This window comes from Gouania willdenowi, chromosome 13 (genome assembly GCF_900634775.1).
Source record: "Gouania willdenowi chromosome 13, fGouWil2.1, whole genome shotgun sequence".
In the NCBI taxonomy this organism is placed as follows: Eukaryota; Metazoa; Chordata; class Actinopteri; order Blenniiformes; family Gobiesocidae; genus Gouania; species Gouania willdenowi.
The window spans coordinates 15,576,826-15,698,721 of NC_041056.1; the positions used below are offsets into that span (position 1 = coordinate 15,576,826).

Genomic DNA, 121,896 nt, shown 5'->3' on the forward strand with positions numbered 1-121,896 from the left:
GCACAATTATTTATTTATTTTTTGGGTAAGGGGGGATAGGTAGGGGGCTGCAACACATGAGGTATCTTGGACATATTTATACAGCTTTCTAGCACAGGCCCTGTGTAATAAATATGCAGACAAAAAAAGAGGCAGAACTTTTTTTTAATATATAGTAACCTTAAATGTTATACACATTTTTAATTAAACCATTCGTATTATTAAGTGTTGAGGTTTCATTTTACTTTAATCTCTTGACATGTTTCGACTGCCAACTGTCAGTCTTCCTCAGAGGCATCTACTGATTGCTTTGATGTTTCCTTACGAGTTATTTTCAAAGGAAAGCATCGACACATCTACTGATGAGGACATCAAAGCAACCAGTAGATGTCTCTGAAGAAGACTGACAGTTGGCAGTCGAAACATGTCAGGAGATTAAAGTAAACTTCAAAGAACATTTCCTGAATAAGTTGTGTGAATAAATGAAACCTCAAGCTATTATTTTGTTAAAAAAAAGAAGACAAAATGAACTTGCTGGGATAAGTGCGTATTATTTTTAGGGAATCACATTTTCTGCAAGTAAGTACGTAAGAAAGTAATTTAAGCAAGGTTGTTAAACAGAAGTATTTTTACACACGAGTGTAAAAGTATTAGAAAGAAAGGTTGTATTATATCAGCTCATGTCAGTATTTCAACAAAGGCGATGATAACAAAGTTTTGAAGGGGAGTAAAGAAGTCGTCAAGGCAACAAAACAAAAAACAAAATTTACAAGCACAGAGAGCATCAATTATATATGAGCAGAAAACCTCCTGCTGACCTCTCCTCTGGAAACTCCCCGTTTGAACTCCAATGGCAGGCCTCATACATCCTGTACTGTCAGCTGGGTTCACCTTTAGTCACCACTGAGCTTGTTTTCCTTTTGTTGTTTGTGCTGCCACCTCATGGCCTGGAGGGGAAAAACTATCAGAGGCACAAAATTATGAAATACACTGGCAGAAAATATCAGAAATTGCCCAACCTTCAAAGCAAATCTCAAAAAATAATATTGTACTGTATTTGTTGGGCTTTTTTTTTTTTTTTTTAACTCTTGACTATTGTTTAAAAAAAATTAAAAAATATGTAAATAGTATATCCCTGCGACCCTGAATAACAGGAACAAGTGGGTCTGAAAATGGATGGATGGATAAATCGTACATGTGGTATGATGTTTTCTGTCGTCAGTCAGGTTTAATGTTTGTCATGTTGCTTCACTGTGTGTTAAATGTTATTGTTCAACTGTACATCACATTTACCTGCCTTAGAACAATGCTATTGTGCTAACTCTGGCATATTTATGTTGATGCTGTTTTACTGACACATTGATTAATATGTAATGTCCTGATGCAATTAAATAAACAAATGAAATTAAATGAAACATGTGTTGCTTGTGGAGTAGTATTTGAAGCAGGCAAGAGAGTTTCCATTGCACACACAAATTGGGGGAAAAAGACAAGTGTGTTGAGACATTTTAATATTTCTCTATTGGGCCAAAAGAAGGAAAATTACAACAACAAAACATCAACACAGTATCTTAAAGCAGCTTAGGATGCTACATTAAAAAAACAAATTCCATTAAAGGCATAGCATAGGCCTCTTAGATCAATAAATAGGAGATAATTTGCTTGAAAAAAGATGCAAATGGTTGAAATATTTCGGAAGTTTGTTTTTATCTCCACTGCAAATGCCCTCTTAATAAATAAGTGTTTTTATTTTATTCTTATGGTGATTTATCGTGTTTCTTCGCCAGACAAGGTTGTCAGTGATTTGATTGACTCCATTTTTATTCTAGTTTGTTCCAGATATTCCACGTGACATCAACTCATTTTGCTAAGCATTCAATTTCAGTCAAATTTGGATATTTCCATGTAAGCCCCAAAATAAACCTCCACCAATGTTTTGCCGCAACATTCATTTGATGAAAACAATAGAAAATATGTTGGGAATGTAACTTTGGCAGAGTTTTTTTGGAAAACAAAACAAATGATGGTAAGAATTAAATAAAAACACGTCCCACAATACAATGCAGGAAATTTTTCCAACATGACAGTAAACTGAGTGTTTACAGTGAAGATCAAAACAAACTTTCTCGCAGCAATTTCAACCATTTACATCTTATTTGATCTTCAATAAATTTTGATTTATTGATCTATGAGGGCTACACTATGTGTTCATCTGATTATATAATTATCTTCCCAAGAAGCTTTCATTTTTGACAATGAAAATCAACCATTTTCCATGTAAATGCCACTGAGATCTGTCAATATTTAATAAAAAAAACTTCACTCTGACACAGGCTGTGTTTTTGTGGATGTTACAATTGAAATATTTGCAATGAAAATGGGATGTAGGTGCTTCAACAAATTCTTAATCCCACCTCAGTTATAATCCAGGGAGGGAAAGGTTTGGATAATTAATTGGCACAATTCAAAGGACAAGGTATATTTGAGTTACACACCTCCTTTTAGAGCTTTACGTTTTTAAGTATTTATATCATCTTGTGATGTGATCAGTCATCTTGTCAGGTGATGATATTTCTAGTGAAGTTGCATGTTTAACGTGCAACGTAAGATATAGCGTGGAGTAACGTCCCCCTGTGGATTGTAAGGCAAAATCCCAGACAGACAATCACATATCCTGTTAAATTTTACATAATAATATAGATTTATATATTTTTATTCTTTGATGTCAAATATTGTCACTGAATTCACAGAGTAAAAACATTATTACATGATATTTCCCATAGCTACGTGCCCTGAGTTGTCCGTCCTCTCCTCGGTTCCATTAAAATAATCAATCACACTCGACGTTGCCTGTCTGCTGGATGCAACTTGTTGAGGAATCTCTGCATGATGTCATTCCCAACGCGTGGAATTCATATGGATCTGCTGTGAAGATCGTCTTGCAGGTCCTTGAGGGGGGAAAAAAACATCCAAAGCTAGCCAGAGGTGGCACATTTCCTCGCTGTCAGAGCTTGTTCACCTTTTCACTCCACAAATGCAAATAAGATGAACTCATATTTCTTTATTTCGAGCTGTTTTCCTGATGTGACTGTCAGCTCATCTCTCATCACACACTTAACTGAAAAGCTCCGTTCCACAAAACCCAAGCATGCCAGACTGCCCCTTCACAAAGGCTGACGTTTACCCCTGAGAATAGTCTCCTTTACATTGTGTCTTTGTGTGTAGAGAGGGGGGAGGAAATCCCCGCTGTCCCACTAAGTCTCGTTGCTATTGATCTCTCAATTTAAAATACATTTTCCTTTTTTTCTTTGGAACCAAAGTTCTACAGACCCAGTCGTTGGCTTTGAAGCTATCATTTCCTTCCTTGATTTGCTTTCTTAGTTCAACTCTTAGAGATCAGCCCAACCACTCTCACGCATATTAAACTGCCAGGGACAATTGCCTTTGAGGTTTTATTCACTCCTTCTAATGTTAAAGCTTCATAGGTGAATTGTGAGATAACTACGGGCCTAAAGAATTGCAAAGAACATTCAGTCGGACTTTTGTGGGTTTGGACCAGGCTTCAAAGTCTTTCCAAACATTGGTTTGGTTGCATTGGTCTCCCTGTGTGTGGATTATTCTCCTGTTTCATCATATTATCAAAAAACATTGTGAACTAAGTTTTTGTGTGTGTGTGTGTGTGTGTGTGTGTGTGTGTCTATAATCTGTGAAGGACAGACAATCTGTCCTGAGTGTAGATCACTTAGTGCAGGGATGGGCAACTCTATCACAGCGGGATTGTATCTGATCCAAGGGGCACATTATCAATACTAGAGTAACGACTGATCGGAGCATTAATACAGGGGAAAAAAGGGTTTCGTCTTTTGACTGTTGTTTTGTTGTTTTGTCAGATTTGAATCATTTTGTGTGTTTTTGGAGTCAAGTGTTTTTGTTATTTTTGTCTGTCATTTTCTGTATTTTTGCTGTTGATTTGTGCATTTTTGGGGTCACTTTCTGTATTTCTGTTGTAGTTTTCTATAATTTCCTGTCATTTTGTGTAATTATGTTGACAGTTTGTGCTTCTTGGGAGCTATTCTGTAATATGTTGTTTGCTGTGTTTTTGAGGTCATTTAGTTTGTTTCAGTGGTTGTTGTGTTGTCATTTTGTGTATTTTGGGAATTTTTTGTGTGTTTTTGTGTACTTTGTGCATTTTGCTGTCAAGTTGTGTGTTTGGGGATTAATTTTGTGTATTATGTCAGGCTTTATGTTCCCTCCAACTTCTCAAAATACAATATTTAATACTAACGACAACATCCACCCAGAAACATACGCAAACACATGCAAAAAAAAAAAAAAAAAAAATACATTATATAAAAAACATCTTAAAGACAAAACATTGAAAACAGAACTACATCCTATGGAAATTACAACAAATACTACATATCAAAACACTGAAGATAATCTATTCTTCCCTTATTGGGTCACATTTAAATTACTGCTTATAAACTAAGACATAGTAATGTGAAAGGGTCAAATCTAACATTGGAAAACACAGCACTGTCAATAGCTATTAACAGCTAGAATAACCTTGATGCAGAGACAAAACAAGGTACTTCGAAAGACGATTAAGTTTTCTTTTGAACTGGAGGAACGTAAACAAAGTCGGGGAATGAAATATACAGGGAACAAGGACGACACGAACAACGATGGAGAGGAGGAATGAAAAAAGACAACACTGACTACAGATGAGAATAAATGCTACACAAAAACAGACAAAAAAAGGACAAAAAAAAAAATGAAATTGTGTTCAGAACAACCTAAGACTGTTTGACCAGAGAGACAAGCTTTGATGTAAATTTTCTGTGTACAAAACAGGGAACGGGACTTAGATAAGCAAACTGCTTCTCTCGTCTCCTTTTTCGGCATGTACAAAAAAAAAAGAAAAAGAAAAGAATAACAAAACTTCTGTGAATGCAACCATGTCGGAAATAAACTGAATCCATAAATAAAAATAAAAAAATAATAAAATTTTTTGGGGATTTGTTTTTGGGGGCTACACAAAATTAGACTGATGCCCAGGCCGTCAGTTTCCCCTGTCTGACTTACTGTAGTGCAATGCAAAAACTGTTAGGATAAAAACAAAAAGATGGTTAATTATGGTGCTTTGTAAAAGCAACAGAAAACATGCCACTGTGTATTTGTTACTGGCTGCTAATAACATCCTGAAGTAGGAGTTCCTTCCTATATCCCAGTGTTAATTTGTGGGTACCTGCGAGTTAGTACATGCCTTCTGCCTGCACTGCAGCCATGTGTCAATGAGAAAAAGCAGTTCCACCAAAAGCATGATGTCAGCAACTATGATAGATGTCATCAATGACCACTGAAAACTAAAGTCCATCAATCAAACGCATGTCTACACATCTGCTTCTTATTTATCCAGCTACGTTAGTATCAGTAGTAACTCACCACAGAGCTTTACAGAAGTCCGTGTCACTTCCTACCCACATTGATCTCATGTTGGGTCAGACTAGCAAGACCCAAGGCTACCTTTAAAAATATCAGCACCTTAAAATCATCAGAATCAGAATCAGAAATTTTTTAATGGCCATGGAGATATAAAACTGTATAGCTCCAGTTCACATTCTTAAACCAGTGCACATACAGAATGGGGACAAAAACAAAACACAATATACATTAATGGGTTGGACTTATTTTTGTTTTTTCATCTTTAAGGTGTTTGAGGCTTAAATAACATAATTATCTAAAAAGCTGTTGAGCAAAAATGTGAAAAAAATGTAAACCCAGTATTTTATCATAACATAAGCCAGTGGGGGAGTCGCTTGAAATTTCTACTGCCTAGAACTAGATTGTATTTTATTTTTAAATTACTGTTCTTTTTCAAATTCATACACAACACACAATCTGAAACAACTGCATTCTATACTTTCCTTTTCTAAAAAATGAATGTATTTCAAATAAAAATGCAGTATAAAAAAGAACGCGAAAAACTAAAAAAAAAAAAAAAAAAAAAAAAAAAAAACAACGAAAGAAATATATATATATATTTTGGAAACTAATCCTAGCTACTCTGTTATTGTTACACAGTATAAAAACATGACCAAAACATTATTCTAGAAAAAAAAAAAAAGTCTTTGTAATTGCCAGAAATGTGTGATATTGAAATTTCTGCAATAGTCATGACATTTTTGTTGATAAATATAAAAGTTTGATTCATTTACTGTAGAGTAATGTATCAAAATACCTCTTAGTTGTTAAAAATGCAATCAATACATAAAACAAAACAATATGTGATGATTGTATGTGACAAGCATCACGTATCCATAAACTTTAAAGGCTTATCAAAGGCATGAACTTGCTAATGTGGCCTAATTCCTCCTCACAAAATCCCCTCCCTATTTGTAACAGGAGAGAGGGTCATTGACCTCAGGATCTTAGTAATCTGTTATGGCTACTGAAGCCCCCCCCCCCCTCAGCCCAGGTGTGCAACACCTGCGCTTTAGTTTGGGTGGCTCCTGCAGGTGAGTGTAGGGCTCACCCTCAGCCTCTCTCTGCCCTCCTCCTCCTCCTCCTCCTCCTGTTCCTTCTTTAAGCTCCTCTAATTGTTCTCTTATCCTACATCCCCTAGTGTCAGCTCTGCCTCCAGCTGCTGCTCCATGTATTGCACATATGCAGAGGAATTCAAACATACACATACATCTGTATTACAAACTAACGTGAGGTAAAGCATCACATTTATTACTGTTATAAAGACTAAAACACCCTAATATAAGTACTGGGTTTTGTTCAGAACTACAAATATCCCTGATCCCTGATCGGAAGTGAATCTATTTAAAATACTGTTAAAGAAAAGTCTGGGGTGGGGAAACAACAAATGAATATGTTTATTATATCAAAATGTTCACAAACTTGTATTAGTTATTAATATTTTTGTAGTTTATAGTTATACTCCTCCCCTTTGGCAATGACAGGAATGAGGAAAAAGTGACACTTTTATTTAATCATCTATCATTTGTCTTATCCATCTCTATACGGAGACTGTTCACATGCTGATAGTTAGCATTGCTATCTCAGTGCAAAGATCAGGACACATTAGCTCACCTTGTTGTAGAGTTTGCATGTTCTCTGGCTTCCTCCCACGGTCCAGAAACACAAACTTTAACTAACCAGCATTTTTAACCAGGGGTTTACATTGGATGAGTGGTTGTGTCTATGAGGTAGCCCCCAGGTCTAAAGCATAAATATAAATATATATAAGAAAATTGTGTAAATAACAATGACTTGTACAGCTGATTTCTCAGTTAAATACGACACAAACTGTGATTGTTATCCATTAGGCAGGATAAATATATAAGTGCACTTGGAGCATTTTTAGCCTATTGTAAATTATATCTATTTTAGACATAAAGCTGCAATATTTAACATTTTTTGGCATAATTTGGTCAAAAATTCATAATCATCTTTGATCATATTGTAATCAAAGTGTTCTGAGTGGACAGTGAATCTATTCTCCTTCTCATGGCCATGTAAAATGACATTCATAAATCCAGGAACGTGATGCTCCTAGAATCTGGATGTCAGCCAATCCGAGATCCTTCTACAAACATATGTCCTCCACGAGCTGTTTTTGGCGTTACTATTGGGTGCTCGACTGAAGTCAGGTGCATTCAGGTGCCCTCAGTAGTAAAAGTGTAATGACGGACGTCCCAGCAAAAGTCTCCATAACAGCGTTAGACACAACAGTTACACAGCAAATCAAGAGGAAAAAGGCAGACAGAGGTGGAGAAGCAACAGTTTAAAGCCACAAACACACTGAGGATCCCCGTGACTGTGCAGGTGTCATTTGGTGTCAGAGAGAGAGTGATAACAGACGGGATAAATCAAGTGTAAACCAAGAGAAGCTTATTCAAGGTGAATTATTTTACAGTCTGGATGCGGAGTGATGGTTATCAGTCCGCTCAGAGAGACAGGCAGCCTAGATCACAGCCCTATCTGTGAACTCTCTCACAGGGATGAACCGACGGATGAACCGCTGCTCAGGACAGTAACTACAGTGATATGTGCATTCATGTTCGAGTCTCTAAAACACCAGAAAAATCTCCAATAACACTGTCACTATGTCTCTGTTGAGAAAAAAGTTGCTAAGAGCGATCACCCATTTTTACTGGTAAGGGAGGTTGAGTTTCGGTTTTAGGTTTCAAAACGGAGCGGGATTCTGCAAACTGCAGCTTTAAATTGAGAAAATGTAAGTCAATCAATCAATCAATCAATCTTTATTTGTATAGCGCCAAATCATAACCAATGGCATCTCAAGGCACTTTACAGTAGAGCAGTCTTAAGGACGGACTCTTCATTTTATGGATACACACATATGCATATATACGTATATACACATACATATGTATCCCATGTCTAAACATAATTACTCTTAGCAAAGAAAAAACAATCAATTTTCCAAGGACGACCGAGGAAACAAATAGTGGTGAGAAGGTGATGTCATTATTACAATTAATAACTACAATTTAATTTAGCAGGCACTTTTATCCAAAGCGACTTACAGTATAACACAAGCAATTAGGGTTGAGGGATTTGCTGACCATCCCACAGTGATGATCCAGTTTGGATTCGAACCGGTGACCCTCCGACAACAAGCCCACCTTAAATGGGGCTACAGTATGTGCAAACACAACTGTCTATATCTCCCAGTAGGAGTTTTCCTCTGTATGTTTGCTTTACCTTCTATTTAATCATCTCCTCTCAGCCTCACATCCCTATAACAAACATGAGCAGCAGACTCTTATCCTTACTTTAATGAAAAGGGTAAACTTGGCTAAACTGATCTAATCCCACACCCCCCCCCCTCAGTCTTTGCCCTCTCTGTCACCATTGTGCAGAATGATTTCTTGAATACTTGTTTCCTTGATTGGTTAGAGCTGAAAGGACTCTCAATTCATGAAGGTTCCAGAGTAGACCTTTCAAAGCCTGGAGTTAGATTAGGGTGCCAGGCCTCCAGGGGCCTGAATGAACTGTGCACAGGTCACAAAGAAGAAGAGGGATTATTTTTTGTACGAGTGACACGTTTTGAAGGGGGTCAGTGTAAACATGTATTACTTATAATCTATTCAAAGCTGAATCCATTCATCTCTGAACCTTCAGGAGTTTCACATGATTAGCTGCTGGTTAACCTGCTCATCTCCTGTGTCAAAAGCAGACCTTTAGGCTATGACAGCTTCTCAGCAGGGTATTTGCTTTCTCCAGAGCACCTACCACCTAGCCCCCTTTCCACAGTTACCCCTCAGGGAACAAACAAATAACTTATCTTGGGATTTCTCCACAGGAGGCTCCTGCAGAGAAGAACTGACAGTCTTGTTCCCGTGTCCAACAGCTGAAGGGATGAGAAGCTTTTGGTGTCTCCTTCTAAGGTGTGACTTTGCAGTACCGTAAACAATCGTAAACAACACGAGAGCATATGGGCTGCATGTGGCGTGCACCTCACAGATGTTTGCATTGACACCTCTTGTACAAAAGCGTACTCTAAAAATATATATGTTTTTATGTAACCTATAGGGCCTATCCTAGCTTACATTAGGCACAAGGTCTATCACATGGCCAACACCTGGAGACAATTTCAAACACTCATTCATTCCAATTAAAACATTTGGTAACACTTGACTTGAAGTTTTATAGATAAGGCTGACATTACGCTGTCATTATTATCACATGACACTCGTTATTTGCATGAATAAGGTGTTATAAAGGCTGTCATTAAAAAAGTCATTCAATACCCTAACCCTTTGTTACCCTAACTATAACTATAACCATAACCTTAACCCTAACCCTACGTAACCCCGCTAGATCCATCCACCTAACCCCAAAAATGCCAACATAGCTCCAAAGGTGTCATAATTTAGCACAAAATGACAGCCTTCATGACACCTGATTCATGCTAATGATAGATAATGACAGTGTAATGTATAAAACTTCAAGTGTTACCAAAAATTCCCCATACATGTTTTAACTGTGGTTGGTGGAGCCTTACAATCAGTATAGTATTCTCAGGTTAGACAGAATGGACACTTTCAGGTAAAGTTGAGTTGCGGTGGAAATAATGAGAGAGAATCTTGTTTGCGGCTGGTTTTCCTGTAGACATGCTGAATCAGGTGTTGATTCATAGAGAGTGACTGCAAACCAGGAGTGATGATGACCTATTATAATGCTATAGTGGTGATCTAACTTCCTTACTTCCTTCATCTTTTAGACACACACACTGACTCACGCACTCATTCAAGACAACACAGTAGTGTGTGTGTGTGTGTGAGAGAGTTTGAAGTCTCCAGTTTAATCATAGCACCCACCTGGGGGGCACGGGCTCTTTTTGCAATCTCTTTCCATGATGTAATCACACACGCGCACACACAGTTTATTCTATTCTTTTCTTAGTTGCTATGATTTCTCTAATGATGCATAGGGTTCTTCTAGATAGCCATTTCTTCTTGCATGGGATGGGTGAGCTCCAGTTTTGATACTGAACAGGCTAAGTTGGTATTAAAATCTATATAGATCAAAATCTATGTACATATAGGGATCATAAAGAAAGGGTAGATTACCTCTTTCCAAAAGACTTATTTTTAGTTTTGCAGTCTTTAAATCAATAGTTCTTAAACTGGGGTTAGTTGAATCAGTCTTAGGGGTTCGCAGGGGTCAAGACACAAACAGTAAAAATGTGTTACACAAAACAAACTTCCATGATAATCTAGTTTATTGATAGATAAAATATGATAACAAAACTAACTAGAATTGTTTTTAACAAAGAAAAAACTTATTGCTGTCAAGAACTTTTTTTTTTTTTTTTTTTTTAGAGAGAACATCACATCACCACAAAGCACTGCAAGTAAAAGAGACCTATTATCAGATCTCTTAACACATTGCAATCCCTGCTGCCACACACAATGCAAACTAAAAATGAGCGGAGTCTGTCAGGATAAATAAAGCTACAGTACAGACATGGAAACTTGCCACCACATATTCTACCTTTGTATGCACAGGCGTGAAAAGAGACATTAATCCATCAGCACATATACACGTGAATAAATACGTACTCATCTTTATGTTTAGATATATGTGCAGCCTAGACAAACAGCTGGTGGCTTAAGATTAGGGTCATAAATACAACATGCTTTTATGAGTGAAATGATGTCAAATGCATAACCAGCGTTGGGTTTTTCCTCGAATCAATTCTAAAACATGCATTTAGTCTCATTGTTCCAGATTCCTGTCATTGGTAGAACCATTATTAGTGTTGCTAAGATCTTCTAGTCCCCAAATCAATGGTTTTCATCCTGATTAAGGTGGGATAGGCTTTAACCCACATAACTACATGAGGGATAAGGTGGCCTGGATGAAAAGACAAGATGAGATTCCATTTGTTTCAATGCCTCCCACAGGCCTTCTCTTTCTGTGGTTTGCATGTTCTCCCTGTGTATGCACAAGTCCAAAAACAGGTTGTTACGCTCGTTTGAATTTAAAAAATGACAGTGACTGCATGTGATTGCCTCTGTTTGATGGTGAGTAGCAGTGGAAGACTTTTATTTGGCTCATACTGAAGCCTGACGAGTGTCAACTATGAAAATGGTGAGCTGTATTATGTGTAATATATGTAATCTATGCAATTCATGGACTATTACATCTCTGAATAATATCTAGAAAACACTAGGGCTGTGATTGTAATCGCATACTAACGTACTACATACTGCACACTCAATGAGTGCATAATATCTACTATATACTAGTATGATTAGGATGGACCCTTCCCACTGAAGTATACTTCCAATTTTCCCAAGATGCATTTCGAACCTACAACATCAAAAACCTGAAGCACATTGAGGCTAAATATCTTCATTAATTCCCCACCTTTGAAATTTCTGAAAACATTTTAGGCGAGAAAGTGACCAAGTAGAATATCAACATGTGGTCATTTGATCCATAAAACTCACGGAAACACATTTCATGTCAACATTTCGGAGATTTTCAGAGACCGGCCATTGTGCTACTGACTGAACTTCTGGTTAACTTCAAAGCAAGAGCCCTATTTACATAAGTGTTAAAAACTAATGGAATACAAGAAGAGATACTTTTGTTTTGAAATGGGGATGTTTACCTTTTAGCTTGAAGCTGATCCCAGAATGATTTCATTATCCACTCGCAATGCATCATGGGGCGGTTGAGGATGACTAGTGTGCTCACTGTGCATACTTCCAAAAATGTTCCGATGTAGTATACATCCAGGTATTTCTCGCGTACACCGTCTTTTCATACTACGTATCTAATTGGAACGCACTACATACTAATTTTGACGTCAGAATTAGTATGAGTAGTAAACGTTAGCATGCAATTTCGAACACAGCCTCGGCTTCCGTATTCAGGTTGACTAATTATTTTGCACACAGTCCAGCTATCTCGTCAACCTCTGCTGGACATGATGAAGACAATAATTTGAAATATTTGTGGTGATTTGACAGTTAGGTACGAAGCCTGTACAAGCCCTTCAACTAAATCACTTAGGCTACATTGACATACACCAATAAAAGCTTCAAGTCAACATGCCTTCACTAAAAGATCTGGGTTACTACTCACATACTGTATATACACGCCACAGACACATTAATACACATAAGCACATGAACATATAGACAAGTGCACACATGGCTCTTCTCCGTCGTCCTATATGCAGACTCTTCCTTCCCATCAGCCTATATAGACTCGTCTGCTGGTCCTCCCTCTCAACCCAAACAAGCTATGGTTTGTAGAAACAGTAGGTGTAATAAATCAAAATGTGTAACTGCCACAAGCACTGCGCCTGTGTTTCTCTGTCCCACTGACCCCGGAGCCCCATTAAGCAGCTCTGAGGGTCCAGGAGAGGAAACAGGACAGCCTCGGCTCTTTCCTCTCATCATTCTTGTGAAGCACACGGCAGAGCACGTTTCCCACACACTGTTGAGGTTCACCTCTGACTTCTGACCCTGAGGAGGGGGCTCGAATAAGGTGAGGGGAGGGGACCACCCACTCAGGCTCTTAGGGGATTCCCTGGGGATGGGAGAGCTGAGGGGTGTGGGGCTGAGAGAGAAGGGGAGCGCATTACAGAGGCTGGAGGCACGGGAAGAAGATCAGAGGGTTTGAATTGAGCTGAGATGGAAAAAAACTGGGAAAGAAAGGAGAAAGGGGCGGAAAACTTTTTGGAGGAGGAGGTGGGCACAAAATACTTCACTCAACGAGCAGAAGAGAAAACACTAACAGCTGATATGTGGGAATATGGTCGTCCTTAAGATCACAAATGTCTTTCTGAGTTAACTTGATGTTTTTGCGTCTGTCTTTAAGGGTTAAAGAATCAAGTTGATTAAAATTGATTGTAGTTGACCATTCAATAAAGTCATTAGTACGAAGCTGCTCGTTCTGTTGGAGTGAGAATAGACTGTCTCTGTAAGTATCCGTTCATTTCCAATCAAATACTTGATCCTGAAATGTTCAGTAGACACGAAGGAGACAAACAGGTCTGTCATCACATAGTGAAATTAACAAACTGTAACACATATTTGAGTGTAGCTCCAACACAAATAAACATACAAATTGAGAAGGTACATCATTCATCCTTGTTTAATTAACTTATTATAAAAAAAGGATTTTGCTTAAACATCTCAAAGGATCAAAAACAGTTTTTTATTGTTTACCCTTGGTTAGAAAACACAGAACAATTAAAAGAAAAGCAAGCAATAAGCCAAATCAGCATTATCAGTACGCATGCGCGATTCCCAGGTCAATATATCCGGGTCAGAGTTCACGACTGCCCAGCGTGTCAACAAAGCCCCTGTCTAGCGGAACAACCGGCTACTTATACGGACTTTTAGGCATTTACTTTGCTTAAGGTCGTTTTAAGGCAATATGCCAGGGTCCCATTGTTCAGTGCGTGGCTGTTCCAACGGTACACGTGGGCTTAATACGTGGATGAAAGAGTTTTGCCCCGTTCACGAGTGCAATAAAGGAACCTCACGATGTATATGCGACCCGCCATATGTACTCATCCCATTTCCTACTGAAAGAAAAGATCCAGAACGTCGTGCTGAATGGATTAAATCAGTAAGTTTGACATATACTGTACTACATTAAAGCTAACTAGTAAACTAGTAAATAAATATTATATTGTGGTGTACATGTTAGAGAGGTGTCTCTCACCCAGCAGGTTTCGGGGGTTTGTTGGCGTCCTTTTCTTTCTCGCCACAATATGCCCGATCCCCCCAGGATCAACTGTCAACATCGATCTCAAGCAGAGATTTATAATCAAGGTTGACAGCCTCTCGTTCCTGCTGTTTTGTCAAAACTATAGGCGCTTTTTGAAATGACAATGCCCAAGCGAGGGCCACCAGTTCTTTCTTCCTCTTCCCAGTAACAACGTGTCCACATCTCTTACAATATTCTTTTAAAACATCCACTTTACGACGCTCAAAATATTCAATATCTTTGTCAGACTTGGCCATGTTTACGTTTTATGATACGAGCTAGGCGGGAGCTGGGTAGTCCTGACCTTTGACCCGGACCAGCATGCTTTGCGCGCAGCGAGATGCCGAATCCGCTTATTATAAAAAAAGATTTGCTCCAAGGCTAAAAGTCACACTATTACTGTTATAATAATAATTTAATGCGCTTGATATTGCAGAAAATAAGGCCATGGTGAGTTGACGTGTTTAAATCATTATCTTCTTCTGTACTTCAAAATGTACAGTATGTAGCAGATCTAATTATTTTTTTAAGACAAAGTAATTATTTTTCAACCCATTTCAGTATGTGTACCTGTGGTTGCAATAATGACCAGCGAGAGCAAACATGTTGGATAAAAGTACAGTTTGTACAGAGTAAAGACAGATCCCTCAAATTATGGAACGTGATGATCATTTCATTCTTAATGCTGGATTCTCATCAAGATCAACAGAAAACCACAAAGACCGAAAGAGAATGACGTTGTATATTATTGTAACTCATTATTACCCTAAATATTAATCTAGTTCAAATAAAACGCAGTATAAAAATTTCCGAGCTGGCACATCTTTGTGCCTAACACTGGCTTTTGTGTATTTGTAACAAAGTATAACAAACATGATAAAAAACAAATTCTATAGAAGAAAAAAACATTTCCGGGGTCACCAGAAATTTGTGATATAAAATGTGGTCACGACCCGAAAACATTTTGGGAACCACTTCCATGGTGTACATGGAAGATTTAAATACATTTTGGAGGGGATCCATATCAATACACTGATTCTGGATCAGTTTAAAAAAATTCTCATCATATGATGAAGTTCATATGATCTTTATGAAATTTGACTCAGTTATGTTGGTTTGGTTTCTCAATTACTGTAGTTTCATCCAGATTGCATTTCATTGTGATCTTTAAAAAAAAAAAAAGGGTTCCCATTTGGCCTTATAAGCCTTTAAAGCAGGGGTCGGCAACCTTTGTCACTGATCGTAGTGACATGATCAGGATCATTGATCCAGATAACTACCAATATCTGGCAAAGAGGATATATGGCGCTTGGTGGAGGTTTGCTCTTGTTTATTGGTTTCATATTTCTGTCAGATGTATAATGTGTTTCTGAAGTTTTTATTATCTGATAGCTTCAAAGACACATGATTACACTAGGCGTTACCTTTTTTACTGTGAAAGGCAGGGTAGGTCATTTTCGAAAGCTAGCATGATTTTGAATATGGCGTCCCCCGAGGGCTCCGCCTTTACCCCCCCCCCCTCTGTCCTCCCTCTGAAGCACTGGTGCTCCAATAGCGGACCTAAGCCCATCGCTTGTATTGTGTAGAAACTTCATCATCTCATGTCACATTCAGCGGTAAGTAAACACTTAACATTGTCATTATATATGTTAAAAAACATGACCAAATACTCAGTTTTAACTCAGTCACCGGTGATGCGCTTTGAGTGTGGGCTCGTGCACGCGAGGGGACGAGAACGAGCAGGAAGAAAGGGAGACATGATTGGTTTCAAAAAAAAAAACAAAAAACTTTTTTTTCATTGATCAAAGTTTTTACAGGTTTACAGCTGCTTCAGATTTTCTTCATTCCTTTTTCAGAGCACATGAAATCTTAAATTCTGTCAGGACATCAAGGAAATTTCAACCAAAAACTTAAAGTGTATCTAGAGAAAATGACCTACCCTACCTCTAACAGATTAGTACGTTAAACAGTTAATGGAAGGTTGCTTCCACAATTTGGGCAAAGGATCATGGGAGCATGGAAAGTGTTTGATAAAGTTTGAAACAGCCAAAAAGTGTACCCTGAGTAGAAGTAGTAATACAGACGTTAGTACGTTTATTACCAGTGGTTTTTTTTTTTGACAGCACAAGCTGCTGCTGCCTTGTCTTGACATGGTGCCACATTGTGTTTGGTGGAGTGTGGCAGGTCAGCCGTGGAGAGGCCACTACAGATAACACATGCACAGGGAGCACGGCATAAAAGGTAACATGCAAACAAGGTAATAAAGGAAGAGTGACAGTGGGAGCAGAGCAACAAAGAGTGCAAACACAAAAAGGGTCTGACATGGGGCTGGGGCAGGAATGTGCCGCCAGGTAGCACTGGGGCCCAGGAAGCAGGGAGACATGGGAAAACAACACAAGCCGGTGAACAATAGCTGTGATGTGTGTGCGTGTGTGTGTGTGAGTGTCTCTGTGTGTGTGTGTCGAAGGTTAGGTTAGGAGGGGAGGTGCAGCACAGCCCTTGGGGATCGGTTTACGCACCACCACTTACCTGCTCAGCGCAGCACTCATGTTGGAAACAGGCCTCAAAGGAAAAGCACATCAATGGCTGCCATTCATATCAACGCAGGAATGTGCGTATGTGTGTGCAAGCATGTCTGCAACAGACACAAGCTGTTGATTAATTGATGTGAAGCTCCAGGGATGAGGAAATCTTTCAGACAATCATTAGTTGGACTCAAAGATAAATACATAAGTTCAGGGTGACCATACGTACAAATTTACCTGGACTTGTCCTCTTTTCAAGTCTTGTCCGAACTGTCCGGTAGGATTTTACAAACTTACCAGAATATCCGGGTTTCCCAGGGACCCGGACTGTGGGGGTAAAGGCAGGCATACACTGTGCAATTTTTGGCCCATTTGTAATCGATTTTTCACTTGTGCGTCTATTTTGTCGTGCATCGTGTAGTTTACATAAGGTGACGAGAAGCGATTAACACCTCACGACCACCTACCGATCAGCAATCGTATGGTTGTAAGGAAATCATACATGTTTGAAATCCAGCCGCTACTCGTGAGGGTATCTCACAGTTGAAGCAGTGCTACAGACCGGCTTACCGTAAACTCTCACACTGCGCATGCGAGAACACCGTAGGACTGCTGTAAAATTGACGGACTGTACTGCCCACTTCTGTCCAGCCAGTTCCTGGTCCATCACGTCGCCGTCTTTACTTTTTTAAAGCTCTTTTTGATGAGATTTGCGAGTGTCTCTCCACTTCTGGGTTTTTCTTCTTTGTCTGTTTTAATGACGACGCTTCAGTGTTGTTGTTCTTCTTCTTCTAATTTGTACGTTGCATTTCTGGAAACAACAACGTGTCGTGTATGAACGTACAGTGTGAGCAGTCAGATCGTGTCAGAGTGTCGGTTCGTATAGTGTGAGAACATGAATTGTGAGCTGCGCACATTCGGGCTCTGCACAAGAGTCGCACAGTTTGAGCTGGAGCTGAGTACATTGATTGAAAAAATTGCACAGTGTATCCCAGTCTTATAGGTTACTGAGTACCCTTTAAGGAGAAGGTCCTCAGAAGTTTGTTTTATATACATGTGCGACAATGCATTTCAAACATTTTTAGATGATTTATATTGGAATGAAGTGGGGCCCTGGGTGAAAATAGGCTGGCTGTTCCAGTTTGTCATTAAAAACAATTGTTCATGCTGCCTCAGGGCCCTAACTACCACCCCTTTAAAACAGTGCAAATGGTACGACCCCCGTGTGCACGCTGTGGATGTGACATGAAGAAAAAAATGTCTCTGGAGTCACAAGACATTTGTGATATCAAAATGGGGTCACGACCCAAAATAGGTTGGGAACCACTGGGGGAAACTTAAATGTAGTAAATGAAGGTAAAGTTTCCATCATCTGGTCGACACCTCATCACATCCTGTCACCACAGACAACAGACAGAATAAAGCTCAGAGTCAGCATGGGTCGAGGTGATGCAAACTTTCACAGTTATTTATTGAAGTGTATATTTAATAATTGTTGACTTTTCTGTAAGCCTTAAGGTCATTTTTTTTATTATTATTATTTCTAGGAGGAGATGTTTAAAATTGTTTCAATGATTGAGAGAATTTAAGATGATAGATTGTAATAATGCATAATAAAGCTGACTGAGTCAAACAAAATCAAGAGAGAAATAGATTTTTAAACCTTATGGACAATAACAACTTATTTATCTACTATACTGTGTTTGACCGTTACAGGGCAGATTCAAGAAAACGTTGTGTACTTTGAATATGCCAAGGTCAGCCCAAGCATCCACTTCTTTTATAGTCAAAATACTGTCATCCTACACAACTTTGAATTGTCCTGTGTAGTTACAAACCTTGAAAGATGAATAATTCTGTAGATAAATTACTGAAAACATGCAAGTAACATGTAGTTACACACTGCACAATCGTTAGCCAAACTGTCACAACTATGATGATATTCTTGCATACCACTAATCACATCATATCACACATGCCTGTGGGTAAAACATTGAGTTTGTGAAGTCTGCGGGGGATTTCCTCCAAAAGAAGAAGGGAATTTTGGTGCACTATTCCGAGTGTGGTTTCCAACCGTCCTGACAGCCAACACTGCAAACATCTTAATCCTCTAAATACTTTGTCTCAAAAACACCGTATCACAATAAAAGCACACATATTCCAGCTGCAATAATAAGTAAGCACCTCAGGCAACATCTGAAGGATATTTCTATGAAAGATATTTCAAGATAGCATCAGGATAAATGGTGACTAGAAGAGAAAACAAAGACTTTGATCATAGCATGACTTGTAATGTGGAGGACAGTGTTTTTGTACTTCACATGCTTTGGCTCTAATAACAAAAAAATACACATTTCCCCGTTTCAAGGAAAATGTGATCTTGTAATCGCTACCCAGTAAATATGCTTACCATGCATGCAGTGATGTACTGTATAGAGCTCTTTTGAAACTCAACATTTACTAGTACCTTCTTTGCGTTGTTATGGCATGTTGAACAAACTGTGACTTAATGATTATTCAAGGAAGTGCTCCATTTACGATCCATTTGATCATTCCCATCATAGTGTACGTCCGATTAAAGTCTGATTTCTTGTTTTCTGTTAAATGCAACGTCAGGAAACAGGATGACATGTAACTAAGTGTTAAAACTTTGTTAACCTGACGTTACATTATCAGTATGACAAACAAAACTCTCCAAAATGACGATTCCCATAAAGAGATATTATGTGTGTTTCAAGGCTAACTGTGGATATAAATGACTCCAAAGATTTTTTTTTTCCTTGTCTGCACATGCTGTCAAAGGTCAACACGACATTTAGTGGAATCTTTTCATGACAGCTATGCATCTTTTATTATTGCAATTAAATAAATACATTTATTATATTGCATTATTGTGTCCATCACCAGCCCTCCCTAAGGAAGGGTAAAAACACTTTATTAAATGGAGAATATGAAAAGAGAGGGCAGTGTTACACCTTGGTGAGGGGGGGAAAGGAACAGGGAAAAGGGAGTTAGGGTAGGATAATGGAAGGGGTGGGGAATAGTCCATTATTTTTACTGAGTGCAATGTGATGTTACAGTTGTGCATGTTGTGTTGTCCGAAACACAAAATATGTCCAAAGACATTTCTGACAAGTTTTATTACTGTACTGTATTACTGTACTACTAAACACATAGTACTGGTATTGAATACAAAGTCCATAACCCTATTAGAAAGCACCCACAAGCACTATGTTTGTAATATCTTGGTTTTCTGATTTTTTTTTTTTTTTGCACTCAATGTTTTTTCAATTCACGTATTTTTTGTCTTCTGCCAACCTGGTCACCAAAAATCAGTTTTCGAAGCGGTTTACTTAAGTCACAAAATATTCCTTACCTACAGGGTGTGTTTGAAGGATTCAAGGGACACTTCCCACCAGTTCAGACACTGATGAGGATAAATTAGGTGTGTGTACCAAGCAAAGAACAGGCAACTAGGTGCAAAAAAAATGTAGCAGATGTTTGCAGGAAACATGAGAGCAGCCTGAGTTTGAGGTGGCAGAAGACACGATTTCCACCGATAACAACAAGTGACCCACAGCAGCTGTGGGAGACTGGGTGTGTGTGTGTGTGTGTTTTCACATGTGTGTGTATAGGCTATACATGTGGCATACATGCGACACATGATCGTGTAAAGGGCAGATTCCTCACACAGATAAGCAGTTGTCAGCGGCTTCCCACGGTCAATCTGAGCAGTGCGATGGATCGATCGTGGCTCCGCCTTCGCTCGTCTCTGACACAAGAAGAGCAAATGTGGACGTCAAGGTCATGATCGCACCTGTGTCCACACGCATGTGTGAAATGTTTTTAGATTTGAACTATAAATCATTACAGTAAACAGCCACGATGTGACAAGAAACAAGAAATATTTGAAGCATCTTTCTTTGCTCCTCTGGGATTATTTTCTGGGAAAAACTTGCAAGTATCAACCGCAGGCATTAAATTATGGAATAGTTTAAAAGATTAAATAAAAGACAGTAAAAACATTTAAAAATACAAAGCTGAGGAGCAGCATGTTGACCCAGGATGGTAATGTCAATATAGGTGAGATCTCCACCTTTATTAACATAATTAATATTGTGTTCATATGTATATAGGTAACTTATATTTCAATTATAACTTGTATATGGGTAGTATATAATATTACTGTATGTACATTGTTTATGTATATAGATGTATCTATCAGTGGCGTGCCGTGACCACTAGGGTTGGGTAGGCACGTTGCAAATCGAGACCATCAATGACAATTTCATACGTTTCTGCTGACAAGTGTTCATTCAATTCAAATCAATTTTATTTGTATAAAGCAATTTACAACAAAGTCGTCTCAATGTGCTTATCAAAATATAAAATTCACAATAAGAAAGAAAAAAACCCCAAAATAATCCACATGAACAAGCATTTAGCCATCTAACAAAATCAACATCATAAAACATAAAAGAAACAATTATTTAATATAGCCTCCATACTCTCCCAACAAGATATATCTCATGACACAGCAGTGCATCCGTTGTTTGTGTTGGAAACACACAAACAGAGAAAATGACAACAACAACCACTCGGGACAGCCTCAGTGAGGAGCATCCACAAAGCTAATCCTTCCTTTTGTATCATTCACTGTGAAAAGTATGAAACATTTTCTGACCTTATCTTTGCTGAAGCTCTGGTAACTCAGGTGTTGGTCTCCCATCTTTTAAAAGCTGTTGTTTTTCCTCAAAAAAAAGTTTCTCTATCATCTCTGGCGCTGTCATCCCGCCTGTTTTGTTATCCCGCCCACTAGCTAGAGAACGTAGCAGCAAGGGTCACATGGGATCAATTCACTAATGCACTGTGAACTTACGATTTTGTTAGATGGCTAAATGCTTGTTCATGTGGATCTCGTTGGGTTTTTTCTTTCTTATTATGAATTTTATATTTTGATAAGCGCATTGAGATGACTTTGTTGTAAATTGCTTTATACAAATAAAATTGATTTGAATTGAATTAACACTTGCCAGCAGAAACATATGAAATTGTCATTGGTGGTCTCGATTTGCATTGTGCCTACCCAACCCTAGTGGTCACGGCACATCAATGAGCATAGCGCGGTTACGTCCATAGGCAGCTCTCGACACTGCCTTTGGATGTAAATGGTTGTCATCTTGGGGACCTGACTGCGCGTGCTCAAACACATAAAAACATGCTTAACTTTGTGTTTTTGACTTGTTTTGGGAAATTAACTTGTTTTGTACTATTCCTTTTATTTTATATGTATTGTTTTTGTTTTTGCATGTTCAACAAATCAAGTGAAATGAATCACTACTACAGAAATGTTCTTCACTATATATCCTGAACATGTCGCTTCACTACAGATTACAAACCCCAAACCAATGTCCTGCCATTTCAGTCTCCCTGTTTGTGCGTGCAGCCTTCAGCACGTGCCTGTGTTTTGAAGTAAGTGTGTGTGTGTGTGTGTGTGTGTGTCACGTAATGGAAGGTCACGTTTCAAACAGGAAGGCACTGATAAAATCTTTATTTATTAAACATTGACTGAGCTAATAATGTGCATCCTGATACTGTGTGCATTGTGGTGATAACAGTCAGTGGGACTGACTCAGTGAGAAGATTTAAAGTTCAAATTCAACATAAAAGCTGTTCAGAGTGTTTTTTGTTTTGCCATGCTTGATATCCCTTTTTTTTTTGAGTCGTGTGGGAAGTTTTTTGGAAGTATGTGTGGGGATTCATTTGTTTCTTTGCTTGTTGTTTAAACGTTTTTTGATGTCCCATATATGGAGAATGTTCTATCCAGGTGACTTCATTCAGCTGCCAGTGTGATCTGCCAATCAATCTTCAGGAAAGATGAACGCACGCAGCCAAAAAGCACTTTATGTGCCCTTTATAGCCTTAAATCTGATGTTTGGCGTGTTGAGTTGCATGGGAATCAAAGCCCCGTGCTGAGGGATAAACCCTTGTGATTGGGTTCAGCAGAGCTCTGCTTCTCTGCAGTGTAACATGGCTCTTATTTGGCTCTCTGGCCTGGCAGGGGGGAGTAATCTCTTTGCTCTTCTTAGCCACCCTCGTCTCTGTTGGTTTAACATGCATTAAATATTCAAAACATAAATTATAATCAGCTTAAACAGAAAACCCTTGTCAAAGCTATTTTTGTATTCATCTATAAATGACACGACTGTACTGGTTTGAAAGCACTTGTTTCAGATGTCATTTTACTACATGTTCTTTTGGTCTTTGAAGTTTCCTGTATGTTGTTAGAATTATCTGTGATTAACTAAGCAAACATTGAACAAACAGGTTTTATAACCTAAGGCGACTGTGGCTCAGGTGGTAGAGGGGTCGTATTCTCATCGAGAGGTTGGGGGTTCAATTCCAATCTATACTTGTCAAAGTGTCCTTGGGTAAGCTACTGAACCCTAAGATGCTCCCAGTGGTTGACCAGCGTCTTGCATGGCAGTTCATTCCCAGTTGTGTGAATGAGTTGATATTGTAAAGTGCTCTGGGACGACTTCAGTATAGGCATAAAAGTGCTTTATAAATCATTTACCATTTTAATGATAACTTAACAAGGCTTTCACTGCTTCTGTTCTCTGATCGAACCCTAACTGGGCAAAGTTGATGCACCCTGACCGCTTTAAATTGAAAACATTTTCAGGCTTAAACAAGGTTTTCACTGCATTCCCAACAGTTTGATCATTTAAAATTTCTTGGGCCAACATTGTGGTATAACATTCTCATGTATACACTTAAAATGGAAGGAACTTCATTTATTTTCCACAAAAGCATCTGTATAAAACAAAATGTATACTTGTTTTTTTAATGAAATCTGATAGGTTGGCTATGATGAGATGCAATTGGTTGTTGTCTGGTCATCTATTTTGTGTAGTTTTATGATGTCCGTTGATCATTTCAACACAGAAAATTATTTACTGTAATTGATTACTTAACTTCTTTTAAAACGTACTTAAAGAGTAACTAAACCCCTGCTTTCTGCTGACCAGCCACTAGGAGGGAAATTCCAAAAAAAATCCTTGATTATGGGCGTTACTGCTGTAGCAGAGACAGACGGCACTACACACAATGATGTGTCTGTACACACACACACACATAGCAAGTTCATAAGCTGAGATTTGTCACTACAACCACAGGCACACACAATCACGACATAAAGCTCACACAGCCTTACAGACACCACTCAGGGGCAAACAGCCTTGCTCTCCCACACACACATCCGCGCACACGCAGAGACAGACAGGAATACACACATTGCATAGATTCAGATTTAAATTCAGAAAACTTTATTCATCCTCAAGGGGAAATTCAGTTTCAGATACAGATGTGTCTGTAAATACACACATAGCTTGATGAGCCCTCTGATTAGAGCAGAATCTGCTCTTTATAGACGCATGGAGTCAAAAACATCACAGCTACAATGGCTGTTTCACAAGGAACACAGTGGACTTCCTCATTAAAACTGTCAATCAATGCTCACTGAGAGCTGTGATTGGAGGAAATCCTCCTCCCACCTCTCAGCTTTCATCGGAGGGGCGGGGCCAACAGTGAAAGTTGATGATGCGGGGGAATCTAAAAAATCTGTTTCAGCCAGTAATCGTCGGCGTTCAACCCTTAGAGGGCAGTAACTGACATTTTACATGTAAATATGCAAAATTAAAATACTTTAACTAAAATATGAAGAGTAAGACTAGGATTGATAAACAGCACTACTTAATACCCAAATACATATGTACTCAGCAGAAAAAAAGTGGGTTTGGGCTTTAGTTACTCTTTAAGTACAAGTAAAATGACTGATTTAGAAGCAACTCAATTACAGTTATTTGATCATTTATAATTAGCTTGTCCCCATGGCCAAGGGCTTTTTGATGGGATTCATCCTTTTCTGACAAATACAGAGGTTGACCACTAGACGGAAGTATTTTAACAACTGCACTGACATAAATGTGTGGACAATACTGTGGTATCATCACAACGGCACATGTTTAAATGCATCATATTACATTAAGAAGTGAGTGTGCTGTGTACAAAAGACTTTCTCTTGAGTTGTGTTGATTTGGACAGAAAAAAAGACTTTCTCCAACAATCAAAGGATGATGTTAACACTATCAGGTAAAGCTGAAACTTTGGATTTCTAAAGGGTAAGTTGTGTGTTTGATGAAATATCAAAGATCTAAGATCTATAGTCATTGATGGCAGAGTCGTTTTTATCATAAAGCAGGCCTTTAGGCTTATCTATACTGTTGGAAGTGTCTGCCTCTGTTTGACTGGAGAACAAAGTCCAACCATAATAACCCTTTAAAGAGAAAGAGAAGTAGAAGGTGAATGTGTTTTACTTCCAGTAAATCGCCTTTTTTCTTGCAGCAGCAGCACTTTTAAGCAGGTGTCCTTTGTAAGACCTAATCTTCACAAACCTTTTCAGAGCCAGCCTGTAATTTACTTTCCTCTCTGAGACTCTGACGTCAAAGCTGTTTGGATTCTGACGGCCTGTAGTGTACGTTTCACAGTCGCTATCCCAGAGGATCATTTTTATGGCTTATATCTGTATCTCTGAACATGATTTACGATCACGTCCCCTCACCACGCTTTTTCCTCCTTAGCACTCTCCAACCCTAAAGCCTTCACTGCTTTTTTTAACTCCATCTCAACTCCGACCTCCTTATCTTTTCCTTTTGTCCCTTCTTGTCCTTCCCCCATCCCCCTGTAAACTATTTCTCCTCCATCTCTTCTTCTTAAACAACCCCCTTTTTTCCTTTGCCTCGAGCATTGGAGATTTGCCTGGAGTTGCACTGTTGTGCCAATCATTAACTTTTGCTACTTCCCCTCGGTTATGTCATCCTCCCAGTCTGCAGCTTCAGGGTTGTTTCAATCAACAGGCCATAAAAGAGAACTCCTCATGCCCTGCCTACTTTCCACCAACTTATGCACACACACACACACACACACACACACACACCACTACAGGACTGATATGACCTCTTTTCTCCCACCTTTTGGTCATAAGATTTAAGTTGCTGTGCAAGCAAGTCTAATTTCATATGAACCAATGAACGTGTGCAGTTTGAAATGAGCCAGCAGCTTATTTTAAGACAGGCAGCGTCATCCTGCAGCTTACTGTCTGTTTATCTTGCTATATATATTTTGGCGGGTGTTTCTAGGGTGTGATTTATTTCACAGCTGCAAATGGCGTTGCAGGATTGATTAAACTAGTGGTTCTCAACCTTTTCAGCCCGCGACCCCCGAAATAAAGGTTCTAGAGACTGGGGACCCACCACTATACCTGAAGGTGGTTGAACACAGACATGAACATTCAATAACAGAGAATAGATGGCCCTGGAGACAGGGCCATCTATGAGGGGGAATAAAGGGGAGTGCTTTTCGGGGGCCATCCATAAAGTTAGCAAATTGATGAATATGAATCTGCGATAACCACATTTATTTATTTATCTGAATAACATCCACTGTTATCCAGGAGGTTTATTATTATTTGCGCCATATTATATAGTCATCTCAAAGGTGTAAATTCTTGTTTTAATCAATTTAAATAGAGTAAAAGGTGGTGAAATGGGATTTTAAAAATCAGAGAAATCGGTTAAAAGTTGCAAATTAGAGTGGCCAGAAAAAAAAGGGTTCAAAGTGTCAATATTGGAATAATAATAAGTAGGAACAATTAGTTTAAACTGGCAAATGATGGGCATGGGAAATTGTGAATGTGGTTAATTGGCAAATATTTGTATGAAATATGGTGAAAAATAGGTTAAAAGTGACAATAATGAGGTGGCAAAAGTGGTGGAAAGGGATTATAAATGCTGAAAATGTCTTGAAAGTGGAAAAAGTCAGCAGAAAAGGCAGTAAAAAATATCTGGAGACATGGCAGAAATGGGAGTAATGTAGCAAAAAAATGAATTAAAAATGAAGAAAAAGTGTTGAAAATGACTTGGCAGGTTTGGTTTAGTTGAATACAAAGGGTAAAAATAAGCAACAATGGGCTTAAATTGTTTAAAATGGGGTCCTGAGCCCAAGGTTGAGAACACTTTGGTTGTTGTTTCCAAACATCAGTGTGTGTTGTTGTGACTCTGTTCTTCGTTTACTGGAGCATGTGTGTGTGTGTGTGTGTGTGTGTGTTTTGGGGTGGGTTATGTAACGAGCAGGGTGATGGAAGGACAGAGTCATGTATAAAAGCTCTAGATACAATGCACCGTCTCTCCGTGCTCGGACATGTTTGAGGAGGAGAATACTGCCGGTTGTTTATCTGTGACTACGCTCCACAAGCATGCATCAATAAGACACTGTGACAGAGACACAGATACACTGTGTGCCTTTAGCTGACCTGCCGCCCACTCCTACGAGCTGACCCTCAATCCACCCATGGGTGCTCCACCTCCATTAAACAAAAGAAAACCCTCATTCAAAAAACTCCTACATTGTTAGTGCATTGAAGATTACACTCGCATTTGTCCACTATTGGAGATAGAAAGCTTGTCTTTTTTTGCTTTATTCTAGATTTAATAGATATTTAATAATTAAAGAAGAAGGGCTGCTCGCCTTGCTTTGAGGTGTCCCTGCATATTATCATTGCCCCACATTGAAACTAAAATGCAATATAATTTACTGATATTCATAAAAAAACAATATTTTAACTGGCAAACCGAGATTATTTCAAGAAAAGATCAAATACTCCCATCACATTCACTTGTACAATACTTGATTTGGTTCAAACTCCAACTTAGTCACCAATCGTCCTAATAACTATTTACAAATGTCTGTCTTTTTTTTTTTTGAGCTCTTGACATATGGAGCAAATTGCCTTTGGACCTATAAAAGATGCAAATTTAAAATAATATTTTTACCAACGTTAATGTATATATAATGTATTTTTTTAATTATTTGTTGGTGTAATGAAAATGTATCTCGATGTACCTTTTTATGGAATGTTTCTGTATATTTTAAACTATTTTTATTTTTTTTCTGTTCTTAAATGTTCTAGAATCTTTTTTATGAACCCCAGGAAGATCAGCAACCATTGGCTAATGAGGATCCAATGATTAAAAAAAACAAATGTAGCTCCAGACATTAAAGGTCCCCATGTCATGCTATTTTTCACCATTTGTTCTAAGAACCCCTAAAACATAGGATTTGAGGTTGATTTTCCCAAACCCGCCTGTTTTCCAGAGTTTTAGCCTCTGGAAAGTCACTTCCTGAGCAACTCTACACAAACAGGCTGATGCGGCCTACTTGCGCATATTCACTGACTTCCTCATTCCCACGGCTTCTCCAGCTCAGTGCCGTGTCAAAGTCGTCATCAAAGTGGGAACGCGTCATAAAATTGGAGCGAGGTGTTTGGGCTCACCCTGCAGTAAGAAAGGAGCAAATCACCCTCTAACTAACGATTGAGGGAATCAATAAAAAAAACACGTTGGGCATGTGTATGAAGCCCAAATAGCACTTTTTATGATGTTTAAAGCACAGAAAAGTTGTTTTAGCTTAACATGGGCCCTTTAAAGCGGACGCTTCATGAATAGATCTCTCTTTAACTCCAGTTACTTGTGCACAGCAATGTCATCCCACATGGCCTTGGACACATTGGAGCATTAAACTACATTTGACCACTTTTTTTATCAGCACAACCTTTAGAACAAGCAGTTCTTCACTTGCAATCTTTTCAGTAACAAAGGGTTCAGATCTAGCAGCTTGTTTTCTAACGCTGACGTACAATACTGATCTTGACCTATAGTAGCATCAATAGTTTCCAGGTTCCAACTGTCTGGCTCAGAACTTGACAGACAGGAACACCTTAAGGCTAGAGTGTCAAACTCATTTTAGTTCAGGGGCCAAATACGGAGCAGTTTAACCTTAAGTGGGCTGCAGATTTTAGGCGGGAAAACGACTGATTTCAACATTATTGTGCCTTCGTTGGCACTTCTACGTATAAATGATATCTAAAGTATTTAAGGCACTGATAATATTCAACCAATAAGTGACAGATATCAGTCCCTGCAGAATCTTTACATAAAATTTTCCTCATTTTGTGACCAATTTTTATTTAATTTGGGGACATTTTGTGCAATGATTTGAGGAAATTTGGAAAAATTTGGAGTTCCTTCAAAACAATGTATTTGAAAAATGATTATTACGTGACATACACATAGGAAAACAGAGCGCCCTGCAAACATCTTGGAGTTTAAATGCTTTTTGTCTATTTGTAGAGGCTGAGATGTCTACAACTAAATTAGTTGGTAATTTATACAATGATTCACATTGCCTGCATGGCGTCTCTTTTTTACTTTCTCCTGTGGCCTTGAGTTTGACACGTGTGCCTTTGGGCTTTGCATGTAGGCCTTCTCTGTATGTTAGTAGCTCTGTGATAGACTGACAACTTATAGCGTACCTCTATAATGAACATAGAGAGCATTGATGTAAGTGTTTCCCACTCTGACTTCTGCTTTATTCCTGACGCTTTTTTTAAATCTCTAACAAAAATGAATTTGCCATTAATCTGGCTTTTATTTGCTGTTAAAATGAAGAAGTGTGCATTACGGGATAGTTCAAAAATGAAGGTTTCTTGATGCACGTTAGCAATCTGTAAGTTATTGTAAGTCATTGAGAAAGAAACCATGGCCGTACAAGACCATCTTGAAGAGCTTAAAATAAAGAAGCAAACATTACATTCACAAGGCAAAAGCTAAAATGATCATTTAGTATTATTTCACTCATACCTGGTATTATTATTACACTAGATCCAACATAACTTTTCTGGAAGAGTCAGGAGACTATTTGTATATGAGAAACGCAGACATTACAAACGTGTCTATATTCTGCTGTCTGACTATGTGACAGTTCCAAAATGAGAGCTCGTAGTCAGACCACAGTCAAACACACCTTTTCTGCTCTTGATTGATTCACAGTCAACAGGATATTACAGTGAAAGGGAAGATGTAATTTCATTCATCTCTGTAAATAACAGATAACAGGCAATGTTTAAGGACTTTACTGTTAAGGAGTTGGTGTAGAGGAGCTTACATAAGGGACAATGTAACAGAACAACGTGCACTGTGTGATGTCAGAATACCTCAGCAACATTTTTAAAGTACTTTTTATTAGTTATTTATCTAAAATACAGTTCATATATCCAATTATTCCATAGGCTACTACCTCCTGTTTATAGGTGCAACATCCTGTGAGAAATAAAGATAAAAACATGTATAATAAAAATTTGTTTTAAGTTCAACACGTGTTTAAAACCTTTAAAAAAAAAAAAAAAAAAAAAAAAAGGTTGACCAAAAATGTAATAGTTATAAACAACCAACAACTAAGTGCTATCATTGCTTTGGCACAGGAAGTTTTACACCATTGCACATTATACAATGGTTTCCCCAGAATAACTCACTTTACAATTTAAACCATCTTAAGCTTTAAAAGGCGTCAGATAAAGCCTTGCCTAAAATAAGTATTTTACATTAGTGTAATTTTGCCATAACTGCATTCATTGTGAAATGAATCACAGGAAATTGTGACGGAACCACAAGTTGCGTATTTTATTTGAAGCAAATTAGAATATATATTTATCATATGTTTTTTCGAAGGGTTTTTTCCCTTCAAATGAGTAAATGCTTCTAGTAAAGCACAAATGTACAGTATGCTTTATTGATGTGTAAGTTGAATCACTTCTTTGAGGTAAATAATAGTGTATCAGAACCTGATTGTTGTGAATGGGTTTATTAGTTAAATAGGTAATAATGTCTGCATATTTTACCTTAGGAAGTTTGACTAAAAGTTTTTTTTAAAGTAAAGCAGATTTGGGGAAACAAATGGAGACAAAAAGAAAAGATGCCGCTCTCAGCAAAGACCAGGAAAGATGGACGAGTTTAAGATCCAGAGGAATGTTGTGAACAATGAATGCTCATCGGTCACAGAGCTGCTTCACGCTGGGTTCAAAGAAAGAGGAAAATGGTGTGTACGCCTGGAGGTCGACTGAGCTCTGGGTGTTTTCCACTCTTTTCACTAAAGCAAGTGACGAGTATCCCTCATGTGTGGCAGCAGGGGAAAACACTGTTCACGTGCACATACTGGTGCTGTCAAGACGTTGCATTTGTAGGTTTTCATGCCAACTGGTCTAGTTCAGAGTCTGGGGACCACAATGCACACACACACCATTGCTGCGTGCAGTCTAATCCATGGCTAAGACCTATTGATCTCCACAAATATTCAGCAAAGGACTGGACAAAGAAATACATTTTGCCTGAGAGACTGACTTCATTCTGAAACACTAGTACTCGTTTATTTCTTCAGATTTTCATGCACACTAAACACACACTAAACACACAGTGGCACATATTGGACGACACAGAGGGTGGTTGTTGCTCCAAGTCCTCCCTCAGCCCAGAGCCGAGAGTCTATATTTCAAAGGCCAAGGTCAGAACGGTCTGCATTCACCAGGAAGTTACGGCGTAATGAGGCCAATTAGGACGCTGCTGCAAGGAGGTATTCAATCTCTCTCTTTCTCCCTCCTCCATCTCCTCCCTGTCTCTAATCCCACCAAGAATAAAAGCTCACTTTGTCCCTTATGATCCACTTTTTTCTTTTTTTTTTTTTTTGCAAAACCATTTAAAATTAATAAACACAGCTTCTGCCTCCAATCATCAAAGTCATGTGACTCTTTTCCCACAACCAACCAGACATAAAGGCAACACTTTCTGTTTTTTTTTTGCTCTCAAACTGCTTTAAAGGACAGAGCGCAAAGTCAGAATCTACCCCCCCCCCCTCCTCCCACCTCTACCAGCGAGTGTAACACATTCAACCCTTTCCTTCCACTGTGTCAATATCTGTGCGGTTCATTCCCAGCCCCCAGCCCCCATTCCCCCCCACCCCGAAGCCATGTACCCCCCTTACTCCTGCACACTTAAAAACATGATATAATGCATTGTTTTTCAACTTTGGGGCTACCAGGAATTCAAATGGGGTCCCTTGTCTAATAATTTATCATAGTAAAAATACAAAAAAAAAATACAGTATTAATTTTTTAAAATATTTTAATTATTATTCTTTTTCAAATTATAACACCACACACACAACAAATTTAAAGAAATGTATTCTGTACTTTCACGTTCTCAAATATAAGGCTCGTTCAGGAGTCTGCAACCTGCGGCTCTGGGGCCTCATGTGGCTCTTTGACTCATTTTCAATGGCTCCCTATAGCTTTTGATGACTAATGACATTAACTTCAAATAGAATTTTGATAAAACAATTTTTTAAATCAAAAAATAAATCACATACGTCACCTCCTGAAACTTCTACAAACCATCAACTTACCAGGTTTTAAATCCCTGGTAAAGATAACTCAGAAAAAGAAAATTCTAGAAGAAAATAGGTATTTTATATTGTGTGGGGACAGATTTTTTTTAATTTAGTTTAATATGCATGTGTTGACTGACATGATCATGTGTTGTAGCCCTTTAAATACATTAAGTCAAAAAAAGTTTTTTACATGAAATGATTTGATATAATTTGACCTGTATAGAATTTTTTACACTATGTTGTCTTTGATGAGAAAGTATTTTTTTGGCTCCAGGTGAGATTAGGCAAAATGGCTCCTTTGAGAGTAAAGGTTGCAGATCTGAATTTGACCTATCCTGTTGAGGAATAATGTATAATAAAAAAAAAAAGAACAATTATCTGTAACCATGTGGCAATGCATGGAGGCTTTATATTCAATTTATATTCTCGTTTCCAATTTTTATTTTTTATTCATGTATCCCCATGACAATTTGCGTACCACTGGGGGTACTCGTACCCCACTTTGGGAACCGAGGGTCTATGGTGTATTTATCATCATCATTCCTCTTAGCCTGCAATGTTTTACTTCAGGCAGTCTCATCCAGGGTTGGGGTCAATTATAATTGTAATTGCGTCGTTGGTAATTCATTCCAATTACAAAGTTATTATAATTGTTAAACTACGTTGCTGTTGTAATCTTAATTGAATTGTAATTTAGTGCAGATATTTGATTTTGTAATTGTGTTTGGCATGGAAATTTTATAAAAACTGTCATTTACAATGTAATAAAACACAAACCTGTGGAACCCTGTTACAGCTCTATGGCTTACACATAGGTGTAAGTAGTTAACAATTATTAAAATATGTTTCTTATCAAGTTTACCTGTTAATTATTGAACTATTTGTTGAACTATTAAATCTAGGGCTATACTGACAGAAAAAAATACATTAATACCAATATTTTCATTGATTAGGAAGGCTAACAAGGTAACCAAGAGATGAGGAATAAATTAGATGATAGATGATATTTATTAGTGTATTTTTCAGCTGGGTGAAACTGATCTGTTAGTGTTAGAGATGCTAACAGAAAGCTAACACAAGAGGAACATCACATTTAAAGGCTCAATAATTGAGATTAATTGTTATTATTTTTTGTAATTGAGAACATAATTGTAATTGACTTCCAGGGGGAAAATAATAATTGTAATTTTAATAGTATTTGGAAAACATGCTGATAATTGTAATCGTAATTGAGTTGTAATTAAACATGGACAATTGACGATGTAATTGTTTTTAAAAAATGTAACCCCAACCCTGGTCAGGTCTTCCTTCCACTATTCGAAAAATTATCATTATTATTATTAAAAAAAGAAACCCAGTTGTATTTGATGAATATAAACATTTAAATAACTGCTGACTGTGTTTCCATCTCATATTGACCATATTATGTATTTACTTTTAGATAGAAAAAATCTCTAATCTGAAAGTGTGCTACAATGGAACAGTGTGTTTCTTAAAAAGCTTATCTAAACTTGTAATTCTTCATGTCCCATAACAACACACATAACAAATGTAGCATCTTCAGCTCAGTGAGATCTTGTGACACGTTTCATTCTCGTTCTTCATGTGGTGAAAGCTGCTTTCCCGCTCACACACACACCAGACGTCATGACCGTGTTCTCAACGTGTCTAAACGCTCTCCCTCTATTAACAAATCAGCCCGTCCTGATGCTTTGTGGTTGAAGCTTTGCAGGCAAACAAAAAGGATAGAATCAACAGTCCGACGTGAAAACACACACACACAAAAAAAAAACCACAATCAAAAACATCAAAGACTGTGTAGAGAAGCTCGGATGGTGGTTTGACCACCTTTCAGTGCTGCCCTGAGAGGAAATCCTTGGATAAATAGTCAGATAAGAGCTGACAGCTGATGTGGATCGTCATCACAAAGGAAGTTTGATCTTAAAGAACATGACGAACAAAGTCCATCAGAGAATGGGAAAGGGGAATATAGATATATACAAATACAACATTGTTTATATACTGTATAAACAATGGAAACCCTAAACTACCTGTGTCAAAGTTTTCATGCTTTTTTTTTTTTTTTTTTAATCATACACCAGCTGTCACAAGAAAGAAAAACAGCAAATAAAAAGTTCAATCATTGGTTTGACATTAACACCGTGCAAATAACAAAGGTGGAAACATGAGGTGTATGGATCAAAACTGGGACAGAGAATGAACTCTAAGCACAACTTAAGCACAAAGCCAATCAAATAATGGAATAATTCAAACTTTTGTTCATGAACATTTTCCCATGAACTGCCACACACGCACGCACGCACACACACACGGTACAAAAATAGTGGAGCACGCAAAAAAAAAAAAAAAAAAATCAACAAAAAAAATATTTTTTTGCGCTTTAGTATTTTATTATTGTTACTTTAATATTGCTGTTCTAAGATACGTAATTGCGCATCTTGTGCTTTTGATGAGTTTGAAAGAAGAATAATCACAAGTTTAACCTTTTTCATTAAAGGTTACATTTTTTTACCCATTTTTTTTTTTTTTTTGGTCTGGCTGGGTGAGAGGCCTGAAAATGTTTCACTCTAAAAAAGTGAAAACATTTTAAAACCACTCGGGAGCATACTTTGGTTGAAGGCCTTGCTCATGGGCCCAGGAATCAGTGCTGCGTTCCAGGCAACTCAGAACTCAGGATTTTGTGACTGAGCTCCTACTTGGAAAAAGTGCATTGAAATTGCATAAATAACACAAACATTATCATGTTATTGTAAATACTATCTAGGTCAGTCGTGTTTTGGAGATATTGTGACGTAACTTGGAAGAGATTTGAAGGCGCAGGTTGGATTGTTTAACTTGGAAATACACATTTCCAAGTTGTGCCAAACGAAGCTTCAGCAGAGACAAAATTGCACCTCTGTGTGGCATAAATCTGGAAAAAATTCTATATAATCTGCTCTTTAAAGCTGATATCTGGAGTTTCTGAGAAATCTATGTTTGTGTATGATTCTTTTGGTCTACTGCCGGTGGTCATTCATATACAGTAATGTATACAGGTCCTATAGACCCCTATACAAATGGAAACAATCAATGACTGTGCCCAGCCAATAGGCTTCAACTTCCTGTTCTTGAGACTGTCAATCAAAGTGAATGTGGAACTGTGCCCGGAAACAAGGCCGTGCATCATAACAGCAAACAGGTAAATATGATTTTGGCTCTTATATGACCCATAGACCTATATCAATGTGACCCGATGCGACCTTGTTATGTTTCCTGATGCGCATGCAGAAAAATAGAGGCGTGGCTTCTGGTTAGGGTTAGATTGCAGAGGCAGGGGGAGGAACTGGAGCTGTTGAGGGCGGGACGTCCTCTCAGAAACTCCGGTTATCAGCTTTAAGGAAGAGATTATTATTATTATTTGTTTGGATTTCATTTACTATTGATGTCAAAATTAAACTGAGAAACGTAACTCAATACTTTGTGAGTAAGAGCGGGAGAGGCCATACTGTAGGTGTGTCCTAGTCAATGGTCATAACATAACATAGTCCAGGAATTGAACTTCTTACCTTTCACACCGTAGCGAGAACCATACCCCATCTGCACCATACCAGTATGATGTATCACCTGTGTTGTACCTTTACTGATAATGAACTCTCATCGATTTCAGGTGTGATGAAGCAAGACGGCATCTTAGAATAAGTAGAACAAGCCCCCGGACTTAGTGGATATAAAATGTAATGTATCCTCTCTATTCCAGAATCAGTAGATCAGTAAAATGGTGAGGCTTGAAAAGATAGTTTATAAAGTGCAAATATGGTATAGGAATACCCTCCAGATTAGAAATGCAGGGACTTTTATTTTGACGGACACACATTATGTCCCCGAATAGGACCCTAACCTGATTATTTTCCCATGAGACACCAGGAGCCTTCTGCTGGTGTCAGAGGGCTAATTGTTACAAGCTTTGGCCCCTAAAGCTCTCATTTGAATACATTTCAAATGCCACAAAGCTTTAAAGTCACCATTTAGAAATGACATTAATAAAGGAAAAAATGTGGATAAACTGTGGTAAGAAGTAAAATGTTATGGCTTTAAACAATGAGCGTCCTGAGTTAACCTGTGACCCCTGGGTGGTGACCTGTAGAACAAAGTATAGCTGGATAAGCAAAATATTTAGGATTTAGTCATGACATGATGATTCAAGGACAATTGAAATTGCAAATAACATTTATTGTATTTAGACATTGAATTTATAAATGCAATCAAATCCCTGTTTCTTTCTTAACAACAAATATAAAGAATTGTCTTACAGCTGGTTATCAGGTCTTTCTTTAGCTTCAGATCCGTTGTGTCCAGACACTTAGTCTGGACAGTGTCTGGGGTCAATAAGGCCCTCCTACTGAGCTCTTCTTTTAGGTCACATCCTGTCCAGAGGCAGAGAAAGACTGAGCTCTTCTTCCCAGAGAGGTGGGGGGCTAAAGGTCAGAGATCAACACTGCTTTCTCAAGTTTCAAAGCCTGCTGGGGGCCGAGGTCTCCAGGTCACAGTGGGTAGTTAGCTCTAGTTAGGGCTGCTGTGTCTTTGTAAATGGTGCAGTAATGGCTTCCGCAATTCAACTCTAAAAATGGAAGCATTTATGCACCTCTGTTGAAAGAGAGGTGAGCGTCAGAGCTGCTGCTGCTGTGTCAGCCAATCGCGTCATCTTTCTCTGGGGGCTCCTCACCTGCAGTGCAGGGCGGCGCACGCGCTGTGACTGTGGGTCGTGTTGTTACTGTGAGATTACTAAGCAATCAATCATCGAGGGGGGGCTGCTCTGGTTTTGACTAAGGTGGACAAACAGAGCCTCAGTGTGAGCTCGCTGCTGGGAATTAAAAAAACCAGCATGTGTGGAACTGGTGCACTCAGCTGTCTGTGTGGACAGAGGGGATTGTTGGGGACATAAAATGGGTAAAAAGCTGTGGCTGAGGTCAACGTTACTCCAGGAATTTAGGGAAAAAATCATTTTCTTTAATAACATGAAACACAAACTAAGCTAACATCTCATAGACATGAATTTAGCCAGGGCTGGCTTTAGGTCATTAAGTCCCCAAGGCAAGAATGGACTTTGCCGCAAATAAATAAATAAAAATAAGTAAAGTTAAAAAAATTAATAAATTTGTTTTAAATATCAAGACAAAACAATGCAATTCTGCAACACAACAAACCATTGAAAAAAATACAACCTTTTTTTAAAATGACAAAAATACTCATTATACATTATAACAGCTACAGGTATAGTGCAAACGTCCTGAGGGAACAACAACAACAACAACAACAACGGTGCAAAATCCAAAAAGCAATGCAAAACATAAAAGTTTCAGTGCAAGGAAATTTCTACTTTCCTGTTTGGTTTTACTAGTCATTAACACAAATCTTAATACCAAAGAACACAATGTGTAAACAACACATGAGAACTACATAGAATAGAACAACATTTACTATGTAATGCAGTGCAAATACCTTCTCATTGCATCTGGATAATTGTATATGACATACATTCATTTATTTAGATAATAGTTTAAACTGCAGGCAACAGCCTTGCCAATATTAAACTTATATTTTAAGTTATGAGTCAGAGTTTCTAACTTTTTCACCTCCCATGCATTGTTGGTGTTTCTGTTTTATATTTTCTCTTGTTTCTATGCTGTTCCCATCCTCTCTCCCTCTCTCTCTCTCTCTCTCGCAACAGAAAGATCCAAGAAATACTAAACAACAAATTTATGTCATGCATAGAAAGAGAAAAGGAGCTGCTGCAGGTGTTATCTCAGTTACTGATTTAAAAAAAAAGAAAACCTTCAGGCGCAGCATGGCGTGAGGCGAAGATCCTGGCCACAGGCTTACATAACAGATCCCATACTTGCCAACAGCTGGATTGGTCTGGACTTGCAGTGCTAAATCTGCCATGGGTCTACATCCAGTTTTTATGTGTTGATCACCAAGTACATTTCAAGGCAGAACAGAGAGTCCCTGGACATTCAGAGGCTCTGTTTTCTGTAAAGACCAATCTCATCAACATGAAAAGACCAGCATGTGTGTTGGAAGAAAGACAGAGAAAGGCCACAGCTAATATATTAGGCAATCTGCATGCTCCTTTGAGGAGTTTTCAATAAAAATCATTATACAGTGTAAAAATACCTTGACAGGTAGTCAAATATAAAGGTTTGACCAAGATAGAAGAGAACTGCATTCTGGGACTTGTGTAGGAATTTAAACGTCAAACATATGCATCTACTTCAGTATAAAAAAGAGAGACGTGGCATTTATTGTTGTTTAAATTTTGTCAAGAGAGAAAAGTACAAAGATGGAGTTAGCATATGCACCAATGAGAGTGAAAACTATTTAAATTCACCAACGTCTAATAAGACCAAGGGGGGACCCAAAGAAGTAATATTTTCACCATCGTTTGTGTGTTTATTAGTTTGTCTGTTAGCAGGATTACGTCAAAAGTATTTCAAGGATTTTGAGAAAAATTTAGATCAACTTTATGCCATGGAAGATTCCATCGGGATCTGGATCAACATTCTGATTCTGGATCCATTTAAAAAAATAAAAAAAATGAAAAATCATCTGAATCTCTCATCACAAAAATTTCAAAAAATCATATCTCGGTTCATAATTGAACAATCTTGATGAGTTTTGACTCTGTTATGTTGGGTTGGTTCCTCAATTTACCCCGGTGAGTTTCATCTGGATTAGATCCGGAATGCGCATTTTATCACGATTTTTCAAAATAATCAGGGTGCCCATACATTTGGACCTACTGTCTTGTTATTAATGGGGATATACATTTGTTACAAGCCTTTAAAGTGTGAATGATCACAGTAACAACTGGCAATGAGGATATTTGCCATTTTTGCTCTCTATGTTCTTGAATTAGTTTATGTTCTTCTGTATGACATTTGTATCACTGTCTTATGAATACGGTGATGCCTCTGACGTTTGCTAATGCTGTATTTTTATTTTTATTTTATTTTTGTTTTCGTTTGTGGAGGAAAAACAAAATTCTTTGTTTGCTCAACAACAAGGTTGGTCCAATGGTCTACTATAGTCAAGCTGGTCAAAGCACTAATGAGTCACAGAGGTGGGTAAATAATCAGCTTCCCCCTCCAACATTATCAGTGTTTACTAAACCTGACTTCTACGGTATTTCCTACCTCAACGAATAAAAACACACTTTAGTGGATACATTGCAATTTTGCTCTGACGTTTGGAAACGCGCCAACAGCTGGTGTGATCAGTATAAATCACTGGTGTTATCAGAGGTGTGTTTGTGCTGTGTAACTGGTGTAATCAGTCAACCAGAAGGCTATTGAACCTGCAGTCCAAACAGCAGTAAATCCAACCACAACAGGGAAAAAAAAAAAAAAAATGTGTGTGCGTGCTCAAACTCACACACCCACTCTGTTTATCTGTCCCATATGAGAGATCAAAGCACTACGGGCTGCTCACAATCAAAGAGAATGGGGGAATGGTACCAAAATAAAAGAACAAAACAGTGATAGAGGCAGAAAATACGTGATTAAGTGCTACAAATACAGCAATAGGAACAAATAAGGAAGAATGGAGTTGTTTTTCTTAAATTGAATGTCCAGGACCAGATTACGGGTATGTCCCATTGTTGAGTACACAGCACAATACACGTCTCTGGAGAACAATCTGATAACACTGGCTAGGAGGGCTGCAGATATTAGCCAATCATAATCTCTGCTTGTGACATCAGCTATTGAGTTTAGTTCCAAAGCCAGAAATATGATCATCTGCTACGAGAAATAGACAATTGAAGGGATATTCCTCCAGGATATAATACAACTTCATTAAATCACACCTCAAAGTCTTTGCCCCGGCGCTTCGGTTTCACACGTCAGTATCAGTTAATATGTTTAGAAGGAATTACTTTACATGACCCAGATACAAAGTGGCATCAGTAACCAGAGCCAAGTGCAGATGGAGACACACAAGACACTGGAGTTGATGAAGTAGCATCTGGTCACAGTCTGAACTCTGAATAATATGAAATCTAAAATGTATACCTTTCTACTTAATACTGCAAAACTTGTTCTGACAAACAAAAGCAAAAGTCAATTATTAACTGTAGCCCTGGGCCAAGAGAAGTTTCGATTGTATTGCTGAGTTGGAGATAAGCCACAGGCATGTGACACTTCTGTCATCTCATTTTATCTGAGACCGGCAAATTATCTTTTCAGCTGTGTGTTCAGACATAAACAAGCTCCACCCCCACCCCCCATGTTTACCACTGAACAATCAATACGTTGTCAACAACCTATCGGAGGTTTCAGGAACGTTACGGCACAGATTCTGCACACCGCTGTCATGTTGTGTATTATCACTGAGACTCTTCACACACAAACACTAACACTGATGATCCTGTATTTATGTAAGAACAACACACTTGTGTACTTTGATTTTTGACATTCAGCAAAAATGATTGTCTCCTTTTGTAGTGATGAGATTTCCCACTAAATATTTATAATTTATGTTGATTAACATCAAATGAGACTGATGACATACTATGCAGGGTACTTGATGGTCACGAGGACAGTGACAGATCTAAAATAATGAAGGTAATTATTACTGTGCTCCTTACTGCCCCCTATGGATAGGATGGGTATTTAAATTAAGAAATTATAACAAGGCGAGAATAAGAAAAGATTCATACATGATTGAAAAGTAAAATACCGGTAAAATCAATAAATGAAAGTTATAAAAAAAAAAAGATGATAATTATTAACACAAGAATGACATGGAAACAACAAATTTCACCCAAGATAAATCTTTGGTTGAGAACGTTAGAGCACACTTTAGATGATAAAAAAAATAACAATAATTAGAGATAACTTAAAAAAAATTAATACAACTTACTCTGAGAATAGACTAAGTAGACTACACAATTACATAATTACATCTAAAGTATGTGATAAAAAGGCATTTACCCTTTTTATTTGTCCACAATTTACTTTTATGTGTCATTTAAACGTTCCCCCTTTTTTTGTTCATTGTTTTCTTTGTTTGTTCTGTTCTGTTTTTTTTGTTGTTGTTTCTTGACTCATTTAATTAATATACATATATTGAAAAAAATACAGTGTATTTTTCATGACAGCTCTCTGTAAAAAAATGTATTTTTGTTGATTATTGCAAAAAGTATATAAATATGTAAGGATTGGAAATTAAATAGGGGTTCAATACACATTTAAATATTAATATTAAATATTATATATATACTTTTGTATATATATATATATACAAAAGTATATAATTTATATATTTTGACTAACTCAGTGAATTTGACTGATTTCCAGTGCACACCAGCAGCAGACCTACCAGCCCAGTATTTGATAATCAGTGAATTACACCATAATGTAGCACAATAAGTGTGACCTACTTCCACCTACTGACATGGAGGAGTCTTTAATCTGTTCAAAATCTAATCTATACTTAATCTGTTCATGACGGGACTGACCGCATTTTATAGCATAATGATTCCTACAACAACACACGTTCTGGCCACAGAGTGGTACGGGGGCCACATGGGGTCCTCGGTCTAATTGTATGCAGCCCCCAAAGTAAACGTACAAAATGACAGAAAAATACACACACAAAAAGCAAGAGTACAATAAAAACAAACACAGAAAGTACTCCAAAACTGCTACAAAAATGAACAAAACGACAACAGAAATAGACAATATGACTACAAAAAACATACATTTACAGGAAAAATACACAAAAGGACAACAGAAATGCACAAAATGCTATCATAACAAGCAAGACAACAAAAAACATACACAAAATGACAATAAAAACGCTGTTATTTCTTGTGTTAATGCACTGATTGCTCATATGCTAATTGCTGACATGAATGTTGATAATGTGGCCCTTCAATCAAACAAACATATTTTTGTGGGCCCCGCTGTGATAGAAGTTGCCTACCCCTGATCTAACTGCTTAAAAAACATCATGTGGGTTGACCTTAGATAACTGCGTATTCTGTGTTTATGTCGAAAACATATTTACATACCTCAAATCTGAAAATAAAAGAAAACCCACAGTCTAATAATGGTATATTGTCAAATAAAAAAACAGCGCTCTTGACTTTGAAGCATGACCAGCCACACAAAATGCATCGACGATGTAATTCAAGAGGCCAGTTGTTAAAAACTAAAATGATATAAAACATAAGCAAAGTTTCCAGAATCTACTGTAATGAGAAAAAGCATGTTTTATAAATAGTTTGTTTGCCAATACATGAGTTAAGCTTTTATCAGCGCTGAGGTTGAGCGATAACGTTTTATTGTTTTGACAGTTTTCCACGAGAAGTTAAACAAGTCAGGAATACAAAGACCTATATACGCAGACATATAGACAGTATCCGTGTGCAGTGCAAAAACATGTGCACATATTGGTGGGTTGCCTGAGTTGAACACACATGTTGTGCAGACTACAGGGCAGATGTTGCTGAGGCAGAGATGAGGCCCCTTTGTAGCGAAATACAGAGCAGTTCAAAGAGGCCCTGCTGACCCCCAGGACAGAGCGACTCAATTAGCCTCCCATAATGAGAGCGCACTGTGGGGGGTGTTTATATAAGCTTATTAAAACATAATCCCGCTTGCAAGGTCGTTCCGTAACAAGCATCGCGGTCCACTCCTACATGCCAAGTATAAGCTGACACGTTGATGACTTCACTTCTCAGAAAAAACTGTGCGAGGCTAAATTTCTGCTGACAGATTTTATAGCGTACACACACTTCAGATTAGTGCTCGATCCTAACATTGGCCGCATTTGACGTCTTTTCGTCTCAGTTCCTGGAATTGTTGAGGACACTACAAGGAACGAAATGACGCACTGGTTTACCAATCATTTGGTCAAGATGGCATGCAGTGAGTGCACGTCTGGAGAGAAAGCAGAAGCAACCTCGATTCTCCTCGAGTCCACCTGACAACTCACTGAGCGGAGTGTTTGAAATAAAGCGGAGGTCTGAGAAAGATGATGCACAGCTGTGGGCCATTTATAAAAGCTTTCACCATAAGTTTGAGAACTGGGAGAAGAAACGAAAGGCTCTTTTTAATCAGCGCAGCAGTTATTTAGAATTACGTAACGTAAAGTTTCTGCTTTAGTTTTAAAAACACATTTCTCAGATCACAAACATATTCTTGCCTCTCTAATATAGCAGTCTGATGCTAACCTGTAGCTGTCCAACCAACTGGCAACATTTGTCTTTAAAAGTGAATATTAGTTTCCTGCCTTTCTCAGCGAACCCATGGTGGAAATACACCGTGTACAAAATGTGAGTCTACTGCAAGACTTTCAACTCAACTCAACTTTATTTATGTAGTGCAAATTACAACAAAGTCACCTCAGCGAGCTTAAGAAAATATAGAGTCCATAGTAAGAAAGAAAGAGAGAACACAACAAGATCCACATGAACAAGCATTTAACGACAGTGGGAAGAAAAGAAAAACTCCCTCACACACTGATGGAAATGTTATCTTTGCACCGTGAGACCTTGATAGTAACCATTGCCTAATAAAGTTTAGATACGTAAAACACAAACCATCATCATGGGAACAACCTGCTCTTTCTCCAAAGTTACTGCTGCAATATAACAAATGAAAGTAGTGATCTGTAAAGTACAAAACCAGTACACACACAAAAAAAACAAAGTTTGCTTTAAAAGTACTGGACAGCAATGCTTTTTTTTTTTTTAAAAAAGGCAAATTACTCTCATTTCAACTGTTTTAGGATTAGCTTTGTGTTTGATACAGCATCAATGTTAATGGTTCCTTATATGGACTGTATTACTGTCAAAATATTTGTATTTGTGCCCAAGTAGGGCGTGTACACAAGTAGTATACACTTAAATATTTGAAAACAAGTGAAAAATTCATACAAATTTGCAAGTTTTCATTTGGGATTCACTGACAGATTTTTTGTATTTTCTTCCTGTGGATACAAACCTGACAGACTAAAGTAAGTTACCATCAAAACAACATCATCACCAGGTCACAGGTTTATGTGTCAAGAAAAGAGCTGAAATGCAAATTCTGTAGACGTGTCCCAATTTGCAATTGTAGATTTAATCTAAACAAAGTTCCATAAAGGTTTAAATTTAAAAGAAACATATGGTAAAATAATTTGTAGACCACATATTAGATTTTGCTCAGTATCCCCCACAGGCATAGTGTTTACATTTATTTTACCGTTGTCAGATTTGGTATCCATGGGTAGAAAATCCACATCTTCAACTTTAAATAGCAAATACAAATTTGCAAGGTTGTACAAACTTTTATTTTGTGTGCGATTATTCACGTACACCTCATTTTTGTGAATACATTTTATGTCTGCGGGCAGAAATCCTTACCCTGTATATCTTTTCAATATCAAAAGCATTTATTAATCAGAAACAGTGGGACGTGCAAAAATTTTGCCATGTGTTCAAAATCTCATAGCCAATGAACATAGTATTTGATTATATATTAAAAATCCAGTTGATGAAAATCTCTAATGTTGTTTTTGGCCACAGACATAACTTTTGGCATATGATTCAATTTCTCGAGTGAAGCCAGAACTCATAGTGTGGCAGATGTCTGAAAGATTTTTACTCCTAAAAGTTTACCTATCAGCGAAAGTTGTAAGATTGTGTAATAATATTAATAATAATAATTTCAGGCCACCCAAGGACACGTTACAATGAAAAAAGAATAATAAAAACGGTGCAATACATTATAAAACAAAATAATACAAAAGAAAGAGAAAGCAATGTAGGAGAAATTATGGAATGTGATGAAACAATTGAATTACAGGGAATATGCAGATTAGTGGAGATGGGTTTTGAGTTTTGATTTGAAAAGGGTTCAGTTGCCAAAGTTGAATTGCATTATTGCAATGCATTTGCTGCATTGCATTATTTATTTATTTATTTTTTTTTTTAAAGGATTTTTTTTTTTGTCTCTAGTGGCCTTTATATGACAGTTGCTAGACAGGAAAGGGGTCAGAGAGAGCAGGGAATGACACGCAGGAAAGGGTCCCAGGCCGGGAATCAAACCTGGACCCGCTGCAGGTGAGGAACTACAGCCTCCGTACATGGGGCGGGCGCTCTACATAATCGCCCCGCATTGCATTATTTAAATGCATTATGCGTATAGTTCATGATACATAACCTCAAATCTCTGCTCTTTGCGCTGATGTGTGCAACCCAACCAGAAGGTCATCATTACACACAGACTTCTACTTAGAAGTAATGACTTGTCAGCAAGTTAGAACCATGGGTGACTCATGAGCCAGACTAAAGCCTTAAAAAGAAAAAGAACTGTACTCAGTTTATATGTATGTGTCTTTTAATCAAGGCCCCAGACGTATTGCAGTGTATTATAAGAGCTTGGGCAACAGCTAATCCCAGAGACAATGTACAAAGTGGATCACAGCCCACTGGTTGGACCCTTGTCCGACCCTTAGACTTGATTAGCGGGGTTAGAGTGCCATGATAATCCCACCCCATGGGCTTAGATCCAGTCATTATGCTGGCAATGGTCCGTAGGGGACCAGAGAAATCCCTCTTCAACTTTAAGACATCAACACTGATTATGGAGCCAGGCTTTTATGTGAAGTCAGAGTTCAGTTGTTACCTAAACGGTTTTGAGAAGTTATGTAAGAAAGTGGGTTTATGGTACTAAAAACATTTCAATGACCATTTGTGAATTTGCAGCTGAAGTAGGACACAGTGGAAAGCCCATTTACACCATTAGCTCATACAATACTATGTCACAGTTTGTACAGTTTGTTTTAAAACCTATTGGGTTAGATAGCTGAGAAAAGACGTCTATTAAAGATTATTTCACCATTGTTCCTTTTATTATCACAATTATCACAGGGATAAAGTTTCATCCCTCCACCAAATTTAAGTAATAAGAAGACAAAGATTATGTTATAAAAGACTGTATTGTAAAGTTGTAAAAATACTGTAGTAGAGAAGTGCAGCTACAGGGGAAAATAACTATTTATCTGTCTCTTTTGTAGGTCATATGATTGACAGCTTGAGGTTCTAGTGCAGACAATAAATTACACTTTTCTTAGACTGGTAGACATTACAAAAAATATAATGACAAAAGCCACAAGGCCTAAATCACAAGATGGCTTCCTCGCTGAGACACAACAAAAGTTTTCCTGTGGAAAGTGGAGCTGGTCTGACTATCATTAGACCAGTTTCACCCACTCTTTGGACAGACAACATACTCATCTGCAGTCTGCCAGACATCACTAACTCCCTTTTAGCCCTGTCAACCCTATCATTAGCACAAATGCAAGATAGCAGCTAATTGATAGTCTCATGCCTATTGTTATTGTGTCAAAGCTACGAATAGAGGAGAGAACTTATGATCATCTGACCTCACAGAGTTACAGGCTTTAGCGTCCACTAGCATCTCTCAGGTTAAATCTTTCCAGTTACTAAATTCAACTCAAAAACATATCTTTGAGTTCATTTTAGAACAATATTTATTTCACATTACAGAGAAAATGTATAATTGGTTGATTGTGTCATGGTTATTGGCCATTTGCTGTTTCCTTTTACATTTTCTGATTTTGTTCATTTGTTACAGTGTGATAGTAGAAATAGTAAGGATTAGCAACTAGTTGGCTGTAGCAACTAGCATGTTGGGAGTTCCAAATAATACATCTGGTTTCAGTTTCAGTGTGCAGCAGAAGCATCTAGCAAGCGTTAGCATCTAGGAAGCGTTAGCATCTAGGAAGCCTTAGCATTTAGCAAGCGTTAGCAACTAGGAAGTGTTAGCATTTAGCAAGCGTTTGCATCTAGGAAGTGTTAGCATCTAGGAAGCGTTAGCATTTAGCAAGTATTAGCAACTAGGAAGTGTTAGCATTTAGCAAGCATTAGCATCTAGGAAGTGTTAGCATCTAGGAAGCGTTAGCATGCGTTAGCAACTAGGAAGTGTTAGCATCTAGGAAGCTTTAGCATTTAGAAAGCGTTAACAACTAGGAAGTGTTAACATCTAGGAAGCGTTAGCATTTAGTAAACGTTAGCAACTAGGAAGTGTTAGCATCTAGCAAGCGTTAGCATCTAGGAAGCGTTAGCATTTAGCAAGCGTTAGCATCTAAGAAGTGTTAGCATCTAAGAAGCATTAGCATTTATCAAGCGTTAGCATCTAGGAAGTGTTAGCATCTAGCAAGCGTTAGCATCTAGCAAGCGTTAGCATTTAGCAAGCGTTAGCAGCTGGGTAGTAGTGTGTAAATTACAATTTGTTTTAGCTGTTCTTGCTCATTTTTCATTCCAGCTGGTGACAGACAGCCACATCTGGACAGAACAATCAGTCTATAACATAAAAGACAGACAACCATTGACACAATAATTCCCATCTAAGGTCAAATTAAATTCTCCAATTGACTGAACATACGTGTTTGGACTGTGGGAGGAGGCCTGAACAGCATACCTGGAGAACTGGGAGGAACATGAGAAATTCAACCAGAAATCTTCAGTTTCACGAGGAGTCCATCCTAGCAGAGCCTACTTACTGTGAGACTCTAAAAAACCCAAACCCTAGGGTCTTGCCCATGCTTATTGAACCAAGTATTTTTGTCTTGTTAACAGGGACTAGCAACCCTAACCAAACAGTAAGCTAACTAATATTATGTTAAATGAACAGCCCATACCTGGAACTTTTCAAAGGCTAAAACATGCATGAGTCCAACTACAACAGAGTTTAGGTTCATCTTAAAGCAGGCTCTGTATTAATTAATTAATATTCTATGTAAAGATCTAATGATAATGCTATAAGTTGAAGAGATAATCAGGAAGTAACACCCTAGGAATATACGGAAACACACCCATCATTGACAAGTTGCATGAAATGAATTACACACAAACAGCCACGGAACCAGAATTTTTTTTCTCCCGGTGCTAAGGGAGTGCAGGATTAATATGTGGGGCTGCTGATAATTTAAAAAAAAAAAAAAAAAAAAAAAAAAAAAAAGATATTACTTTTATAAGGAGTTTCTCATTTTTTCTTTAATAAAAGAAGTTGTGCAACACAAAATGTTAGATTTAAATGTAGTTTTAACTGAATTTGGTCAAAGGATATTTAACAAATTAGTTAAGCATAATACAAGTGACCACAGAGCAATGGCAACAAAAAAAAATGAGCAAAAGTAACCTGACAGCCACTCTTTCGCCTGCTAATAATCAGACAGTAAATCTAAAATGCAAAACATCAGTGATGAAGGCAGGCATACACACTTTGTGATTTTTGGCCCATTTTGAGCCGATTTTCGACTCTTGTGTCTGTTTAGTGGGATCGTGCGAGTCTCTGCTCGATCGTGTGTCGGGCATCGCGTTGTATACATGGGGTCACGAGAAGCGATTAACACCTCACGACCAGCTCCCGATCAGCAATCGTAGGGTCGTAAGGAAATCAAACATGTTTGAAATCCAGTCGCTACTCGTGACGGTATCTCACAGTTGAAGCAGTGCTACAGACCGGCTTACCGTAAACTCTCACACTGCGCATGCCTGAACACCGTAGGACCGCTGTAAAATTGACGGACTGTACTGCCCACATCTGTCAAGCCAGCTCCTGGTCCATCACGTCGCCATCTTTTCTTTTTTAAAGCTCTTTTTGCTGAGATTTGCGAGTGTCTCTCCACTTCCGGGTTCTTCTTCTTCGTTTGTTTTAATGGCGACGCTTCAGTGTTGTTCTTCTTCCTCCTCTAATTTGTACGTTGCATTTCCGGAAACAAGACCCCGACGTGTCGTGTATGAACGTACAGTGTGAGCAGTCAGATCGTTAAATAAAATGCTCGAGGAGCTTAACTGGAGCTACACATATTCCTGACGGGGCTATAGCCCCCCCTAGCCCCGGTGTAGCGCCGTTCCTGCATACAAATTACAGTACATTTCATGATTAATAATTTAGGTGTACCTGGAATGAATTTTAATTGCCAGCTCCATCAAAATATCATATATAATAGGCCATCGAGATGTTTAGTCTGGTAACTTTCTTTAAAAATTCTTGTAGAGCAGAGAGGAGTAGAAAATACCTGGTTGTCAGGAGGACAAGGTGGCCGCCATTTTGCTTACCTCAGACGCTGGTAGTGATGTTGTATTTGGCTGTGCCGGCGGCTAAATGGGTACTTGTCTAGTAGGTTTCCCTCCTTTAAATCACTTGTTTCCCAGACTTGTTCCTTGGTATGTCCACTCTCTCTGATACTCAGTGGTGTTGCACATCTCTGTTGAGTCTCCAATGTAATCAGTGCAGCTGTGGCTGCTCTGATACACAACAGCTCACAATGACAACTCAAACACACATCCTTGTGTTGTCTGTAGCCAGAAGTCAAAAATCATCTTTAATGTTAATTTTTCAACATCTGCTGCATGGACAAACAGCAAATGGAGAAAAAAGGTTTCTCTCTGAGCCACAGTGTAAACTAACAGTAGAAAAAAGTAGTGATAAATAAAACAATAGTAGAGGAAATGCAGAGAAAAGCACTACAATATGACACTAAAATAAATAAAAAAAGAAATTGACAAATCAGGGAGAAGCAAATGAAAACACCGGAATCAACAACTTTATGTCAGATCCTATAAAATTGTGAGAAAAGTACTTTAAATGTGTTGAAAGAGGTACACATCTTGATTATTGGCAACAATTAAACACAAACTATATATATATATATTTCTACTACAGGTACCCTTTAAAACTCATTTTAGTTCAGGCACCAGTTTGATCTGAAGTGGGCCGCAGATTTTAGGTTGGGGGAAAAAGAACAATTTTAACATCATTTGTGCCCCACTTTTTAATATCAGTCCCTGTCGGATATTCACTTTAAAAATTACTGATTTTGTAACCAATTTTTGTGTAATTTAGAGGAATTTTGTGGAATTGTTTGTAATAAATTGCAAGAGTTCTTTCCACAATCTGCAATTAAAAACGACTGCATTCACGCGATATAAACAAAGAAAAACTGCAGACGCCCCTAGTTTCACTTAATTTGTGAATTTGAAATATCTACAAATGGATTATTTGATAATTTACACAATAATTGGACATATGTGTCCTAAAAGCATCTTAGTGGAGAATGTCTTGAGGATTTTTGCTATTCTTACGAATAGATTTCAGTCAGAATGACTTACGCCAAATTTGGGATTTACGTACCCAAATAAAAACTTTAAAGCTGATATCTGGAGTTTCTGAGAAATCCATGTTTATGTGTGATTCTTTTGAAATGCAAAAAATACCTAACTAGTCTTTTACTATGGTTTACTGCCAGTGGTCATTTATATACATAAACATATATACAGTAAGTCCCTCCTTTGTCCTATAGACCCCTATACAAATGGCTGCGTGCACCCAGCCAATAGAATTCAACTTCCTGTTTTTGAACTGTCAATCAAAGTGAATGTGGAACTGTGCACGGAACCAAGGCGCGCGTCATAACAGCAAACAGGTAAATATGATTTTGGCCCTTACCTGACCCATAGACTTATATCAATGCGACTCAATGCAACCTTGTCATGTTCCGCGATGCACATGCAGAAAAGTAGAGGCGTGGCTTCTGGTAGATTGGCAGAGGCAGTGGGAGGAAGTGGAGCTGTTTAGGGCGAGACATCGAGACGTTTCTCAGAAACTCCAGATATCAGCGTTAAACATGTCGTTCCTACTAGATTCACCTGGTAAGACCAGCTTACCATGGAATTACCAGTTCACACTATAGTGTCAGTAAAGATTGTCTACAGAGCCACCAGTCAACTCAGATGAATGTTTTACATTTTATTTTGTTCCTCTCACAAAGACAAACACATCTGATACTAAGATCAGACGCCATAAGAAACGCTCACACTTTGGGTGTCACTGTTACAGCCCTGTCAAACATGACCAATAATCACACATACTCACATGCATAATTATCATGATCACATTAGAAATATCACATATGGTTACTATGTAACACACATAACATCTCATACACTTGCTCTGTGTTGCTGGTGATCAATCATTGGCCCAGATTAAACAAGATAAATAGATAAAACTGAATGAGAGGCTTCTGAAAAATAAGAAGCAAACACATACAACAGTTGGGTGATTTCACCTACTTAACAGAAAAGAAGGCGTTATGTTGGGTCCTCATTACCTAATTATCAAAAGAGGCCATGACCATGAAACCAATGGGGGTGAAAGCTCAAAAACCACCGACACGTTTACCATCGCAAAGCTTTAAAAGATGGATTTCATTTCCTATTGCACCACTGGCCCAAAGGTCAGACTTTAGAGATTTGTGTGTATGTGTGTGTGTTTGTATCGTTAGTGACGAGTGCAATGAACAGAGAAAACAGACTTGTTCATGGACTGGTGTTACATTATTAATCTCTAGAGAACTGAGAAGTAACGAATCCCATAGAACATGTGGTAAAGATTGCAGTTGTAGGGCATTTGATTATCATCAGTAGAAATGTCATTTATTATTCATAAAAGCTTGTGTCAAACATATGTAGTTGGTATGCCATGAGGGGAAAAGTGAATCATTACTTCCAGATGTGTCCACAAATGTGACAGTTCAGAGCCCAAACTCATTTCCTAAAAAGTTAACAAAAGTCTGATTAATGGAATAAACTCTTTTGATGTTTTCACATGAAGAAAATAAACAGGAGCAGCTTTAGCAGTGAAATAATCCTAGGATTTTATCAGAGTGCAATGACTTCATGATTTTAGCTCAGTGAAAATAGAAAACAATCGGTTGTACAGTGTTAAACACAGAGGAGCCCATTTATAAACAAAGAAAAAAAAAAAAACAGACATAAACAAGGAATATACTTTAAGTATGTGTCCATTTCTGAGTCAGCTCACATATCCTTTGGACAGTCAGTAAGATGATTACCGTAAGGTGTTCAAAGCGCAATTATTTTTGGTTTTATGCTAGTCACAGCCTTATTTACCAGTTCAGACTGGTGCTGATGGGCAGATAGTGGTTATAGTGTTGGTTTCATGTCTTTCAGGCATCACCGAAATTATCTTCAGGTGAAGGTGAAAGTAACGTCCTCTTCATAGCTCAGGAGGTCAAGCTCAGCCGGTTCAAACGTCCCTCTATTAAAGTCACCCAGACCAGCTCATGCTGCGTCGTTCAACATCTGTCCCAGTCTTTCTCAATCAGTCAGCATTTCCAGTTTTCTCCCTTCCTACTGCACACACACGTACTTCTTCCACCAAGACTTTGACAGCATCTTCATCTTGTCGGCCGTGCTTCGGACTTTCCTCTCCCGCCGCGCTCTCCTGTCAGACTGTCGCAGCCCCACAGAGATGGCGGCGTCAAACACATCCTTCAGATTCTTTTGCGTCAACGACGAACACTCAACGTACGTCACCGCTCCAATTTTCTCCGCCAACGCTCGGGCGTCTTCCTCCGGCACCGGCTGCTCCCTCCGCCTCGCCAGCTCGATGAGGACTTTGACGTCCTGCCGCAAGTCGCACTGCGTGCCCACCAGGAGGACGGGTGTGAGAGGGCAGCGTCGACGGATTTCAGGGACCCATTTCTCCCAGACGTTCTGAAAAGAGGCGGGGCTGACCACGCTAAAGCAGAGCAGCAGGGCATCCGTTCGACTATAGCAGAAGTGGCGAAGTTTGTCGAACTCGTCCTAAAGGAAAAAAAGAGAAAGATACTGAATGTTTTACCAGGTAGGGTTTGGCAATATATCGAGATTCAAGATATATTGAGTTTTCTATTTTGGAAATAGAGAAAATGACAATATCACCTATTCTCTACTTCCCAGAACAGCACAATAAGAACAGTTAGATGGATTTCTGAGTGCATCCTAACTCAGACCTACCCCTAAAAAAGCCACACTACAGGACTCACTCACACGTGCTGTCCCATACAGGAGAAAAAAGGCAAAAGTAGCAAATATTGTGCAGCCGTTTGTTAGTAAATGTGCCAGTCCCATTGTGTATTTTTCCCTCTTTTGTGTATTTTGTTGTCCTATGTATTTTTGTTTTTTTTGTGTATTTTTTGGTAATTGGTCATTTCTGAGTCGTTTTGACTATTTTTGGTATGTATGTTGGTCTTTTATTTTTAATTGTCCCATTGTGTATTTTTTCTTCTCTTTTTGTGTCTTTCTCTGTTTATTTGTACGTTTTTTATGTATTTTTGTTGTCCCATTGTGCATTTTCTTTTCTCCTTTTGTGTATTTTGTTGTCCTATTAAGTATTTGTAATGTTCTTTTGTGTATTTGGTATTTTTTGCTGTCACCGTGATATTATTTTAGCCTGTGTGGCATTGTGTATAAGCACATTTAACCGCAAATTGTCTTTTTGGTTTTTAAATTAAAAATAATCAAGATTTATATCGTATATCAGGATTTTGAGAAAAAATATTGAAATGTAAATTTTGGTCTTTGTCGCCCAGCCCTATTACCAGGTTACACCACTTTTTCATAATCTGTTTATCTAACACATTTATCTCCACACACTCAAGCACTGCAACAACATCCTGGAGAAGGGAGTTATTCCAGTAATTGTTCAACAACAACCAGTCTAAATAGTGTTTACGTTGTGCTAACATGCAGCGCAGACAGGCCTGGGCTGCTCTTTTATACCAGCTGCAGAAAATCTCCTCTTAATGAACACTTTGGAACCACACAGCTTTGAACAACAACAGCCTTCCACATCCTTGAGTAAACCGATCAGGAGTAGCAGAAATGGGATGAAAATGTCTTCTTTTTTTTTAACCTTTAAAAATCTCAGTCTTACACAATCACAGACTCGATTCGTCAACATTTGCTTTAGAAGGCTAAAAACTATGGAGGACCAAACATGCCAAATTTTAAATTAAATTAAACGTGAAAAAAAGAGGAAAATTAAATACAAAAATAAATACATTCATTAAATAAATGAATACAAAAAATGAAAATATATTGTCCAAAAATGTAATTTAGAGGCAGAAATAAAAAGCAAATACAAATATAGTTTATTTCAATTTTTAGCTTTTTTAAATTGAATCATTTACTTTATACAAATAAAAATATTTGTATTTTTGTTGTGTTTTTATTTCTACTTTTATTCATTTTTTTTTTTTTTTTTTTTTTTAATTTTGGCAGGTTTGGGTTGCAACAAAATATAAATATAAATGAGTCTTTTTTTAAACCCACTTTTATTTATCAACCTATATAACATTTTTGGACAATATTTTTGCATTTTTTTAACACTTTATTTATTTGTATTTCATTTTCAATTTTCCGTTTTGATGTTTTTCACGTTAATTTAGTTATTCATTTATTTTTAATTTAGGCAGGTTTTGGTCACAACAAAGTATGAATGTAAATGAGGGGGCTGTCTTTTTCATTTCCACTTTTAAATATCAATCTATATTCAATTTTTGGACAATATTTTTTAAAATGTTTAACTTTTGTATTTTTTCCCCACTCATAATTTTTTATTTGTATTTTATTTTCAATTTATTTTCATTTTTTAGGTTTATTTACTTATTCATTTATTTTTCATTTTGGCTGGTTTGGTCCTCCATATAAAAATTGGAGCTAGAACTTTCTAAAATACTAGTTTTAGCAGAAGATGAGATGTTTTTGGTGATCTTATGACGCAGGGCAATGCACGCAATATTCATTATATCAACATCTCTGAAGGAAAAGCAACTTTGTTTATGATCCGTGGCAACACTCGCCATCGTCTCGTGTTCTCCCCACCCTGCCTCTCCCTCTGCGTTCTTACTTTCTTGGCACGCCCGGACCGTTCTCTGCCAAACGCTTCCTCTCTTACAAAACTGCATTAGTTCAGGTTAAGTGTTTGCCGACTTCTCTAATCAGATTCGCCCGAGCTTGTCTGCTTTACAACGAGTACTGTTTATTCACAGCGTGCAGCTCGCAACACGCTGTGAGCTTTTTACGTGTATTAAAGGGTTTGTTCAAACGCTTCATTCCACATCATAGCCAACACGTCTTTGATTCAGTGAAGAACTGCCTGTGCAACTTGCTGTGTCAAACATGTGGCTCCCAGGGCTGGGTTCTGTTGGGTTGATTATGAAACAACCGCCCCCCACCCCGAGGCATGAAATCTGTCTCAATCTGTTCCTTCAAAAACTGCATGACAAACATATCTCATAACTGAGTCAATAAAACTACCTGAATACATTCAACAGTAAAAACTCGTCTAAACTTGTTTGTCTTTGACTAATAAAGTTCATATTGATCAATCACACTTTCTATAATTAGCCAATAAAAGGTTACTATACTGCTTAGAACATACTCAAGGTGTTGCACATACCACTCAAAATTAATGAGTGACTAAGAAAACTGACAAGACCCACAACAATTTGCCTCAGAGGACAAAATAAAAAGGTTTCTGAACCAAGTATGTACTTTACTTGTCTGCTTATGCCACTATAAACACGTAATACATGGTTATACCAGACTTTTATGATAATGTTGTTCCAAATGTATTCATACAGAACTCTTTCACTGAAAAGACAAACAGTCAGGTATCATTAAAAATATTGTTTAATGTGTGCTGAAACTTTTTTGGATCATAAAGAAGAATTTGAGATATAATGACTGAGATTTTAAGCTTCAGTCAAAAATATCTCAACCTTGCTGTAGTTGTACACAATTTACTCTTAAAACAATTTAGAATTAAAGGGGCGTTATAGCGAATTTCAACCAGATTTGTGCCACCGAGAGGTGCAATTGCACTACCTGGAAGTCAATGTAGAGCTAAAAATTGTACGGCGAACGCTGCGTTCATTACAGCTCGAAATCTGCAAATTCCAAGTTAAAAATTCGAAACTCTGTTGAAATATCTCCAAAACAAAGCTAACTGAGATAGTATTTACAATAAAGACGTTGATGTTTGTGTGATTTGTGGCCTTACAATGGACTTTTGTTTAAATTGGAATTTGGAAAATCCAGAGTTCAGTTACCCTGAACGCAGCGTTACGGCCCCTTGCGGTATTGCGTCATTTCCACACGTTTGCAAGTCACACCCACTCAACGCCCCTACACTAGCGTAGCGTATACAGTGCCTTTTAAACTATACATTCTGTAGACTGATTTATGTTACATCATTGAGTTTTTGTGCAAAATGTGGGCAAGTACAGTGATTAGTTACATTTCAACAGGTTTGAAGTTACATTTTGGCACACCAGTATCTGTTTTAATCAGAGTAAATGTGTTTATTAAACAACTGGTTAAACATGCTGTTGTAGCTTCATATAACATTTCACTTATTACCTGATTTTTAAAATGCTGCGCAAACATTTATAACCAATTTTCTTGGATTGACAGCTGCTATAATGCCATTAGACTTGGGACAGTGGAAAGGCAAGCATATAGATAATGTGATGTCATGTTTACAAATGCTCAGGGTGGGCGTGCGTGCGTGCGTGTGTCAGAGATGTGAGACTCACCTGTCCTGCAGTGTCACACAGTTGTAGTCTGACTGGGCTTCCATCCACCTGGACCACAGCTACAGACACAAAGAACAGAACAAGAAAAATAAGTGACAGACACACAAACAACAATGGCTGGTATAAACGACCCCCCAGTAGAAAACCCCCCCTGCTCTGGCCTCACAGCTCCCAGACGCCGGCCTGGCCTCGCCCACCCACCCACTCTGTGAGTTACTGCTCAGACCATAACACTTTACTATCACTTGGACTGCTGTGAGCTTTGTTCTGTGCTACACCTAAGGGTCCATTAACACAATGCACATTTTGTTTATTCGGCTCAGAGACGATCCAATCCAACAGGCTTCATTTCCAGTTTGGAGAAGTGAGAGGGTCATCATACAGGGAGGTAAAAAATCCATTACCATTTGTTTCATAAGTCTGAACACAAAGCAATGCAGCGGTCACATGGAAGCAGTTACTAAAGGCCTGCAGTGTGGGGTTGCTCATAACACCTCATCAGAGAGTCTGCTGGAACGTTTCATGTAGCACCACATAAGCTACTTGTTGCACTTGACTTAAGAAAACGAGGGGGAACCATAAAGAAATCAAAAGGAGTGCTGCAATCATGGCATCACGTTCCAATCCCTGGTGTTTAAAGGCCTTAGATTCTCCCCTCGTCGTCTCCTCACTCTGCTTTACCTTCTCTACCACCTGTGTTGTTGCGTAACTACTCAGCACTCAATCAGCTTTCAAGGAGACGCTCCGACTCCATGCACTGAGAGAGAGATGACATCACTATTACGGGCCCCAACTGCACAATCGCTCTCTTGTCAGACCAAAGACAATCTCTGCCTCAGAGCCGCTGCAACAGATGGGCCCGTTTCAGGGCTCCGGGGTCAAGGCTGACAACAATAGGCGGAGTTGTGCAATCTAAAACCTCTGAGCTAGAGGCTCCTTCTGGTTCCTGTGGCAGGTTGGAGCCACAACTGCTGGGACCACAGTGTGAGGGCATTGGGACCATGCTGTTGGCCTATATGCTACGTAACATCAGCGCTAAACTGGTCAAATTAAGCACTGTATATTCACTTGGTAACTTATGTTGGAGTTTATTGATTAAAAGGAAATTAATAGGAAAACAACAACATCTCTTGAGGTTTGGGCAGTTTCAGGTGGAAGGTTTTTAAAGATGAAGGTCTAATAATAAGTTACTGTTAACATCAGGTCAAAGGCATATTCTCACCACATGTCCATTTTAAAATCATTAGGTTTATCCACTTTTCTAAATATGCGTTTCTGGTTTATTTTGGCCTCACTTTTCTTTTTTGGATTTGATAAAATTAGTCAAGGAACCCAGACAGTTTTTTTTTCTTGAAGACATTTGGCATCTTGAATGAGAGCCGACATCCTCAAAGAAACTTCAAGCAAACCTAGAATTCATTTTAAAGTTAACTACACCTTTTAAAACACATTTTACATTAAAATGATAGACTACAGTGGAGAATTGTGCCTAAAACACGCAGAGCACACACAATTATATTCTAGTGCAGGGCTTTCAAACTCATTTTAGTTCAAATACGTAGTTTGATCTCATGGGCAACAGATTTTTAGTGGAAAAACAAGTCATTTCAACATTATTGTGTTGGCACTTCTACGTATACATAAAATACTAAATATGTAAGAAACTGACCATATCTAAGCAATAAGTGACAGATATCAGTCCCAACAGAATCTTTACTTTAAATTTCCTAGATTTTGTGACTAATTTCTATTTAATTAAGGGAAATACTATGTCATAATTTGAGGAAAATTGAAGGATTTTATAGGAATTTTTCAACAGTTCAACATTAAAAATGCCTGCAATTGTGTGATGTAAGCACTGGGAAAACTGTGAGCCCCTGCAATTACTCTTAAGATTCATTTACACATTTGTTTTTATTATTTTACTCCATTGAAGCTACTCTAATGTAATTCCTGTGAAGTTTGATTTATCAGAGGAGGGTGGGTTCACCTCAGAGCAGGAGAAATCTGACCCTGGTTCTGGGACTTAACGTTAAATTCAGACACTTTCTCAGTCGGATGGTATTGCTTGCTTTTTGGACTAAAAATCACAAAACTGGATGGTCACTTGTATTTGTCTATGCAGATGATGTCATTTTTATATTTTGTCCATTCCAAATAAAAAATACAATAAATATATAAATTCATGTTTTCTCTGTCATTTTTACTTTGTCCTGCGGGCCGAATTGGATGCTCCAAAGGGCCGGATTTGGCCCCCGGGCCTTGAGTTTGACACATTTCTAGTGTGTGTTATATATTTATTTTAAATTACAAAACTAACACAAGACCACATGCAAACAGGCATCGCACTAAATGGAAAGCAGATGCAAAATAAAAAGACAGTTATAGATGAAGTAAAAAGTGTGACTCACCTGTTATTTTCTGAAAATTTTCCAAAATCTAGTCTATCAGCGTAATTATTATCTAAGTGTCTTACCTGAAAAGTCATCAAAGGCGGTAGGGACGTATTTGGTTGGGTAGCCATTGGTCGTGTAGCTGACCACCAGGCTGGTCTTTCCCACCGCTCCGTCTCCGAGCAGGACGCACTTCAGCAGCCGCTCCTGCGCCTGCCCAGGCCGGGCGGGTTTGGGTTTGTGCGGGGGCACCGGAGGGGCCATGGTCCTCCCGTAGTCCATTGTGACTGGAGCGAAGCTTCAATAACCCAGCAGCACGACACAGACTAACTGAGCATCCACCATGTGAAACAAGCATCAGCCTGACCACCTTACAATCTTCAAAGTGTGCGTAAAAGAAGTGCGTAAAATCTATCCAAACGAAACGTCCTGCCCGGTACAGGACGACAGATCACCATGTCGACCACAGACTCTCACGGCCTCAGTGTTAGATGCGTGAGGGCGGGACATGGATGGTTTATATACTCACTGTGTTTGGGTTAATCCCACCCACCACAGAGGACTGCACTAACACGGATTATGGCCTTTATTTGATCCAAGTTACTTTAATACATAACTAAAAGAAGAAGAAAAAAAGGCAATAACAGCAGAACTTAGTTTTTAACCATTGCAAGAAGTTTTAACTCGCAAAAAGCTTTCAATTAAACAAAGCGAGGCTCCCCACTGAATGCGGACACGTCCAGACATGTTCACTTTAGTTTATTATGGGATAAAGGAAGCTTTGAACTCCATTAGAGACGAGGGACGCATGAGAAAAGCGGTGAAATTGAACACACATTCTGACCACCTGACCCACTAAACTAAAAGTGTACTTTACTGAGGTCACACACCCACCCACCAAGGACCTCAGGATTACTACTGAGATAACACTGAGTGGAAGGCTACTGGGTAAATGGATATGTGTGTATGTATGACTATGGTCACATGGCAAATGTAGCTCAAATTGATTGGTTTGGAAACAGCAGTTGAACCTTCACCCTGGTTTTCATTCTCGGAAAGATAAACCTGAACCTGAAAATAAAGTCTGGAATTATGTCGCCCCCTGTTGGTTTTTTACCGACAACTCACAGGAAGATTGAGGTTATGGAGGACCAAACCTGCCAAAATCAAAATAAATAAATCAACGTGAAAAAATAAAAAATAAATAAATAAATACAAGTGAGGAAAAAAAATACTAAACTTAAAGTATGAATACAAATGTAAACACATAATTAAATAAAAGCACAAAAATGCAAAAATTTAAAATTGTCCAAAAACTAAATAAATATAGACTGATGAATTAAAAAAAAGAAAATAAACATTTATTTTTAATTTTGGCAGGTGTGGTCCTCCATATGAGGTTAATAATAATAATAATAATAACAACAATTAAATAAAAACATCAATAATCCATCCATTTCCTGACCCGCTTGCCCCTTTTGTGAGAAGGACTGACTGTGGCAGGCTATACAATTATTAGTACAACAGATCAGAAAGATTCATCTCACTAAGAGTGTGAATAAAAGAGGCAAAATAAACAATATGTTTGCAAACCAGTCTATATTATAAATTTGAAGATATATATATATATGCAGATATTCAATAATAAAAGTACTTATTAGACATCTGTACAATGTTTGGGGAAAAATTCCTTCTTCATATTAACAATCATATTCAGTGCACTTATAATAACCAAAAGTATATTCATAAAGTCATTGCAATGTTCAGATTGTTCACAATCATTAATTCAAGTTGAACAACACAATCGTTTTCATATTTGGGCCTCATTTAAAACCAAGGTTGGTTTTCAAAACATACAAACGTAACTTCATTAAGGTAAAAAATCGGTGTAAACACTACGTGAAAGCGTATAACAAACATTCAATTGTTCCCTGAAGTCCAACCCATACTTCGGCTTAATTATCTTTAAAAACAATAATAATAAAAAAACTGTTTTCTATACCTTGACGTAACTTCGTTTAGAAGTATTGCGAAAAGTTTCCAAAATGGCGCTTAGCACCTCCGCTAAAAACAAACGGGAAAATTACAGATATCTCCTTTTAAGGATTATATTCTTAAAAACCAAACAGACCGATACACTCACCGTTCAATCCGATTAAAGGTCGCGTATTCAGCGTTCATCCAGTGATTTAAATCAGAACTTTTGTGCCGGTTCACGGTAGGAGCTTAACACAAGTGCGGCAGGCTTGTCTATCAACCGGAACTTAAAACAACCATGACGCCATCTTGGAGGCGGAAAACAGGAGTGCGGCCGCAACGTTTTCAAAATAAAAGCTATATTAGTTATTAAATTATTACAATTTGTTGATTGTATAAGAATAAAAAATGTACAGTCCAGAAACAAACAGAATATAGCTCATCATTTATGGTTGGTTTGAATCTGGGCTCAGGGTTTACAATAATTAGGACAAGGCATGTATTCAGTGCAGATCAACTTAAAATAGAAAATTAGACTTACAAATGTTGGGTATCCTGAAATATTTTATTATTCCTAAAATGTGTTTATTCACATTTCTCGGCAAATGTCTTACAAGTGGTATCACACAGGAAATGGAAAAAAAAAAAGGTGTAGTGCTGTGTTGAGGAGGAAGATGATGACTTAGCATTTGTCAGTCTGTTTATCAGAACATGCAATTTCAAAGGCACCTACTGTATTTCACTCCTGACATCCTTTCACCCAAAAGTCAGATTTAAAAAGACATGTAGCAAAGAGTGTAAAGTTTTAGGTAAAATATGTGTGTTTTCTCCATCATCTAAACTCTTAACGTGATTACGCAACGTGAGTACTTTGCAACCAATCCCTGCAAACAGATTGTAGGGGCTATATTTCCAATTGGAGGCTATAAGATAATTTAGAAAGTCTTACATCTTGTTAACAATTTCAAACAAGTTAAGTCAGTGTCAGAGTATTTAATATATAAAATAAATATAAATATACAAATTCAAAGACAGATTAAATATTGTAATAATACTGTATGTAAGGTTTCACTTCAGAAAATTCGATCCAACTGTCAGTCTTCCTCAGAGGATGTAAGCGATCTGTAGATGCTTTACTTATGAAAGAACTCATAGGGATATATCAAAGCAATCACTAAATGCCTCTGAGGCACACTGAAGGTTGACAGTCAAACATGTCAGGAGATCAAATTTCTTGAAAAAAAGTTGTCTGAATAAATGAAACCTTACATAATATGTAAAAAAAAAGAAGACAATGAACTTGCAGGAATTATAGAATAAATATTGGGGTGAAAAAAAAGCCTAAAGTTTCTAAAATGACAGAAATACATGAAAAATGTGATTAAAGCCAAGTCCTCGTTGCTCTGGTGTCAACAGACATAATAAGTCACATAATTATGGTTATAGGCTTATGGGTAAGGTAAAGGTAAAATGATTTTGAAAACCAAAACTATAGAGTAATGACATGGTAAGCAACAAGAATGAAAAAAAACAAAAACTTTGATATGTGACTATATTTTTAAGAAATGCTCAAAGAGATGGAATTTATAAAAAAAAACAGCCCTGCTGATGTAAGCATTGAAAAGTCTGGAACAGAAGAAAAACACATTAAATGATGGACAAGGGTGAAAAAAAACAGAAGGGAATGGAAATCAAAGAGAACATTTGTCTTTAATTGCAAGTATATTTTTTCATTTCCACAAGCTGTGATCCAGACACAGTCCCACTCTGCATGAACACACACAGTAGGTGACACACACACACTCAGAAGTATGAATATGCATTCAAAGGTGTACAAGTGTTCACACATGCATACCTAAAAGCCATTTTGGTGCTACCATTAATCATTTTGTCCCGTGTGTTTCGTCTCACACATTGTACATTATGGTGGACATAGATGCATCCATTGATGATCTTAGGAGCTCATTTGTCCCATCACAGACACTTGTTCTGTCATTTTTATACATTAAAAACAATATTCCCAAAGATGGTCAATTCATCACATTCCTGAATGTCTCCAGTATTCACACACCCTGATATCACCATGAAGAGAATTCATCTCATTTTCTCCAACCTCCAGTGATAATGAAACGTTACAGTGGACAATATGTCATTAAATCCTCATCACTGTGTTTAAATAACCTCCGTCCCATTCCCCAGTGTCTGGAGCTCTGGCACAGTCTGCTGAGTAAGACATCTGAGTGACAGTCTGAGATCTGGTAGCTTCTCTTTAAGCATCATCCTCCATTCTACTGGACTTTGGGTTTAGCGCCACCTGGGGTTGGATCGGGGGGAGGGCCGCCTCCCTGGGCTAGTCTTCGGAGACTGCAAGAGAGAATCAAAGAAGAGTTACAGTGAGAACCTCTGCAAACAGACAAAGGCAAGGCCTAAACTAACCAAAGACCTGTTCTAACTTATCAGATCTCTATGGCAAACAATACCTCAACATCATTAGCTTTGCCAATATTTTCACTGGCGTTTATTATTTATTTGTTTGTTTGTCTGCAACAGTATTACATCAAAAGTACTTAATGGAAGTTGACAATATTTTAATTTTAACCAAAGATAGACCTTATGCCATTGAAGATTCATTTCAATTTTGCAGGGGATCCCAAGCAATATAATGATTCTGGATCAGTTTCAATAATTAAAAAAATCCATATCTCTCATCATTGGGAAATTTCAAAAAATCATATCTCTCTCATTTTGTAATAACCAATCTCTATGTAAGTTGACTCAGTTATACCGGGTTGGTTGCCCAATTACTCTGCCAAGGTTCAACCGGATTGGATCCGGATTGCGCATTTCATTGCAATTTAAAAAAATAAAAACAAATAATAAAAATGGGGGTGTCCATACATTTGGACTCACTGTACTGTTATTAATTGGGATAGAAATTACTTCCAATCCTTTAAAGGGGCTATAAATACAATTTGGAAGCAATTTCTGCCATCACCAGGAGGAAACACGCCTTTGAGGCGTCTAATCTGCCGGAAATTAAAAAGTAGAATCCTCCACTCTCAAGGCGTCAACGGGTTGAATACAAGTGTATAGTTATTTTAGAAGATGACATCTTCAAGTATTTGACCTCCAAGTGAACCAGTAAGTAACCCTGATCCCAGCAGAGGCTGAGAAATAAAAATTGATGAGTTGATAGATGTCAAAAGGAAGAACGAGTTCGATTGTGGAGATTATCCTGCAGGTATTGTGGATACAGTATCCAGAACAAGTTTTGGAGAATAATGTGGATGTTTGGCTGGTTCCACAAAACCAACTGCTTGTGACTTAATTCTGCTTCTCTATCAAGGAGGAGCAAAGCACTAAAGAATGCAATAATCCAGCCTTTCTCAAAGAGTGTTCCGTGGATCACTGGTGGTCCTTGAGCGACCCTTAGTGGTCCAGTAGTTAAGTGGGTAAATATATTTCTAAAACTAATTGTTTTTAGATTAAAGGTGTTTCTCAAACTGCTCGCACTCAACTTAAAAACTAACTGTAAATTCTATCTAAATTCAAATTGTGTCAGTAGGTGGTTTGATCATTTTAGTTTATGGCTATTTTGCAACATTGTCTTGTAGCTAAGCTGTCAAAACTGATTGATGGCTCAATAAAATAAAAATAAATGGAAACTGACACAAAAGGAAAACTGCCTTATCCTGATGCATTTGATTCTATCTATCTGTCTATCTATCTATCTGTCTATCTACCGACTGACCAACCAACCAACCCACCAACCTATCATCTGTCTATCTAACAGAATTAGGTGGTCCCAGATTTTCCTTTTATTGGTTAATTGGTCCTGGGTCTGAAAAAGTTTGAGAAACACTGCAATAATCCCACTCCCTTAGGATAAAACGTTTACTTATTGTGAAACTTTGCTTTTTGGTTTTTTTAAACTCTCAACATAATTTAAGTTTTCCACCCTAGGAGTTAAACACATGGCCTTCTTGCTGTGACACAGAAGAGTGAGTAAACTCACTACAATCAGGTGATTAAAAGACATTTGGTTTTTATTAAAGGAAATCAACCTTCTCAAGCCATATTGTTATCACTATCACATTATGTCTTATCTCTGAAAGGTTTCGTTCAACCTACTGGCATTAAACCTAGTCACAGTCAAGTCATTGCTTGTTATGTTTGAAGATAAATAAACGTAAAACTGTTTTTTATCTCATGTAAAAGTTTACTGAGCTTCACTGTTTCCAGGGATATTTCTCTAACAGGCACCTGAACAATTTAGCAGCTGCTATAAATACTTTTCACAAGTAGACGTTTGATTTCTCACAAACACTAGTGAGGCCGTTGAGACGAGCTGTTATTCCATCTCACATGTGACCTGCCATAGAGCAGTGTTAATGCTACTAGTTTGTCATTAGATGGCGCCATACTCACAAGTCATGTATGTTGTCAACTTGAGCCTGGACCTTTGCCACAACACTATCCACTTGTTCCTGTCATGGAGAACAACAAACAACATGCTGAAGACTATGAACTCATTAGTGTGAATGTTTGAATGGAGGAAAAGTGAATACCTGGCGTTGTCTGTAGAAAAGAGGCAAGGAAAAGACAGCAATCACACCTAAAGAGACAAATATACGGAAGATCCATTAATAAGGCAGTTAAACAGTATCCTCACAGGCTGTGCATGTTGAGTGTTTCTTACTGATGATGAGCAGAGTAAGGCCATTGCACAGGCGTCCCAGGTAGGTCGTAAGGTACATCAGAACCAGCAGCTGCGTAGGAAAGACAGAAACGCACGCATAAAGATAAAGGAAGAAATCTCCCTGTTGTGCTACACGACCAATGAAGAAAAGCAACAACCCAATGGATAACTTTTTGAGACATAAAACATCTGAGAAAGTTTGATGCATTGTTGTTAAGAGTCTTTTAACTTCTTTGCAGTTTGTGCTTTCTTCAGTCTATTCAGCTAAACCAGGGGTGTCAAACTCCTTGGAGTTCAGGAGCCAAATAGGGAACAGTTTGATCTCAAATGCACCACAGATTTTATGTCTGAAAAAACAACTAATTTCAACATTGATGTGCCATAGTTTGCACTTGTTTGTATACATAAAATACTAAATAAGTATGAAATCGACACTATCCAAGCAATAAGTGACAGATATCAGCCCCAACAGGATCTTTACTTTAAATTTACTTGGTTTTGGGACAATTTTCCTCTTAAGGAAAATGTTATGTAATAATTGAAGGAAAATTTAAAAAAAAAAAAAAAAAAAAAGATTTATTTTCAACAGTTTAACATTAAAAATGTCTGCCATCATTCAATATAAGCACCAGGAAAACTGTGAGCCCCTGCAAATATTGATAAGATTAATTTACACAATAATTAATGTTTTCTGTGTCATTTTGACTTTCTGCTGCGGGCCGAATTGGATGCTCCAAAGGGCCGGATTTAATGAATGGGGTTCATGCTTCTCTTTCTTTCTCCTTGGCGGGAAGTTGAAGTGTTAAATGCTAGATTCCTAAATTAGATTCAGGCGTCCTTATTCCTTGCAGCGCCTCAGACAGTGAATTGGATCCTTGAGACGGGACACCCCTGTCTGAAAGGGACGCAGCAGAAAACCTCCTGTGAGTCATGTCACATTGCGTACAGGCCAGAGGTCCTGAGATTTACTGACTCAACGTTTACTGGAGGTGAGAATACTGTCATGACCATTTAATGACTTCTATAAAACTTTCATCACATACCTCTCCACTGATAGACAGAAAGAAGAAATATTTAAATCAATTATTCATAAAAACTTCAGAAAACAATTTGAAAAAAGTATACTGTGTACTTTTCCTTTACAGGTTTTATCATCTCATAACATCATATGGAGTTAATTTTGTATTTATTTATCCATCTACACTAAGGGTCAAAAGTTTTACCACACTTTTTCCAGTTATTTACTGAAAATTATTCAGTTTATTCTGTCACTGCACTCTGAAATGAAAGCATAGAACAAATAAGCAATTTGAGTTAAAAAAGAAATGATGGAATCCATGAACAATACTGTTCACCTAAAGTTCATGAGGGTCTGGTACCACAGTGGGTTCTAACACTGCTTTTATGCAGACAGAGGGGGTTGGAAGTAACCAAGAAAAGTTGGAACACCTGTAGAAATTAGTAGCACCAGCTTTCAAGGCTGATTCAAACCTTCATTGCTGCAGAACAGCTTTAAATTATTAACCCACTTCTTGTTCCCTGACAAAGGCCTATTTGTATAAATCTGAAATGTACATTATTTTTTAGTTTTGGGGAACAAAACCTTTTTTTTTTTAACCTCTGGCTGTTCAGTACTTACCTTTGTACCATTTCAAGCTATTCATTGGACTTGCACGACTTGAGTTGCAATAAATTACTGGAAAAGATATGGTGTTCTAAAACTAATGACTGGTAGTATATCTGTATCTTTAGGCTGGTTAACCTGATCAGACTTTCACTATTACAAATAGGCATCCAGGGGAACTAGAGTACATAGTGACATGCACTCAGAGAATATTTAAAACATGCTAAGGATAATAAAGGCTGGATTTAAACCAAATTAACCTTAACCTGAGGGAAACCGATTTGCCCTTTTAAAAGGTTTAATGAATTTAAATGGCAATGATTTATGGTTGTAAAGATCATAAAATGACTAACACATGCTTTATATTCTGTTTAACTCAATATGTTTTCCTTTGGCTTAAAATACCCAAACACAAAGCAACGGCTTTCTTGCTAGATGCAAAGTACATAGATATATAAATATATTTATTTTTTAAATCCAAAAAAAAAAAAAAGATGTAATTCTGACACATTTCTAAATTATATGTAAAAATATGTGTTGCCTTCATTTTGGAAGGAAAACTCCTGGAGGGTTTGCTGCGTCACAGCTAATCATAATTTATTTGACTTGACAATTGCCCTCGGTACTTTTGCTGTTATTCATTTCAGAGTAAAAAAAAAAGATTTATTAATAAGAGAAATGCTTGCTTTCTCCTTCAGATCTTCTAAAATGTGTAAACCAAACATTTTTAGGACAGATTAGCAACACAGAAAACTAAAGTCACACAAAACATGACCACAGGGAATGGAGAAGAAACTTCAATAAAAAACAAACACGACGTACCTTTATGGACTCAAAAAGGTTTTCAACAAAAAAAAGTCTTTTTAAAGTGTTGACAGCAGACAGCGTTGTGACGATTAACTTCTGCATATAATGGTCAGCCTGTTCTCCACTGAAACTGATGTCCATGTCCAAATATGTCCTGAAAAATGACAAGACAACCACAGTGTGTGAGTGGTCGCCCCTGAGCATTGTGGTTGTTTTTGAATAGTGAATTTAACAAATGATGTTTGACAACAAATAAGCTGCTCTAACAAACAGACCACATCTGATCTAAGAAAAAAGTTTATTTATTTATGTTAACAATTATCTAATCATATGTTTGATTAAGTAAGCTTTTACCAAGGCATGGTTGAGAAAACAATTATAATGTTCCTTTTCAAGGGAAATGCAATGACCTAACAATAAAGAAACTGGATAAAAAAGCTTTTGAATGAAGTGCTTGTTGCAGTAAAGATTAATCTGCTATGACTGAAAACAACGAAGGACGATGGAATCAAACATAGTAAACATTGTCTCACTTGAAGGGATGTAATCCATCTCCCCACTTGAAGGCGTGGAGCACATGGTAATAGATGCGCACTGAGATGGTGATGCACGTGACAGCCAAGGAGACTGTGGAGACCACGGTGATGATGCTGAGCTGGAATAGAGACAACAAGCCCACCACCAACCCTGTGAGCACCATGCCACTGCGCTCCGTCTCCTTCCAGTAAATCAGGTCCATCACTGAAACACAAAGTGGGCAGAGAATTAGAGAGGAGGGTCAGAAACACGTGGGATCCACTCAGCTCTCTGATGTTTAGTGTGTTCTGAGCAGGTAACGGTTCAGACTCCTGTGTGTGAAATAGTTCACTGTGATTAAAACAATTTGGTCTCTATGGAAATAAGAACTTCCCCTGTTCTAATCCAAAAATACATTATGCATTACTTTCTCACAGTTTGATGGCTGTAGGTTAAAGTTTCATTGTCTTTTTATACTATGTTTCCTCCAATAGTAGTAGAGTGAACTGGATTAGATCCCAACACAATGCAACTATAAACAAGAAAACAATACGGGACAAACCTTATTGATCCTACAATGGCTGATTTTCAAAACAGGTCCAAACAAGTATGTTCAACTTCTAATACTTAATTCATATGAAATATAGTATACACCTGATATCACTTTACACTACTGAAATATCAGAGAAGATTCATTGATAAAACTAGATTTACCCATTTTCCTAAAATAACTTCAATCATTTTGCTTTTTCCTGCTCAGGGGCAGCTGATGATCTACCTCAGCTCTTATTGGACATAACGCGGCATACACACTGTCACATGGCCAACATACTTGGACAAATACTCTGCTCAATAAATACATGACTCAATAAATGAAGGGAACACTTAAACAATACAATGTAACCCAGTCTCAATCACACTCCTGGGAAATAAACCTGTCCAGTGAAGAAACAACACTGGTTGTGAATCAATCAAAATTCTGACTTTTCCACTTTTATTTTTTTTGAGTGTGATTCTGAATTCAGACCTCAAGGGTTTTGATTTCCATTGAGATTTATTAGATTATTTTATTATAAATGCTTTCCACCATGTGATGAATAAATATTTTCATCTAGAATATTTCCTTCTTTGAGATCTAGGATGTGTTGATTTGTGTTCCCGTTTTTTCATTATTGTATTTATTCCTACAAGGAATATCAGCAACTCTAAGTATTGGGAGAACAAAGAGCTTGTTGCTTTGAAGCAGTTCTTACAACAATACAAATAACTACATTTACCATACAATATGATGCATTGACAATACAACGATGGTGGCAAAGATTTGCTTTTAGAAATAAAATACCACCTTGTGTTAGAAGATAAAGATAACAAAGCAAGAAAAAGGCATTATTTTGTTTTTTTATTTTTCCAACCCAGGTAAAAACCTGCGGCACACTTTTAATAACTACTACTATGAAGGATTCAGGTATGACAATCATTACATATACTTGCACTGTACACCAGAAATAATTAAAGGATTAAGTAGTATGTGCACTTAATTTACAAAAGGTTACTTTCTTTACAAAGGGTTACTTATTTTTAATGTTTAGCGAATTTTAAGCAATAGTTTTTGTATATATTCAACCTTGGGAAAAAAAATATAGGAGGGAAAAGAAATCAGTAGAAGGTTTCATTCATTAAAAAAAATAATGCAGTGCAATTATTCTATTTGTTAAATTTAACAAAATTCCATTCTTTTTTATTAAACCCTTAATTTACCAGGGTATTCCTGTGATATATTAGGGCTTGTGCATTAACATTATTAGGCATTGCAGGTATAGTCTTCAGAGTGAGTGATGTAAGAGGACGTGAGAGCAGACGGGGCCACGATGTTCAATCATGTGTTTTACCAAAGCTGAGTTCCATCATTCATCACCTGTCAAGATTCATTAATATAATAATTTCCCCTCATATTTTAAAAATATAAAAAGTTTCATGAGGCCTGGCTACGTCTGTGCGTATCAATAAGTCAGCTGTGTGAAGATCCATGGGAGCTAATGAATGGAAGTGCCTGGAATGTAGCAGACTGGGATCAAAGTGGGACTTCCAGACTCACGCAGGAGAGACACGTCAGGATTAAGACTGGGCTAAATTTAGCACTTTGGATAAAAGAGGAAAGGGAGCAGGAGAATTTAAATGGAGTTCTCTCCCAGCACCTGCTGTCACACGTCAGACCGTCAGCAGCCTTTTCTCCACGCCCTGTTAGTTTCCCTTTCTGTTACATAGTAACAGCTACCGTGGAGATGGAAGCGTCCTCACAGTCCTGCTTCAATCTTTGGGATAACGTGAGTAAATATGTCACATTGGGTCCATCTGTTAGTCTGGACAGGTGATATAAAGAGCCTGAACTGGCCAATTACAAAAAAATTAACAAAATCCATTGTGAAATATAGCTGTGAGTCTAACCATTGTCTCTGTGGTCACTGCTTTTGCCACTGTCACACACCCACAGCTCTTAATATGTGCCATTCACTGAAACATATATGTAAGGCTTCAAAGTTAGGGTAAGTGTAAAGCAGTGACAGCTGCTGGGTTGGCTACAGCATCGCTGACTACAATTCATACCCATGATGCACTGCAAAACCAATGTGATAGTCAGTGCTGTCAAAATAAGGAAAAAACATGAGGTGGTTATAATAGGTGAGAAACCGTACTATATATAAGGACATGGAAACCATAATGCTACTCAGACACCACAGTGATGCTCCTGGATAGACACCCGGGATTATATTGTAATGACCATTGAGTTCATTATGTGTTGTGTTCACTGTGCAGGGACAGCCGAGCCACAAGGAGGCAGCACAGGGTTGGGTGTGTGGCTGTGAGTTAGTTTAGTGTGTGGCCTGTGTTTGAGGGGTGTGTTAGTTGGCTATTGTGAGGACATTAGTGGCGTGGGTTACGGCCATAACAGTAGCCCTGTATGCAGCTGTGTTTAACCCTGTAAGCCAAATAAAGCTCGTTTGGTTCAACCTGACCCGTCCGGTGATTAGCAGAATAAGCGGACGTTACAATATGAATGCACTGAGGCATAGTAGACATGCAGCAGTCTAGCAAGATATCACACAACCATAGCACTTTAAACTAGAGCGATCAAACCTCCACCAAGTGCCAAATATCCTCTTTGCCAGATATTGGCAGTTATCTGGATCATTGATCCTGATCATGGTACAATGATCACACTTTAATCGCTTGTATGAAATTACTATCCCTATTAAAAACGATACAGTAGGTCCACATGTATAATGGGCACCACCAATTTTTCCCGAACAAAACGTGATGAAATGCCCAGTCCAGATCCGATCAAGATGAAACTTGGATCCAGAATCAGTAAATTGATATCACTATTTTATGGAACGTTCCCTGGCGTATGGTCTATCTTTGGTTAAAATTTTGTCCAAATTAATTAAATACTTTTGAGGTAATCCTGCTAACAGACAAAACAAACAAACAAACAGACAAATAAACATCCTCTGCAGAGGTAATTAGTTCATTAATATTTTGTATGGAAAATACTACAGTGGCTGTGGAATCCATGATTCTGCTTACTGTACAAGGTTGAATGGTGGATATCCAAAATTAGCTGGTGATGATACAAACTATTTTTGGCAATGACTCCAAAGCAGGGGGGAGAACTACAACCTTGTTTGACTGATCGATCGATTGCGTTTTCGATGTTTCTTTTTGTCAGACATGGTATAATTTTGTTGTTTGACTGTTTCAACATTAATGTGTATATTTGGCGAAGTGTGTAAAGCAGTGGAAAGGAAGGAGGTGAAAACTTACTCATGTGCATGCAGAGATCATTTGAAATTTGATAATAGAACAGCTTGTTGGTGAATAGGATCAGATTCAATCATTATTTTACAAACTTGCATTAAAGAGGCTTAACCTGCATTTCTGCATAAAATGCTGAAATAATAAGTAGTGAATGAGACATAGATGCCTTTATTTATTCCTTCATGGTTGAAGTGATATAATTTCAATCACCATTTATTTATTACTCCAATCAGAACCAACAAAGAAAACGTTTTACTATCAGAGGGAAACGCCTCAAGTCTTCAGCCAAAATGGAAAACACCACAATGTAAAACAATAAGTTCTTACCCACATTAAGTACCAACCACATACTACCATGTCATTTTAATGACACGTGCTCATTTAGATCATTGGTATGAATCTGCACAGCTCAATGGAACATCCCACAGTCATCTGAGGAGCACGTCTGTCTCCAGAGGTTTAGTCTGTAAAACTATCTCTACTCTACACCTCCTCACACCAAAACCACCCACACATCTTTGCAGGAATCATTAGACAAACCCAGCCAGTATACAAATCTACTTTCACTCCATCTAGTTGCAACTTTATTCCATGAATCCAAAAGATCTCACCTTTACTGGCCATTTTGGATGCTGCTCCAGTGTTCCCCCTCACCGTCTGTGTGCTCCTCGTTCCTCTGTGAGCTGTTTTTGGCTACCTCCTGCTCGCTCAGCAGTCCAAAGGCTTGACAGGCCCAAAATAATCACGTTCACAGCACCACCCACTACTCTTCAAAATTTACAAGAGCTGCGCGTATAAAGTAATGATTTACAATCTGAAACACACAGAGCTCCTCAGCTCCACTGGTTTATGATAAAACTCAATTCGATTATACTGGCTGTATTAGGTCTAAAGAAAGAACAAATACATGTAGGTAAAGCTGTGCCTTAATTTAGGCATCATTCTGCCGCTGAAACAGGAGAACCAGAGTCTATTTTCTGTTATGCCATCAAGATAAATCTCTCTGTGCTCTTTGTACAACATTGAAACAGTGAAGAGTTTGAAATTGCTACATTTAGGTAGGTGTACTTAAAACAGTGATATCATCATTTCACCTAAGCTTTACAGTGTTTGTGATCAAGTGGGTTGAGAAAAACTTCTGTGATGCACCAACATGTACGTTGATGGAACTAAAAAAATGTGTTATTCTTTTATGTTTCAAAAAGAAAACTGTTAAAATGTCTAATTCTTGTTTAAGTAACAACCAGAGGTACAGAAGCTGAAGTTAATTAATTAATATCAAAGAACCTTTCACTATCAGTTGAGCAAATATTTGGTTTAAAATCTTTTTTGTTTTTACAGGTGATGTCTATTTATCTATTTGAACATTTTGAGGTTGTTCCACTTTATATGCATGTTCTATTTATTTGAGGTTCTGTACCCTCTGTCATCAGCCTTAACAAACATTCATCAACAGGTTGAGGGGTCCCCCACCCCGCTACCCTTACTAAAATAAGACTGAGCTCCACAGGAATGGGAAGTACACTTAAAATGCCATCAAGATTAAACACAGGATGTCTTCCCTATCCCTGCTTTTATCTCTTCCAAAGAACACCACACACATTTTGTGTTTCTCTCTTTTTGAGATACAATTGTAAATAATGTGAAACACACACATCACTACTGAAACACGGAAAATGAACAGGACTTCCATGCAAAGAAGGTCGTCCATCTTTGTCTGCCAAGCAAACTTGAAGCTTCACGTGGAAGGTGAAATGTGATATTTTCTTTATTTAAAGTATTGATTCGAGAATTGACACAGGAAGCAGCTTGCAAGGTAATAGATGGAGACAGAGAGCTGCAGGATGCAGCAGGATGGAGGTCATGTAAAGCCAATGAAGGGTTAATATCTAACCTGCTATGTGTGTGTATCCTCTGGGGTCCTCTGGGGTAAGAGCTGCTGCAAACCAGTGATCGCTGAGCAGCTGTTCCTGAGAGTTTAGGTTGATGGTGGCTGATGTTGTGGGTGTTGGGCCTTGAGGTTGCACAGATGTGAGGAGCTTCACTGAAATGATTTCCCTGGCAACAGGAGACACAGGACCAGGCGTTGTTGAGTAAGCATCTGTTGGGAAAAGGAAGATGATGTCACTTTGGTGATGACATCATGACTGACTTCACAATTTGTACACAGACAACATTGCATTCAAGATAAAATGCACAATCAGGATTCGATCAAAATGAAATTTGGTGAAAAAATTGAGGAACCAATCCAACACAACTGCGTCAAATTTCATAAAGATCGGTCAATTACCAATCGTAATATTCATTTTTGAAATTCCACCAATTATGAGAGAGGGATTGTTTTGATTTTTTAAACTGATTTACAATCAGTATAGTGATCTAGATCCCTTCCAAAACTTTATGGAATCTTCCATGGCGTACGGTCTATCTTTTGGTAAAATTTGATCAAAATCCATCAAGTACCTTTGACGTAATTAATCCTGCTTATAGACAAATACACAAACATTGGTGAACATTTGACCTCCTTGCTTGAGGTATGATATTCATTCATTCAGTATTTTTTTATACTGTATACTTATACTGTACAGCAGGGATTTTCCAATGGACTTGTGAACCACGGTCACAGGGTCCAAACCCCACAACCTTGTGACTCTGTACAGTATTCAACAGATTTGGAAGATAAATAAAAGAATGAATGAATGAAGCCATGTCCTTAAATCCTGTTAATAATTCTATCAATACAATAGATTATAACCGCTACATGAGCTGTCCTCAATTTTCATTCAAAATAAGTTTTCAGACAGACATGATGTTACTCAAAGAAAGAAGGTGCCATGTTATAATGTCAACATCCTAAAAAGGACTCACGGTGAAGAGGGTGCGAGTGGCTCTGCTCAGAGGATGGTTGAACTGGAGATGGAAGTCGGACCGTCTGGGACATGCTTGCCTCACTTTGGACATCTTCTCTGTGATTCTCTGAATCCAAGTTGAGGGAAGAGGGCTGAATTGTAATAGTCTGAGTTTGCTCTCTCTCCCTACTCACTCCCCTCGCCTCCCTCTCCTCCTGATCTCTCCTGTCTAACGCCTCTTCTTCTTCTTCTTGACTAAGGAATGCGTGAGGGTCCCACTCAACATCCGGAGGGTCTAACAATGTTTCCAGGGTGTCTGTGCGGATTAGAGGAATGCGGCTTCCCCGTGAGCTGCCAGCCCTGCGCCGCTCACGATAATGTCGTGAAGCCCCCACAGATTCAGCCTCAGCAATGGCGATGTAGGAAAAGGTCAGCTCCAGAGAGCTTTGACGTGGCGTACCCCAGATGGACGATGAAGAGGCCAGTCCATCCTCATCATCATCATCATCATCCTCCTGCTCTCCAACGACCTCATCGTCCGACCACTCTCTGGCTGTTTGCAGCTCATAGATCTCTGACTCCTCATTTCCACCTGAATCCAAAGAAGAACAAAATGTGATCCTAAAAATGTTTGTAAACCTCGGGGTCTGCATTTACTGGATGTCTCTTAATGTATGTGGAAACACCAGAGATTTATTTATTTATTTATTTTAATCTATTAAATTTTATTTATGTTAAATGGTAGTGATAGGTTGTATATTCCTCCTTTTGTGTTCTATGTATCCATTCTTGTTCAGTCTGTATACTGTGCTATAATTACCTCAATTTTAGGACTTGTCTATTTATTTTTTGTAAATTGTTGAAAGGCCAAGCTTAGTTTGTGTTAGTATGTATTATCTCTACTGTTATATTGTTTAAGAGTCAATTGAACATATATCTGTATGTTTCAAAACTCAATAAAAAAAGCTGTAAAAAAGGAAAATAATTGTTTGCAAACCTCTGAGCAGCTGCCAAACGTGAATAAGGATCACTTTGCTCCTCTGAGTGGAGTTTTAGATCATGCCAAGTAAGTGATTTTGTGTAAACAAACATCAAATGGGATGTGCTCTTTGAGGTCTAAGAGACACCCTGAGTGTAAACTGCCTTTTATCAGTGTAAAAACTTCTTTAAACAGAAACTTGTCAAACAAAGGAACAAGCAAAATCAGTTGCATAAGAAAAAAAGAGTGTTGTGTTCCCTGGGGGTTAGCATTGTTTGCTTCCTACCATCAGTGCAGGGAGGCGTTGAGTCAGGAGTGGAGGCCACTGAGCCATATTCCTCTGCAAAGAAAATACATCACAATTACCTTTCATGTTGCAACAAACAAAGAAAGGTAAATATGACACATCTGAAACACTTTACTTGAAAATGTAAACATAAGACTGACATTACGCAGTGACAGTGTAACCCTAACCCTACCTAGCCTCACTAGATCCATCCACCTAACCCAAAAAATGCCAACATAGCTCTAAAAGTGTCATAATTTAGCAAACAACACTTAATGACACCTCATTACTGAGCTAGCTGCTAACAAACACAGCCTCTGTTCTGCTGTGCTCATATGAATATACAACACATATAAAACACACTAGATTTATGTTCCATTATAGAGTAGACAAGGTGGTGACTTGTCCACCCGCCACCCCCACCTCCCCTGCAAAGCCTCCTCCTGTGTACAAACAACCAAACATCCACCATTTAAGAGCACAGCAGTAAAAATAACTGGATTCTTGCAGAGCATCCAGCTGTTCATCCATACTTCTTTTATCAACGGTGAGAGGAGGAGACAAACAGGATGGAGGCTAACACACGCAGATGCTCAGAGCTGTTAGCAAAAGAAAGCTGCTCATCTGGAAGAGATGTCACGTTGCTACAGTGATTCACACAAACACCGAACCTCCCACAAGGAAACACAGATGGAAAACAGTTCGGCAGCAGACTCACGGCACTGGGAGAATCCTAAAACCTGGCCCATACTCCATCAAGGCATTGCTGGACCCGTCCAGTCAGGAAGACCTGCTCCTCCTCCTCCTCCTCCTCCCTCCTCCTCCTCCTCTGCTGCTGGCACTTTTGAATTGACTTCCTCTCCTCTCCTCCCTCTGTTTCATGCTCCTCCAATGAGTAGCAGCCTCATCTTCCTGCCTCTCGCTGTGTCACCCATCCTCGGCTCTCCTCACACTACCATGACTGCAGCAATGGTGCTTTACGCTGCAGAGATGATGGAGTCTGGGCTGTGCTGTTGTTTCCCATTCACAGCTAATCTACACTTCTTGGTCATCTCTGGTCCATCATGTGATTCTATCTCAGATTCATATAAGAGCAGGGAATGAAGGGGGGGTCAACAATACATCATTAATAATGCAACACTTTAGAATGGACTCAAAAACACCAAGGCTGAAAATATCCAATTCCAGTGTGATGTGTAAAATCAAATAAATTTAAAACAAAAACATGTAGTAAATGTTAAACTAGTCCAAGATCACTTTGGATAATATTAATGCATCAAAATTAGCTGATCATAACAGATTCTGGTTGTTGTTTAATAAAACATATCTAAGCATAATCTGTTTATGTTTATGTTCAATCCAGACTACTCTGAGAGCAAAGCAGGGTTGGCAAAAACAGTCTTACTTATACAAGCTTGTTTTATGTTGATTTATCCCACATTCAATGTGATTTCTAACAAATACCTTCCCAGCAATGAGACACTCATTAATTAGAAATATAAAGACATTAATGGAGGGGTTTGCGACACTAGAAGTAATAAAAACACATACAAAAAATAAACATACATGATGAATCAATGAATGTAAAACAAAAAAAAAAGTTGTCAAAAGGCTTTTTAAATATACTTATAAGTGTAAAATGTAACATAATGTCATCTTTAAAAAAGGGAATTTTATAAAGTCTTGCACCCTATGCAAAAAGTGATTTTCACTGTGGGAGAAAGTCAGGTAAGCCAGAGATCTCACACTCACGCACGCACGCACGCACGCACACACAAAATGGGAAAACATGCAAACTCAGCTAAAAGAAGAGGAAAGCCAGATGAAATAAAACTGTTAATACAAAAAGAAATCACTTTTGCACAAAAACTGTAGTCTGAAAATAAATGTTTTTTGTTTATTTGCTTTAACCCTGAGACATATTCCTCCCAGTCACTGTAAGATAAATGAACACCAAAGCCATTACCAATTTAGTCTCCCTGTTAAAGCAGTTTTAATCCTTATTTTTGATGGAATACAATATTGTTCTGATTTTCCAATTTGTTGCATTATCTTTAGCAGGCCGTACAATGGAAATCCACTTAATTATTTAATAGAAGTAATATGTCAAGAAAACGACTGACCATTATCAAATTATTAAAATATATTTGTGATTAAATATACAAACACAATAATCTCAGTTATTTTGGATTTGTAGCAGCAGAGGCAGGTACACACTTTGTCAGCCTTGATGGCCACCTATGCTATGCCTATCTGTGTTTAGCGTGTAAGGAATATAATAAACAACATTACGAGAACAGCTCTAAAACTGCAGCTTTGGTTGCATTTTGCAATGGTGACTACTCATCAACATTGGATTCTGAAAAGTGTCCGAATAGCAAATGCATCAATATGCATATAAACATCATGGTTATTCATTATAGGGGAGTTTGTACACAAAATGTGTAAATTTAAACATTAAAATCTTAAATGATGACTAAAAAAGTCTGTATCAGATTATGGTCATGCTCAAATACTTATATAATTTTTTCAGTTGGTTGATGCCACGAAAGAAATGCAAAAAACAAACAAAAAACTCATAATGATTTTATTCAGTGTGTCCTTTTACATGTTTAACGTCACAATATGCGCAGACACAGGCTATTTTTGTTGGCCTGCTGACCAGATTATCCAAGAGTGTTGTAAACAAAAAGGGAGGGGCACAAAGAGCTGTGAGGGAGGCGGAGTCAGAGTAAATGGATAGATCAACAGAAATAGATAGGCTAATAGATGTGCAGAGCATAGAGAGAAAAAGGAGGTCTGGAGGAAAGAAACAAAGTCAAAGCAAGAGAGAGAAGGATATTTTGTAAGAAATTTGACGGATAAAATAATTCTACAGATAACTTGTGAAAACATGACTAATACATCTGAGGAGAAATCTAACTGAATAGTTTTTTAATTCACCAAGTAATTTTAGTTTACCTGTAGATTGGAAACCATTCCACTGCTGCACTGGACCTCCTTAGAAAAACTCGCAGTGGAGGCACCAGGAGGAGACGGGCCTCTGCCAAGAAGAGCAGGAAGCTTGAGCACAGGCTCAGAGGGGTGATGAGGACGGCCAGGAGAGCCAGCAATGTGGAGGTGCCTTCCTTCCTCCGGCAGCTCGTCAAAGAGACGGAGAAGATGGTCACCTTCTTCTTCAAGGGAGGAACTGCGGATACCATACCTGAGGAAGAGGATAGTTGTGATGAGGATGACTCCATGCCGAGTCCCTATTTGGATCGTCCTATCTTGGAAAAGCACATTTCAGAAGGAGGTTCTGATCTGGGGGTGAACTACGCTTTGGCCAGCATGCAGGGCTGGAGGGCTCAGATGGAGGACGCTCACACCTGTATGCCCCAACTGAAAGGAGAGCTGACAGACTGGGCGTACTTTGCTGTTTTTGATGGGCATGCAGGCAATACAGTGGCTCAGTACTGCTCAAGAAACCTGCTGGAACACATCCTGGCAACAGGTACAGTGACATTTTTTTCTCCAATCGGGCCACAAACAAAAAACTACATTAGCACCTTTATAGACACTGGTCATGTTTCCATGAATTTGCATTGAGGTTTTACTTCAGAATACTTGCCAAATAATAGAGTACTTTAGAACAAAACACCAAGCCAATTATAACGATATTAAAGTACAGTACAAGGTATCTATCTATCTATATAGGCTAGCATATTGATCCACTCGATTACAGATGTATCTGAGCAAATAAATGCTCTATTTTTTTTTTTAGAAGTTAATATTTTCTTTTCTATGGGATAGTACGGTTGTCATAACAACTCAAAAACATTAAAATAATATTTCTCTTTTGGGTAGAAACAAGGGATTATGTACAAAGACCAAATGCTGAGCCTAAAGAGAGCAAAAATGTTAACATTTGTCAGAAACGCTATAAAAACATCAAAATAGTTTAGTAGGATCTTTAAAAATGTCAAGAAAAGCATTTTGTAGTATTCAGATTAAGTTTTCTTTGACTTTAAGAACTATTGCCCATGTCATTATGCCTTAGCATTGATACGAGCGACCAGAGATGGCCAGTGTTCATCTACATAACAGCTAGATGTTGCTTCTTTGTTTCAGGTGGGGTTAAAGCAGACAACAACCCTGAGCAGGTAAAAGAAGGGATCCGTCAAGGTTTCCTGGACATCGATCGTCACATGCACAAAGTGTCCCATCGGGACAGCTGGGAGAGAAGTGGCTCCACTGCAGCAGCCGTCATGATTTCTCCACGCTACATATATTTTATCAATTGTGGAGATTCGCGCACCCTGCTCTGCCATGACGGTAAGGTGGTCTTCTACACCGAGGATCACAAGCCATTCAACCCCAGAGAAAAGGAGCGCATCCAAAATGCAGGAGGCTCAGTGACCCTGCAGAGAGTCAATGGTTCTCTGGCTGTTTCTAGAGCCCTGGGTGACTTTGATTTTAAAGAGGTGGAGTGGAGGCCACAGACAGAGCAGCTGGTGTCCCCAGAGCCAGAGGTGTGCGAGGTGGAGAGGACTCCGGAAGACGAATTCCTAATCCTGGCATGTGATGGTGTGTGGGATGCTATCGGAAACGAGGAACTTTGCTCTTTTGTGCGCAGTCGCCTGCAGGTGTGCAACGACCTGAGGGACATCTGTGCACAAGTCATTGACCTCTGCCTCTATAAGGTGAGAATAGCAGAACACACACACCTAACTCAAGTTTACTCAGAAATGTATAATAAACTAACGTGATTGTTGTATGTGGGTGGAAATCAATCCACGAATGCGAGAACGTGCAAAAATGCACAAAATTGGCTACATTTAAAAATATATAAATAAAGACAAGACATTTGACAAAAGCTAAGTTTAAAAGATGATTCTTCATTGTCTATACCTACAATGACTTTTTTATGACTAATGTAAGGCACTGATGTTGATTTTATGAAATCCAAAAGTTTGACTTTAGTTCCGTTGATATTTAATTCATAGTTGATTCATGTTCAAACTCTCCTGGTGTCATGATTACCTCTGCAAAGGAGGTTGTGTTTGTTTGTCTGTGAACAGTCCAACTCAATAATTAATGGAGAGATTTTGATGTCATTTTCAGAATATATCCAAAATGATAACTAACAATTGATTAGATTTTGGGGACTATCAGGATTAATATCTCAAATCTAACATTTAGGTGACAACACAATATGAATATGGCTGCACTCTCTGAGGGTTTTCTAGTTTATTCGTTTAGTTGTCTATTAGCAGAATTATGTCAAAGGTACAGATTTTGACAAATTTAAACAAAAATAGACCTTACTAACTTACTCCATAGAGGATTCCATTTAATTTCAGAGGGGATCCACACCAATAGACTGATTTTGAATCAGTTTTTAAAATTAAAAAAATCCCTATCCATCATCATTGGCCAAATTTTAAAAATTCATATCTTGATTCATAATTCACTGATCTTTACAAAATTTCACTCTGTTATGTTGAGTTGGTTAATCAATGACCCCATTGAGTTTCTTTCGCACTTTTACTGTATCGTTATATAGCCTTTAAAGTGTGTCATGGTATCATGATCAGGATCACTGATCCTGATAAATAACACATACACAATCTATTTGTTACCGGTAAGTTAAATTGGGACTTTGACAGGGAAAATATAAATGTGTTCTTTGCTTAGCTTGAACCCACAACCTTTTTTAGTCTTCTGGCATCAACTGTACATGCAAACCCCAATTTAAAATTGGTTAAAATCCCTTTTGTTGGTGCTAAATTCTATTCTCAAAAAAACTAAATGAAACCTCAAAAAAAGGTGATTTTAAAGCATATATTGAGCTTATTCCCACAGGAGTAACCTACCTCAGAGGACAGACACCACTCTACAGCAGGTGGATTTATGAATGAGTAGCATTACCTTGAGAAGAAGGTATGATTACCACAATCCCCTAGAAGCCATTATGTAAGCAGATTTCTCCTGCTGTTCTTCTTAACACCCTTTTTAGTCACTGATCATGTAAACACTGATGAGCCCTCTGGCCACAAATAGCCATCTTAAAGCACACAAGGACAGCACAATGTGGAGAAGTGAAGCTGCACATGGATGGGATTTGGAGTGAATGTGAGCTGCAGTCGGTGAGCTGAACGCCAACAGTGGTTCAGAACATTATTCTGACTGTGATGGAATGCTAATTATTGCAGCTACAGTTACAGATTACAAACAGTGCATTTGGATGACATGTACCGGTAGAGCCTAACCTGTCACTTTCCACATCTCTGAGGTCATACCTAACAAGAAAATAGTCATAACACCCTAATTCTGCAAGTCCGTAGGGGTTTTTGTGGTCCAAGCTTCACACTCAGGTGATATTTTGATATTTCTCATTGACAAAACATTGCCTATTTGCAACCTATTATGCATATTTTTGGACTTTGAGGAAACCATGATAATAAAAATGCAAAACTCACAAAAACACTCAGGGGCGGATTAACTTAAGGTTTAGTGGTATTAAAACGTGAGAAGATGTCACTCCACATGCCGCCGTTGCGTTTCCCAATGTGCCCTCAATCCATTTGGCGTGTTTCCCCCTAATGAATATGCATAGTAGGCGGATCGCCCAGGGGGAGCAAAAATATGGGAGGAGAAAATGCAAATACATTTATGCAGGGGGAGCAATGCAATTCATGAAATCTGGAACTGTTTGCGGTGATAGTTTAAGTACCAGAAAATAGTACAACTGACCAGCTGGTGCAAACACACACGCAGAGAATATCTCCAATTCTGCAGCTTCAAATTTGTATTTTCGCTTCTGCGCACTCATGTTCACCTTTCATGTTCAACACAACACGTACAAAACGCTCATTTAAATAAGGGCGGTCTGCCCCAGTTCTGCACATGCACTAATCATTGCTGCAATCTTTGTGAATTCTGCGCAGCAGGTGAGGAAACTGCGTCACTAAAGGATTTAGGGAAGCAACTGAATTACCACCCTTAGTGAATCCGCCCCTCAGGGTTCACATTAGACTGTGCACAGATTAGTGCCAGCAAGGCTTTGATCTGCAACATCTGCACAGTTAAATTGAGGCAGTGATGCTGTCGCTTCATAGAGCAGCCTAATTAAATAGAAAAAACATCTGTAGTCGACAGGTTCAAGAAGAGTAACAAGAAAGGATTTTCACCCACACCAAGTTTTAACTGAGTCTCTCTGTGTTATGGCAACCCATTTTGTGCTTTATTATGATACAGGCACTAAGTTTTTGTAATTTACTTTGGAAAATTTGTTACTATTCATCATCATACCTAGCACATCATACTATTTTACAGAACAAGGAATTTCTGTGTACATGTTTGAAAGTGGTTGGCAACCTTAGCAAAGATAATAGTATTATTTTACTTATTATTATTATCATTTTAAACAACTTGTACTACTGTATTTATACTGTACACGTACATCCCAGAACTGGGCCCTAATGGTGGTCTGTCTCCCTCTGCAGGGCAGCCTGGATAACATCAGCATCATCATCATTTGCTTCCCTGGCGCCCCCCAGGTGTCACAGGAGGCACTGCAACAAGAAGCAGCACTGGAGAGGCACATCGACATGAAAGTAGAAGGTGGACAGAATCACTGTCAAATCCCACCATAAAACCAACCTCCCTTAACTGTAGAACTGTGTAGATGACTCTCCTGTTCATCTTCCCATGCAGAAATTATTCAAATGATAAAGTCCAAGAAAGAAGACCCTGACCTGCTCTATGTGATCAAAATCCTGGCAGCAGAAGAGATGCCAGGTCTTCCTCCTGGAGGAGGCATCACCAGCAAGTGAGAGAATGACCAAATTATCTGGATTGTATTTATTGATTACATTTTCTTTCATTTGATCTGTTTTTCATGGCAGGCGAGATTGTATAATCTCTGCATACCAGAAACACATCAGCTCCAAGAGTCAGGAGCCGATGGTAAGACTCTTTTATTCAAATTGAAAATATACAGCTGTTTCTATAGTGATATTACAGCCAAATTAATTATCTCATTATAAAATATAAAAAAATATTTTCTCAATTTATGATAAATTAGTTACCTGGTTGAAGGAGTTTGTGTCGACTTATGTATTTTTATCCCAGAGACTGTAGTATTCCTGAATTTCTTGTTCATCCAATAAAAAATTTAAAATTCAGAACCTTATGTTAACGAGACAAAAATCATGCAATTTCTTTCTTTAAATGGCTTCACTTTGGCCTTTGTGTGACGCACAGTAACAAACAAAGAAATGACTTACAAGTGCACCTGCGCGTAGAAAACACAAAGTATACTCCCACCAGTGAATAGAGGGCAAAATAAATATCATATTAAGTTTAAATCAATGTATTACATTTTTAAAAAACTGATTTAATAGGTAGTTTTAAGATAAAGTAAATCATAGGTGCTAAATAGGGATGTAACAATTAATCGTAAGGCAGTTAAAAATCGGTATCACGATTCACATCGAAGCGAGCGAAATCTGCAAATACTTTCTTTCTGGACGCCTTCTACTCTTAAACATATTCATAAATGATTCCTAACCCCTTTAACACCAAAAGAGTATCTGTAATATTACGTGAATATCTGTAAAAGTCACGTTTTTCTATTAGCTCTGTCTGCTAGCATAGCATCTCTTCTTCACTGCAAGATATCTGCATGCCAACCGACCACTGGGTTACCAGCGCCCTTTGCTGGTTCAAACAAATATCTGACCTAAATACAGTAAAATGACTGTTTGTTTTTTTAAGTCCAATTGTTAAGGCACAAAATACATTTTCAGTTGCACTTTTAAAAAGAAAAAGAACTATTATGCAGTTTTGTATTGTTTACTATAGAACCAGAATTTAAATAATAAGCTTCTTCTTCATTTGTATTATTCCTTTATTTATTTCATTCAAGATTTATTTTTAATTAAATTTCATTGTTTTGAATAGTTTATCAAGGGATTCTTTTGACAATGAAAAATAGTATAGTATTTTCCCAAAAAAAAAAATAAAGGAATATTTTCAGTCATTTATATATAGTCCCATTTTGTAAAATAAATCGTGAGAGAATCGTATCGTGAACCCAGTATCGTGAATCAAACCGCATCGGGAGTTGAGTGAATCGTTACATCCCTAGTGTTAAAGTTTTTTTTTAATGACTATTTCTCTTTTTTTTTTATTTCAGGATATTGAAGAATCAAACAAAGATTAAAGCTGTTGGATATAACATCAATATCAGCTTCCCCATCTCCTTGAATGGCAAACTTAGACAACAACTGTGAATCTTTGTTTTGTGTGTATACTTGTCCATTTGTTTGCTTGTTGTTTGTTTGTTCTGTTTTATTGACTTTGGAATAAATACCCAGTATTTGTTTATCATATCTATAGTTTTTCCTAAAAAAATGATGTGACAAATAATATTTATAGATGGGTATTACCCTGGCAATGCCTTATCTGATGCTGTGATGATTTCTATCAATAATAACAAGAAGGTAGATTGTGCTCTGTATTAAAGGGTACCTGTAGTTCATTTGCAATCTCTATCACCATGTAGTTGGGTCACGGATCGTGTCACAACTCCTACGACGAGAAACATGTCTGCCAAAATGGCATGTCCGGACTGCTCTAAAGGGACTTTTGAAAAAATAACATAACCACTAGTGTTACATATTATATTTTGATAGAGCTTGCAATTGGTATTCACTATAGGTAGGGATGTAACGATTAATCGTAAGGCAGTTAAAAATCAATTCATAGGTATCACGATTCACATCGATACTGTGAAAATTGAATCGCAGTACTTTTTTTTAACCAGTATCCAGAAGTGTTGGCAGCGGGCGGAATCTGCTAATACTTTCTTTCTGGCCGCCTTCTACTTTTAAACATGTTCATAAATGATTCCTTACCCCTTTAGCACCGAAAAAAATCTGTAATATTACGTGAATATCTGTAAAAGTCACGCTTTTCAATTAGCTCTGTCTACTAGCATAGCATCTCTTCTTCACTGCAAGATATCTGCATGCTAACCGACCACTGGGTTACAAGCACCCTCTACTGATCCAAACAAATATCTGACCTAAATACAGTAAAATGACTGTTTTTTTTTTTTTTTTTTTTAAGTCCAATTGTTAAGACACGAAATACATTTTCAGTTGCACTTTTAAAAAGAACTATTATGCAGTTTTGCATTGTTTACTATAGAACCAGAATTTAAATTAATAGGCTTTTCTTCATTTGTATTATTCCTTTATTTATTTCATTCAACATTTATTTTTAGTTAGGGATTCTTTTGACAATGAAAAATAAAGCAAAACAGTATAGTTTTTTTAATAGTGTTTTCCTCCCAAAAAATAAAGGAATATTTTTCAGTCATCATTTTTCTACAGTCCCATTTTGTAAAATAAATCGTGAGAGAACCATATCGTGAACCCAGTATAGTGAATCGAATCGTATCGGGAGTTGAGTGAATCATTACATCCCTAACTATAGGTGATGAAAAATCAGAATACTCCAACTCTTCCTGTCACAACATAGCAAGCTACAAGACGCCAATGGCCACAATTACATGGGAGGTTTAAGTCCTCTTTAAAGCAGAATAAAAGTTAATTTATCTTTAAACTGACCTTGTAAACACTTAATTCCTAATGCTAATTTAACTCCGAATTAAACTTAAATCCAAATTAGGCAGCTGGTTTATTCCGAATTCCTCTATCTTGTAAACACTTAATTCCCCTTTAAGTTAATCCCGGTTGTTATGCACAAGCGGGATGACGCATTGGTGACAACATGGTGATGGCCGCCCTGACTCGAGCCGAGACTATTTATTTAATAAGAGCCTTAGAAGATATGGATATAATGAAAACATTGGATGGTATTACACACACGGACCTCAGTCCTCGGTAAACGGAACAGGGTTCACCGGACGACTTGCACTAAGACCCAGAGATGGAGTAAATGCATCCTGGTACTGCATTCACAGGCTGTAACATCACAAGTTTATCATTGTAACGGTTGTTAGAGCTACTATCTTTCCCAGGGAGCAACTACTTATTCCTGGTTATGTTTTCCAGAGTTTTACTGGGCTTTATTTACCGGTGATTACTTCCTATCTCCCTTCCACTCCTCGGACAAAAGTGCGTTATTGTTGTGCCGTTGCTTCAAAACTACAATCAAAATAAAGGTGAAAACAGCTCTCATGTGTGGTCTTCTGTGTTACAGCCGACAATAAAAGGTTTGTTGTGTTTTTTCACAATAGACGTGATACACCACGTTCTACCCCTGTCCAATCAGAACCTTCCCAACCCCCAGACCTAAAGCAGAATTGAATAAAGCCGAAAACTGGTTTTCCATGTACACCTCAATTCGGGAACAAAGTGGGTATTCGTACGTAGCCGTAGGGTTAGTTAGTCCGTAACGTAGTTTAGGGTTTCGGTTAGGGTTAGGATTTAGGGATAGTTAGTCTGTAACGTAGTTTAGGAATCTACGTATTAATAGCAAACAGAAGTACAAGTACGTAGAGTCTTAATTATGTGACCGATCACGTCACCAAAACTGGCCAATGAGGGGCGCTACATACGGATAGAATGTCGGTATATTTTATAAGACTATGTACGAATAGCCACTGCTATTCGGGAATTACTATTTCTATGTAAACACGAAGCAGAACACTTTAATTCCTAATGATTTAATTCGGAATGACTAATTCCGAATTCAAAAACATCATGCAACTGTATCCAATGTTGCTTTTACCCCCTGGCCAATGTGGCCATGAGCTTTGTTGTCACCTGCGTTTTGCATAAGTATCATAAAACCTTGTGATGAACTATGGTAACTCACAGTAAATAATCAATTTGCACACAGCTGTCAGAGTGCAAAGGTGACATGGATGGCAGAGACCTGTTATAGCAATACAAACATGTGCCAGAACAGGGAAAAGCCATAGGACAACACGTTAAAGGATGAAGAATGCAGGAGACATTTGGTTCTGGAGTAAGGGGGTGGGGGGTGTATACAAGAGGGAAGGACACGATGTTTACAAGCAGCATAAAAACTTCAGAAAAGTGGCCCATTAGAGGGCATGTATATTATTATAATGTGTTATCAACATTTGTTCATTTGAGCTTAAAGATCATCAAGAAATAGTGATCACAATTCATTTATTTTTTTAAACGTTGAGGAAAAATACTTCCAACTCCCTTACAGTAAGAAAAAGCATACTGTAGCCACTGTATGGACCTCCCTCCCCTGCAGTCATGGGTTTTGCAGAATGTGTTGCAAAGGTGTGGTGAGGCTCAGCACCTCTGTATTAATTTGCTGGGCAGAGCTTTTATTGGACAGCAAGCTCCTCTTTCTGCTGAACCGTGCCTAGTCTGATCACTGAAATATCCAGCTCAGGGATGCAGAACTCTGAAGGAAATTATCATTCTAACAGATAAAGACAGAATAAGAGGAAAAGCATAGAAGAACCTGATCCACTTCAGAACCACGTGAGTATACGTTGGAGTCTTCTTTATTTAAAAAAACGATGGCGTTAACCATCAGAGCAGAGGTCTTTATCATATGTTCTGTGTGCAAATTAATTTTGGTTTCATGCCTCCAAGGATGGGACCCAATGCTTGGTGCATTGTGCAGTTTTCCTTTTGCATCAAACATGCCAAAAAAAATAAATGTTGCAGCCTATAAACAAGCAAATGACCCCAGAAAATATGATTCTGCATCACTTCACCTCTGTAGTATTTGTTAGCATTGCTGTCTCTCGGTGATTGACTCTATAGATGCTAATACTAATTGTTTTTTTGGTTTTTTTTGTTTTTTAAACTGCAGCTTGCTTTAGAAGACAAGCTGACACTTTCTTACAAAAACATCAACTTTGAGAAAAGTTGTGTATAATTGGTTTTGCCTATGGATTAGGCTAAGAAAGTACCTTCCTGGATCTTTTTGTCATTTAAAAAATGCTTATAATATAAAATGTAAAGAAATACTCATTCAATTTCAGCATATATATATATATATATATATATATATATATATATATATATATATATATATATGCAGTTGAACACATTTTCATTGATTGAAAATGTTTATTTTTTTATTGGAGTAAACTTTTTTCATTGAAAAGTTATTTTTTTGTTTGCATAATAAAGACACAAATTTACCTCCATCAATACCAAACCACTCCAAAGAATGAAAGCAACAAAGACTTGCAATTAACTGACAGCATAAAAAATGTTTAGCACTTAATGTGACCCTGTACATGTAAAACTTCCTTTTTAAAACATATATTATTAATAAATATTTTAACTTGAACATACTTTTAAGATGTATATTCGGAATGGTTTTCTAAACTTACTTTGAATGTTGTAAATTATTCTTATTTTTCTAATTAGAGAGCCATGTGCCAAATAGAAAAGGGCGTGGTAGGTTAATTGAATTAATTAAAATCAGCTGTGTTATAGACAGGTGGACTCAGAGTTGAATGTGTCTGTGCAGATATTACCAGTTTTAATCTTCTAGTCATTTATATGGAGTCAGGGGCCCAAAGGCATCCATTAAACAGGTGTGGCTGAACCGTGTGTTTCCTTTACCTGCAGCCGGAAAACATGCCTCTGAACGCCGAGAACACAGAGTACGGCAGCCTGCCTGGAGCCGGTCTGTCGGGCGGGCCGGGGGACGCCGAAGCGGCCCCGCTGTTCGCCCCGGAGCCGGTGCAGAAGTGGCGGCCCATGAGCCAGGAGGAGCTGGAGGCTGTGGCAGGTGGACCCGGATGGAGGAAGGCTCGGTGTTACCTGGTGCTACTGTTCTGGCTCTCCTGGTTAGTCATACTGGCCACTGCCGTCGCTATCATCGTGTTGAGCCCTCGGCCTGAAGCGCCTGAGCTCCGCTGGTGGCAGAGGACCTTGTTCTACCAGCTGCGGCCCCAGATGTTCTCCCCACCAGGAGGTTCACAGGGCCTCAGCGGTAAGAGCCTCTGAGCTCACACATTCATAGGAGAGGGACTCAAGCGATATATTTACCTTCTGCTGGTTTCGAAAAGAGGTGGAAAAAGTCACAGAAAACATTAGAACGAACTTCTATCAGCAAGTTTACGGGTGTGCGACAGCGTTGCCAGATATTGCTGAAGGTTTCCCGCATGAACTGTCAGTTGCTTGCCAGATTACAATAGTGACTATATGTGGTGACTTGACACAAACATTTTGGTTCCAACTGCATTTCTTTCAGTTTTTTTTTTTTTAAAAAGGCTTATATGCATTATATTATAAGATAGATCTTTAAAATCACCTTATTTCTAGTCAAGTATATTTTCTGCCCTATTTGCCATGATTTCCTCATTTGTGTAACCCTCAATAACATTTTGAAGTATTTCTAAGTTTAACTTCATTAAAATATTAATTTAAACCTTGTCATGATGCCAATTTTATGAAATATCATGCAGTAAAAATCCTTTTAAATCACTGACTACTCTCTATTATTGGACTTTTCTGTTGGCTTTATTACAACAAGCACTAATATGCTCTTCAGAGGATCATCTGCACACCAATATTGAAATTCATTAAAGAATAACTTTTCGTCTTTGGCAAGGCCATTTTATTTTAAGTGCATTTCATACACAAGGCTATTCAATGTGTTCCACAACAACAAAACATTGAACTGAGTGTAAAAATAAACAATCATCAAAATGAAAAAATCTCCCTCAATCATAGAGGAAAAATAGTGCATTTAACTTGGATATAAAAATTTTCTCATTTGATGCTGACTTAAGCTCTGGTTTAAAAAAATAAATAAAAAAATTGATTGAATTACCTCACTTTCAAGAGGATAAACTTTTGAATTGATATCTTGACTCCAGATTCCAAAGGATCCAAGCATTGCTCTTACACGTCCCACAATTAGAAAAACATGGACTTAAGTCCCCTAAGTCTATAGCTTCTCTAGCTATGCTTTGCAATTTAATTGTGACCCTTTCTCAGTGTGTAAAATGTTGACTTTCTTTTTAGCACTGAGTGAGCAGCTTCCATTCTTCAGTTCTTTGGGGATCGGGGCTTTAATCCTGGAAGGTCTGTTTGATAAGAAGCCATCTCCTCTAAATCTACATGGAATTAATGAAGATATGACCACAATCCAACATTTGCTCTCAAAATCAAACAAAGCCAGTGAGTAAATCAGTTCAATTCATCTAGTTTTGGGATGGAAAAGTATTTGTGCGCTTCTTGGTTGTCCTGCAGATCTGAAAGTGGTGTTGGATTTCTGTGATCTCGATCTGTCGGGAACTCAAGATGACACTGGCGAGGAGCGGTCGAACCTGTCGAGCTCTACCCAGGTAAAAAAAAAAAAAAAAGAAAAACCCATGACACAGAAGTCAATGATCTTCCAAGAACTTGATTGATGCAGTTGTTTCCACAGCATGCGGTTCGATTTTGGTTGGAACAGGGTGTGGCAGGCTTTTCCATCTGTGACTCGGATGAAGTATACACAGAGAAGGTAAGACAATTCAGATTTTCAATATGTTAACCTTTCCTAACAAAATGTTAATGTTTCAGACTCTCCTGGAATGGAGGACTGTCTTTAAGGAATTTGGCAACCAGGAAGAGGAAAGGTTTAGTGATGGACTGAAATGCCAATTTCACAAGAAAGTTGTGCAGAAATAAAATGCTTGTCGTTCCAGGATCGTGCTGGTGAAACAGACAGGAGACATTCTACTTCCTCAAAGAACTTCCAGCCACAGCAACATCACTTTGATCAATGTGATCATGAGGTCAATTCTGCCACAATCGCATCACCTGCTGACCGTGCAGAAAGTAGCAGAAGCCATAGAGACACATCTACAAACACAGGAAGAGCATATATGGCTGAGCTGGACAGTGAGTCTCCCTCAGCACAGCTACTGATAGGCATCTATTACGTGAGGTTAAGTGTAGTAGAAATATGTGCAGGTAAAGACTAATATATCCTACTGAAGTACAAGTACAAAACACCAATGAATTAAATTCAAAACAAATTCTCAGACTTTATGTATAGCTACATTTATGAACTCTAAAACTGTGAAACTAACTGGCATTCAATAGTGTTTTTGCACAGTGCGTTATGTTTAATCTGTTGGGTTGGCTATAATGGGATGCATTTGATAGTTTGTTTTTTTTTTTTTTTTTTTTTTCTAGTTTCACAATGTTCGTACATTTTGAACAAAAACTAAATTACTCAGTAACGGTTGGGTGTAGAAATGTAATGAATTACTTTTACAACCCACAAGTAAAATTACTGATTTAGAAATATACTCAAAAGTTAAAGTACCCATAAAAGCAACTCGATTACAGTAAAGTGAGTAATTGTAATCCATTACTTTCACCTCTGGATATACTAAATAGAGCTGTTAATTTTCTATTATTTTATACTAGATGCTAAAGGTGCATGTTAGGTCTTTAAAGCTGTGGTGCATCTTTCTGCAGATTGGAGGTAAAGTATCTCGTAACTTAAAACGGTTACTTTTGGTGTTGACGATGACACTGCCCGGATCACCAGTAATTCAACATGGGGAGGTTGATCAAATACAGGTAAAACTAATTTGAAATGAGTTCATTGTATAAAAAGTGATGTTGAACTAAACCTATCTGCCACACAGAATGTGTCTCTTCCAGTCAACGGTAAAAGCGATGAGCAATCGGACGCCTCTGCTGTGAGTAATAAACCTGTTTACTGTTATGGAACAGTTGCAGTGATGTCTGAGTCATGTGTTTTCTCTCTAATGTTGCTACTTCAGGGAGAGGAGACATCAACACGTTCAAATCTGGCCCTTTTTACCTCCCTAAGCCATTCCAGAGCCAGAGAAGAAGCTCTACTTTATGGCAGTTTCACCTTCCTGCCTTTCAACACCTCCAACATGATCCCTTCAAACTCCACAGCTCCCTCGCCTACAAACCCCCCCATCCTGGCCTTTTTACGGTCCTGGGGTTGTGTCCATTTCATTATTCTCCTCAATGTTGGGCCTGTGCCCCATGCCCTGGATCCAGCCTGGGCCCAGTCCCTGCCTGAGGCTGGAGTGTTTGTATCCAGCACAGGACAGGATCGATTAGGCTCCACTTCTCTGTACGCTCTGAAGCTGCAACCCTATGAGGCCATTGTGATCAAACTGTTCCAGGGTGGAAGCTACTCATAGGTCTGATGTCACTAATGTGTCTTTGGAGCCAAGCTGTTGTATCTCACACAGCAACTGTAATCTTTCTCGAACAAGTTTTAATGACTTCAGTTCCTGAAAATAAAGCAATATTTCAGTGTGCCATTTGTTTAGTGTTTTTGTTTTTTTTTGATCTGAAATAATTTCATAACTTTGTTTTTTCTAGTTATTTTTAAACAGCCAATGACATCTAATGCTGTTATGGTGAGATGAACATTTTGTGTGATTTGTAAATAAAATAGAATTGATGGCAGTGATGTCAAATGCTATTTCATTAGTCATTAAATTGAATTCATTTTCCTTTCTCTAACATTGAAGATTCTCTGATTGACCAGACAGTGGTGCTGCAACACATCTAATTCTCTGCGCCTGTGTTTTGTACCTAAATACTTTGTCCACAATGTAAACCTCTCTGACTGTTGCTCATTACATTTCAACTGAAAAAAATGGTTACCAAAAATGCACTTAACATTTGATCAAATACAAGCTTTTCCACAAACCACTTTAAATCTTATAGGTATAACTTAAAATGTAACATCTATGGGTAGAAGTCTGATACAAAAACTATACACAAGTCCAAAAACCTTAATAGTTCAACTAAGAATTGTTTTATTTTTGCTGTACGTTGACATATCTGCACATTTGTATGTGAAATGTTAATTTCAATATACTGTGTATAAAAACATGTACTCAAAGAATGCTGTGTTCGTGTTTGACTGTCAGGTAATGTATGAATAGAAAAGCAATATGGTAAACATTTCTGACTTAAGGGCAATTTAATTAACAAACCTAGTACAACACTTAATTTATAATGTAGTACACATACAGTTAAATGTGCATAAGTGGAACGTTTAAGTGAAAACAATAAAAAACCACTTACAGTTTATGTTGCAGAGATTAAACAGCATGAGGTTCTTAAATAATTACATTGACATTTATGGTAAAGAAGGAAATGTAAAGCATTCATGCAGAGACACAAGATGTAGATTAATCAAACCCAAATGTCTGATCCAATTATTTAATGTTTTGTTTTTAATTTGGCTTAAATGAAAACTTCACACCTGCTGGAAAAGCTCCAGCATCTTCTGTACAGGAAACAGCAGGTTTGGAAAACTCGACAAGATGAAAACATCACCTTCACCTTATCTATAATATTAATAGTAAAAATGATCTTATTTCTTTTCTTGATAAGATGATTTTTAAATTCAGACTGTTAACACAAGGCAGGGAATGCAAACCAAACACACAAACCAAAGCATTTGATCAGATCAGATTGTGTAATAGTACGTGTCTGCTTTAGTTAATAGTTTGTTCTGTTGATACTAATATTGCTGCTGCTTCCCTGATACGTCGTAGTTCCTGATGTAATCACACTGAGACAACTGCATGTCAGCATTAATTACTATTCCAATGATATATTGAATCATACTGATGATTCAGATTAATAAATTAATTTTTTTTATTTCCCATCAATTATTTTACAAATCAATATCAAAATAAAGCTTAATTTTGAGAGTTTTTAAACTCACCCTCACCTCCTCAAGAAGAAGGAATAGAGATCCAGTAGAAACAGATGCTGGGACATCCTTGTGGTGCGTTTGTGTTACGACTGAGAAAAACAGTCCTTGGATATTGATCTCTTAATGTGATTAAAAGAATTAAGAATTGTCAATACCAACTTGGTTCCTGATGTTGTAATAGGAAATGTTTAAGATGTTCAGTTCCTAGCACGTTTTTAGGTCTGCTGCCATAACCTGCCACATGTTAGACAAGGATGAAGTTGTGACACACAAGAGTCCTCACAAGTGAAGCATTAAAGTAACAATAGGCTTACTTATACTTTTAGTTAAGTATTAAAGCAGCCTTTAATAGATTGTGTCCACAAGCTATAGTTTAGCTTGTGGATACATAAAGATTTGTCTTTTTAAAAGACTACATTTACAAATATTAAGACAAAGAATTATTCTGGATTTTACAGTGTGTCATTTGTAATCTCTTTGGATCACACTCACTTCAGTGATGACAAATTGTATGAAATCATCATCGAAAAATCAAAAAAGCAATCAAAAAAAAAAAGCATAATGTTCAGACATTAATGATGCATCCCACCTATGTGTTACAATGCAATGGAACATTATTATCCCATTATAATCAAGTGCATTTGTTATCCCCCAAAAAGGTGAATAACTTCTAACGTCTTGAAATGATTGCATGAATCCGGTTCAAAAATTCCTCATCCCTGTGTTGAAAGTTTCGTGACATTCTGTTCTCTACACGGTAACACCCATGGTGTCCGTAGGTCATCGCGGTAATCCAGCGTACATGTTGCTCTGAGGAGCTGCCACGTCTCTCTGTATGGTATTGTCCAGGGGCAAAGAAAGAGCGCAGTGTGACGTCGCCTTTACGGCTCCTTTGCTGAAGTGGCAGGTTAGTAGAGAGCAAAGGTGGCGGAACACAGACTTGCGGCAGATTATGAACACCCAGGGATCTACTATGGGGTTGAGGGCATAGAAACGAAAAGCTGTCAGGTTCTCCTTGTCTCCACAGAACGGGTGGATGGCGTTGATGAAGCCTGCGATCTGAAGACGAAAAAGAAATGTGATTAAGAATACTTTGGCATAGTGGTTCAATGATGCAAGCTTAATTTTACAAACTATGAATTAGGATTTCGTCAAAAGAACTAAAACAGCACAGTTAGGCCTCAGTCATACAGTTTGGTTTTTGTACTTGTTTTATTAGGTGAGACATGTACAGGTAACCTAAAAAATGTAAAAAAGTAGGGCTACGCTGTGCCGCGTTTCAGACTGGACCCTTTTCAACATTGCACTTCTAAATAGGAAGGTGAACAGTAGCGCTCTGGTGTTAGTTGCGGTGTAAATCATATACGTGTAAAGGGATCAGAAAGACACAATTGAAAGCTCTGAAGCTGCATGTGAGCATGTGCCTGCGTGCGCACGCCTCTGCTACAGGAGAACAACACTCACGGACACGGAGGCACGGTTAGCTTAGCATGTCGGCAGTTCAGCAGTAATACACAAAAAAAGAGAGCAAGGATCGCAATTCGCAATCCTATAACGTGGAAACAAGTCCTGGTGGAGCTGCAAACAAAAAGCTACCTTATTCACCATAAGAAACCACCACACCACTGAGTATACAGCATTGAAAGCTAGAAATCAAGCTAATGCTAAAGCTAAGCTAGCGTGGCAAAGAGCCATTGGGCTGCTGATGCAAACTTGTATTCCTACTAGTGTGGAATTATTCTACAAAATTCACTCATCATGACAGTAAAATTGACCATCCTAAGTCAATCTACTGCAGTAATTCCTCTCTCTTATCTTTATTTTTCTTTATCCTCTATACTTTATTTATCCCTTATCCTTATATTTATCACTATTATCGTTAGAATTTTTAAAAATACCGTGATATACATTTTTGGTAATACCACCTAGCCCTATGCAAAAGCCACCATTATACTTCTTGGTGGCAATATACCGTACACATTATTAGTTTTATTAAATAAATGTGACATTTTGGTGGCTTTTCACATCATAAACCACCACTGTTGGCCCCGCCCCTCCTCAAAAAACTAGCACCTGTGTACTCCGCCATCTGTGGTGAGTCGGTTGGATTGAGAGATTTGTAAATAGAGAGGTATAGTGAGTATTGAGTAGGTAGTTAGCATAGATTTGAATGATTATTTCTGTATTTTTCATTGTTTATCTGGTAGGCCCCGATACTCTGTTGTGCATATGACCTCAAGGTCACTGCAGAGCTGAAGAGAGCTAGACTGCACTGTGAGATATGACTACATTGTGGTTGTATCAGACTCTGCTGGGTACAAAGAAGGTGGCCAAGCTAACTGTGAACATACTCAGAACAGAAAGGCTTAGTCAAAGACATTGAGAAACACAGACTTCTTCCTCTGGCCCACCTCCACATGTGCTTAGTCTGCTAAACTATGCATGTTACTGTAACTGGAATACACATCATTGAAATGATACTACTCTTGTCATCTGTGCTCAATTAAAAGATCTGAAAAGAACGTAAAGCAAAAACCTTACAGATTCGTCTTTATAGTATAGACTGGGTGAGTATTACTGCTCCAGGTGCACCGCCCACAATCAAGGCTTTTTTTGATTTTCTCGACGTACGTCTGCAAAAACCTTGGGGTTTAGTTACTCCTTAATTTTTCTGTGTCACAAAGAATTAAAAATCCATTTCAATGCTCAGAAACAGAAAACAGGATATAATTTCTGTGTGGTGCATCCACACATTTCATCACAGAGTCATATCCCCTTGAGCTGACCTTTCGAGTATGACAGATGCCACACATTTAGCTCAGATTGGAGCATCTGAGTCATTGAGGTGGTGGCGTAATGGTTAAGAAAGAGGGCTTGTAGGGTCACTGGTTCGACTCCAACCTGGGCCATCACTGTGGGATATTGAGTCCCTTGACCCTAACTACTCGTAATGTACATTGTTTTGGATAAAAGCGTCTGCTAAATGAAATCTGAAAGCCAACAGTCCTCAGAGGAAACTTCCTTATCCAACACATGCAGCTAATCAATGTTATTGCAAGCGATGTTCTACATTTCAGTCAATGTTTCTTTGTTGCTAAGGCCTGAACCAATAAACTGTGGGCAATGAGAGAAGGAACAAAAGGAGCAGGTCTTGAGCCAGATCGAATCCCACTAGCTTTGACTCACACTAATACTTCAACCACTGACCTACAGAAACACCCACGAGAGAAAGGAGAAGCCTGGCTAAATGCAAAACAACAGCAACAATCATCTCAGGACATGTCCAGATGTCTTCACTTTTGAGGAAGTAATTGGACTCTTTGAGGTTGAGTAAATTTCAAACGATTGCTAAACTAACAGAAAATTTCACAAGCTTAACACTTGAAGGTCCAAAGTGTTCACAGATATTTTCATTATTATTCACGCACACCCAGGCACAGTCAAAGTGGCACACACACCTACAGATGATTTCCTCTCACAGGAAACAAGCTCATCATATATGTATATACTGTATATATGTATATGTCACAGGAGAGCATCTTCACCTCTCACATTTTGTCTGACCTGATTTAAATCAGTTCAGACTGTCTGAGATAATTCAACAATGAAGCAGTGACTGAGGCTTTATCAAGTATTTATAGATCCGTTATTTGATTTCAGTGTTTAAGGCTAATAAAGAGTACTCTGTCAGAGCCCCAAATCTATAAATATTTTAAAATGAAAAAAAATAGTGCACTGAATTTCACAAGATTGCACACTGATAGGAAGCATCTGTGTTACTGTCCAATAAAAAACACTAAATATGTGGTAATATCATCCAATAAACCTGTACACTCTCACTACCACTAAATTACTAATGTGAAGAAAACCAGATATTGCTTTATTCTTTGATTAATCATTTACAGTATAAATGTCTATTCCAATCTGGTTAACTAATCAGTGCAGCTTCCAGTCCAACATAGAGCAACCAGTGAAAAACAGTCACAGTAGAAACACATTCAATCCTCTTAATATGAGCTAACGTGCATTTTTTTTTTTGTAAAGTATGAGTAAGTGTGAGGTTGTGAGTGGATATTGGGTGAAAATATCCAAACTTCACTAAGAAACAGTAGTTGGGTGCAAACCGAGATGAAACATCTCATCTCATCTAAACCTGCTGGCCCTGTACAGTGTAGCAGGAGATAGGCAGAATTGTCGTTAGTAGTCTGCATGATGGGCTAATCTGATACGGGTGATGACAGAAACATATGGATGAAAGAATAATAATAACACCCCAGAGAGCAAAAACCTCCACCAAGCACCTGGACATGTTTTTTTTTTCTTTCATCACCTCCATTCAGAGGGGTCTGGGTGGCTGGTCTTCTTCTAATAAGTTACTAGTGTTTGTCCTCTATTTCCAAACATTTTTTGCTTCAAATATCTTGTGGTTATTTTCAGCAATCCTACACAGGTTACAAAAAGCAAATATTCTAACAATACTTAGCCTTCGCTCATACAATCAGTGTCCATAATCTGACAGCACCATGATCGTTCACACTTAAAAGACTTGGGAGAAAATTCTATCCCCATTAAAAACGATACAATTGTATGGGCACCCCATTTTTTCTCACAAAATTGTGATAAAATGCCTAGTTCCAGAGGGAACTTGGTGGGATAAATGAGGAACTAACCCGACATAAGTCAGTCTAAATTCATAAAGCTCGGCCATTACGAAGTTAGATAGGAACTTTAGAAATTTTGCCAATCATGAGAGATTTTTTGAAACTGATTCAAAATCAGTATATTGATCCAGATTCCCTTCAATATTTAACAGAATCTTCCATGGCAAAAGGTCTATCTTTGGTTAATATTCAGAACAAAACCCAAAAACGTTGGTTAAAACAATACCGCCTTGGTGAAGGGAATGAAGAAAAGGAACTCAATAATGAAAAAGGAATGTTGTACAGCATTCTCACTCTTAAATAGACATGCACAAAAGTATTGCCTCTTATTTCCATGCTGCACCAAATCCCCTTCCTGCTGTGTTTGTGCCACCCTGCCTCTTATGGTCCTCTCAACAGACAGAGAGGAGCATGAATCATGAGCCGTCCTCTCAGTGCACTGCAGGCTCTGGGACCAAACAGATGACATGTCAGGTTCTCCTTAAACTGGAGAGCATCAATGTATCAGACTGTGGTTAAAGAGGCGCCCCGAGACAATACACAGCAGGAGAGCATGAACACCCAAGAAAAGCAAATAGGATACACTTACATTTTGAACAAAGCATTTTGCAATTATTGTACATATTGTATATGTATGTACATATTGTTCATGCATTATAATACCAGAACACAGCACTGCATGACAGCACAGAGCTACAGTAGTTATAATATAACATTTTCTCTTTGTACTTTGATATCTTGATGACCAGATTCTTCATTCACCGAAAACTATGCAGTTTGTTTGACGGGAATGTTATTTGGAGCTGATGATTTCGTCATTATTCAGGAAACAGACCCATTAATGAATGTATCTGCACTATAAGAACCATTATTTCCTTCTTCTTGATAATGGTGGATTCCACCAAACGCTTCCTGATCTGGTTTCACTGTGTGTCATTATGAGAGGATGAGTGGAGGAAGCAAGAGGTCACAGACCCACAGCAAATACCACTGGTATTGGAGGGATATTAGTAATAATTCTTTAGTGTGGGTAAAGTTACAGCAAGTTTCTTTTTTGGCGCATTTGGAGAAAATAATAAGAGAGCATCTATTTGGATATTATATAAGAAAAAAACACCCTTTGATGTCAATTGCACAGATTATTACACAAGATTCTGCCTCTCTAGGAGGAGTTTGGGATTTCTCTCTCAGTATGTGTTTTAAAAATGATAGATGTAAAATAATAGATTGCTTAAAGGGGACATATGCTAAATCCACTTTTTTAGCCCTTAAATGCATTTTGTTGTATATTTAGAGTGTTTAGAAGTACAGAAAAGTTCAAATTAGTCTCTTCAGGTGCTCCGTTGATATCTTTATATTCTGTTTTGGTCATATTTTTCAATCTGTTTCGATTTTTCAATTCTCTATTACGTTTTTTGAACAATAACGTCACAGTATTTGCAGCGGAACTGCCAAATTAGGACATCGACTCCATGCCCAACACTTCGAGCAATCCGCCATTTTTATTCCTCGCTTTTCATTTGCCGAAGTTACGAGAGGATAAGTCAAAATGTTCGGTTGTTGGATGTAGTAACCCACACGCTTCATTACAACGTCTCCCAGAATCAGAACCTTTTCAAAGTGCCTGGTTGAGTTTTATTTTTCACGGAAATGTACCCACATCTGTGGGTAAGGTCATTTTTGTGTGGGCGAAGCACTTTAAGGATGACTGCTTCTGCAACCTCTGCCAGTATAAAGAAGGATTTGCCGAAAGACTTTGTCTGATTGAGGGGTCAATTCCTTCTATCTTTGGAGACGGCGAACAGAGCACTTCGGTAAGCTGTAAATAACGCTAAAAAGTGTGAAAAGACGTCCCTGTCATTGTTTTGTTAGCATTAGCAGTTGCACCATCTTCATATGTTAGCGCTGTGTGCTCGTTTTAGATCCTTAATGATATGGCCTACGTGATTTAATTTAAGTCTAAAGTTTTCATTAGTCATTTCATTTTGCCGTTTTTGTCTCCGAAAAGACTGTATTAAAATGCATTTCGTGACGTTAGCTTGGCGCTAGCATTAGCTCGGCGCTTGTGTTAGCTCACTTGTTAACATCCATATGAAGACGTTGTTCTGCAGGTTCATCATCATTTTTATCTCGCTCCGCCAGGTCTGACTCTGGCTCAAACATGTAAGGCTGGATGGACAAGTCTTCCGTTGTTGACATTTTGTAAATAACGTGTGAATAAAAAGTTTCTGCGCCGCTACATAATCGTATCTCTTCTATCAAACTACAAAAATGGCTGAACAGGGTGGACTGGAGAGGGGCGGGGTATGAAGTGTCTCATTTGCATTTAAAGAGGCCGCACCAAAACGAGTTGCTCTCAGAAGCACATCAGAAAAGGGGTAGAAAAGGGGCCTGTGGAGCTATAATAATGAGGAATTCAGACCCAAGCATTGCAGTTCCGCTTTATATAGACCACAACTGTATGATTTATATGTAAAAAGGAAGGATTTAAAAGCATGATATGTCTCCTTTAATATTAACCTATGTGTGTGGATGTGATTGTCTGCCTGCAGTAATTTGTAGGCAGATGACGATAAAATGTTGTACAACAGCCCCAATTTTCAGAAAACCATAGTTTACATGAGCAGCTGCAGTTGTTTCAAACACAGATCAGAGATTAGAAAGATCCTGCTGACACTTCTATAAATGAACAAGGGGGAATAAGTTTAAAAAGCCTTTCAACGCTGTGTGAGCTTAACAATCAGGTCCTAAGAATATCATTTTTTGTGAATGGTCTTGTTTTTCCTCTACACAGCAGCTGTTAGACATTACCACCAGCTTTGACTCATACACTGACTTTCTTTCTGTGCGTCTGTGATTTATTTCTTGCAGGCAGAACTAACACAGCCTGCGTTCTGACTTAGGGCCAGGCCCCAGGGATTGATCACCACGTTACCATCACAGGCTCGAAAAACAAAGCTTTTGTTCAGATTTTCCAGTTTTTGTTTTTAGTTGTCTGACAAAATCCATCCATTTATTAATCCATTTTCAGACCCGCTTGTTCCTGTTTTCAGGGTTCTGCTGGTGCCTGTCTCCAGCTCTCACTGGGCGCTAGGCCATAATGCTGTCTGTCAGATCATTATTTAATTTGTTAATGATTACTAATTATATTGTCCTTCCTTTAGACTACAAAATCAATCATATTTATCTTAATATGCACTTTCCGAAAACTGGAATTCAAAAGACAGCCAGGTTTGGGATGCGTTTGGGAGGCTTGACTCAGCAACCATCAACTCATACTGATTTCAGAAATATGCAGACATTTTCAGAATCTTTCTTGTTGACATATCTCAAGCGTTCAAACAGAAGTGGTAATGGTTGTCCAAACCATGTTAAAAACCACAGAGAGCTAATTGAAACAAAATACAATTGTCAAACATTTGGCTACAACCGTCTTTAAATCTATTTATAAGTAGGGGACCAGAAAGTGTTTAACAATTCAGTAATTCCTTTTCCAACCTCCCCTTTATCAACCAGTGGCAACTATGCAGTTATTTTTGTAAGTAATTGTACTCATTATCAGTGCTGATAAAATATCGGTGACATTGTGCAAAAGTAGCACGAACAAAACAACCTCTGATGTGTTTGTTATGGCCACATTCTACTTGTGTTGACTCAAGCAGTACTAGTCTGTGTGTCTTCTGATGCAAAGGCTGAAACAACATTTCTAAATGAAGGGGATTTTCACATCTTTGCTGTCAACTCATCTCAGGTTACCCAGACAGGGTTTCAAATATTCTACTAAAAGTCAGAATGAGTGGGTGTTCACAGGCAAGAGAGAAGAGTGTCAGAATACAAAACAAGAGGAATACAAAAACAAAGTATGGCCATTCAGTGTGAGCTTCCCTGTCCAAAACTTAAAAACACCAAATCCATGAACAATTAACCTCATAGACATTTAAAAATGGTAATGTAAATGAATTAACTGATAGAAGATGCCTGTTTTCATAGAGGTTTTAAAACTTTCTCACAGACAAACAAGCAAAAGAAAAAGCGAAGGTGAAATCGTCAACATACTGCAGTGTATAAACCAAACAACAAGTTGACAGTGGAACTTTAGTTCTGTTGCAACGCCATGACTCCGCAGATGTTCAGTGAAGTTCCTCTTCATTTAAAATAGATTTTCTTGGTTCCTCTCATCTATCCATCTGAAGTTTATGCTGTTTACAGTTCAAACCTTTCATAAAATGTACGCCCTGTAAAACCAGGGATGTATTATCATTGACAAGATACATTGCAAACAATAAAGATCAATGTCAGCAACATCATTGATTTTTCTATGTAATGCCATGATTAGGGATGTCCCGATACAACTCTTTCACTTCTGATACAATACAGATATTGCAGCCTTGTGTGATGGCCGATATTAATACGATATCAGCACGAATCATACATACTTTTATTACTTATTTTATAGTGTGCAATGTTAGAAAAGGTTTGATTAAGTGATGTTACTCAAACAGAGAACAATAGTCAGCAACAGTAGGGATGAGAAAAACTGACCCATTTATTATTAACCAATTGGTTACATACATTTCAACCTTCAACATAATATCTATAATTAACTGCTTATTAATGCATTTACTAATATATTAATTAATGTTAAGTCATACATTATAATGGATATTTAAACATTATTTAACTGTTAATGAATGCTTAACAATGCATTAAATAACGTTAATTAAGGGACCCTTATTGTAAAGTGTTACCATTATTCATCCCATTGTTCTCTGGGTGTATGCTGTCGGGTTATCACATTGTTGTTTGTCCCTGTCTTTTGTCTTGTATGTTGCAAAATGTATATATTTTTTTTTTTTCTAAAATCGATTTTTTTAAAGTTTATGAATCGATTCAGAATCGTGGATGATTAGAATTCCGATTCTTAAGTGAATTGATATTTTCCCCCACCCCTACTTTGCAGACCTAATGCAGACCTGGTAGAGACTGAAGGAAACCCACTAACTTATTCTGCTTACGCGACACTTCTACACAGCAGCATTCTTGCACTGATGTCACAAAATCCAGATAATAGTGTTTCCTGGTAGCAGTGAGTCTTGTCTCATTATGTTCTCATGAAGACACAGTGCAAAATGTTGACATTTGTTATGTATCCTTTAAGCACCAGCAGACGATCAGCACATTACGCCTTAATGGTTTGTTTGATCGGAGGGTGTTGTATTTCACCGTCATCTCTCAGCAGAGTTTATTGCAGCATTTATCAGTTTACACTGCTGGTAAGGTGGATGAGAGAATGAGAGTGAGAACATTTTCCGAACTGCATAATTATAAAATTACTTCCTGGGATGGATTAGGATTTAGGTTTAGGTTTAGAGGAATTGTTTAGTCACCAAAAACCTTGAGACTAATTATACTGCCAGGGTAGACGATGATGTCTTTTTTCCCCCCCAAATGTAATCATTGTTGATCACTTTTTTTATTTTTATTCTTCATAAAATCAAGTCACACTTGATTTTTACATCAATAGAAAAACCAAGGTTCTTCTGTAAAACACTTTTTTTTTTTTTTTACAACTTTACAGTTAAATTTGACACATGACGAAAAATGCTGGAACCTAAAATGTTCTAAATCCCAAATTTTTTCCTGTAAAATATGTATTTTATACAAGCCTTTACATCTCATCCAAAAACCACATTACAAATGAAGAAGCCGAGTCAGGTCGGTCATTGAAACACAATAACCTCTTATAAACACATGTCTGAAAAAAAGGCCCCTGTAAAGCGCTTTGTTTTCTTCAATAAGTTCAGTAATATTTTGTCCGCTGTAATATATGCATGATTAAAATAGACGACATAAATATAATGGGAAAACATCAAAAATAAGAAAAACATCATGGGGAACAAAAAGTATTGTTTATTACGGTTTTTTTTGTTCATAAATTGAAACAATCATCTTTTTCTTAACCCTAACCCATTTCTTATTTAGATAATTTTTACAATAGATTTGTTTTTAACTTTGAAATTGAGGAGAAATTTGATTTAAATTTAATTCATTTTAGAATCATTATTATGTATTAATTGGTTAAACTCATTGTGAGCTCTAGGTTACCCTCTGAGTCACCAGAAAACAATGATTTTTTTTTCTTTATATCATAAGCCAACAAGTAAGGAAAACATCAGTAAATGATTTATATTATGATAGGTAATTGAATTTCTAATGATCAATATACATTTCCTAGTCTTTTTATATGTATTTTTTTACATAACGTCCATGTAGACATCAGAATCTTTCTTAAAACATAGTTAGCCAATATGTCAGCAAAACAGTAACATAAATAAATATGAATAATAAATAAATGAGGTGCCAGATCTTTAAAATTCCTCCAGAAACGTTAAAATGGCACAAACTTCATGGTGCATCATCAATGTACACCAATGTGTGCTGCACACAAGAGTGACAAATCCTCACCCCTCCGAGGTGTACAGTAAGTCAGTTCAGCCAACCAAGTGGTAAATGTAAGTCACACCCTTGCCAGTAAACACACATAAATCCCAAAACACACACACACACGTTTACTCATTCTGCTGAGGACGATCCATAACATCTTTAGGACTGTTGGCCTTCCTGTATTCCATCCAAAAGTTTTTCTCATCCACTACTGATGCCAGTGTGGCCCCCAAAAAAGTGACAGTTCCTGTGTTTTCACTGATGGAAAGTTTGTTAAAAATAAATAGCGGATGTTGATATTGTGGCTTTTGTCTCGTGGAGTGACCACTTGGAGTCAAAAACTATTTTGCAAGCTGCAATTGACATTATTTTGCAAGGAAATTATCGAGTGTGATTAATTAATCATGCTCTGTAATTAATTAATCTAACTCATCTCTTTTTTTAATCGCACCTAAAATTGCTGAGAAATGCCCTCAACTTGAGGTATTTTCAATTAAATTACATTATTGTGGCAGATCCAAACATTGATAAATAACAAAGTGGCTTTATAAAGTCATTTATTGTTTGTTTGGGATACATATGTATGTGTATATACGTATATATGCATATGTCTGTATCCATAAAATGAAGAGTCCGTCCTTAAGACTGCTCTACTGTAAAGTGCCTTGAGATACCACTGGTTATGATTTGGCGCTATACAAATAAAGATTGATTGATTGATTGATTGAAACTAGAACAGATGCAGGCGCAGCCATTTACATTCCTCTGTATTTGAGACGAGTCCCAAAGGCTGCCTGTCATATTGATGTGTACTTTTGTCAATCTCCAAATCATAGAAAATACAAATGAAATAGATATAGATTTATTGTCATTCATACATATGTACACCATAGGCGCATACAGAACAACATTTTCCACACAGGGCTCGACTATTAGGCTTTAAAAAACAAAACAAAACATAAAAACACAAAAAATCATTCGGAATTAAAGTGTTCTGCTTCGTGTTTACATGGTAATAGTAATTCCCGTATTGAGGTTTACATGGAAAACTGGTTTATTCGGCATTAGTTAATTCTGCTTAAGGTCTGGGAGTTGGGAAGGCTTTAATTGGACATGATGTATCACGTCGATCACGTCTATCGTGAAAATCACACAACAAACCTTTTATTGTCGGCTGTAACACAGAACACCACACATGAGAACTGTTTTTACCTTTGTTTTGATTGTAATTTTGAAGCAGCAGCTCGATAATGACGCACTTTGGTCCACGGAAAAGCCCACAAAAGTCCAGTGAAAAGGAATAAATAGTTTCTCCCTGGTAAAGAAAGTAGCTCTAACAACCGTTACAATGATAAACTTGGTGATATTACAGCCTGTGCCGCAGTATGGGGACGCATTTACTCTATCTCCGGGTCTTAGTATCACCGGTCCGATTAAGCCTGTTCTGTTTGCTGATCTCTATGAGTGTGATAAGTCCTTGTGTCCGTGTGAATGTGCGCATGTTTATGCCTCCGTCCATCCCCTTTTTTCATTAAATCCATGTCTTTTAAGGCTTATTAAATAGTGTCGGCTCTACTCCGGGCCGCCATGTTGGATTATGTCATTACCCGCGCAGAACAACTGGAATGAACTTATAGCGGCTTTAAGTGGTGTTAACTGTTTACAAGAAATAGGAATTATTTATTTAGGAATTAAAAACGGAATAAACCAGCCACCTAATTCGGAATTAAATCTAATTCGGAATTAATTTTAATTCGGCATTAAGTTTAATTCGGCATTAAGTTTAATTCGGAATTAAGTTTAACTCGGAATTAAATAAAGAATTAAGTGTTTACAGGGTCAGGTTAAAGAGGAATTAAAGCTTCCATGTAAACATGGCCAATAAAAACAGTATAAAACACACATTTAAAACAGTGTTAAAGTGCTGCCACAGCTTTAGTATTTAATTATTGCACTGGGTTTGTAATAAGTTAATAAATAAAACGTCATATGTAATGCTATAAGTTAGCACATGATAAACAGTAAGAAAACTTTTCTGACACCGAACTTGTTGCATTCTCTCTCCTTCAGATAATGATATTCAGGGCTTTAAATTAACACCTGCCAACCCGCTAATTGCAGAAAAGAATTAACTTAGTAGTGTTACTATTCATTTTGGCTGGTGAAGAACGAAACAAGCGATGTGACAAGTCATTGTTGCCAGATTGGGCTGTTTTCCGCCAAGAAATTTGAGGGTTTTTGTGTGTTTATTGTTTAGACATTAAAACATAATGTGTATCTAGCAACCCTGCTGGTTGTACTAATCCTACATTTCCCATGAACACTATGTTATGACGTGTCATACAACAATTGGCTACGTGCTTACGTTAACGTGATTGTTATGGTTTGGTATCGGAGAAGACAAATGGAAGGGCGCAAAACAAACAATAGGAGCTGAAATGAGGTTATAAATTGAGTAAGGAAAAACAAACATGCAGAGATATTTATCAGGTATTGAAAAACCTAAACTGCAAAAAAGAAATGCTGTTGCCGACACAGGGGAAATGAAGATAAAAGAGGATCTGAAAACCTGAAAAGTTTTACAGGTATACTACATGGATGTCGGATCATTATTCGACCAGTTGTTCACCTTTAAAATGTGCACTATACAGTTTGTGAGGAGTGGGATTTGTTTACATTTGAAGAGCATGCATGTTAGTAAAAATAAAATTCTCTACAGTACATGTAATTCTTAGTACTGATGATTACTTCTTTTCTTTCTAACTTCAGTGTTCCAGGGATCCAGTTTTCACCTGAGTTAAGTTTGTTTATGAAGTTATGAGAGACACACACACAAAGGTCCATATTGCACCTTTTAGGCATTGCTACAACATTGTTTTTAAATTAAATATTATATTTTTACAATTTTAATGTATTTTGGTAAATCAGCTCAAATAAAAACTATCTAAAGAAACAAGAACATTTTTTTTTTTTGGCGCGTTCATTTTTCCTGTAATTAATTAATTGCAATGAAGGCGTTAAAGTGACAGCCCTAAAATTATCCTGATTTAAGACAAAAATACCTTTGATTTATTGATCTATGAGGCCTACACTATGTTTTATCTGTGTTGTTAGTTATCACCTATAACAGGCTGCTTTACACTATTACAAGTTTCATGGACCGTTGGAGGAAAGGCCAGTCTAAACATACGCAAAGCCTTGACAGAAAGCTCTTGGATAAGATTGAAAGCTATTATTGTAGAATAAATGACTCAAAAAAGGTTTTTTCACCCTAGCATTGAGAAACTCAACTTTTAAGTGTAATTAATGAAACAAAACAAAAAAAATTACATGAGTAAACACCACTTCATCTGTTTGATTGAGCAACTGGTAATAGGTCAGCTGACCTCTAAAAGCCCCTGCAGACATTAGCATGGTATTTGCTAATGACTTGTACACTCATGCATGAAATCCTCCATCTGTTGTATTAAATGAACTAATGTCCAGTTCACTAAAGAAAATTATACTTCTACCTTATACACAGGCTTGATTTCATCATTGTGTAATTTATCTCAAGTATCTCACAGTTAAAATAAAATGTTCAAGCTCCGCTGGTGTTGGTTTTATCCATGCACTTTACATGTTCTTGTTATGGTTTTACCCATTTCCGTGCCATCTCCATCTCAGTTTACACATTTCTGTTTTGTTTCAACTTCATGGGTTTTCCCTAATAAGATGTCATTCCCGGCTAATAATCCTTCCTAAATTGTCCCAAACACCAAAACGATCACGCAAGATTTTACACCCAGCTGCTTGCTACACTAGACATAAAGACCACCTGTTTTACAATGAAAAATATCTTGGAAAAGTGTGATATTGTCGGTAAGGGTTTAGTCCATGTCATATAACTATTTCCATTTCAGAAGGTGAAGTACGTCATATTGCGTCAAATGATGTTGAAATTTGCAAAAAAATTTACATTCCCGTCATTCTTTCTGACCACCCGTTTACGAACGCAAACTGCATGTAAATGTGTCATGTTTTTCCAAGACATGCATGTGAGGGTATATACAGTATTAATTGTCATATTGAAATTTTTGTTTGATTTTGATCAAGCCGCAATTAATAAATAAAAAAAAAAATAATATTAATAATAATAAAGCTATTGCCATTTTTCGATTCAGGAAGTAAATTCCATCTATTGAATAGATTATTTATGATCACCGAAAATGGATGGAATAAATTCTATTTCTTCATTTCCCGTTATCATAAATAATGCACCTTGGCATGTAAACAGGACAGGCATGTATGGGTAGAGGATCTGAGTACTGTACAGTATTTGTTGTCGTAGTTAGTCCAAAACAACAGCTACCACTGGTGGCTTTGCAAAGAGCATCAAATACTGAGCTAATGAGACTGTGGGCAGATATTGATTGCAAAAGTACAAACCATATAAATACTGAGAGCTCCTTTTCTCTCTATAAAACTCATCACTGTAACAATAACCTCTCATTATTTATTTAGCATAATAAACTATTAGATTAAGACGGGGCTGAACCAACAAAGAATAACCGCAGTATCCTGAGAATAAACACAAATATATGAAATATGCCATTTCCAATTTATTCCAGCAACTCAGGTTTTCAAATAAAAGGGTAAAAAGGTACAATATCACACATCTGAAACCAACTTTTTGTGAGTACCGATCCGGCTTTTTCAGTACTTTGATCCTTTGGGAGGAAGCACTTTGAAATTTGTCATGATATCATATCAGCTCAGTTTTCTTCCCTGAATATGTGCTTTAATCCAACCTGCAGCGATCACAGTAACATCCACACCAGTGAAAGGGCTCTGCATGTTTGTAATGTGTCTAAAAACCCTATAAATGTGATGAAATACTCTTAAAAGAAGATTTGGCAATGAACACCAAAGTTAGCAAAACTGCAGTCTCTTACCAGGTGCAATAAGGGTAAATATGTTTAAACGTGTGTCACGTGCATGTTTGTGTATCCTGACCCAAGGATGAAATGTACGTCGACTAAAGAAGACAGCCTCCATTGTTCCTCTCACAATGCCAGTGGCTGATTGCAGAGCATCATCTTTCCTTTCAGAGACCTAAACTCACGCAACACCTGCAGCACAGAAATAGTTCAAGGGACAAAGTGGATTCCTTTCTATTCATAGAGTCTAATTAAGTCTGCTGACGTTATTTACATTACCACGTAAAGGTAAAAGATGATGTCACACAAGTTGGTTTCCATTCAGCCATTATTGCAGATGACAGGCAGTAATCAGTTACCGTAAAGGCAGATTTATTTGAGTTGTCTGAAGAAAACAAAGAAAAGATAATTATAGTTGTTTCTTTTTACAGCAAGCTCTCTTTTATTTATCAGCACTGTAGAATGGCCGACTTATTCGATAATTTGTAAACTACAAACAACCAAAAATTACATGAAACCCTCATTCACGGAACCGAGTTCCCTTTCAAAGCACATTTATCATTATTTATATTGAGATAGATTATTCCACATTTAGTCCTACACACAGGAGAGTTAAAATGAAAATTTCTAAAAAAAGCCATTCTTTAGGGAACATTTAATGATACTTGTGTTTTTACATAGAGAATAACAAAAAAAATGGCTTAAGTGTAATAAGTAAAATTAGTAAAATTACATTTCATTCTCCAATAATTTTTCTCTTGTTGTAGTCTGACATGGTAAAAAAAAATTTGCAAACTGAGTTGATTTAGATGCAATCAGGAGTTTTTAGCCTACTCAAGTAGTAGCGGTGTAGATCACAAGTTTCATGACGATACAGCAAGCTGTCCATTCTTTAAACAGTGATACGATAATTGCAGATATCACAAAGTCTGCCACGATTCGATTGCGATTTAATTCAAGATCCTTCGATCAATTTAAGACAATATTATGTACCTATTTAACTGAATAAGTTACATTTCACATGGTTTCTGCAGCCCTGCAAGATGATACTTTGATCAGAATTACGTGTATTCAATAAACTGACACTTTACTCCTGTAAAAATGTGTGAAGTGGAGCAGGTGAAAAGTGATCTCATGAAAGATTCACCCTCAGATGAGACTCCTTTATCTGCTCTGTTAAGTTCTCTGTTGCCAGAAAACCAACTCTATGTGAGAAACAATCACATGATGAAAGGTGTTGATTCTCACTGTTGCTTTAAGCTGCCTTTTTAAAAATGTTACTTTAACGTGTCTGGAGAATGAAGTCCCTAAATCATTGCAAATCTCTTTTCATCGTTATAAAGAATTTAAAAAACAACTAACCCATCTTACTGACTCTGGAAGGTGTTACACAACACTTAGCTCGGAACGAAGGACTTCCCCTGTTTCTTCACACTGATCAACTCCATCTGGAAAATATTGTTCATTGGGATTTTCTATAGAGAACCTTCCAGTCATTCTGCATGTTTTACCGAGTCTGGCTGTCTTGGGAAATCTGAGCTCTTGGCTTTACGCTGCACTCATGATGAAGTGCCTGCTTAATGGGAGAAACTCATTTGTCTAACAGACTCTGATTTGTGGTTTATTCTCCACTGTTAGGGATGTTACTGTTTCTTAAGCACAGACAACAGACCAGGGTGTCTAATTTATTTACTGCTCTTTTAAAAATTACTATATTGTCTGTTAATTCCTTAATGGTTTTCTTTGGCTTTGTTGGCCTGACGAGCCAAATGATTGTAAATTTCTCAAAGAAAATGCCATTTCCCGTTAAGGTAAACATAATTTACTCCAAAAATAAAGGAGAAAGGTCAAAATTGCCACTTGAAAGTTTGTTTTCATCTCCACCCTAAACACTGTGATGACATTTCATTGTGATGTGAGATGTAAAGTCACGGCGTCGCAGTGACAGATGCATAAAAGTGTTTTTTTTACTTCATTTTGATATCACTGGGAATACTGGAAAGAAACAAGAACAAAAATGGTGTCAAGCGAATCACTATCGTCTTTGTCTGGCAAAGAAACAAAAGAAAAAATGGTAAGAAAGGGGAAAAAAAAAAAAAAAAAAAAACTTCTATGTATTTTTTCACGGGACTCCACATCGTGTTCAATTGAACTGAACTGAGGCCTAGACTAAACATTTATGATTTTGTATTTTGGTGATATTACAAAACTAAAGGAACTTTTAATTGATGAAAATCCATTAAAATTATCTTAACTTTTGTGGTGCCTGTTTGTTCCTCTAATTGCAAGATTTGGCTCCAAATGTTAAATCAACCAAGGGTAGCAGAGTTTAAGTGTCTCGGTTTGGGGTTTCTCTGCAAACCTCTTTTTAGAAACCCATCCCATTTTTTTTTTTAATTGTAGTTTTAAACAAATGTCAACATTAAAAAAAAAAAAGACCTTTGTTTCAGTGAGAAGATTTTTGATTATAGGATTGGCTCAGGGAACATCAAGTCATACTTTAGGTTCACAGCAATTCATTATTTACAAGTGGGCTGTTACATTTAGCATTTCGCAACGTCATTGTACACAAGCAGAGCTCCTTGAATGAGCTATGTGGGGAAAAACCATCACGGAGTCTGTTTCGCTCAACTGTGTGTATTTGTGGGAAACACTGAATGTAAACAACACTGTTTATTAGGAGAAGTCTACAGGGAGGAATTTGTCCAACTCTCTGGTCAAACCTTCTACACTTTTACTTTAATGAACACATAGGTCTGATTTAGAGAGAGGAACTTTGAGGAACCTTGTGAGAAGCTGCGATTCTGGTACATCAATGCAGTGGGATGAAGTTTAGGTCATGAATTATAAGCACACAAAGACACACACAGAACAATCAATATTAGGCTGCAGCAGACTGAGAGTCAGACACTTTTTCTAGAGAACCTTTTAGGGATAAAAACAATCCTTCAAGTCAGTTTCACAATCCTGGTCATGATTATTGTATTCAAACCACTTAGATAAATAGCAAGTAGTACACAACAAATGCATATTTAGAGTTGTCATTGTGAAACTTATTGATGTTAAAACAAAGAACTTTTAAGGTAAACACAAACAACTTTGCACCAGGCTGTGATTTGAGCGTAGCCTGTCATTGATCTTGGTATTGACCACTAGCCACAGTCCCCAGGCCGCCTCTGTGCTTCCCAGAGATCCATTAGTGGGAAGAAGAGAAAAAAAAGAGGGAGTAAATAGAAAACAAGAGGAACACACAATCCCTTAACAGACACAATGTAATTTAGGGATTGACAGTAAAACATTTTATGCGTGCTTGTTTTGTCTACTCAGAGTGATAATTGACCGTTAAAGTTAAAAGACTACAATGGTAAAAAAAGTATGAATACTGTAGGAGGGAAATCAATGTTTAAGCTGCAATTTCAACCTTTTTTATTTCTTTTTGGAGTAAAAAATGTTCGATTCATTGATCTATGAAGCCTACACTAGGATTGTATCTAGGCTTTCCGCCTATCTGATCGGTTATATCAAATCGGCCAATATTTTGCATTTTATGCAATTATTGAGATTGTCATTGTTGTGTTGAAACTTTTTGTGGATTCCCCCATTGCAACGTTGTATCGCTCTCATTTACTCCAAAGACTTTCCACACCACCGACCATACGTGACAGGGCTTTATAGTACAACCATTTGAAATAGCCAAATCTTCCACTCCCTCACAGTCACAGGGTTGCTTCCAGGTACCAAAACATGGCATTTTTTGATTGTACGTGAATTGGTACCAGGTAGTACCACAGGAATTCGATCGGTACTTAAAAAAGCATAGAATTCTGTAGTCATCTCAACTCATATGATCGGATCTGTAATGGGCTTTTTTAAACTCACTGATGCGTGATCGGCCCAAAAATCCTGATCGTGTAAACTAAAGCCTAATAAAAATGTATCAGGGGTAGCAGCTTTAAGCTTCATCAACTAAAATCTAAAGGTTTACCAAATACTGCTTTAGACACTGAAATAGATACATAAGCTCCAAAGGGTTAATAGCTCTTGGAGGGTTTTCAACAATGCAGTGACAGTCCTAGTACGCACTGTTCAAATCTAAGGGACGAAAAACATATATACAGTATATATATACTGTATATACTGTATCAAAGCCCAAGGTTTCATTGTGACAAGGCCAGGAAACAGAAGCGATAAAGGAAACAAGGAACAGAGCAAACATTTGCAGTCGATAGATTGACACGCACACACGCACGCACGCGCACACGCACACACAAATCATTGAAATACAAACTTCCACAAAATGTTCTGTTCTCCCCTTCCTGTTTAGCTGAAACTTTTAACCTTAATTTTCCAGACAGAAGTTGCATAACAGACAAACCAACCACACCTCAGGAGTGTGAAAGAGAAAAACGAGCTGGTTCGGATTTAGCTCAACACTTAAACACAGGACACAATGAAAATGTTTTTGCATGTAATCAGTTACTTTTACTACAGAAACGCAATATAAACTCCAAACTTGAGAAAGGGGCATAGAAAAGTATGTCTTTCCTATAGCAGTCATGTTCAAAAAGGGAAGTGCTTGTTTTCTAGTAAGACTATTCCTAGTCTGAACCAATACTCCCAGTGATGAAACCAAACACACCTAAACCAATTACATTCAGTTCAACAAAAGTGCTGCACGCCAATAACAACTAACAGGAAACACGTGGTGAGAGTCTTCCGGCACTGCATTAAACAATCATTAAGAGCTCAATGCAGATTGTGTTTCCTTTTCAAATTGCAACATTTTGCATATTTTATGTTTGGAATTTTACAAAGATTTAATAACTTAATCAATTGAATATGGTTTGCCTTGAGCAAGTCATCTGGAGGTCATCATTGACAAACATGTGTGTGGAAACATGTCAGGAGAGTTTATAGCCATCGCGGTGTCAGTACTGTACAAGGATGTACATGCACATAAGTAAACACAGGTTCTCACACATGCACAATGACCCGTTCCCGAACTTTAATTATTTAACATTTAATTCAACACGGTTGGAGGATATTGTGTGAAAGAGATTAGAAGTGTAATATTTCATCTATAATTAAAGACACTTTTTAAAAAGTCTAAGAAAACATTTACCATTTCAAACTTTTCTTTACCAGGCTCTTTCCAAACAAAGCCATTTACTATCTTTCCCTCAACACGCAAGCATACGGTGACTTTCCTGGAGTCTTACTCATGTTAATGTCGTCATTGCTGCTCACACTGTGCAAAAATGAGGGAAAATACCATCTAATGCACCAGATAATAGCGGGGCTTTGAGCAATTAGCTACCACAAATTCTCCAAGTACAGATAATGAGCAGTGAGTGAACCAACATCATGAACAAATACGAACACCTTTTACTGCTTCCAGTCGCCTGCTGTTGGAAAACAAAGCATGCACGCCTTTAAAATCTAGTGTCATGCAACACTCTGTCTGTTTTTCATGTTCTCAGATTTCAGGACATTACATCAATACTAACAAGACATTGGTTGATTTTTTTTTCCATTATCTGCCAGAAGAGCTTTACCCCAAGGGAGGCGCAGCGCTCGACCTGTCCTCCAGGGTTGTCTGGTTAGGTACACACCTATATTCTTATTCAGGTCAGTGATGGAAAATGCACAAGACAAAAACAGGAGGGTGAAAGTATGCTGCCGCACTCCAAGGCACGCCTTTTATTCGCAGAGCCAGGGAAGCAAAGCTGTTAAAGACTCCAACAAGGCACACAAACACGAACTACTGTGACACAAACAATAACTAACTGTTGCTATGCTAGCTGAGCTGCTTCTGCAGAAAACCACCAGAAAAACAAGGGAAAGAATAATTTTTGTTTGTGTGACTGGACACAGATTGTCGGGAAACTCTAATGGTAATGTCTCATGGAAGTGAATAATGATTAACTGTAAGTCCAGGGCACAGAATGGACTGTCTGTATCTTTGGTTGATTTCACAATTCAGAATTTAACATAAAAAATGACTCAGTTTCTTAGTAGTCATGTAGAATGATTTGAACATTTTGTTGTGTGTCTAAAGACAAACAGTCCTGCTTGTTTTGGATGTCTCACTGCTGTAAAACACTTTCATTTAAAAAGAAGCTCATCATCACATCTCCTGCTGAGGTGCACGATTTCCTATTCATTGGATTCATGTGTATCGTTGCATTGCAGCATCTAAAACATGCAGGTTTGTGACTCTCTAGGAACAAGGGTGGACACACTGTGTAAGTTCTTCTCAACCATTTGTATGTTTTCTCCACAGTGTACGCTCAGTATCCATATATAATAGGTTAGTTAATTGGTTGGTAATTATGACTGTTTAATCGACCCATTAAAAGCTGTCTGAACCACCTTTTGCATTGGTCAAGAAAACTTAGGAAAACTTTAGCCTCTGAACTGAAACTTTCCTCAACTTTAGTTTGATTCATAAGCAATAAATGAACCCTATGAAATCAATCCAGACTGAAGTATTTGAATCATGAGTGCGGACATTAAAACTACTTACATAGACCCACAAAAAATGATAAAAAAAGAATTCAACCATCCATCTATCCATTTTCTGAAACGCTTGCTCCTTTTTTCAGAGTCGCAGGGTGAATTCAAACAGTTCTTTAAAAAACAAAAAAGACAAATTAAAAATAGTTTTTCCTTTTTGATACATTTTACTTTTGTATCATTCAAACCAGACAATGTACCGTAGATGTTTGAAAATTGTGGAAAGTATGGGATTAAGTTTTCACCTAGGGCTTCACAATTTTGCCTAAAATTAAAACATCCATTTTTTTTTATTATTTCAAAGTTTGATTCCGATTCAAGTGTTGATCTTTTGGTAAAACTACAAAAGATGAGGAAGTTAATTTTTCAAATATGTTTATATTTACTAATATGTATAGGGACCATGTTTTTCTAACCTTTTTCACACTGTTGACTTTCTATCACCCTTTTAGCAACAAAATCCTTGCATCCTTTAGCAAACACAGGTAAAGGAACAAGAAAATACAACAGCATCCTGGAGGCTCATAGCCCAAAGACTTAATAGAGAGCTGTACTGTAATGATAAAGAAAAATCTATATCACAATTTCATATAACAGGATGATATAGTACATATAGGACGGGATCTCTGTTTAAAAGCCAAAGAAGTAATACTATTTTCAAGCTGATGAATAAATCAGTGATTCCTCAAAATCATTTAGATCAGTGTTTCCTAAACTTTATCGCCCCGTGTATGCCATAGCCTTTGTTTGTTATCGCAAGTTAGCTCATGTTATACATTATTTATTTGAGTCTGCAGGCTCGTCTAAACTCTTTCCTGTGTCTTGTCCAAGATTAACCTCTATTTCTAATGTTTTGCTCGTTGAGAATTTGAACTTCACCTTTTGGAGTATTTTAAAGAGTTGTGCCACAAATTATTATTGATGGATGAGAAAAAAAGTATGTGTGCATGTAGGAAAACAAACAAAACTATAATTTAAAAAAAATAAACCGACAAATGTTTCTGCGTACTTTCTGAGAGGCGTTCAAATACCCCTAGGTTTGGGAACCACTGATTTAGATTAATGATTCAAATATTTTATTTCTTTTTCCCAGATGTAAACTTTATCTCTTTTGTTCTTGTAAATACTACAGAAAATATGTTGGTGACATGACATGAATCAGAGCTAAAGAAGTGGAGATATTCCAAAAGTGAAAGAATGAACTTACTGTCAGTGGTAGGGAGCACACCACAAAGATGATGGTGATAACCGCCAGTAGCACCAGGTGATCTATCTCCTCCTCACCTTGTCCGAACCAGGCCAGCTTCTTCTTCCTCCCCATGGACGCGACCGAGCCTCGTCGCACTAACTGGCTACGGTGCATTTGGCACAGGCTGACAATCACTGATCCATTACACACAAACACTGCAAAGATGAGCAGGGCCATGAGGGAGGAGTAAGACAGAGAGAAGGCTAGCACCAGGTTGGCCTGATCATCCCCTGTGGCGTCCATGTCAATGAAGCACCACGTTCCAGGGCAGTACTGTCTGAATTTGCCGTAGCCGATGTACGGCAGGAGGCAGAAAGCCACAGAAAACAGATAAATAAAAAATAGGGTAATTTTAGCAAAGCTGTGGCGGATGTGCACAGAGTAAAAGTAAGGATGGCTGATGGCCAGGCATCGTTCCACAGCCATCGCACACAGGATGAGAGTAGGCGCCAGGCCAAAGAAACTCATGGCAAACCCAAAGAGCTTGCACAGTTCATGGTTCCCCAGGCTGGTTAGGGACATGTTGCGGGCATAGCAGATGAACACAGGTGGGCTGAGGAGGCAGGTGCCCAGCAAGTCTGTGAGGGCCAGGCCCGTCACCAGGATGCAGAAGACAGAAGACCTGGAGCGATGCTCTTTCTGGTGCACTCCGAGGATGAATAGAGCCAGGAGGTTTCCCACCACGCCAGCCAAAAACATGATGATGCTGGTGGTTGGTTTCCCATCCCGGCCCACGATGCAGGCGGTGCTGTTGCATGAGTTGTTGGAGACTAAACTACTGTTCATGGTGACAGCAGAGTGAGGCGCTCGCTCAGTGAGGATGTGGTAAAGAGTTCCCAGAAAAGAAGGGGCTGAATTCCTGTCCTCTTAATATCTGATGGCAAAACTTGGTCCAGAGATGGATGAAGGGCAGGGCCATAACACTAGATGAGTCACTCAACATCTTCTGAGCAACAGATTTGGGAAATTCCTGATGAATAATGGAGAAACTGTTAGAAATACAATTTTATTTCAGGTTAATTTAATTTTCTTCAGATTTCTTTTTTTTTTTTTAAATTATAACAACAACAACAACAAAATCTGTCATATAATTGTAAAATCTTCAAACCATTAAAAGTCATTGTGTTATTAAATTCCTGCTTGTTCTCAGACAACTTCCACAGACCAATATTGACCCACCTCACGCACACCTGGACGGCTGCAGCAGCTTCTTCTTCTTCTTCGTTTCCGGAGTTTAAATCTACCGCTTTACCGTAAGAACGTTGCGGTGAGCGGGACTCGGAGGAGAGTGTCGGAGCTGCACGAGCCGCCTTTCACCGCTCTGCCCCGTGCCTGTGAGGCCCCGCCCACCGCTCTGTTTGACTCGTCAGAGCCAAACCATCAAAAGACCAGAAAGCGTTGTTTCTTTTTCATTAAAAATAAATAAAGAATATCAGCAGAGTGCGTAATTGAATTGAAACATTTTTACTTATTAATTTAGTCTTTAAATAAATAAATGAATTAAATAAATAAACAATACATATTTGATTTAATTTGAATTCGTTTTTATTACTTTATTGCGTTTTTGTGTTTAATTTAAATCGCATTGAGATGCATTATTGTCATACGGGAATGGTTCTCAAACTTTTTAGGCTCAAGTATTCTCATTTCACTTATTTCTGAATCCAAGTATCTCCTTTGTCAGACTACGTATGTTGTACATTTTGTTTAAAATACAATGAAAAAAAACAAAACAAATACAGAGCAAAATGATGGAATGAATGAGTGATAACACGTACACATTTCAAAGAATCAAATGTTGTAAATAAGTGAAATGAAACTGTATTTAGTGTTTCCTGATTATCATTTTTTCTATAGTTTTTATCATTTCCGGTCATCTTTTGTTTGGTGTGAGACCAAGACTGACCCTTATATTTTCAGTTCATGTTCTAATCAAGATTTCCATTATTATTATCATTTGAAATTAAAAATAAACTTAATGAATCTATTTTTAATGATTTTGTCAATTTTTCACTCTCTCTTTCTTCAGCACACCCTGTAGTGCCATCGCGTACCCCCGTTTGAGAATCTCTGTCATACCGTATATAGTTTGTAATAAAATTTGAATCCATTCTCTAATCACCTTATTCCTGGGGTCGCTACCTTTGAATCAAATGTGCAACATTGTGTGTAGGAAATAGATTTAAAGATTAAGAAATTAGCTTTAAATGTAGAGCACCAACTTTTTTTTCTTTTACAACATAAATAAAAAAATTAAATAGCTCTCCAACTCTAATGTCTTTACCTTAAATATCACGATGAAATGCGTAACATGGATCTGATCCGGGTGAAACTCAGTTGGGTAATTAAGTAAACAACGCAACATAACTGAGTCAAATTTCATAAAGAGCGGTCAATTACAAACAGATATGAATTTTTGAAAATGGTGAAAGATAGGGATTTATTTAAGGGGTTTTTTTGTTTTTATTTCAAATTCATCCAAAATCAGTATATTGATCTGGATCCCTTCTAAAATTTTATGGAATCTACTATGGCGAAACGTCTATCTTTGGTTAAACGTTTGTCAAAATCCGTTAAGTACAAACAAACAAACTGAAAATATTACATCTTTGGTGGACGTAACATTAGCTCTCTAACTCTAAATGTTCTTTAGGATTTTATATTTATAAAACAGCTTTAAAAAAAACTCATTGCTATCACCCTCATTCTACATTGTTAAAAAAAAAAAAAAAAAAAAAAAAAAAAAAAAAAAAACTTGTTGGATGTTCTTGTTTTTTTTGCACTCACTGTTGTGCAGCTCATTCTTGTCCAACTTGTTTTAGATGATTAAACTCATACAATTATAGCACACCAGATAATTTATGTCACAAGAAACTAAATACTAGTAATTTAACTTGTCCAGTT

The 121,896-nt window shown here is 37.7% G+C and overlaps 5 protein-coding genes across 7 annotated transcripts; 2 read left to right on the top strand and 3 right to left on the bottom strand.

Annotated features, from left to right (window-relative positions):
• Window positions 1-50,915: 50,915 nt before the first annotated feature.
• Window positions 50,916-60,202, bottom strand: rhoub (ras homolog family member Ub). Its single transcript, XM_028464298.1, has 3 exons — window positions 59,047-60,202; window positions 56,571-56,629; window positions 50,916-52,794 (listed from the first exon to the last, which is right to left on the bottom strand). The coding sequence occupies exons 1-3, from the start codon at window positions 59,243-59,245 to the stop codon at window positions 52,339-52,341; spliced, it is 714 nt and encodes a 237-aa protein (XP_028320099.1). The 5' UTR covers window positions 59,246-60,202; the 3' UTR covers window positions 50,916-52,338.
• A 2,429-nt stretch (window positions 60,203-62,631) lies between these two features.
• Window positions 62,632-77,342, bottom strand: rtn2a (reticulon 2a). 2 transcript variants are annotated; one of them, XM_028464833.1, is made up of 10 exons: window positions 77,235-77,342; window positions 76,517-76,570; window positions 75,271-75,843; window positions 74,297-74,503; window positions 68,604-68,811; window positions 68,086-68,224; window positions 65,640-65,709; window positions 65,509-65,555; window positions 65,369-65,427; window positions 62,632-63,304 (listed from the first exon to the last, which is right to left on the bottom strand). In XM_028464833.1, exons 1-10 carry the CDS (start codon window positions 77,263-77,265, stop codon window positions 63,229-63,231), a joined length of 1,464 nt encoding a protein of 487 aa, XP_028320634.1. In that variant the 5' UTR covers window positions 77,266-77,342; the 3' UTR covers window positions 62,632-63,228. The 2 variants fall into 2 exon arrangements, with proteins under 2 accessions (XP_028320634.1, XP_028320635.1); XM_028464834.1 differs by lacking the exons at window positions 74,297-74,503; window positions 75,271-75,843; window positions 76,517-76,570; window positions 77,235-77,342 and adding an exon at window positions 73,014-73,227.
• Window positions 77,343-79,308: 1,966 nt separating this feature from the next.
• On the top strand, window positions 79,309-86,141 carry ppm1na (protein phosphatase, Mg2+/Mn2+ dependent, 1Na (putative)). Its single transcript, XM_028464835.1, has 7 exons — window positions 79,309-79,361; window positions 79,484-80,009; window positions 80,627-81,198; window positions 84,004-84,121; window positions 84,215-84,329; window positions 84,406-84,466; window positions 85,698-86,141. The coding sequence occupies exons 2-7, from the start codon at window positions 79,604-79,606 to the stop codon at window positions 85,722-85,724; spliced, it is 1,299 nt and encodes a 432-aa protein (XP_028320636.1). The 5' UTR covers window positions 79,309-79,361; window positions 79,484-79,603; the 3' UTR covers window positions 85,725-86,141.
• Window positions 86,142-88,816: 2,675 nt separating this feature from the next.
• Window positions 88,817-93,731, top strand: LOC114474479 (4F2 cell-surface antigen heavy chain). 2 transcript variants are annotated; one of them, XM_028464831.1, is made up of 10 exons: window positions 88,817-88,998; window positions 90,106-90,472; window positions 91,510-91,665; window positions 91,738-91,832; window positions 91,916-91,993; window positions 92,053-92,108; window positions 92,178-92,373; window positions 92,959-93,063; window positions 93,132-93,185; window positions 93,270-93,731. In XM_028464831.1, the coding sequence occupies exons 2-10, from the start codon at window positions 90,115-90,117 to the stop codon at window positions 93,663-93,665; spliced, it is 1,494 nt and encodes a 497-aa protein (XP_028320632.1). In that variant the 5' UTR covers window positions 88,817-88,998; window positions 90,106-90,114; the 3' UTR covers window positions 93,666-93,731. The 2 variants fall into 2 exon arrangements, with proteins under 2 accessions (XP_028320632.1, XP_028320633.1); XM_028464832.1 differs by lacking the exon at window positions 88,817-88,998 and having other exon boundaries at window positions 89,986-90,472.
• Window positions 93,732-94,393: 662 nt separating this feature from the next.
• Window positions 94,394-120,311, bottom strand: ptgir (prostaglandin I2 receptor). The gene is made up of 3 exons (XM_028463801.1): window positions 120,172-120,311; window positions 118,951-119,962; window positions 94,394-96,262 (listed from the first exon to the last, which is right to left on the bottom strand). The coding sequence occupies exons 2-3, from the start codon at window positions 119,776-119,778 to the stop codon at window positions 95,984-95,986; spliced, it is 1,107 nt and encodes a 368-aa protein (XP_028319602.1). The 5' UTR covers window positions 119,779-119,962; window positions 120,172-120,311; the 3' UTR covers window positions 94,394-95,983.
• Window positions 120,312-121,896: the final 1,585 nt, after the last annotated feature.

What these genes read in the sequence shown, in the direction of transcription:
- rtn2a (XM_028464833.1), bottom strand. Translation starts at nt 77,265, where the DNA reads ATGGGCCAGGTTTTAGGATTCTCCCAGTGCC. An exon ending in TTTAGGATTCTCCCAGTGCC is followed by an intron (nt 76,571 to 77,234) that starts GTGAGTCTGCTG and finishes TTTTCTTTGCAG; the next exon opens with AGGAATATGGCTCAGTGGCC. An exon ending in AACGCCTCCCTGCACTGATG is followed by an intron (nt 75,844 to 76,516) that starts GTAGGAAGCAAA and finishes CTTTGGATTCAG; the next exon opens with GTGGAAATGAGGAGTCAGAG.
- ppm1na (XM_028464835.1), top strand. Translation starts at nt 79,604, where the DNA reads ATGAGGACGGCCAGGAGAGCCAGCAATGTGGAGGTGCCTTCCTTCCTC. An exon ending in CATCGACATGAAAGTAGAAG is followed by an intron (nt 84,122 to 84,214) that starts GTGGACAGAATC and finishes CTTCCCATGCAG; the next exon opens with AAATTATTCAAATGATAAAG. An exon ending in CCAAGAGTCAGGAGCCGATG is followed by an intron (nt 84,467 to 85,697) that starts GTAAGACTCTTT and finishes TTTTTATTTCAG; the next exon opens with GATATTGAAGAATCAAACAA.
- ptgir (XM_028463801.1), bottom strand. Translation starts at nt 119,778, where the DNA reads ATGAACAGTAGTTTAGTCTCCAACAACTCATGCAACAGCACCGCCTGC. An exon ending in TGTGCTCCCTACCACTGACA is followed by an intron (nt 96,263 to 118,950) that starts GTAAGTTCATTC and finishes TTTCGTCTTCAG; the next exon opens with ATCGCAGGCTTCATCAACGC.
- LOC114474479 (XM_028464831.1), top strand. Translation starts at nt 90,115, where the DNA reads ATGCCTCTGAACGCCGAGAACACAGAGTACGGCAGCCTGCCTGGAGCC. An exon ending in AGGTTCACAGGGCCTCAGCG is followed by an intron (nt 90,473 to 91,509) that starts GTAAGAGCCTCT and finishes CTTTCTTTTTAG; the next exon opens with CACTGAGTGAGCAGCTTCCA. An exon ending in AGCAATCGGACGCCTCTGCT is followed by an intron (nt 93,186 to 93,269) that starts GTGAGTAATAAA and finishes TTGCTACTTCAG; the next exon opens with GGAGAGGAGACATCAACACG.
- rhoub (XM_028464298.1), bottom strand. Translation starts at nt 59,245, where the DNA reads ATGGACTACGGGAGGACCATGGCCCCTCCGGTGCCCCCGCACAAACCC. An exon ending in CGCCTTTGATGACTTTTCAG is followed by an intron (nt 56,630 to 59,046) that starts GTAAGACACTTA and finishes TTGTGTCTGTAG; the next exon opens with CTGTGGTCCAGGTGGATGGA. An exon ending in TGTGTGACACTGCAGGACAG is followed by an intron (nt 52,795 to 56,570) that starts GTGAGTCTCACA and finishes TTTTTCCTTTAG; the next exon opens with GACGAGTTCGACAAACTTCG.